This window comes from Eubalaena glacialis, chromosome 2, assembly GCF_028564815.1.
Source record: "Eubalaena glacialis isolate mEubGla1 chromosome 2, mEubGla1.1.hap2.+ XY, whole genome shotgun sequence".
Taxonomy (NCBI): Eukaryota; Metazoa; Chordata; class Mammalia; order Artiodactyla; family Balaenidae; genus Eubalaena; species Eubalaena glacialis.
Genome location: NC_083717.1, coordinates 118,480,183 through 118,592,997, shown reverse-complemented (window position 1 = coordinate 118,592,997; position 112,815 = coordinate 118,480,183). Strand labels below are relative to the sequence as shown.

Genomic DNA, 112,815 nt, shown 5'->3' with positions numbered 1-112,815 from the left:
CAGTTTGGGTTTTTTTGTTTGTTTGTTTTGGCCATGCCATGCGGCTTGTGGGATCTCAGTTCCCCGAGCAGGGACTGAACCTGGGCCACAGCAGTGAAAGCCCAGAATCCTAACCACTAGGCCATCGGGGAACTCTCACCACAATTTGTTTTTGAAATCTAGAACATATCTATTCAAAGTTTGGTTTGTGGACCAGTGCTATTCCACAAATTCTTGATGGTTCATTTTCCTGGTACTTCATTTTTATTATATTTTACGAAAGTATTGTTCCATGACAGGTCAGAAATTTGTTTTAACAAGACTGCTTCCCTTTCCCCATCTGTAAAAGAGGCAGAATAATATTGCCTATTTTTTAGGGATGTTGTGAGGATTAAGTGAGTTAAAACATGTGAAACACTTAGAACAGTAGTTGACACTTACATGGTAGATGTTCAGGAAGTGCTTGACTGTTCTTTTCCTTATCCACTAGTGCAAGTATCACCTTGTTATTCTTTCTCAAACATGTCTTGGTTATTGGTATATATTTAATCAGTCAGATGAAATCTGGACTCAATTTTTCAGTTAAAAAAAATATATATATATATGGGGAACTGATAGAATTTTTAAAAAAGAAAAAAAAAAACCCCATTTGTTGGCTCTAAATCTACCTGGAAATAAAACATATCACTTCCACTCATATTTTATATACATGAGCAAAGCAAGTCACATGGCTCTGCCTACCGTCAAAGGGGAGGGAAGTGTCATCCTACCATGTATCTGGAAGAACTAGGAACCGGATACACAGTTATACCCTCAAAGAACCTGTGTTGATGCTTTTCCAGTAGAATGGCTCTTAGTCCTTTTTTAAAAAAGATCAGTTAAGATTTACACGGAATATTCCCACATACCCTTCTTCACCCAGCTTCCTCTAGTGTTAACATCTTACATAACCAAAAAATTAACATGGGTACAATATTATTAACTACATATGTGATTCGATTTCCTCAGTTTTTCCACTAATATCTTCATTTTGTTCCAGGGTCCAATCCAGAATACCACATTGCATTTAGTCATCATGGCTCCTTAGTCTAATCCTTCAACTGTGACACTTTCTCAGACTTTCCATAGTCTTGACATTCTTGGAGATTTCTGGTCAGGTGTTTTGTAGAATATCCCTCAGGTTGGCTTTTTCTGCTGTCTTCTCATGAACAGACTGAAATTATGAATTTAAAGGAAGAATACAAGAGATGATGTGCCCTTCTTGTTACATCATATCAAAAGCAGTGATATCAGCATGACTTACTACTAGTGGTGTTAACCTTGATCACTTGTAAGGTTGAGGTGATGTTTGCCAGGTTTTTCTTACTGTACCTTCTCCATATTGTTTGTTAGAAGCAAGTCATTAAGTCTAGCTCACACTCAAGGGGAAGGGGATTAAACCTCTAAGAGGGAGATATATCAAAGAATTTGTGGTAATCACCACAAAATCAATAAATTTTGAGGTAAGTTTTTTTAGACTATGCAAATATTCTGTTTTCACTGACTTTTTAATATTCATCCATCAATCTTGCCTGAGCAATTATTACTGTGATTTTCTAATGATGATTTTCTATTTCCCTCAGCCCTTCTATATTAATTGAAATTCTTCTAAAAGGAATGTTTATCCACACTTCCCCACTTATTTATATATTGAGTCATTCACATATCAGTATGGACTCATGAATATCTATTTTACTGTTTGGGAGCCTGTTGCATTTTATTACTTAAACGTCATAGTATGTATATTTCAATGCAACTTTTTTGGGCCACTATTTATAAAGGAAAAATATATATCACAAAAATTCAGTATAGCATTTTTAATTGAGATATAATTCATTTTCACCTTTTTTTTTTTTTTCTGGCTACACTGCACAGCATGCGGGATCTTAGTTCCCTGACCAGGGATCAAACTCGTTCCCCCTTCCCCGGAGCCTTAAGCACTGGACTAGTGGTGTTAGGGGAGTCCTGTTTTTCACCCTGTAATTCAGTGGTTTTTAGTATATTCCAACACTGCAACTATCACCATTAATTCCAGAACATTTTTATTACCTCCAAAAGAAACATTGTACCGAATCACTCCCCTCTCACCCCTTCCTCCAGCCACTGGCAATTGCTAATCTACTTTTCATCTCTATGGATTTGCCTATTCAAGACATTTTATATAAATGGAATCATACAATATGTGGCCTTTTGTGTGGCTTCTTTCACTTAGCATGTTTTCAAGGTTCATTTGGTAGCATGTATCAATACTTTATTCCATTTTATAATAATAAACAATACAATAATAATAATACAATATAACAATAAATAATACAATAATATTCCATTGTATAGATACACCATATTGTGTTCATCCATTCATCAATTGATAGAAATTCTGGTTGTTTCCACTTTTTGGCTATTATTATGTTGCTATCATCAGTAACGTACAAGTTTTTGTGTAAACATTTCTTTTCAATTCTCTTTACATACCTAAGATCAGGATTAGTAGATCACATGGTAACTGTATGTTTTAACTATTTGAGGAACTGCCAAACTATTCTCCAAAGAAGCTGAGCCATTTTACATTCTCACCAGTAACATGTGAGGTTTCTAATTCGTCCTCATTTTCACCAGTACTTGTTATTCTTGGTCTTTCTAATTGCAGCCCTGCTAGTGTTTGTCAAGTGGTATCTTGTGATTTTGATTTGTTTCCTTAATATTTAATGATGTTGAGCATCTTTTCACGTGCTTGTTATTGGGCATTTGTATTTCTTTGGAGAAATTTCTATTCAGATTCTTTGGTTGGTTTTTAACTGGGTTATTTATCTTTTTTTTTATAAATTTATTTTTTATTTATTTATTTTTTTGGCTGCGTTGGGTCTTTGTTGCTGCGTGTGGGCTTTCTCTAGTTGTGGCGAGCGGGGGCTACTCTTCGTTGTGGTGCGCGGGCTTCTCATTGCGGTGGCTTCTCTTGTTGTGGAGCACGGGCTCTAGGCATGCAGGCTTCAGTAGTTGTGGCACATGGGCTCAGTAGTTGTGGCTCGTGGGCTCTAGAGCGCAGGCTCAGTACTTGTGGCGCACAGGCTTAGTTGCTCCGCGGCATGTGGGATCTTCCCGGACCGGGGCTCGAACCCGTGTCCTCTGCATTGGCAGGCGGATTCTTAACCACTGTGCCATCAGGGAAGCCCCTATTTATCTTTTTATTGTTGAATTGTAAGAGTTCTTTACATATTCTGGATACTAGATCCTCATCATGTTATGATTTGCAAATATTTTCTCCCATTCTATAGGTTGTCTTTTCACTTTGATAGTGTCCTTTTTTTTCTTCCCCTAGTATATCTATTTATTTATTTATTTATAATTAATTATTTTTTTGGCTGCATTGGGTCTTTATTGCGGCATGCGGAATATTTTGTTGCATCATGTGGCCTCTTTGTTTCAGCGTGCGGGCTTCTCTCTAGTTGTGGTGTGCAGGTTTTCTCTCTCTAGTTGTGGCACACTGGTTCCAGAGTGCGTGGGCTCTGTAGTTTGCGGCATGTGGGCTCTCTAGTTGAGGAGCATGGGCTCAGTAGTTGTGGCACGCGAGCTTAGTTGCCCGGCACCGTGTGGGATCTTAGTTCCCCGACCAAGGTTCGAACCCGTGTCCCCTGCATTGGAAGGTGGATTCTTTACCATTGGACCACCAGGGAAGTCCCGATAGTGTCCTTTGATTAACAAAAGTTTCAAATTTTGATGAACACTATTATTTTCTTTGGTTGATTGTGCTGTTGGTGTCATATCTCAGAAACTATTGCCTAATCCAAGGTCACAAGATTCCCATCTGTGTCTTCTAAGAGTTTTATAGTTTTAGCTCTTACATTTAAGTCTTTGACACACTTTGAGTTAATTTTTGCATATAGTGTGAGGTAGTATTCCAAATTGATTACTTTGCATGTGGATATCCAAGTTGTCTTGGCACCATTTATTGAAAAAACTATTCTTTCCCCCTTTTAGTAGCCCTGGCATCCTCGTTGAAAATCAGTTGACCATAGATGCATGTATTTATTTCACAACTCTCCAATTTTATTGATCTATATATCATCTTTATGCCAGTACCACACTTTCTTGATTACTACAGCTTTGTAGTAAGTTTTGAAATCAGAAAGTGAGTCCTCCAACCTTTTCTTTTTCAAGATTGTTTTGGCTATTCAAGAACACTTTGCAATCTCACATGAATTTTAGGTTTGTCTTGTTCACTTGTGCAAAAAGGCTGTTGGAATTTTGACCAGAATTGCGCTGAATCTGTAGATCACTTTGGGGAGTATTGCCATCTTAGATATATTAAATTTTCCAATCCATGAACATGGAGTGTATTTCCACCTATTTGGGTCTTCTTACATTTCTTTCAATAATGTATTGTCATTTTCAGTGTACAAGTTTTGTGATTTAAATCTACTCCTAATTATTTTTTTGATGCTATTATAAAGGGATTTTAATTTCCTTTTCAGATTATTCATTGCTAGTGTATAGAAATACAATTGATTTTTGTGTATTGATCTTGTATCCCGCAACCTTGTTGAACTTATTATCTCTAATTTCTTTTTGCATGTGTTGTTTAGGGCTTTATATATATATTAGATCATGTAATCTAATATATATATATACACATTAGATCATGTAATCTAATCTATATATATATTAGATCATGTAATCTAATATATGTATATTAGATCATGTAATCTGCCAACATAGTTTTTCCTCTTCCTTTTCAATATGGATGCCTTTTCCCCTCTATTCCTTATCTAATTACTGTGCCCAGAATCCAGTACAATGCTGAATAGAAGTGGTGAGAGCAGATATCCTGGTCTTGTTCCTGATCTTTGGGGAAAAACTTTCAGTCTTTTTGCGGTTTTTCATAGACATCCTTTATTAGGTTGAAGAAGATCCTTTCCATTCTTAGTTTGTTGAATGTTTATCGTGAAAGGGTGTTGAATTTTGCCAAGTGCTTTTTCTGCAGCTAATGAGATGGTCATGTGACTTGCCCTACATTTGGCAAAAGTCACAACCATCAATTTTGGTTGATTTTCGTATGTTGAACCAAACTTGCATTTCTGCAGTAAATCTCATTTGGTCATGCTGTATAATCCTTTTTTATGGTTTGCTGGTTTACGCTTGATAGTATTTTATTTTTGTATCTACATTCTGTTTTTTTTTTTTTTTTTTGGCTGAGCTGGGTCTTCATTGCAGCATGTGGGCTCTTCATTGTGGGCTTCTTTCTCTAGTTGCAGCATGCGGGCTTCTCTAGTTGTGGCGCACGAGCTCCAGGGTGCACGGGCTCAGTAGTTGCGGCATGCAGGCTCTCTAGTCGTGGCACGCAGGTTTAGTTGCCTGGCGGCATGTGGAATCTTAGTTCCTCACGCAGGGATCGAACCCATGTCCCCTGCATTGGAAGGTGGATTCTTGACTACTCGATCACCAGGGAAGTCCCTGTATCTACATTCTTTTTTTTTTTTTTTTAATAAATGTATTTATTTATTTTTGGCTGTGTTGGGCCTTCATTGCTGCATGCGGGCTTTCTCTAGTTGTGGTGAGCAGGGGCTACTCTTCGTTGTAGTGCGCAGGCTTCTCATTGCGGTGGCTTCTCGTTGCGGAGCACGGGCTCTAGGCACGTGGGCTTCAGTAGTTGTGGCACACGGGCTCAGTAGTTGTGGCTTACGGGCTTAGTTGCTCTGCGGCATGTGGGATCTTCCTGGACCAGGGCTTGAACCTGTGACCCCTGCATTGGCAGGCAGATTATTAACCACTGCACCTGTATCTACATTCTTACAGGATACTGGTCTATAATTTTCTTGTGATAACTTTATCTGGGTTTAGTTTTATACGGCCTTATAGAATGAGTTGGGAAGTATTCCCTTCTCTTACATTTTTTTGAAGTGTATAGTCTAGTTTTAACAGCAGCATAGTATTTCAATGAGAGAATATATTTAACTAGTTCCTTATTTATGGGTTTTTTTGCATATAACAATTCTGCAGTGACATCATCTATGTAAACATGTACACCTGTAATTTTTAGGTCAAAGGGTGTATACATTTAAAATTTTTGATAGATATTGGTAATCTGGTCTCTAAAAAGTTACAAGCTATTGTTTTCATTTAAATAACCTTCATTGTTACTAAGGAAGTATGTTGTATGTGTGTGTTTATCTGTGTTGCATGTGTTTACAAATAGTCAAGAAGACTCTGGATCTGTTTTAGACTTTGGTACTTCTTAGATGGAGTGGGGTACATCAAAATCATTCTCCTTCTCTCTCTTCCTCCCTGAGATATATTTAGGCTTAGTGACAGTCCTCCAAGTGCTTCCCAAAATTTTGGACATCTGCTGAGACCTAGGATGCTAAGTGGTGGGAGACCTGGTCTGCAGGTGGTAAACAGGGGAAAAAGGCAAGTGAGAAGATTTGTATGGGAAACAATTCAGTCTTTGCTGCATCTACCCTTCCTATAATACTACCCAAAAAACTCCAGTTTGCAGAAAAACTGTATTAAATGGGGAAAAACATTAACCTCCATGAGTCTCCCTCAATGCACAGAGGCTATTCTGCTGTGAAAGAACAGAACAGGATCCTGAGTAACTTGCAGCTAGCTGTGGCATACGCAGAGAAGCTATATTTTCTGTCCTGGAAATAAAGATACACTAACATCAGAAGAAATATGTGCTTGCAGAAGTAAAGCCCAAAGAAGCCAGTGGAAGATTTGTACTGTCTTTATTACAGAAAATATGAGAAAATCGAAAGTACAACGTTGCCTGTTTTCTTGCTTGAAGATCATATTTTCTCTGGTTTGTTTAATATCAACATTCACCACAGCTGCAGGAAATTAAATCGAACCTTTAGAAGGTATCGCATATGGACCTGATTGGGGTTATAGACAATAAATTCGTTGTAGTTGAGGGTATAACCCTCTGGATTCAGAATTCCTGTGTCACTTGCTGGTCCTAAGGGCACTGTACTCCCATTCCTGCCAAATGGAAGAATGTGTGTCAACATCTGCCTCTGGTTCAGAAGTTTGTATAGAGAAAGTAGAGAGTCTTATCTGGCCAAAAGGAGTTTTCTGACCCTCCAGGCTCTGAGTACTTACAAGGTGATGGCGCACGTAGGACTGGGGGCCATCTTGCCTAGCCCCTTGGTGCTGTGTTTGCCCTGAAGTAATCCTTCTGCCTCTGGATTGGCCCCTAGTAGCTCATTACACTGACCTAGAGCTACCTGCAAAGAAAAGGATCTTTAAATGACCACATCCTACTGAAATGAATGGCTCTAAAGCCAAACAGAAAACTCCATCAGTACTTTCTTCTCCTACTCCAGCAGAAGAATCGAATGCAGTGGAAATTGCACTTGGCTTCCCTCTCAGGTTCTCCCAGGTGAACCTCTTGGTTCTGTGGCTGAACTTTTCTCTTTGGAAAAATAGGAACTAATAATAAACTAGGAATCACGGATGTGTTCCTGCCTTACCTCTGACAGGAGCAGCAGTCCAGTATCCTTTAGGCGAGTGGCAAAGCAGTAATTGGCACTCTTGGAAGACATGTCAGCAAAGTAGATTCCTTTTCCAAACTGAAACATATAAATAAAAAACAAGGTCAACTGCCTAATCCATTGTGTTAGAAGGGAGGCTCATACCACTGACCCTGTGTTCTATTATCTTAAACACAATATAGACCCTTCTCCATTTCCCCTCACAATTCTGTTCCAAGAGATGGCAGAAGCATCAGTGAATCTCTGCTTTCTGGGGAGAAAGGAGGGATATCCTTAGGAATTTAAGAAAGGAAGGTCATAGTCAATGCCAGGTCACCACCTAATCCTAATCTAGGAAAAAAAAAAAGGGGAAAAGGACTGAGAAAATTGTATCCTTTCCCCTTGTACCTACCTCCAGGGTTCAATTTCTACTCACCATGTAACCTGTGATGGGAGCCTCAGGTGGGGCGATTCGAAGCCCATGGCTCAGGATTCCCACCCAGTTACTCAGCCTGGAACCATGCCATAGCAGCATCCTAAGGAAAAGCCAATATTATTGTACTCTCTCTTGCTCTCCTGCAAACATAGGCCATAAGCATAAAAAAACACCAACAGCTGTCTCCGCTATCCTTCTCTATAAGTTCCATAACTGCACTTCAGGCAAGGGAATGTCTTCCCAAACCCAAAGCTAAATGGAGACCTGTTATGAAGGTCCTCTCTGAAGGCTTCTTTCTCACCCTCCTTCTCTACTTCAAAAACATCCAGCAAGGTCATGGTATAGTCACTGTGTGTGGGAGCATGCGTAGACTGTAGGTACTGGGAAATCACCTGTGAAGAAGAATGAAAGAAATGGCTGATGCGGACTCTATAAGAGACCACGGTGAGCTGAAGAACCTCAGGGCTTCTGGTATAAATTGGCCCAAATGGTCTCACAAGGGCAGCTAGAAAGAGCCCTACCTTCCCAATTCCTAGTAAATAGAAGTTCTGCCCTAAAGTTTTCTCTTAACCAGAAGTAGTCAGAGAACAGGGGGATGGGGAAGGGTGGATCATTTATTTTGTTATGAAAATAAATGATCATTTTTCTTACTTTGAACTCATAACTCTCATGGTCTAAAGGGCGCAAAGCACAATGTAGTTTTCTATAGTGTTGGTCCAGTGGGTGTTCTGGGCTTTGCAGTTCTGTCTTCACCAGTTTAATGGCAATTTCAATGTCTCCCAAAGCCTGACAAGATGAGACAGAAAATCAGTGTGGGAGAAACCTGGGACAAGAGATGTAATACTTCCCAATCCACACATATCTCACCTCTAGTAGCTGTACTTTGTCTGACAGTTCTTTCTCTGTCCGGATTAATGGAGGGGTACGGAGTCTAGGACAGAGATATAACCAATAATTAGTTCTCTGATGTGTGGCCAAAAGGCACATGACTAAAAATAACAGACTAAAGATAGGTCCTTTAGAAAATAGGTATAAGAAACTGGGGTTTTCCATTTGATAGAGGTCTGTAAGAGATTTTAAATTCCAAATATATAGAGATATTATGCATATACTCTGAGTAGGATAAAATGAACAAACTATATAGATTTTGACATTTGGGACTAGAGTTAAAACTCCTTTTTATGGGAACTTTTTAAAAATAAGATGTATTGACATCAATAAGGAATAGTTTGGATGAAGTCCTATCTAGAAGCAGAAATATACCTACTGACCACTCGGGGTTATTTCTAGGTCACAGGCTTCTATAAAGCAATAGAGGAATAAAAATAAGCACCAGAATGCAGAATCAACAAAGATAAAATGTATTTTATATACCTAACATCATTTGAGTTCACAGAAATGGTGTGTGTTATTGCCACCTTAAAGAACAGGAAACAGGGTGATATGCCTGAAGGTGTTTTACGTGTTGGTTGGATAGCTAGACCCACTCTCTCTTGAGTTGGTAACTTCCACTTTGTCAGAGAATATGGTTGTAATCAGGCCAGGAGATCACATCCCATACTCATAAGCTGATTAAATAGGCTATCTATAAATCATTTTGGCTCTACAGCTATTCAAGATGATCATTTCCTTAGAAATGAAAAATTAAAAAGATTATAGTTGCTGCTGAGTGATGTAGGGGATATGGTTGGGCAGAAGACCAAAGTGAAGTAACAGCACAGGCCTTACCCAAAGTCATGTGGGATTCTGGTGTAGAATTCATTGCATGCTTCCACGAGAGCTCGTCCATGCTGGCCAGCCCGAATACAATCCTCGATCTTCTTAAGAGACTGGTAACCTGCCTTGATTTGTGCCACTGTCAGCTTCCCTGCAGACCCAGCCAGAGATCAGACTCCACAACTAGGGTCCCAGCCTGTAAACTGTATTTGTGTCCCAGCCCAACAAAGACTCTCACCTTTCAACTTTCAAAATTGTTCTTCCTCCCCTCACACAACCTCTCACCCCAAATCTCTCTTTCTTTATTCAGTAATATCAGCAAGCTTTAAATCATGATGGTGATAAAATGTCCTGGTAAAGGAACTAAAATATGAAGTGAGAATGTAGGATAGAATCTGAAGTCCTACCAAGTGGGGCTTTCTTGGTATCATATTTCATTTCTACCATCATCTCTTCCATGGCCTGGACATTACAGATCAACTTTATCAGCTCCTGTACACGAAGATCTAGCTGTGACTCTGGTTTCAAGGGGGATTTGAGAGATTCACCTTTATTTGTTTCCTCTTCACTCTACAGCAAAAAAAAAAAAGTCATAAAATCTGAAAGGATCTATTTTACGCTCCCTGCAAGGACTGGCTCTACAATATTCCTGGCAGGTCAACATCAGCCTCTGCTTGAACACAGGCCCACTCCGTTATTACCCTAGTTAGAGTACTCAGTGTGACGTCCACCTTCTAGTCCTACTTCTGCTTCCCATAGTTAAACACTCAGAGTAAGTCTAAAAGGCCCTCCAAATATGATGTCATTAAGTATGTAAAGAAGCTATTGTATCTCAAATCTTCTCACCTTAAAAAGACTGGTTTTCCATTTTTCAGATATGTGACAGTTTTCAGGACAGGTCCTTTTAGCATCCTGGTTATAACTCAGCATTCAAAATTAAATTTTTTTTTCTTTTTTAAACTGTGGTATATAACTAGAAGTGAAGGCAACTTTAAATGTAGTCTTATCAGTTTGACTATGTATTACTCCTCTCTTGATTCATAATATTAAACTTCTGGAAACAGGACCTAAGATTTTATAAGAACCTTAGTAAATAACAGAGACTAGGACCTCATCTAAGTCACTCTGCTAGACCTCACCCTGGTTAAGAGGAAACAGTTCTTCCCTAAACGTATAGTCAGAGTGTACCTGAGTATTGGTGGTATAGTCCATTTGTAGCATATCATATTTTCCAGGCACCTTCTCAAACTTCTCACGATCCTCCCAATTATTTTTTGTTTTGTCAAGGAATCTGTAAAGTTCAAGGTGGTGAGAAAATCTTACAAACAAGGGTCTACTACTAGGGATGGGCTTACGATTATTTCCTAAGAACATCTCCAAACTTTTAATTTCCTGCGACATCAATTTTCCATAAATCTGGATTCTGAATTAGGACCCTGAATGGACAGAAAAGCTCTAGAGACAAAGGGAACAAAAAAATGGGAAAAAAGGACCTTTGAGCTTCCCAAAGGCCCCAAACATCACAAAAGTCATTGAGACTTAAGACAAAAGATCCCTATCCAATCCTTTTCTCTGAAAGAAACATTTCCAGAGACTCCAGAAAGTTTTTTATATCATAGTAAAATAATTTTTCAAACTGTAGCTGAATAGTCTCATCTCATTTTTCCCAAATTTCCTAAATTGTTGGTCATGTGCTGAATATATTAGCTTCTTCTGTTTTTAGTCAATTTTACGGTTCCAGGTGATTTAATCACTAACTAAGGATGCAATTTGGTGTTCCAATCATACAATGTCACAGTGGAAAGACATTATCATTTAGGCCAAATCACACTTATTATAAAATTCTTAAAGAAGAGATATCCAAGAAGAAGAAGGATATTTTTTGTACTCATTTCTTAGCACTCACTTCTTTTGAAAGATTTCCTTGGCCTTGTTGAGGTCCCCAGAACAAGCCACCAAGCTGTGCTGCCCCATTTTCCCAACTGCAAAGTAAATGCCACATGTAAGATGGTTCTCTGCCCCCCAACCCAAGAACAATTCTCTGATAGCAACGAGCCAGCTCTCTAAGGTCTCTCCGCTTAGCATCTGACAAATGGGCAGGAAGGGAAGAAGGAAAAGGTGAAAGGGCTTAGGGAACTGATCCTGTTGCCTCTGAACAGCACTAGCAGCCCAATTGCAGGAGAGTTCTCAGCCTCCACAGGCTGCTAGTAGTTCTTCCGATGGGAACTTGCAAATGAGGATGCTGGCCACTCCCCAATTTCAAGCAGCACAGTTTGATTCCTAAGCCTCTGACAGGTTATAGAAACGCCACTTCACCAATTTAAACCCAGAGGATCCTTTGGCTACTCACTTAGTTGCTTCTGGCTTTCTGAATAATAATTCATAAAATCCACAATAAAAGTCATTACCTCGGCCCCATCTCATCCAAACACTGAAGTTCCTCTGGGCATCATCTTCTAACAGCTGGATCAGATAATACTTGTTGTTGTTGAACTGGAGATTGGTCTACGATGATAGAAATACGAACATAAAAGGACAGAAGTTTGCAAAGGGAAGCCACATAAACCAATGACTCTTCCTTGGTCACAGGTACCAGTAATTGCCATGAGGAAACAACAGCAAGGGACAAGAAAATCAGGTTCATGTAAGAGTAAGGATATAAGAAAGGAGGAAAAGGATTTCTATATTAAACTTTGAGTTCCTAGGAATTAAAGGCTGGAAGCTTCCTAAAACCTCTAACCAACCTCAAATATCATCACTTCCCTCCATAGATGTTTCCGAGGCCATATGTATTTTCCAGCTCCCAATCCATTCCCAATAATTATTTTCCAAATGAAAACAATTTTGATGCCCCAAAGATCTGTAACTATTATGCTTGTTTGTTTAGACAACTTATTCTTCAACAGTTCCACTTACAGCTCTGGTTTGTCAGCTGCAGCAATCTGACAATGAGCTGAGAGCAGGACGTTAGGAGGGGAGGGAGGATAGGCAGAAACCACTGCCACATGTGTCCCGTACCTAACGTGACCTGAGCTGGAGACATTCAGAGAAAATGTGACTAGTATCTAGAAAGCGGTGTCCTGTGGGTAACTTACTCTGAGTGAAGAGAGTGAGCAGTCCACGATAAGGAACAGCAGCTTGTGCTGTAAGGCCAAGCCCTGGTCATCACGGCAGTCTTCTTTGTTAAGTGTGTTTCCTGTTCCTACCTCCTGTCTGCTCACATTATAAAGTCGCAGATGGTAGAACAAAAAGGGGCCTTAGGATCTTTTCTATCTGCTCATGATATTTTAACTGAAAAAAGTGGTAATAAAAGAATACTAGGTAGCTGTTAAAAGTATATACGATAGATCAATCAATTCAAATATGAAGACATATTCAGGAAATACATTAACCAGGCATGTGTAGTATCTATCCAAAACAACAAAAATAAACAAAGAGAAAAAAGATTAAAAAGAAAAAAATTGGATATCAGCATCATGGTGGAGAAAAGATGCTCCCTTCATCTCTCCCCTTCAATCTACAACCAGTAAAAAAATCCACAACTCAGCAAAGGTGCCTCTGTCTTACACTCCAGGATGCCAGAGAATTCCACACATCTGAACATCTAAAGGTGGGTGGACTGGGACACATAGAGGAGGTGGAACCAGGGCAGCAGTGGAGGCGGTGCCTGCGATTCCGCGCCCCCAGAGAACCTGGCAGCAGCAGGTGAGGCGGTGCACAGGACTCTGGCGTCCCGGCCGCAGTGGTGCCGGCAGCCACAGGTAACTGGGCAGCAGTGACAGGGGAGCCATGGAGGGCCCATGACTCTGGCCCCTGCACCTTCACCCTCAGTGCCAGCTCCCGGCTGAACACAACAATACCAGACAACGCAGAGGCACTGGCGACCCGGCTCCCTGCGCCTTTTCCTGTGACTTAGGAGATCCCAGATGAACGGAGGCTCCTGCCATCCTGGTGCCCCAGGTGGTGACGCCAGTGACAGCAGCAGCAGCAAAGCACCAGTGACCTTGGAGGCACAACAGTGATACGGAGGGCACCGGGTGACCCCTGACAGAGGTGGTGGAGGGTGGAAAGTGCTCTCAAATATGACTAGAGACAGGTCCGATAAGAGAAACCAAAAACTTGTGTTACAGCGCCACCTACTGGAAAACAAAAGAAAGGCCTCTAATTTCTAATTTCTAACCTGTTGGATCCTCAGAATCAAGATTTTAAAAAAAGCTTTACCTAAAGAAGAGCGCTGTTTGCTACTTCAGACGTACTGGCAGAGAAGCAACTCATCAAACACCGTGAAGAACCACAGTTACAGTGTATCATGAAAACAAAATGACAGTTTTCCAGAAACCAAACTTACAGTCACGGAATATTGTGATCTAACTGATACAGAATACAAAATAGCTGTCATGAATAAGCTCAATGAGCTAAAAGAAAACTCAGAAAGGCAGTTCAATGAGCTCAGGAATAAAATTAATGAACAGAAGGAACACTTTTCTGAAGAGATTAAAACTATAAAAGAACCAAGCAGAAAGAAATAATAGCTGAGAACTTCCCAAACCTGGGGAAGAAAATTGACAGACCACTCCATGAAGCTAAAAGAGCATCTAATTCCCTCAACACAAAAAGATTTTCTCCAGGACACATTGTATTAAGACTGTCAAAAGTCAATGATAAAAGAAGAGTTTTAAAGGCAGCCAGTGAAAAAAGTATGATCACCTATAAAGGAATGCCCATTAGGCTATCAGCAGATTTTTCAGAAGAAACTCTAGAGGAGTGGAATGACATTCTCAAAATACTGAAAGATAAAAACTGTTAGCCAAGAATACTCTACCTAGCAAAGTTATCATTCAGATATGAAGGAGAAAAAAGGCTTTCCCAAACAAACAAAAGTTGAGAGAGTTCATCACCACTACACCTACTTTACAAGAAATGTTGAAAGGAGCTCTTCTACTTGAAAGAAAAAGGCAAAGGTACACAAAACTTTGAGTAAGGTGATAAACAGAATCAGAAAATTGCAACTCTATCAGAATAGGTTTAAACAGCATAAATGTTAAAGGGAAAAAAAGCAGAAAAAACAACTATAGCTACTTCAATTTGGTAACAAACTTACAACATAAAAAGGGATAATTTGAGACAACAAATACATAAAAGGGGAAGAGGAAGAGGATGGAAGCCATATAGTCAAATGAAGATGCTATCAGCAGAAAAAGGACTATTTTATCTAAGAGACGTTTATACAAACCTCATGATAACCACAGAACATAAATCTAGAGCAGAGGCACTAAACATTAAAAAAAAGGAAACTGAGAAAAACATCATAGAAAACCACCAAACCAAACTGGCAAACAGAAACACAAGGAAAAAGAAACAATGGAGATATAGAACAACCAGAAAACAAAAGATGAAATGGCAATACTAAGTCTTCATCTATCAATAATCATCCTAAATGTAAATGTATTGAATTCACCAATCAGAAGACACAGAGTGGGGCTTCCCTGGTGGCGCAGTGGTTAAGAATCCACCTGCAGGGGACACAGGTTCGAGCCCTGGTCCGGGAAGATCCCACATGCTGCGGAGCAACTAAGCCCGTGAGCCACAACTACTGAGCCCACATGCCACAACTACTGAAGCCCATGCGCCTAGAGCCCATGCTCCACAAGAGAAGCCACCACAATGAGAAGCCCGCGCACCGCAACGAAGAGTAGCCCCCACTCGCCGCAACTAGAGAAAGCCCGCACGCAGCAACGAAGACCCAATGCAGCCAAAAAATAAAATAAATAAATTTAAAAACACACAAAAAAACCCCACAAAAGACACAGTGGCTGGATGGATTAAAAAATAAGATCCACCTATATGCTGCCTCCAGGAGACTCAGCTCAGCTCTAGAGACAAACAGGCTCAAAGTGAAGGGATGGAAGATGATACTCCAAGCAAATGGCAGCCAAAAGAAAGCGGGTATAATTAATACTCATATCAGGCAAAATACACATCAAGAAAAAAGTTAACAAGAGACAAAGATGGACATTACATAATGATAAAGGGGACAAATCATTAAGAAGACAAGTTTTTCAATATATGTACACCTAATTCAGGAGCACCAAAATATATATAGCAACTATTAACAGACCTAAAGGAAGAAATTGACAGCAACATAATAATAGTTGGGGACTTTTAACACCCAAATTACATCAATGGATATATCATCCAGATAGAAAGTTAACAAGGGAACAGCAGCCTTAAATGAAACATTAGATCAGATAGATTTGATAGATTTGTACAGAACATTGCATCTAAGTGCAGCAGAACACACATTCTTCTCAAGTGCACAAGGAACTTTCTCAAAAATAGATCATATTGATATGTTGAGGTACAAAACAGGTCTCAATAAATATAAGAAGACTGAAATCGTATCAAAAATCTTTTCTGATCACGTTGCATGAAACTACTACAACAATGTAGAAATCAACTACAAGAAGAAAGCTGGAAAAATCACAAATATGTGGAGACTGAACAACATGCTACTAAACAACATGCTACTGAACAACTATTGGGTCAACAAAGAAATCAAAGGAGAAATTAAAAATACTAAAGATGAAATGAAAATAAGACATACCAAAATCTATGGGATGCAGCAAAAGTGGTATTAAAAGGGAAATTTAAAGCAATACAGGCCTACCTCAAGAAACAAGAAAAATCCTGAATAAACAATCTAACCTCACACCTAAGGGAACCAGAAAAAGAGCAAATGAAGCCCAAAGTCAGCAGAAGGAAGGAAATAATAAAGATCAGAGTAGGAATAAATGAAATAGAGACTAAAAAAGACAATAGTAAAGATCAATGAAACTAACAGCTGGTTCTTTGAAAAGATAAACAAAATTGACAAACTTTTAGCTAGACTCAGAAAAAAAAGAGATAAGGCTCTGATAAATAAAATCAGAAACGGAAGAGGGGAAATAACAATGAGTACCACAGAAATACAAAGGATTATAAAAGAATATTATGACTAGCTATATGCCAACAACTGGACAACCTAGAAGAAATGGACAAATCTTAGAATCGTACAACCTTCCAAGACTAAATCATAAAGAAATAGAAAATGTGAATAGACCAAACTCTAGTAAAGAGATTGAAATAGTAATTAAAAAACCTCCCCCAAAACAAAACATTACCCTGATACCAAAACCAGACAAGGACAACGCAAAAAAGAAAATTAGAGGCCCATGTCTCTGATGAGCATAGAGAACTGTATGGTGACAGATGGGAACTAAATTTTCGGTGGTGAGCCCCCTGTAGTGCACACAGAAGTAGAAATCTAATGTTGTACATGTGAAACTTATATAATGTTATAAACCAATGTTACCTCAATAAAAAGTAAATTTAAAAAAAGAAATAAATAAATTTAACTACATAAAAATGTAAAACTTCAGTAAGGGCAAAAAGTATACCATAAGGAAAATCAAAAGGCAAATGACAAATTTGGAAAATATATAAGCAGTTTATATTATAGACAAAGGACTATCCTCCACATTATATAAAGTTCCTCAAAGCCCATAAGAAAAAAGACCAACAACCTATCAGAAAATGTGCACAATGATATGAACAGAGGGTTCATAGGTTCAATAAAAGACATAAAATCTGCTAAAAGATCTGCTTTTCATAGAGGACTCCACTATCAGGTAGAGTGCACTAGAGCTGAGTACTTGGGAGTATGAACCTCTAGGGGCTAATATAAGGGACTTCAGAATTAAAGATTTGGGCACTGGGACACTGTCAACAATAATTATCAAGAAGAAATTCTCATAAATAAAATAGTTTCTTCCCTTACCTGATTTAGCATGACATCATAGACATCATTTCCTTCACAGTATACATGGGCCTAGAGAGAAAAGAAAAAAATTGACATTTGTACAGTCACAGCCCTGATGAGGTCCTAAGCGAGGCTCTAAATTTTCTTATGCCTCGAGGTAGTATTCTCCCACTCTACCAACATGCATCTTCCAGGGAAAGAAATGCAAAAGTACGTTCTTCTACACATAAACTGTCATTCCTATGATGAAAACATGTTGCCTTTTTGTAATTACAGAAATACAAAGCAGTCTAACTCAGTTAAAGGAAACCTGTTCCAGAGGAAGCCTTTCTTCTGTATTCTTCAAATCATTTTCCCCTTCATCAGTAACTCATGCCATACATACCAGGGCAGTTTCTCATTAGAACATTGATAATGATACAATTTTCTAACTGAGAAAGAGAATGAGGTGTGGAAAGCTGATGACGACTCCATAAGTTAACCATGCTAAAAAACACCCTGATGATTACCCCCAAACCCCACCCCTGCCATTACTCAGCCTTGGAGAGAGTTAATCACTAGTAATATTTTGGAGAGCATTCCTAAAATGGATACTAGCAATGTTCCAGACAGGAATCCCAATAACAAACGAACAACTGCTCCCTGAGAAATCAATGGGAGTCTCTCACCTTCCCCACCTTGGCTGTGCACTCTGGGTCCACTGGAGCTTTGCCCTTTAACAGCAAGGTCTTCACAGACTCTGAGGAAAGACAGATATGTACCACATCTACTTGTATGGGAATCAAAAATATCTGTCATGGTTAGACAGAAACCTGTCATAATTAACTTTGCCCTTCCCAAGCACTCCTGATCTGTCCAGGTCTCAATTCATCTCAAATACAGGAAACTGAAGATTTTGAGAAAGTAGGTTAGTCCTGTGGTATGCCCAAAAGATAGAAAGTTAATTATACCTTCAAGAAAGGAAGAAATAAGAGTTGAAAAAACAAGATACCCACCCCGACCCTCACCCCTCCCAGAGACCCCCTTGCTGGCCCAGGTGCTCCCTGGCCTATGTATGTCGGGGAGCTGACCTTGCTTGTCTTCCGTCCTGTCATTATCAGCCTTTCCTCCAGCCACAGGCTCCTTTTTCATCTTCTGGCATTTTCGAATTTTCTTCACAGGTGGAGGGTCTTCTGTAGCTGTTTTGCCATTATTAACTCTTTCAGCTTCATTCAGTGATACAGAATGGGCAAGAAGCATGGGCAAAGAAGCAAAAGAAAGAATGAGTACACACTGAATATGATGCTACTTTGAAAAAACATCTTTTTAAAGAAATAGATTGAGATGGTTTTGTAAATTTACAAAGAAATAATAACTGCCACACCACTGTTCTTGAAAACAGTGTGAGTTCCTGAATTGCTATTCTAGCCACATAAAACTAAACAAAGCAAAATGGAGCCTTGAGGTCCTTGTGAGCTCATGGCCTGAGGCATGAGTCTCATAGCCTGCTTATCTCTTCTGTTTACTTGTGCCCCAATACCACCCAAATATCTATCCTCAAACTACCTAAGGTGCTATGAGATAATGGTTACTAGAGTGCTCTGGAGTCTGTGCCTAACTTAGAGCCCAGCCCTGTCTCTTCCAGCTGTGGAATCGTGTAGACGTGATTTCATCTCTTTGTACCTCAGTTGCCCCAACTGATAAATCCAGAGGAAGCCAACACAGTACCGAATTTGTGGGGTAGACCTATGCACGTAAGAACACAATACACAGAGTATGGTATCTCATCATAAGTCAGTTCTAAGAGTTGCATTTCATTATCTCTGAAACTGGGATGCATTTTACCATGGATGACTTATAAGTAGTGAATCATGTTTTAATTGGAAGCGTTTCTCCTTGCTTAGTGGTACATAAAACAATGATGCACCTTACAATTAATTTTTTTTAACTGGATGACATTAGGTATTTAAGATAGTGCCGTCACTAAGTTAGTTGTTACAGGTCAACAAGCTGTCATACACAGTTCTGTAATCCCAAAAGCTCTGAGAACAGAAAATTTCAAAGTTCGGTACCAAGACAAGGGCTGGTTCAGGCGGTGATGGAAGTAGGAAGGGCTATAGCAGAGGGCACCGTTCCTTTTCCGACTTCCCGCCCTCCAGCCTTCTGCCCCCCACAATGCACTCCTAACCTCGCGCCCGGCTGCCGCCTGTCCCCCGCCGCCGCCGAGCTGCCATGGAGCCAGAACGCTGACGTCATCAACCCTCTCCCAAGTATCGCCGGCGCAGTCAAAAGGCGGGAGCACGCAGCGCGCGTGCGTCCTAGCGAGGAGTTGCCAGGGGAGGTACGCTCCGCAGTATTTGCATGTCGCAATGTGTTGCGGGAAGTCACCATAACCGACAAATGTCTTTAGGTTTGGGAGCCTTATAAATGCAGCCTGAGCTACACTTTCGGCATAGGGCGGAGGGAAGCTCATCGATGGGGCCACGAGCTGAGTGCGTTTAGTCACTCCGTCGCATGTCCCTTGGGAAGGTCTGAGACTGGGGCCAAAAGCGGCCCTAACAGGGCTCTCCCTGAGCTTCGGGGAGGTGAGTTCCCAGAGAACGGGGCTCCGTGCGAGGGCAGACTGGGCAGGAGATGCCATCGACCCCGCCCTTGCGGAGGGGCCTGGCGGATGCCTCCTTAGCCGGAGCTTGGAACAGACTCACGGCCAGCAAAGTGAGTTCAATGGCTGAGGTGAGGTACCCCGTATGGGGGCCTCATAACCCAATTCAGACTACTCTCCCCACCGTCCTCTTTTAGGCTGTGGAAGGTCTGAGTAAGCAGACGTTTCGGGATGTAAGGGGCGTGGAAGCTACAGAGAATGCTAATGAACTCGGAAGACCTGGTCAAGTGAACCTTAGAAAAGTTGGGTACCACCACCCCGCTGGGAGCATAGCCCTGAAGCCCTGTCTCAGACCCTCTGAATTAAAAACCAAGAGTCTGCATTTTTAACAAGAACAACCAGTGCATTGGTGATTTTCATGTGGATTATAGATATTTATTCATTACTTCAGCACATTTATTGGACACCTTGGTGGGTTCTGGGGATATGGTAGTTTAGCCAAAATAGACATGGTTCATGTCTTCATGGACCTTAGAGTCTAGTTGGGGACAGATATTAATCAAGCAATTACGCAAGCAAAAGTACAGCAGCAACAAGCGCTATAAGAAATATACAGTACTAAGGGAAGTTCTAATGGGAGAACAAACTGGGGAACTCATCACTAAGGAAATGACAGGAGTTGAGCTGTATCAGAAGAATCAGTAAGTAAAGAGGAGAGACACGGAGTGGCTAGAGCAATGAAAGCGGGAAGTGTGGTGTGAGACGAGCTGGAGAGGCAGCCAGGGCCCACAGCAAGCCAGGCTTTCCAGGTCAAGGCTAGAATTGTGATTTGTTCTAATACGGATGTGTGTGTGTGTGTGTGTGTGTGTGTGTGTGTGTGTGTGTGTGAACTACAGGTGGATTAAGGACTGACATTCAAAAATAAACTTGAAAACTCTTAGGTAGAAAATACACGTAAAAGACATAGAGAGCAGACTTGTGGTTGCCAAGGGGAAGAGAGGTGGGGGAGGGAAGGATTGGGAGTTTGCCATTAGCAGATGCAAACTAATACATATAGGACGGATAAACAACAAGGTCCTATGGTATAGCACAGGGAACATTATATTCAATATCCTGTGATAAACCATAATGGAAAAGAACATGAAAAAATATGTATATATAACTGAGTCACTTTGCTGTACAGCAGAAATTAACACAACATTGTAAATCAGCTATACCTCAGTAAAATTTAAAGAAAATACACATAAAAATCTTTTAGACCTTGAGGGAAGGGACAGGCTTCTAAAGACACAAACATCATTGAGTATGAGAGAAAATATTGATAAATTTGATTATATTAAAATTGAGAAATTTTGGTCACCAAAACATGTAAAGTTTAGAAAGAAGAAAATAAATTTTTCTCATTATTTGCATGTGGTTTGATTATGGATAAAAAATCCAGAAGAAACTGGGGGATACATTTTTTAACTCAATAAGGAAGCTTAGCAAGGCTGCTAGAAAGTAACATGTAAGAGTAAATTTTATCTTTATGAAAGAGCTTCAAACAAGGAGAAAGAGAATTTTTAGGAAAGATACCACTTATAATAACATAAAAGCATATCAAGTACTTAGGAATAAATCTAACAAAATGTAAGTGTTCAACAAATGTTTGTTGGATTGGATGGGACTGGTTAATTTGTTTCCGAGATATGTCAAAGCCTGTTGCATCTGACTTAATTATGGCACAAACAAGCTAGACTGGTCTAAAAGGCGTTAATTTGGAAATAGGAAGACAATAAAAATCAAAGTTTATTAAAAATAGTTAATACTGAGTAGAGCTTTCTTTGTGTACTAGACATTGAGCTAAGTGCTCTCTACATGCATAACCTCATTTAATCTTTATAATGATAATAGCTAGAATTTATTTAGTGCTTACTATGCTATGAGCTTTACATATATTATTTAATTCTCACAACAACCCTACAGGGTAGGTGTTATTACCATCTCCATTTTACAGTTGAGGAAATTGAACTTTAGAAAAATGTAAGTAATTTATTCAAGGTCACACAGTGTATTGGTTTGCTAGGGCTGCCATAACTAAGAAGTACAGACTGGGTTGCTCAAGCAGCAAAAATTTATTTTCTCAAAATTCTGAAGGCTGTAAGTCCAAGATAAAGGTGTCGTCAGTGTGGGTTTCTTTCTTTCTTAAAATTAATTAATTAATTAATTATTGGCTGCGTTGGGTCTTCGTTGCTGCGCGCGGGCTTTTCTCTAGTTGTGGCGAGTGGGGGGTACCCTCCGTTGCGGTGCGCGGGCGGTGCTTTCTCTTGTTGCGGAGCATGGGCTCTAGGCGCGTGGGCTTCAGTAGTTGTGGCTCGCGGGCTCTAGAGTGCAGAGCTCAGTAGTGGTGCACGGGCTTTGTTGCTCCCCGGCATTTAGGATCTTCACCCGTGTCCTCTGCATTGGCAGGCGGATTCTCAACCACTGCGCCAGCAGGGAAGCCCCAGTGTGGCTTTCTTATAAATCCTTTCTCCTGGATTGCAGGTGGATGTCTTCTTCCAGTATCTTTCCTGCTAAGCCTGTTAACTTGACTATTACCCTGATGGTAAGTTCTAACTTGAGTAGATCTAGACTGTTTATAATGAAACCTGTCACCTTGCATAAATTAACCATGTTAAGGTTACAAAGGATACGAAATTATCCCAAAGGAATGAAAATTCTTTGCAGTAGGTCCAACTAAACAAGAATGTGTGTAAATAGCTCGAATTAGCCCATGTTTGCTTCTGCGAAGTATATTAAAAGGAAACTTGATTTAAAAAGTTTAATCTAAAAACAGTGCAAGTAGCATCATTGGTCCTTAGAGAGACAAGTAGGTGAAGGGGGGGGGGTTGCATCATTTCACCACCTTTTAAGGTAAAGGAGGAGGGAATCATCATTAGCCAATCAGACTCTGAGGCCACTTCTCAAAGCTACTTCCTGTCTCTCCACCTTCTCTCTTTCCTTTTGGTGGTGGGCAGGTGAGTGTGCACTTAATTTTGCTTCCTAATTGTTTTGAATTTCTCTTCAATTTGAGCCATTGTATCCTGGTGGCAGGCCTTTATTTCAAGCCAGCCTTGGAGTGTGGGTGAGCTACAAGGCGATTAATTTTGGCTGTGTGGAGATTGGAGGAAGGAAGTGAAGTGATCTGCCTGGCTTGTTTCCACGTGGGCCTCTGCTGGACTGGATCTGCCTTCCTTCTCCGAGACAGGGTGACCTAGGAACAGTAGATTCTGCTTCATGTACATAGTGTTTCTGCAAAATGCCTGGATTCATTTTGCTTGGAGGAAAATGTACTGTTGTTATCTCAATGCTGTTTTGACTTCTGTCTCCCTTAGTGAGAGGGTAGATCTTGGGAGGCGGAGTTCAGACTAGTCAGTTTTAATTCTCCTGTATCTGCAGGGCCCAGGTTCTTACTGGGTTTGTGGGAGCTGCAGTGGATGTTGTCTTTGCCCTGGTCTTTGCTCAGGGCATTTCGGCTTTCTTAGTGGGACTAGACTGTAAACTCTGAAGTCAGATGATTTTAATGAGCTCTAAAAGGAGCTCCCAATTTTAATGTCGGCACTGTGCCCGAAAAAGCTTAGGATATACTGAAAAAGATGAGGGGCCTTAGCGTAGTGCAAGCCTAAATCAAATTCCAGCACCACAATTTACTCCTCCAGTGATCTTGGGTGAGTCATTGGACTATTCTTAGGCTTAGCTTTTTTTTTTAAAAAATAATTAATTAATTAATTTTTGACTGTGTTGGGTCTTCGTTGCTGTGCACGGTCTTTCTGTAGTTGTGGCGAGCAAGGGCTACTCTTCGTTGCGGTGCGCAGGCTTCTCATTGCGGTGGCTTCTCTTGTTGCGGCACGGGCTCTAGGCGTGCGGGCTTCAGTAGTTGTGGCATGCAGGCTCAGTAGTTGTGGCGCGCGGGCTTACTTGCTCCGCGGCATGCGGGATCTTCCCAGACCAGAGCTCGAACCCATATCACTTGCATTGGCAGACGGGTTCTTAACCACTGCGCCACCAGGGAAGTCCCAGGCTTAGCTTTTGAAGATCAAAGTATACAAAGTCCAAACACTAGTCCATGTGACATACCTTCTAGAAGTAGGCAATAAATTTATTGTGGATATTATTTTTCTCATAAGTTTGCCTAGTGACTTTGAGTGACATACATTAGTCTGAATATAATGTATGTGTTATCCTTACAGGTAGAAGGTGTGAGAAAGACATAAACTAGTGCATGGAATGTGGTAATAGCCAGGCGTAGATCCCCCATAATCCTTATAATTCTCAAGCTTTATTGTTAAATTTATGTTATTTGAATAGGTAATACATTCACATTGTTCAAAATTCAAAAGGGATCATAGTGTACATAATGAAGTCTCCTAAGCCTGATTCCCCTCCTCAGTAAGTGTTAATAATTTCTTGTGTATCCTTCCTGAGATATTTTATGCATATATAAGCAAATATATGTACTTACCCCTCTTCTATACATGCTCTACCATGTATCTTACTTTTCCCACTTAGGATTTCCAAGTGAGAAAATATAGAAGATCCACATTCTTTAACATGGTTACATAGAAATCTATGTATGTACATACCATAGTTTATTTAACCTTTGTTGGTGTACATTGAGGTGGTTTACAATCTTGTTATTCCCTTCAAAATGAAAAACCTTGTACATAAGTCATTTGTCAACATATGACATTTCAGTTGGGTTTTGATATATTCTTGTTTATAAGGACTCTAAATATGCAGTACTTCCTCTTATTTTGTGCACATAGTGATGACTAGAAACCAACACCCTAAAGTGTTTTCTATCAAAACCAAAACCATGCTGATGGCCTTTATGTGAATATATCCTTGCCCACTTCAGTTTAAGTAAGGGATGGTTTATTTTGTTGTGAACACATATTTAATGTTGAGAAGGAATGACAGTGTGAATCAGAGAAGCCACATGGTCTTCGTATTCGCAAGGGCAGAAGGAGCATGCTTGCCATGTTTACTTGGCAAAATACGAGCTGGATATCTTTCTGAAATTATGGTGTTGAGTGAGTAAACTCATATTTTAGCATTAAGTTAGGAAAAACGGAAATGTTTTGGGGGCTGTAAACATGCAAAATAAAAGAGGAAGCCTTTGTGAATTCCTCCAAGGCTATTTTAAAGTCTTAAAAGGCCCAGATCATGTCTTGTGAAACATCTAGTTTTCCAGTTAGGAGGTTTTGCTGATTGCGAGAATAATTAGTTTTCAACGGAAGTATGCTTTTGTTGTTATGGAGTAATTTTATTTAGAATACATTGGAGTCTTCATTGCTAAGTAAAGAATGAGGGGAAGGGGAAAGCAAACTTTTTTTTCCTTAAAAGACACGAATCTTGGATTTGGAAGGGCATTTATGAGTACATGAGTGACTTTCCTGGCTTCAAGATTATTGTGAAAGTGTGAAATTTTAGGCAGAATATTTGCATTCTTATTAGCTGGTTGATCTTGGACACTTAATAGAAACAGCATACTAAATATTTAACTACATGCCAGCTACCGTGCAAAGTATTTTGTATTTATTTTATGTCATTTAATCTTCACAACAGTTCTAAGAGGTAGGTGGTATTTGTCCTTATTTTATGGAAAGGGAATCTGAGACTTAGAGAAGTTGTATAACTTGCCCCAGGTCACAGCAAATATATGGGGGAGCTAGGACTCAAATCCACTTCTGTCCAACTTCAAAATCCATTATCTTAACCACTAAGCTAAGTTGCCTGCCATTTATTTAAACCTTGCTTGTATACCTATAAAATGGAGATGACGTAGTACTTGCAAAATGAGGTACTATGTGGACATATATGGACAGTGCTTTATAAATTCTAAGATAGGCAAAGTATTATGAAATAGATAAAATATGAAGTGAACAGAGTAGGTTTTATTGCCTTTTCATATTGATTTAAAATCATTCCTTATTGCTGTTTTGACCCAAAGCCCTCAGGTACTATATTTTTATTTCATTTTTATTTTGCTCCACCAGCAAAATGGGACTGGGATTGGGTGAAATGGTGGTCTCTTGGGGTGAGCTGTATGATCAGTCGGTGTTTCTGATCTCACCACTTTCATTTCATATGTGCTCTGAGTGGATTCCTCCTGCACTGAGAGGTTAAAACAATCGGTATTCTTGGCTAAAATGACTGACAGTGAATGGGAAATAAAATGTGGGTGTCTGTTCTGATAGTACAGCCTTACAGAGCTGTCTCTAGAAGAGGACGGTGGCAAGCAACCAATTTAGCCTTTACTTCCTATACAAAGTTTTGTGTTGTTTTCCTTCTGCTTCAGGTTGAAGATGGAATCCACTGAGGAAGGAAGGCCTAGGTCTTCAGCACCGTGTGTGCCAGCCCAGAAGCAGCAGTGTGAAAGCCTCTGCAACATCTGCTACAGACCCCTAAAAATCAGGTGGGGTTGGATTTGGACATCCTCAGTAGGAATGGTTAAGTGCTGATGGGATCATAAACGTAAGTACTTGAACTTTGACCAAGATATGATGCCTTAAAGTGTTCTCTGTCTCACATGTGTATGTGCCTTTTCTATCTAAAAAAGATAGGTTCGTCGAGTTACCGTTGTATCCCATAGTGTGAGATACACAGTAGGCACTGAGTAAATTGGAATGGAACTGAGTAAAATTGAGTGATAACATAACTTTAAAATAGAAGCATCAGCTGATTCAGTATTAGCAATTTGTGGTTTGTATCAGGCCTCATGAAACATCTGTTCACATGTAAAATGTACCTTTTGCCCATGAGCACCAGTCCTTTGGAGAACTTATTGCCACAGGAAACAAAATGAGCAGGTCATTGATTGTTAATGGAGTACTTACAGAATGTTTACTTTAGCTCCCAAAACAACTCAGTAAATATACAACGGCCTTCAGGTGGTAGAATAACACTTGCTGAAGCGTGACTAGAATCCTGCAGGGAGCATCACACGTTGGGAAAGGCATCATATATCATCAGGATTTATGTGCTAGGCTTTGTGCTATGTGCCAAGGACACAAAGACCAGGCCCTTTGCAATCTGGGTTTTGTTTGTGAGATGAGACAAATAGAGAAGTTACACTTTTAAATCTATAATTATTTTTGTGTAAGAAGTACTTGGACATGGACTTTTGAGGCTAGACAATGTTGAAACTCTCACAATAAGAAATGGTGAAATCTCGCAATAAGTCTTGCTTCCTATGTTCCCTTAGTTAATTTCTCATGCTGCTGATCTCCAATACATTTTGAATAATTAAAGCACCATTCAAGTATAGGACAAGAAGGAGTAAAATAACACTTTGATTATATCTCTGAGTTACTTAAAACACCTCATTTTCTTTCTGACCTATTGAGCCAGTATGCCATTCTTAATACGTTCTAAAGCAAACCATCTTTCGTAGCTCTGCTTCTTATTTCACGTAGGAAGTGGCATTGTGAAGTGAAAATATGGAGTTGTGACAGAATTGGGTTTAAATCCTAGCTCTTAATAGCTAGATGGACTTTTGAAATTTATCTAACTTCTCTGAGCCTCAAATTTCCTTGTAAATATGAGAAAAACTTTTGTTGTAAAGTTTGAAATGGTTTCAGTAGTTCTTGACAGATTGTAGGAATATTTAAGAACGATAGCTACTACTTCCTTTCTGTCAGCTTATTTTAGTCTTACCCACCCTTTAAGGCACTGCTGTCCAACACAACTTTCTGTGATGATGGAAATATTCTATATGTGTACTATCCAGTTTGGTAGCGATCAGCCACATGAGGCTATTGAGCAATCAAAATGTGACTGAAGAATTTAATTTTTAGTTTAATTTAAATTTAGGCTGTATGTGGTGTTAACCTATTGGAGAGTGCAATTTTTCTTTTATTGAGATATAATTGATGTATTACATTATATTAGTTTCAGGTGTTCAACATAATAATTCAGTATTTGTATATACTATAAAATGATTACCACAATAATTCTAATTAAGATCCATCACCACACCTAGTTACAAATTTTTTCTTCTTGTGTTGAGAACTTTTGAGATTACTCTCTTAGCAACTCTCATATATATAATAAATATTATTCTAAGTGCAATTTTGAGGCTCATTCAAGACCTACCTTTTTTGTTCATGAAGCCTTCCTTGACCAATGATTCTTCTTAACATTACTTGGTTCTCTCTCCCACTTATTTTGTACTTACCATAGACATTAATTTTCATGAGTGTTGTCTTTCTAGCTAGATTGTATTTGAGATTGTGGAGTTTTAAATTTCCCCATTGCTGCATGAAAAGGAACATGATAAAAATATAACTGTAACGTGTAGTTAATAATTTTAAATGATCATTAAATGTAATAAAATTTTCTAGTTAGTAATTAGGTGAAGAGTAGGGAATAGTATGAAGGTTGCTTACGGTGATGAGCTTTGTGTCTAGTCTGTTTCACTCATCATTTTAGGTGATGAGCTTTGTGTCCAGTCTGTTTCACCTAAAGGTTCAGATTACACTCAAGCTCTGGAAGAACAAATTAAAGCCTCTTTCTTACAGTGCCATCTTGTGGCCGATTTGTGCTCCAAAGAATGCTAATTCAAATTTGCTATGTCAAGGGAAGGTTTTCTTTAGTTTATTGTGATAAAACTTTAACAGAAGTAGAGGTTAAATATAATTGACACTGGCTCAAATGAAATTGAAACATGCTTTGAAAAAAAAGCTGACTATTTTAGGTTGACTTCTCATTTATTTGACTCTTAGGAGTTCTTAGCTCCTTCCCTTTTTTTTTTTGAAAGGATTTTGTGAATTTAATGACTGTGGTTATCCTGTGGTGATTACGAGTGTTTTCTGCAATCACATACCCTGTGAACTTGGAGAGACTGGCAGTAACCCATGCCATTTATCCCATGACTGCCAAGCTCTGTTTGCAGCCAGCACACAGCTCCTTCTTTTTGCATACCTATTCTTTTGTTAGACTGTTGACTTTTATAACCTTTCAGAGGTTGGTTAGATTTATCGTACAGTTTTACCCAAACTTTTAAATTTATACAAATAGCGGAGCTTGTACAGAAGTCCTGCCCTAGTCTGATACTGAGTTTGGGCATTTGATGACATCCTCCAAGTAGATGGGTCAATTTATACTGCTGAATGGAGATTCAAATAAAGAATGAACAGTTTTCTTTGAGGTTAATTTTCCTTGAGGCTATATGGGTGTGACTTGGTGTGGAGTAGGCTGGTGTGCATTCAAGTCTTATAGTCAGAGCATTTGCATATTTTTTTTTAAAGATTTATTTATTTAATTTATTTATTTTTGGCTGCGTTGGGTCTTTGTTGCTGTGCACGGGCTTTCTCTAGTTACGGCGAGTGGGGGCTACTCTTTGTTGAGGTGCGCAGGCTTCTCATTGCAGTGGCTTCTCTTGTTGCGGAGCACAGGCTCTAGGCACACAGGCTTCAGTAGTTGCGGCACGTGGGCTCAGTAGTTGTGGCTCGCAGGCTCTAGGGCGCAGGCTCAGTAGTTGTGGTGCACAGGCTTAGTTGCTCCGTGGCATGTGGGATCTTCCTGGACCAGGGCTCAAACCTGTGTCCCCTGCATTGGCAGGCAGATTCTTAACCACTATGCCACTTTCTTAACCAGGGAAGCCCCTGCATATTTTAAAATTTATTAATTTTTTATTTTCCAGAGATGATGCCAGATAGTTGATAAATCCTATAGCTCAACTTGATTCCTAGATACAAGCTGGATTCATTTGATACCACAGGTAAGTATAAAAGAAAACCTTCAGTTTTACCTCATTTGAATTTCTAATCACCTAGCAATTTGGGGGGCTCAATTTTCTTTCTTTTTTTAAAAATATTTATTTATTTATTTTTTGGGCTGCATCGGGTCTTAGTTGTGGCATGTGGTATCTTTCACTGTGGTGTGCGACTTATCTCTAGTTGTGGTGCACGGGTTCCAGAGTACGTGGGCTCTGTAGTTGCTGCACACGGGCTTAGTTGCCCCGCGGCATGTGGGATCTTAGTTCCCCCACCCGGGATTGAACCTGCATCCCCTGCATTGGAAGGCAGATTCTTAACCACTGGACCACCAGGGAAGTCCCTGGGGGCTCAATTTTCTTAGTGGCTGAAATTTAGTGGTAGTTGAAGGGGCCTTAGTTCTAACCTTAACAGAGTTTCACTGGTTTAGGGATGAGGAGCTGGTGGTGGTTTGTCCTTTACCAGTCAGTCATTCGCAGTTTGCCATGGTGAAACGCATGTTAAGTTCATGTTTCAGCTGATCGCCCTGATTAAACACATGCTCTGAGCAGACTAAAGCTAGGGTAAACACCTGGAATTGAATTCTGCGTCTTGAAATTTTTACTGGAATCTAGCCTGTGATGTTAGGTAATTCTTAAATCTTTGAATTATGAATTTGCTACTACAACATTTTGTTGTGCTTTGATCTTTTGTGATATCTCTTTGAGATAGACAGAACTTGGGTCTAGAATCCTTAATCTAATAATTCAAACAGTACAGAAAAAACACTGATAACTGGTATAATTCTATTAACTACTTAACTTGACAGTATTAAACTAATCACTATTTTGTTAGTCTATATATAAGATTAAGAGAACCCCAGAGTTGGTTAAATCAATTTTAAAATCAAGATAATAAAATGCAATACTATACAATCACTAAAAGTTATGATACTGGTTTGTCTTTCTTGAAATGGAAGAGTATTCATGATACATTAATTTAAAAACAAGTTACAGAGCAATATGTATAATCCTTTTTCTGCTTAAACATTTTTATATGCTTATGTTTACTTGAGAAGTCATTTGAAAGGATATACTCAAATACTAGGGATTATTGTCTTTAGAATTGGGTTGTATGGGTGATCTTGTTAACCAGTCTTTTCTGACTTTATGATATTCATGTATAATTTAAAGTTATTTAAAGCAACCCAGATGGGACAGGCTCATATTCTTGTACCTGCAAGTTTCAGCACAGAATGGGGTTACATATGAGGGTGAAATATAGGAAATACAAATAATTCAAAGTAACATCAGCACTTGAAATAATTTTTTAGCTTTTGGCTGTGTCTGTTGCAGAAATGAAACTTTGGGAGACTGGATTGGAGTCTCCCTTCTTTCCCAGCCTGGAACTCTTGGGAGCTGTAAGTCCTGGATATACAATAGATAATAATAGCATTTTTGTTTTATGGTAAGGCTTATGTTGAAATTGAGAAATTTGACATACATATGAATCTGTGAGAACTCAGCTTAGTGACTTCATGGCTAGCTGCTAAGGTGCTACAAATTTCATTTTTTAAAAAGTCAACTAAACATGTTGAGAGGTAGCTTAGCATAGTAGTTATACATGGCTTCTGGAGTCAGACTGTGTTCAAACCCATTCTGTATCACTTAAGCAGCTGTGTAACCTTGGCAAGTTTCTTAACATCTCAGAGTCTTAGGGTCTTTATATCTTAGAAGCTGATAATTGTAGTACCTGACTCAAAGGAATAATACTTAACTTGGAAGATTAAATTAGATAATAAATGTGTGGGGCTTAGAACATTGTTAACATATGGTAAATGCTCAATAGATGTTAGCTATTTTATCATCAGAGTCCAAGTTTATATTTGTCTTAGACTGTACTACCTGGCAATTTCTGACATCTGCCTAAGAGGTTATCAGAAATTCTTTGTTTTTATTGCTTATGTGCATCTTTCTGCCAGTTGGTCTATCCCTCATCATCTTTACCCCTAGCACACAAAGCCTAATTTAGTTCCAGAATTAGGCAAAGTATGGTAATAAGGTCTATAGTGTATATCCCTATATAACTGTTCCAATAACATTTTCTTAATTAATCTTGGTTTTGGCACTAATTTATTTATCACCTAATTCCTCTTTTTGTCTATCTAGCTGGTCCAGTTGATACTTAATGGTTCTAGTTCTTGAATGACTTTTTAAAAAGTTAGATGTAGTGATTGTAGTGATGTTTCTTAAAACACTTATTAAAATGTTTATCAAAATGATTAGAGATAATATTTGATGGCTGTTCCTCTCACTGCTTGGAGCCTTAAGTAGTGGGATTTTAGTCTGTCATATATCTAAGCTGACTTGTCTTCACTCAGGGCACCATGAGGATGGGTTGGCTGTCCGTTAGTGCCATCTGATTTTTGCGGAGTCAAACAATTGCAAAGCAGGTGGTGATTCTAGGTTAAGAAAATATACCTGTGATTTTAAAAAAACCCACTAATTTTAAAACATGAGGATCTAATGTATAGAGAACCTTTTGATTGCAATTGCTTTTGAATAGCACTGATCTAGGGCTATGAAAGAAAGAGCTCTAGTCAGTTGATTCTGGGAGTTATTGTAACATTATACTCTGAAGTCATTCATGTATAAATTTTAAATGGTTTACTCAGTTTTCTATTGAGTAGTTATTCACACATTTCAGGGAAGTATCAAAAATATCTTTTTCTTTGCAGCATGAAGGTAGATGATTCTTCAAATTAAAGACGGACACTGACTTTTCTCACCAGAAATGGTTTATAGAATCAACTTTCAAAAATGCAAGAGGCAGCCAAAAAAAAATGAGTAGAATATTTTCTTCTATTAGTTTTTGATTGTTTGCTAGATTGTAAACTCCATGAAAGCAGGATAACTTGCTTATCTGTAATGCCTGGCCCAGAATAGATACTCAAAAAATATTTGAAGTTGGGCTTCCCTGGTGGCGCAGTGGTTGGGAATCTGCCTGCCAATGCAGGGGACACGGGTTCGAGCCCTGGTCTGGGAAGATCCCACATGCCGCGGAGTAACTAAGCCCGTGAGCCACAATTACTGAGCCTGCGCGTCTGGAGCCTGTGCTCCTCAACAAGAGAGGCCGCGATAGTGAGAGGCCCGCGCACCGCGATGAAGAGTGGCCCCCGCTTGCCACAACTAGAGAAAGCCCTTGCACAGAAACGAAGACCCAACACAGCCATAAATAAATAAATAAATAAAGCATGACACAAATTAAGCAATGTGAATACCATCAAGCTTTCATCATCATAAAAAAAAAATATATTTGAAGTTAATTAAAATTTCCATAGAATTTTGTTTTTTTTAATCCCTGGAAAATAACAACCATTTTAATGGCATTTCAGCAAGACATTTACATGGAATAACTGGGACTTAAATTTTGACTCTGATGTATAAACTATCTGGATACCAGTGAGTCTACTTAATATCTGGTTATGATGCTTGATCCTTTAAGAGGCAATGAAGAATGGCTGCCAAAACAAACTGTGTATGTGAGGAATAGATATATAAAAGCTTACTAATATTTAGTAGGAAATCTTTTATTATGTACATTTCATTGGAAATTTTTCATTGATTTAAATTGCACATACCACTCAGGTATGATTAAAAAGTCTTTTTTTTTTTTTTTTGCTTTATATTTAATGTTGAAATATTCTCAATTGTTTTGGCTAAATTATACTTTACAGATTTTTTTGCCCTATATTCTTTATTTACATCCATGAGGGTATATTTAACATGCAAGGGATACAAAATGTACATCCAAATATTGGAAGTTTGGTATACTTCACTGTGTTTTGGAATGAAATTTAATACTTGTGCTTATGCCAGAATCACACAAATGGTATGCAACTATAATAACTTCTGTTAGAATATGAAACCTATTCTTTAGATTCTTCTATTAAAACAAATATAAGTATCAAATTAGTTTTAGAGTAGATGATGCTGACAGTCAGATTCAAAGATAATAAGGGGGGAAGATTATTATCTCTGAAGCTCTTAGAGAAACATGGTGCATAAATACTCATAATATAGCCAATATGTACTTAAAATATCTGAATAAGATCAAAATCAAACTTCATGGTAAAAATACCATTTTGAAAGGTAAAGTAACCTGCAGTTAAATGGTATAAGTGATATGTAAGCACAAATTGTGCTTTCAGAGTTTATCCAGACTTCTTAGGAAGAATGGATTAAAGATCTATAAATGAAAAGCAAAACTTTAAACCTGTAGAAAAGCAAAGACTATGACACTGGAGTACACATAAAGCACAAAAAGGAAAGATCGATAAATTTGTATATACTAAAATTCAAACTTATGTTTGCACATCATGTAACTGACAAAGTCTCCATTTAAATCAAGAAAATGATCAAAGGATATGAATGGACAATACAGAGATGAGGATCCCTGAGTAGTAATTCACATGAAAAGATGCTTTATCTAACTAGTAATAAAAGATTTCCACATTAAAACAACACTGAGATACCATTTCACTGCCATCAGACGGGCAAAAATGAAAACAAAACAAAACAAAACAACCTCGACACTTAAACGTGTTGCCAAGGCTGGAGTAGTGGGCTCTCATCTTTGCTGGTGGCAGTGAAATTTATGTTATTACTTTAGAGAATGGTTTGGCAACATCTAGTTTATTGGAAGATGCTTATACCTGGTCTTTGAGTATTATATTCTATAAGAATTCTTGACATGTGTATTCAAGGAGGCATGTACAGAAAGTTCATTGCAGTCGTATTTTTAATTGTAAAAGCCAGGAACTAATATCCATTAGAAGAATGAATGAATAAATTGTGGTTTGTAGCATTTGGCTGTTAAAATGAATTAATACGAGGTATGTGTATTAACTTTACATCTCAAAAACAATGAATTAAAAATATGGCCAACTGATATTTGTTGTGTGAGAAGATTTAGTAGTTTTAACATGCAAGACATTCACAGAAAGATAGACAAGATGAAAAGGCAGAGGGCTATGTACCAGATAAAGGAACAAGATAAAACCCCAGGAAAACAACTAAATGAAGTGGAGATAGGCAACCTTCCAGAAAAAGAATTCAGAATAATGTTAGTGAAGATGATCCAGGACCTCGGAAAAAGAATGGAGGCAAAGATCGAGAAGATACAAGAAATGTTTAACAAGGATCTAGAAGAATTAAAGAACAAACAAACAGAGATGAACAACACAATAACTGAAATGAAAAATACACTAGAAGGAATCAATAGCAGAATAACTGAGGCAGAAGAACGGATAAGTGACCTGGAAGACAGAATGGTGGAATTCACTGCTGTGGAACAGAATAAAGAAAAAAGCATGAAAAGAAATGAAGACAGCCTAAGAGACCTCTGGGACAACATTAAATGCAAAAACATTTGCATTATAGGAGTCCCAGAAGGAGAAGAGAGAGAGAAACGACCAGAGAAAATATTTGAAGAGATTATAGTTGAAAACTTCCCTAAGATGGGAAAGGAAATAGCCACCCAAATCCAGGAAGCGCAGAGAGTCCCATACAGGATAAACCCAAGGAGAAACACACCGAGACACATAGTAATCAAATTGGCAAAAATTAAAGACAAAGAAAAATTATTGAAAGCAGCAAGGGAAAAATGACAAATAACATACAAGGGAACTCCCATAAGGTTAACAGCTGATTTCTCAGCAGAAACTCTACAAGCCAGAAGGGAGTGGCATGATATACTTAAAGTGATGAAAGGGAAGAACCTACAACCAAGATTACTCTACCCAGCAAGGATCTCATTCAGATTTTTTTTTTTTTTTTTTTTTTTTTGGCTGTGTTGGGTCTTCGTTTCTGTGTGAGGGCTTTCTCCAGTTGTGGCAAGTGGGGGCCACTCTTCATCACGGTGCGCGGGCCTCTCACTATCGCAGCCTCTCTTGTTGCGGAGCACAGGCTCCAGACGCGCAGGCTCAGTAGTTGTGGCTCACGTGCCCAGTTGCTCCGCGGCATGTGGGTTCTTCCCAGACCAGGGCTCGAACCCGTGTCCCCTGCATTAGCAGGCGGACTCTCAACCACTGCACCACCAGGGAAGCCCCTCTCATTCAGATTTGATGGAGAAATCAAAAGCTTTACAGACAAGCAAAAGCTAAGAGAATTCAGCACCACCAAACCAGCTCTTCAACAAATGCTAAAGGAATTTCTCTAAGTGGGAAACAGAAGAGAAGAAAAGGACCTACAAAAACAAACCCAAAACAATTAAGAAAATGGTCATAGGAACACACGTATCAATAATTACCTTAAAAATGAATGGATTAAATGCTCCAACCAAAAGACACAGGCTTGCTGAATGGATACAAAAACAAGACCCATATATATGCTGTCTACAAGACCCACTTCAGACCTAGGGACACATACAGACTGAAAGTGACAGGATGGAAAAAGATATTCCATGCAAATGGAAATCATAAGAAAGCTGGAGTAGCAATACTCATATCAGATAAAATAGACTTTAAAATAAAGAATGTTACAATAGACAAGGAAGAACACTACATAATGATCAAGGGATCAATCCAAGAAGAAGATATAACAATTATAAATATATATGCACCCAACATAGGAGCACCACAATACATAAGGCAACTGCTAACAGCTATAAAAGAGGAAATCGACAGTAACACAGTAATAGCGGGGAACTTTAACACCTCACTTACACCAATGGACAGATCATCCAGACAGAAAATTAATAAGGAAACACAACTTTAAGTGACACAATAGACCAGATAGGTTTAATAGAAATTTATAGAACATTCCATCCAAACACAGCAGATTACCCTTTCTTCTCAAGTGCGCATGGAACATTCTCCACGATAGATCACATCTTGGGTCACAAATCAAGCCTCAGTAAATTTAAGAAAATTGGAATCATATCAAGCATCTTTTCTGGCCACAATGCTATGAGATTAGAAATCAATTACAAGGAAAAAAACGTAAAAAACACGAACACATGGAGGCTAAGCAATACGTTACTAAATAACCAAGAGATCACTGAAGAAATCAAAGAGGAAATCAAAATATACCTAGAGACAAATGACAACAAAAACATGACAATCCAAAACCCATGGGTGTGGCAAAAGAAGTTCTAAGAGGGAAGTTTATAGCTATACAAGCCTACCTCAAGAAACAAGAAAAATCTCAAGTAAACAATCTAACCTTACACCTAAAGGAACTAGAGAAAGAAGAACAAACAAAACTCAAAGTTAGCAGAAGGAAAGAAATCATAAAGATCACAGCAGAAATAAATGAAACAGAAACAAAGAAAACAATAGCAAGGATCAATAAAACTAAAAGCTTGTTCTTTCAGAAGCTAAACAAAATTGATAAACCATTAGCCAGACTCATCAAGAAAAAGAGGGAGAGGACTCAAATCAATAAAATTAGAAATGAAAAAGGTGCAGTTACAACGGACACTGCAGAAATACAAAGCATCCTAAGAGACTACTACAAGCAACGCTATGCCAATAAAATGGACAACCTGGAAGAAATGGACAAATTCTTAGAAAGGTATAACCTTCCAAGACTGAACCAGGAAGAAACAGAAAATATGAACAGACCAATCACAAGTAATTAAATTGAAACTGTGATTAAAAATCTTCCAAAAAACAAAAGTCCAGGACCAGATGGCTTCACAGGTGAATTCTATCAAACATTTAGAGAAGAGCTAACACCCATCCTTCTCAAACTCTTCCAAAAAATTTCAGAGGAAGGAACACTCCCAAACGCATTCTATGAGGCCACCATCACCCTGATACAAAAACCAGACAAAGATACTACAAAAAAAGAAAATTACAGACCAATATCACTGATGAATATAGATGCAAAAATCCTCAACAAAATACTAGCAAACAGAATCCAACAACACATTGAAAGGATCATACACCATGATCAAGTGGGATTTATCCCAGGGATGCAAGGATTCTTCAATATATGCAAATCAATCAATGTGATACACCATATTAACAAATTGAAGAATAAAAACCATATGATCATCTCAATAGATGCAGAAAAAGCTTTTGACAAAATTCAACACCCACTTATGATAAAAACTCTCCAGAAAGTGGGCATAGAGGGAACTTACCTCAACATAATAAAGGCCATATACGACAAACCCACAGCAAACATCATTCTCAATGGTGAAAACCTGAAAGCATTTCCTCTAAGATCAGGAACGAGACAAGGATGTCCACTCTCACCACTATTATTCAACATAGTTTTGGAAGTCCTAGCCATGGCAATCAGAGAAGAAAAAGAAATAAAAGGAATACAAATTGGAAAAGAAGAAGTAAAACTGTCACTGTTTGCAGATGACATGATACTATACATACAGAATCCTAAAGATGCCACCAGAAAACTACTAGAGCTAATCAATGAATTTGGTAATGTTGCAGGGTACAACATTAATGCACAGAAATCTCTTGCATCCCTATACACTAATGATGAAAAATCTGAAAGAGAAATAAAGGAAACACTCCCATTTACCATTGCAACAAAAAGAATAAAATATCTAGGAATAAACCTGCCTAGGGAGACAAAAGACCTGTATGCAGAAAACTATAAGACACTGATGAAAGAAATTAAGGATGATACCAACAGATGGAGAGATATACCATGTTCTTGGATTGGAAGAATCAATATTGTGAAAATGACTATACTACTCAAAGCAATCTACAGATTCAATGCAATCCCTATCAAATTACCAATGGCATTTTTTACGGAACTAGAACAAAAAATCTTAAAATTTGTATGGAGACACAAAAGACCCCGAATAGCCAAAGCAGTCTTGAGGGAAAAAAACAGAGCTGGAGGAATCAGACTCCCTGACTTCAGACTATACTGCAAAGCTACAGTAATCAAGACAATATGGTACTGGCACAAAAACAGAAATATAGATCAATGGAACAAGACAGAAAGCCCAGAGATAAACCCACGCACCTATGGTCAACTAATATGAAAAGGAGGCATGGATATACAATGGAGAAAAGACAGTCTCTTCAATAAGTGGTGCTGGGAAAACTGGACAGCTACATGTAAAAGAATGAAATTAGAATACTCCCTAACACCATACACAAAAATAAACTCAAAATGGATTAGAGACCTAAATGTAAGACCAGATACTATAAAACTCTTAGAGGAAAGCATAGGAAGAACACTCTGACATAAATCACAGCAAGATCTTTTTTGATCCACCTCCTAGAGTAATGGAAATAAAAACAAAAATAAACAAATGGGACGTAATGAAACTTAAAAGCTTTTGCACAGCAAAGGGAACCATAAACAAGATGAAAAGACAACCCTCAGAATGGGAGAAAATATTTGCAAACGAATCAACAAACAAAGGATTAATCTCCAAAATATATAAACAGCTCATGCAGCTCAATATTAAAAAAAAAAACAACCCAATGCAAAAATGGGCAGAAGAACTAAATAGACATTTCTCAAAGAAGACATACATATGGCCAAGAAGCACATGAAAAGCTGCTCAACATCACTAATTATTAGAGAAATGCAAATCAAAACTACAATGAGGTATCACCTCACACCAGTTAGAATGGGCATCATCAGAAAATCTACAAACAACAAATGCTGGAGAGGGTGTGGAGGAAAGGGAACCCTCCTGCACTGTTGGTAGGAATGTAAATTGATACAGCCACTGTGGAGAACAGTATGGAGGTTCCTTAAAATGGTTTATGGAAATGGTTTATAGAATCAACTTTCAAAAATGCAAGAGGCAGCAAAAAAAAATGAGTAAAATATTTTCTTCTATTATTCTTTGATTGTTTGCTAGATTGTAAACTCCATGAAAGCAGGATAACTTGCTTATCTGTAACGCCTGGCCCAGAATAGATACTCAAAAAATATTTGAAGTAGGGCTTCCCTGGTGGCGCAGTGGTTGAGAATCTGCCTGCCAATGCAGGGGACACGGGTTCGAGCCCTGGTCTGGGAAGATCCCACATGCCGCGGAGCAAATAAGCCCGTGAGCCACAGCTACTGAGCCTGCACGTCTGGAGCCTGTGCTCCGCAACAAGAGGCCACGATAGTGAGAGGCCCACGCACCGCGATGAAGAGTGGCCCCCGCTTGCCACAACTAGAGAAAGCCCTTGTACAGAAACGAAGACCCAACACACCCAAAGATAAATAAATAAATAAATTTTTAAAAAAACAAAACAAAAAAAACTAAAAATAGAATTACCATATGACCCAGCAATCCCACTACTGGGCATATACCCAGAGAAAACCATAATTCAAAAAGACACATGCACCCCAATGTTCATTGCAGCACTATTTACAATAGCCAGTTCATGGAAGCAACCTAAATGCCCATCGACAGACAAATGGATAAAGAAGATGTGGTACATATATACAATGGAATATTACTCAGCTGTAAAAAGGAACGAAATTGGGTCATTTGTAGAGACGTGGATGGATCTAGAGACTGTCATACAGAGTGAAGTAAGTCAGAAAGAGAAAAAGAAATATCGTATATTAACGCATATATGTGGAACCTAGAAAAATGGTACAGATGAACCGGTTTGCAGGGCAGAAATAGAGACAGAGATGCAGAGAAGAAACGTATGGACACCAAGGGGGTAAAGTGGGGGGTGGGAGTGGTGGTGTGATGAATTGGGCCATTTGGATTGACATGTATACACTGATGTGTATAAAATGGATGACTAATAAGAACCTGCTGTATAAAAAAATAAAATAAAATTCAAAAATTCAAAAAAATAATAAAGAGGTGAAGAGGGAATTGCCCATCATAAAGAGGGTGGGTCAGTCCCGAAATACAGGAAAAGGAGTGTCACAAGCAAATGGCACCTGTGCCCAGTCTGGCACTCTTCAAGTGGGGGCACTTTGTCTGTTCGATTTTAAGTATCTTCAATCCACTGGCTGTGTTATTCCTATGATTAGTGTGATGGCATCAGGGTATCATCAGTGCCTTTTGTCACTGAACAGTTTAATAATTCCCTACATGCCTCCCACAACCTTTCACAATTCTGTGCTTCTTATTAAAATGTGATAGGGAGACAATAGACTGGTCAGCTTGAAATAAATACTCAGTCTACACAGCAGTTACGGTGTTCACTGGAGATTCTGAGATGTAAGTTTACCCATGTGAGAAAGAGCCACTCTCCATTGGGCTCTGAATACACAAGCTGACAAAAAGAAAAAAAGAATATGCATAACAAAGTTTGATGTACATACATATATTAAAAGTATAAAAGCATGCATGAGAATGATAAACACCAAAATCTGGCTTGTTTACCTCTGAAGAGGTAAGAGGAAAGTGGATTGAGGTGTACACAGGGGAAGCTTCAATTGTATCTGTAATTTGTTACCTCATTAAAAATATCAAATGTGAGAAAGCTTTGGGTTTATTAAAGCTGAGTGATGGTCATTCTCCATACATTTTTGATAAGCTTGATATTTAATAATAAAAACCAATATTTTAAAGAGCTCTTTTTGGTGGATGGGTCTCTGTATCCCAGCCTTGATTGATTTCAGTGGTCTCATCCCCAGGAGCACCTTAGAAATGAGCCATTGAAGGTTTTGTCTATGTCATGAGAGAACAGGACACGTGTTTTGCCGAAAGCCTGCTTTCAGTTTTAAGGTTTGTTGGATTCGTTGGCAAAATAACCACTTGTTTCACATAAGTAGACAGCTTTAATCAATTCTTTAATGAAAGGTGATTAAACTTAATTTTAATATACAGTCATTAGAAGGAAAGGAATAAGAATATTAGAGAAACATAACAGGATATACATCACCGAATTGGGCCGACACCTACTTCCAGATCCAAACAGCAGCTGGAAAGTCCCGAGTGACAGCAATCTGGAGCTCCAATTGGGAAGGGTCCCGGATGGTGCATCCACCCCACGGGTGAGACTTCAGATTGGAGTTCTGGGGGCTTCGTTTATAATTCCAGGCCGCAAACTGATATCATCAGTTTGTGTGCAAAAATGCAGCTCTGGATTCACTTTAACAATGCTGTTGGTTTCACCATGTGAGTCACAAGATTTTCCAGAACGTGGGGGACTGGCCAGGTCCCCAGGGCTCAAGAAATTCCAAGACCCACTCCCTTTGTTATTGTAAGCGCCGCTTGACTTGCTAGCAGCAATTGTTAGGTGTGCAAGCAGGCGTGCAGTCCAGGCAGGGTCACAGGTCGTGCAGAGGCCTGCTTCTGCCTCACTGAACAAGACTACTTTACTAGTTTTCCCAACAACATGCCACCAAGAAACAGGTCAATTCCTGGTGTTCCAGTCTACTGGGATATTAAGACTTTGTAGCCACCCCCCTTTTCTCCTATCTGGCAAAACAGGTTCTCTCCCCCCGTCCCAAAATTTGTGTGTGGGGTGTGTGTGTGTGTGTATGTGTGTTTTAATTCATACAGGCTTTTAGCTAAATGGGTTGGAAATTGGAAACTGATTTAGAGAGAAAATGGTGTGGGTAACACTAAGGTCTGGGGAATCAGTATCATTGGGGAATCGATATTGATGAAGAAGCAGGAAGGGATCATACTGCAGCACAAACGTAACTTGGCTAGAATCATAAAGTTAGGTACTGGTAGAATTTGAATGCTTTGTGTTTATAACTTGAAATGAGATTATACCCTTTTATTGTACTTTAAGTAATATTTCTACATTTGGCATAGTTAAAACCAGAAAATGCACAAAAGGCTCAGATAACCAGAATATGTTAAGGATTACATGGTTTACACATGAACCCCTAATTTTCTTCAAACCTATTTTGTACCACTAGAATTGAGTTTCTATTCTAAACTGTCAGAAGATGTTTTAGGAAAAGTATACAAAGGCCAAGATGACCCTGATTACTATGAACTAGTTCCAAATAGACAAAAAACGAGCAGAAAGTTGTTTAATCAGGATAGGTTTCTGTTTGAAGGAGAAAGGTTTAGTATACAGATTCACAACCCATAAAGGGGTTTGCAGGGCTTAGTGTCCATTGTGTTACTGATTTATTGGGTTGTTTCTGTTACTAATTCATACTGGTTTCACATAATCTGGAAAGGTGGCGACAAAAGACAGCATTAAGGCATGTATCCTGAGGACCCCTCAAGCTCTCGGCTTAATTTCTAATAGGAATTCTAATAGACTCATAGATTGAGCAGAAAGTCATACAGTAAGCACAGAACAGAAAAAGTGACAAGTAACAGCATTAGGATAAAGCCAGTACAGATATTTAAACAATTACAAGCAGGTCCAGGAAAGCACACAGGCAGATGACCTCAAAAAAGCTGTGACACCCGATCCTATCGCTTCGTTCCTAGAGCTGTAATGAATGTTCATAATGCAGACTCAGAATCAAGAAAAGTTCTTTAATATTATATAGAGGATGTGGAAAAGCTGGAAAGATGTCTATTTCAAGATGGATTTAAAAAATGGCATAATCTACCTCAACACAGAGGTGTTAGGTGTCAAATTATAGGTATCACACAATTTTGGGGGCTTTTTCCCTTAAATACTTATAAAGTGTTTGTTGCCCAGTCGGTACTCCCCAAATTTTCCCAGGACAAACACCTGCGGGTACTCAGAGGCTGTTAGCTTCTCAACTGTACCCACTCTGCTCTGACCTCAAATGTTAGGCCCATGACACCTAGGATGTCACTCTTGTGCCAGTCGAGGGCTGAAAAGAGCACACGATGACAGTATCTGCGGGGCTCCCAAGTGGGAAACCTAGGCCAGGCCCAGTCAGATTCGCTCTCTGAGATGCACGTACCTGGGGGTGCACCGCCCACAGTGCAGGTGCCACAGCCTGGCGGGTCCCAGAATCCTGAGCGGCGGGGACCCGGGCGCTCAGCCCCCTGCAGGCTCCCGGGCGACTCCGCGCATGCGCCTTCAGACGTAGTGGCGACGCCCGCGGCGAGTCCTCGCTCGTCGTGGAGTTGAGGAGGCAACGGCGTTTTCCCGCGTTTTTTCTGGGCGCCTCCGGTTAGATATTTTATTGGTATTAGTGTTGTTAGTATTTTCTCTTTCGAGCGCGGAAAGCGGGCTGCGAATTTGAAGTTTCCGTGAGTCTAACCCTCAAAACTTGGTCCTCGCTGACTTGGACAGCTCACTAAATTGGCTCTTTCTCCCACCTTGTGGAAAATTTGGAATTAGCTGCGCTTCTCGCTCTGCCTGAGAAGGGGCTCAGGTTCCAAACTGTTTCCACCTCTTCTGCTTCCCCTCGGCATATTGCCCTGCCGGAGGGAAAATAGGCCTCATAACTCCGGCCGCCAGTTGCCTGTACCTGTGGAGACACCCTCAGCTGGGGCATTTGGGGTAAAGGTGTCAGAGCATCCTTGTTCACCCCTATGACCAAGGCAACATTCTTGACGGAATTTATCAGTTCATAAATGTGACCATTTTCCCTTGGTGTATAATTGATGTGTTACTATTATTTTATACAATATATGACTAATTTCGGTATATTCAGAATACTGCTGCCTAGTTTGGATTAGTAAAACTCCAGTAACAGTGAACACTATATTGAAAAATAACTTGTGTATTTATATGGTTTTTCAAATGTTTGAAATAGAAGCGCAGCATTGAATAGTATTTATATTAATAGGTGAGTTGTTTAATTGGTGTTAAAACCTGCTTTTATATAGATTTTCAGGCTTCATAATGTCAACTGCTTGGATGAATTAGGTTAGTTTCCATTTAATACTATCAGATTACTACTCTTTTTTAGTCAAGGCAGCACAGGTAAAGAATCTGAGGAATCAGCATATATGAAAACCTAAAAACGTAACTTAAAATACTTTGCATTAAAGAATGCCTGAAATCAGTGCCTGGACTTTTATATCTGCCAAGTGTGAGAAGTGATACTAAAATATTCTAGAGAACTATGAATCGGTAATAAATCTGGATTTTTGTTTAGGTATTGAGGAATGGCAAAAAGCACTAATTTAATTTTTATTTGTTTGTACTTTGTAAATGTTTGTAAGCCTTTTTTTTCCATGAACATATTATTTTTGACTTGTAAGTAAGATGTGGAACCACCTGTGTCTTTAACTTTTTCCTTAAAAAGTTTTTTCATGGCCTTGGTAGTGGTTTGCACAAAGAAGGAACTCAGTATTGTTGGGTGACTGAAATCAATATTATATATTTATTATAATAAATACAAAAGCCTAATAAAAGGTACATTATTTTGTCTTAATAGAATAAAAACATGTTTTATTTACTTATCTAGTTATTTAATTTTACTGCAATTTGACTTTTTCATTTACCCCTTTCTTGGATTCTTTTCAGCATCTGGAAACCTTATTATCTATTATGTCTTTGTGTGAAGACATGCTGCTTTGTAACTATCGCAAGTGTCGCATCAAACTCTCTGGTTATGCGTGGGTCACTGCCTGCTCTCATATATTCTGTGATCAGCATGGCAGTGGTGAGTTTAGTCGTTCACCAGCTATCTGCCCTGCCTGCAACAGTACTCTTTCTGGAAAGCTAGATATTGTCCGCACAGAACTCAGTCCATCAGAGGAATATAAAGCCATGGTATTGGCGGGACTTCGACCAGAGATTGTGTTGGACATTAGCTCCCGAGCACTGGCCTTCTGGACGTATCAGGTTAGTGCTTAGGCTAGTTTCTCTGGAGGGTATGATTTGCGGCACATGTGAAAGCTTCTAATGTTTTTCCTTCGCTGTGTTTGTATTTATTTTTTAATGAATGTATGGAAAACTTTCTTTTCAATAAATTTTCTTTTTTTCAAAAGTAATATGTTTATTGTTGAAAATCCAAAAGGAAGAAAATAAAAAACCATCCATAATTCCATCGCTCAGAGATAACCAGTGTTGATATATTTTTGTTTGTGTATTGCTAGACTTTTTCTTTTTTTTTTGTTCTCTCTCTCTCTCTCTCTTTTTAAAATATTTATTTATTTACTTATTTGGCTACTCTGGGTCTTAGTTGCAACACTCGGGATCTTCATTCCCACATTCAGGATCTTCATTGCAGCATGCGGGATCTTTATTTATTTTTTAAAAATTTATTTATTTAATTTATTTATTTTTGGCTGCTTTGGGTCTTTGCTGCGCGCGGCTTTCTCTAGTTGTGGCGAGCAGGGGCAACTCTTTGTTGTGATGCGCGGGCTTCTCATTGCAGTGGCTTCTCTTGTTGCGGAGCACAGGCTCTAGGCGTGCGGGCTTCAGTAGTTTTGGCATGTGGGCTCAGTAGTTGTGGCTCATGGGCTCTAGAGCGCAGGCTCAGTAGTTGTGGCACACGGGCTTAGTTGCTCCGTGGCATGTGGGATCTTCCTGGACCAGGGCTCGAACCTGTGTCCCCTGCATTGGCAGGCGGATTCTTAACCACTGTGCCACCAGGGGAGCCCCATGTGGGGTCTTTAGTTGTGGCATGCTGGCTCTTTAAGTTGTGGCATCTAATTCCCTGGGCCCGGGCCCCCTGCATTGGGAGTGTGGAGTCTTAACCGCTGGACCACCAGGGAAGTCCCTACTAGACTTTTTCTGCGTATAAATATATATATATATATATATATTTTGTATATAGACAAAATAATATATATATTTTGTCTGTACAGAAATAAGGTAATACCACAGACACTGTTTCTGTGGCCAGGTAAATTGATAATATATTATGCCTGTTATGAGTATTTTATTAAATATTTAAAAATTAGCCATTCTATAATCATAATTTTAATTTCCATCATAATTTATTTCCATTATTTATTATTTATTTATTATTCCATTATTTCATAATATCATAATTTATTTCCATTATTAAAAAATGCTGTGATGAGCAGTTATCATTAAATTCATATCCTTAATTTTTTGCTAAGTTTAAATTCCTGAAAGTGGATTTAAACATTTCAAAGTTTTAAAAATTGTAGTATTTTTAAGTTGCCCTCCAGTTAGATCATGTCAATTTGTGTTCCCTTAAGAAATGTAGGAGGGTGCTTGTTCTCCATACTTTCTACTCACCAATTAGATATGGGTAAAATAGAATCTTATTGCTCTCTGAATATTCATTTCTTGGATGACTTTTAGATGAACACATTTTCTTGTATTTTTAATGTAGTTTTCTTTTATTAATTGCCTGTTTCAGTTTGTTTTTTTAGTTGCTGTAGTCTTTTCCCTACTGATTTGAAAGAATTCTTTCTATACATATACTTAACTCAGATGTTGCTAGAAATTTTTTTTCCACTTATCTTTTATTAGTCTTCATTGATTTTTTTGACATACAGAAGTTTAAAATTTTTGTGTATTTGATGTAATCATAATTTTAATGATTGGATTGTATCATAATTTGTTTGTAAGTTATTTTTAAAAATGCTGTGATGAGCATTCTTATCTTCAAATTCACATACTTATTTCTTTCCCTTTTTGATTTCTGCCTTTGGCTCCTTCTTAGAAAGGTTTTCCTGTGGAGAACTTTTATCATGTCCTTGAGTATATTGTTATATCTTGTATATGCATTTATAATAATGCTTCTTAAAGGTTCTATTTGTCATCTGTCAAGTAAATATTATCATTATATTTTTCTAGGTAAGGTGTTCCTCTTACATGATCCTGTATCTTCTTATGCTTACCTTTGTTGTATTACTTATCCTGTATTGTAATTATTTATATATTTGTTCATCTTCTCTAGTTAGGAGAGCTCTTTAGGTCAAGTTTTGATTCCTGTATTTCTCTGGGTCCTCAGTGACGATCATTACTGGTCTTAAGTCTCAGTAAATACTTATTGACTGAATGAATAGACACTCTGTCTTAAAGTAGATTCCAGTTTGGGGGGTAGTATTGATTGAACATGAACATGTGGTATTGTTCTCATCTTTTCAGATGTGGTGGAAACCAGTGAATGAATTAGTAGCCAGAAATGATTTTTCTCTACTTCATTTATTCACTTTTTTTCCTATTAGTCATTCTATATATATATATATATATATATATATATATATATATGTATGTATATGTATATGTGTATATATATATATATTCAACATATAGTTTTTTTTTAATAAGATAAACTCTTTTTTTTTTTTTAATGTGATGATCCATTTATTTATTTATTTATTTATTTATTTGTGGCTGTGTTGGGTCTTCGTTTCTGTGCGAGGGCTTTCTCTAGTTACGGCAAGTGGGGGCCACTCTTCATCGCGGTGCGCCAGCCTCTCACTATCGCGACCTCTCTTGTTGCGGAGCACAAGCTCCAGACGCGCAGGCTCAGTAATTGTGGCTCATGGGCCTAGTTGCTCCGTGGCATGTGGGATCTTCCCAGACCAGGGCTCGAACCCGTGTCCCCTGCATTGGCAGGTAGACTCTCAACCACTGCGCCACCAGGGAAGCCCTAACATATAGTTTTTTGAATGCCAGGAAACACTTACATCTCATGCACCATCTTAGGTGCTGGGTATACAGTAATGAACAATATATAAGGAGTTTCAAGGAGGCTACAGTTTAGTGGTGATAAAGATAAAGAAAAAACCCAGACATTTACAATACATTTTTCATGCCGATAATGATAAAGGAAGTAGAAAGTGCTATGGGACCACATAATAGGGACAGGTAACCCAGACTTGGAAGAGTTACATCAAACTATATAGAATGGGCAAATTAAAAAATGGTTAAAAAAAAGAGTGGTCATATTTCGCTTTCTGTCAATATTTAAAGGACAGTGAATCCAAAGATAAGCCAAAATTGGTTTCTGTGTGTAGTAGTTGTCTATTGATGTATAACAAGTTTAGTGGCTTAAACAGCAAATTTAGTGGCCTAAAAACAACACACGTTTATTATCTCAGTTTCTGTGGATCAAGAGTCTACGCATGGATTCTGCTCAGGGTCTCACAAGGCTGCAGTCAAGGTGTTGACAAGGGCTGCAGTTTCATTTGAATCTTGACTGGAGAAGGATCAGCTCCGAAGCTCATGTCGTTGTTGGCAGCATTCACTTTCTAATGAACTATCTGACTGAGGGCCTCGTTTTTATTCTCTTTAATGGACTTTATTTTTAAAGCAGTTTTAGGGTCATAGCAAATTTGAGAGGAAGGTGCAGAGTTTTCCTATATGTCTTGTCCCCCCACATGCATAGCCTCCCCGTTATCAACATCCCCCACCAGAGTGGTACATTTGTTACAAATGATGAACTTACATTGACACATCACTATCACCCACGAAAGTCCATTGTTTATATTAGGATTCTCTCTTTGGGTTGTACATTCCATGAGTTTGGACAAATATATAATGATGTGTATGCACTATGACAATGTCATACAGAGTAGTTTCACTGCCCTAAAAATCCTCTGTGCACCACCTGTTCATCTCTCCTTACCACCAACTCCTGGCAACCACTGATATTTTTACTGTCTCCATAGTTTTGCCTTTTCCAGACTGTCATATAATTGGAATAATACAGTTTGTAGCCTTTTCATATTGGCTTCTTTCACTTACTAATATGAATTTGTTTCCTCCATGTTTTTTCATGGCCTGACAGTGTTCATTTCTTTTTAGTGTTGAATTGTATTCCATTGTTAGATTTATCCATTCACCTGCTAAAGGACATCTTGATTGCGTCCATCTTTTGGTAATTATGAATAAAGCTGCTATACATATCTGTATGCAGGACATACATTTTCAGCTCCTCTGGGTAAATACTAAAGAGCACAATTGCTGGATTGTATGGCAAGAGTATGTTTACTTTTGTAAGAAACTGCCAAACTATCTTCTTAAGTGGCGATAACATTTTGCATTCCTACCAGCAATGAAAGAGTTCCTTTTGCTCTACATCTTGACAGCATTTGGTGTTGTTAGTGTTCTGAATTTGTGTCATTCTAATAGGTATGTAGTCGTATCTCATTGTTTTAATTTACATTTCCCTGATTACATATGATGTGGAGCATCTTTTCATACGCTTTTTTGTCATCTGTATATCTTCTTTGGTGAAATGTCTATTAAGGTCTTTGGCCCATTTTTTAAAATTGGGTTGTTTTCTTATTGTTGAGTTTTAAGAGTTCTTAATCAGATGTGTCTTTTGCAAATACTTTGTACATATCTTATCACATGTGTCTTTTGCAAATATCTTCTCTTAGTCTGTGGCTTGTCTTTTTATTCTCTTGACATTGTCTTTTGCAGAACAGAAAATTTTAATTTTAATGAAGTCTAGCTTGTCAGTTATTTCTTTCATAGATTGTGCCTCTGGTATTCTATCTAAAAAGTCACCACTAAACCCAAGGTCATTTAGATTTTCTCCTATGTTAACTTATAGGAATTTTATAGTTTTGGTGTTTTACATTTAGATATGTAATCAGTTTCGAGTTAATTTTTGTGAAGGTTGTAAAGTCTATGCTTAAAGTCACTGTGACCTCAGTATTTTGCTGGCTATTGCCCAGAGGCTGCTCTTAGTTACTTGCCTGTTGGCCTTTGCAATTTGGCCTCTTGCTTCCACAAATCCAGCAAGAGAGACAGTGTGCTAGTAAGACAAACCCTATATTCTTATGTAATGTACTGATGAAGCCATATCCTGTCATTTTTCCTGTATTCTAATCACAGGTCCTGTCCACACTCAAGGGGAGGATATAAGTACTAGGAGGCAGGGATGATTGGGGGCTATCTTATAATCTGTTATCCACACTATGGATTACTTGAAATATAGTATTATATATTAGAAACCTTTGGGCTACATGTCACTTGTTAAGGTTAAACAAATACTTTTTGGTAGTCTGGTAGTGGTTTGAGGATATTCCTCCAAATTTTTTTTCTATGCATTTAGTGACATGGCGTATTATCTTCTATAATAACCATCCTATTGTACATCCTAATTGCTTCTTAACCTGGTTCTAAACTTTAAAGTAATAACATCTCAGTATGTGTGTCTTTCTTTTCTTTCTGTGTTTGTATCAGTATAAAGTTAAAATATACAACTTTGCATTTATTACCTTAAATCTTTCTTTTCTCTCTTGGGACAGGTACACCAGGAGCGTCTCTATCAAGAATACAATTTCAGCAAGGCTGAGGGCCATCTGAAACAGTTGGAGAAGATATATACTCAGCAAATACAGAGCAAGGATATAGAATTGACCTCTATGAAAGGGGAGGTCACCTCCATGAAGAAAGTGCTAGAAGAATACAAGAAAAAGTTCAGTGACATCTCTGAGAAACTTATGGAGAGAAATCGCCAGTATCAAAAGCTCCAAGGCCTCTATGATAGCCTTAGGCTACGAAATATCACTATTGCTAACCAAGATGGTACCCTTGAACCATCTATGATTGCACAGTCTGGTGTTTTTGGCTTCCCATTAGGTAAGAAATGACATGTAATATCCAATATCTGTTCTTTAAATCAGTGATTTTTCACACTGTGCCCTGCATAATTCCAAGCAGTTAGTGGAGACTCCAGAGACTTAGAGTGGTAGTAGGCTCTAAGTTCTTCATCTGCGTCTCAACCTGCCCATCATTACTTTTATCTATTTTATTTGCTTACATTTAAGTTACATCTTCAATTTATTTGAACAGAGAGTAAATAATTCCAAAATTAAAGTTGCAAATTGCCACTTCAAATGAAAAGCTATTTAGTTGCAATAATAATAATAATATTAGCTGCCATTTAATGATTCCTTACTAAGTGCTAGAGACTATTATAACTTTACATGTATTTGTGTTATTTTCAAAACTTTATGAGGTAGGTGTTATTATCATCATCCCTATTTTACAGATGAGAAAACTGAGGAACAGAAAGTTTAATTGGTCAAGGTCACAGAGCTATCTTCAGAGCCCACACTCTTAAGTATTTGCTATCCTCTGAGAAGGCCATGTTTTAGTTTCTTTCACGTGACAATACTGATTGTACAGTTCTTAAGTTATTGTCGGTTGTTTGGTTTGTTTGTTCTTCTGTTTATTCATTCATACATTCATCAAATATTTATCAAACATGATTCATGTGCCAGGCTGCTAGGCATAATCTTAGGCAATGAGGATATAAGGATTATCCAGGTAGGATTCCTGCCCCATGGAAATGTACAGTCTAGCTTTTCTGCTTATTAGATGCCTTGTCAGATGCAATGAATCTCATATCTTCCTGAGTTCTCCCCTTTATACTACTCTTGATATAACAGAATCCAATAGTTTTTACTATGCTATTAATAAATTTTGGCACACAAAAAAGTAAAAATTCTTGAGCTGGATTTTTATAAAACCTCATTTTTTGAATTTTATTGTGGGGGAGGAGACGATGTCCTAGAAAAGGCATGAAGTAATGAGATGAAAAGTATCAGATATGAGAATCGAAACAAAAATAAGTTTCTTCTTAACTTTCAGTTAATCATATAATTTAGTCAATCAAAATATTATTTTTTGTGGGCATTATAGGTGTTCTTATTTTTTCCTTGTCACTATCCACATTTATTTCGATTTCTTTCATTTTCACCAGTTCTTACCTGTTCCTCTTTTTGTGCACACTTACCTTTTTAATACTTTTACCTCTTGCTACCATCGTTGGCTTGAAGCAGATATAGTCAGCATTCTCCTTTAGTTATGTAACTAAAGCCAAGGATGCGTTCAGTGGAAGTTGTTAAATGCTTCTTTTAATAGATCTATTGTACAATTTTTCTAAGGCTATTCTAATTGATCTCGGGTCATAAATATGTGCCAGGTTTTCATGGTTGTCATATATTTTCCAGAGTGTTTATGGAAATCATAAAAAAAGATTTGTTCTTAAACAAAAGTTTACACACACACACGAATACATATGATATTCCTTTGATGTAGATTAATAGATAATGAATGAAATTGTGGTACTATAAATTCTAGCTCTACTAAAGTATTTCATTGTGTTAAATTACTTTTGGTGATGAGATAATGGCTATCATTGGAAACTGCACACAGAAGAAGGTATGGTATATATACTGTGGTCAGGGGAGGGGACCATCATAGTCCTTTTCTTTATCCAAGGTTTATGTTTTATCCATCTCATAGGAGTTGAGTTCTGTTACAATATTTATTGAATGACTTTGTCTTTTTGTTCCAAAAGATCTGTAAGGAAATAGATGCTTAAGTTCTTCCCTTATTTTTCTCCTAGGGAGCAACTCCAAGTTTCCTTTGGACAGTACACCAGTTCGAAATCGGGGTGGTGGAGATGGAGATTTTCAGTTCAGACCATTTTTTGTGGGTTCTCCCACAGCACCTGAACCCACCAACAGCTTTTTTAGTTTTGCCTCCCCAAGTAATGAATTAGAGCAGCAGCAAGTCTCTAGCAGGGCCTTTAAAGTAAAAAGAATTTAGTTCACCTTACAGAATGTTTCTCTGTTTACTTTCAGTGATTTCATTTAGTAAATAATCTTTGTTTTAGATAAGAGTCACCAACCTCTCTGTGTTTGTATTGAGTCTTCGAAGTTGTCTTCACATTTTCAACTTATAAGAGATTCAGTGGCAGTGGTGGGTGGCTTTAGAATCAGGTTTCCTTTTCTGTTTCTATTCTTTAAGGCATAAGGATTTTATTAAACTCAATTTTAGGGTGAACTGTTGAGTTTTCACTGGTAGTGAAAAGCTTACAATATTATTGGGTGTTTTGTAGATCACCATTTGTTTCTGTCTGGGCTATTTCTGACTAGGCCATGTTTTTAAACATACTATATAAGCACCTATGTTATATGGCTACATGTCACTTTGGGTTCTGGTATTTATACATACATGTATATGTATGTTCCTTTACATTGTTTTTTTGCTGCATTTGACAGTATGTTTATGTGAAGATTTTGGTTTCAGGAAATAGTGAGTGAGCCTGTAGCTTGTTACTTGGGTGTGTACATTTATTTGTATATATTTAATGTATTTGCCCTTGTATTAACTTGTTTGGAGGTGTGCTCATGTCAGTGAATGAAGGTACAATTTGATGCATGTATGTTTAGTTCCTATTTCTATTTAAAAATAACTCACATTGATAAAGTTATTTTGTAAAGTTGACTTTTTGGCATTTATTTTAGAGTAAAATTACTTTCTTTACTCTTTTGCTAGCTGTTGCCCTGGGTCTACTTATTTAGGAATGCACTTCTACTGCAGAAAACTTACCAATGTGGTGTTGATCTCAAGAGATTATACTAATTAAAATACTTTTAACGATTTATTCCTTGTTTTTCTTTATTAAATAGTGATCATTTCTGACTACTATCACAGGAAACTTATTTAAAATGTAGAGCCAAGAAAGAAATTTGAAGGACACTTTCAGTAAGTTTACATCCTATTAGAGGCAAGACTTGAAAGTATACTGGCTGGGGAGGCAGAACATCAAGGTTCTAGTTTTTTTTTTTCCATCTGTTAGTTGTGCAAGTTTGAGTTTAAATTTCCTGGGCCTTTGTTTCTACATCTGTAAAGTGAGGGATTGAATTAAATTATCCTTACAGCCTTTTCTACGTCTTAGATTTTATGATTTATTGTTACTGGTTTGGGAGGAACTACAATGGATTTCCCCTAAATTCCATATTCCATTGTTTTTTAGGTAATAAAAGTCATATTGAAACCATTTGAGGATATTTTATATTTAGTTATTGCAGAAAGGCAAGTGAATGCCCTTGCTTTACATAATTTAATAGCAAGCAAGTAATGTTTTCTTCTTTAGGGGTATAGAATATAAAATCTCTTCAAAAATATTTTTTACTGAACCCCAAAGTTAAAATGGTGTCTGAGAAAGAGGATGAAAAAAATCTTGACTTAAAAGCTTAAAAACATCCCTCCCTATTTCATTGCTAATTATACAGATTTTATAGATTGCAAAGTTTTTCTTCGCTATGAAGTTTTAAATTTTGTTAAAAAGTGATTTGAAGAAATAATTTTTGTACATTCATGATTTCTGTCCTGAACCTCTGCTTCTTCCTTTGTTAGGTTCACAGAATCAGTTTGAAGTGTAAGTAAGCTATGATTAAAACTAAAAAGTAAAGAAAAACTCTGGTGGACTATTACATGGTACTTAAAAAAAAAAGTTATTTAAGAGTTTAATACATTCATATGGTACGAATTCAAAAGGTACAAAAAAAATTCATAGAGTGAAAGTTCTACCTTTCACCCCTATTCCCCAACCACTCACTTCCCCTTTCTGGAAGCAATTACTGTTCCCAGTGTCTTGTGTCTCTTTCAGAGATAGTCTATGTGGAAGCAAATACTTTTTTATGTAAAAATTATGTTTGGGGACTTCCCTGGTAGCACAGAGGTTAAGAATCCACCTGTGTCCACCTGGGGACACAGGTTCGAGCCCTGGGCCGAGAAGATCCCACGTGCTGCGTAGCAACTAAGCCCGTGCGCCACAACTACCGAGCCTGCGCTCTAGAGCCTGTGAGCCACAACTACTGAAGCCCGTGTGCCTAGAGCCCGTGCTCCACAACAAGAGAAGCCACTGCAATGAGAAGCCCGCGCACCGCAACGAAGAGCATCCCCCACTCACTGCAGCTAGAGAAACCCGCGTGCAGCAATGAAGACCCAACGCAGCCAAAAATAAATAAATATATTAAAAAAATTTTTTTAAATAAAAATTATGTTTGTTTTTGAATAGGTAATACATGTACATGATAAAACATTCAAAAGTGTACACAGTGAAAAGAATGTTCTTTGCCTAGGCAACTGTCAGTCCCCCTATTTCCCTCTCCAGAGACATTGTTTTTTTAAATACCCTTGGGGATATAGTCTGTCAATATATAAGCATTATTAGTGTACTAATACATATACTATTAGTGTATTAGTGATGGCTTTCTTAATACCATCCCAAGTGCAGTAGATTCATTAGGATAGTGTGTTCAAAATCATAAAATTCCTCATGTATAGAAAATCACTGTAAGGCCTGGAAAACATTCAGACAAGTTACCTTACCACTGTACTACATTTCCTGCAAAATTTTAAACTTAACAACACAGGCATCCACTGTTTTAGCTTGTTTTCTTTTTGGGGGTATTATAATCTTGGTATAAATAAATAGGAAGATACGAAACAATAGTATGTATGCACTTAATCCGAGAACATTTTGTTTACAGGATTTGGAAAAGAAACAAGTTTATGAATTCGAAAGTGATTGCAGACCATTTCCTTTGAGCTATAGGCATTGGGTTAATTAGGTTTGGAGCGACGCCCTTCTTTGAAAACCAGCTCAAAACCAGCTCCTTTGAAAACTCAGGCGCGGTAAGCCTCCAGAGCTCTAGATGTCGCTGTGGCTCCGTGGTGGGGACGGGTATGCGTCTCTGTGGTTATAAGGTTGGGGGCGGAGAAGCCAAGGGTGTCTGGGAAATGATGGCTGAGGAAGAGGAAGAAGTCAAGGAAATTTTGTCGAAATTGCAGGTGAGACCATAGATTAAAATCTATATTACTCGGGAAGAACAAGAGAGCCCAGTTTATGCAGTGCCTTCGAATTTCTTGACATATACCCGCCGCTGGTGTCTGTGTGGTTACTATAACAACTCCCGAAGGTGCAGCCGCCGCTGGCTAGGGGAGGTCCCGGGCAGGGGACGGGCGCAGCCAGTTTGTTGGGACCGCCTGCTGCTGACCTGACTGCACTCAATTTCAGTCCTGTTGGGAAGACGATTTATTGCTAACTTTATTCCTGTACATTCTTGGGAATTTTTTTTCCCCTCGATCCCCTCACAACAAATAGCATACACTTGTGTTTGGCAGATCTGCAGGAGCTGTTACCTATCGCATGTTGTTTTGATCCCCACAAAGACCATTTCTTCAGTACTTTTCTGCTTTCAAATTGGCAGCGATCACAGTAGTGGCTTGCACCGCGTGTATTCTGGTTACTCCCCTTAGAACTTCACAGTTTTGATTTTTTTGCACACTGTGCAATTCCATTTTGGGGCCTGGGGCAGAAGGCTCCAGACTCCACCCAGTCCACAGTTGACTGTGGTGAGTGGGACAGTCTTTTGTACTTGGTAGGTAGGAGCTATCTAATTGCTTCGTTCTTTACCTTTCTTTTGATGACCGAAGATTTTTCTTAAACCTCAGAAACTGAGTTTTTTGTGTTCTAAGACAGCCTGAAATTTAAACATTAGGCTTATGACAAGCTTGTAACTTTCTTAAAGGCTTCTACTGCAAAAGTTTAAACATTGGTGAGATTTCTTTGTTTCTTGAGCAGATTAAAATAATAACGCTTTTTAGAGTGTGAGCTTTATTTCACATCTAGTTGACTTGGATTAATTTAATTTTATTCCCTAGTGTGACTGACTGAAATCAGAGATTCTCAATCCTGGCTCCATATTACAAACATTGTTTGTGTATGTATGTTTGTATATGTGTAGAAAAAAACCTGAAAGGTAAACTAAGCAGTGGTTATCTCTGAGGTTATTGGGAGGATTATGAGGAATTTTTAACCTTTTCTATTTTACATGTACCTATTTGAATTTTAACAACTAATATATATTGATTTTTGCCATGAGAAAAACGTTATTAAAAATGTTCACTCTAGGAAAACAAACCAACAACAAAATCAAACAATTTCTTGCATGTTTGCTATAACAACTAAAAACAAACAATAAGACCTTTTCTATAATTCTTAATATGTAGCTGTGCTGATTGCAGGACAAAAGGAAATGGGTTGTAGTATTTGCTGAGAGCTGTCTTTTCCTGCTTTGATTTGTGGTAGATGCCCTAAGCAGCTAGGTAGAGGATACCTGGGGTATCTTGGGGGTGAGTGGGGAAGGTGCAGGGCTGGAATAGGAGAATGCAGTAGAGAGAGGAAAAGGATGGTGATGTTGCTATTCATGGGAATGGTGGTAAACTTTATTTCATTGTTATAGACATTTTAGGTTAGAAGGAATATGTAAAACGATTTTTCTCAAAGTGTGTTTTACAGATCATTTTTATTAAAGTCATACAGGGTGCTTGTTAAAATGCAGAATTTTGGGTTCTGCTAAAACTACTAACATCAGAATGTCTGTAGGCTGGGTCCTGGAAATAATACACACAACACAACTTGAAAAGCACTGCTGCAGAAAGCGAGAGTCTAACTTCTTCATTCTGGGTAGGATTTTAAATTAAGTATAGTACATAAGTATTTGTTAGAGAAAGGGAGATTCATTAATTTATTTAATGAGAGCCTACCATGTCCCACACCCTCTGGTAGTGCTCAGGTATAGCTCTAAACAAAACCGATTAAGATACTCCCATCATGGAGCTTACATTCCAGTGGTGGAGATAGACAGTGGACGATTAATGAATAGGCCACATAATTTCAAATAAGTACCATGAAGGAAAGTAGAAGTGTGATTTAACAGTGGGGCGGAGGAGGAAGGGGATACTTTAGTTTGGGTAGTCAGGGAGAGCCTCTCTGAAAAATTGATATTTGAACTGAGATCTAAATAATGATGAGAAATGAGCCATGCAAAGGTCAGGAGAAAGAATGTCCAGGCAGAGGGAACAGCATGTGTAAAGGTGGGATTGGGCTTAGTGGATTTGAGGAACTAGATGAAAGCCAGTGGCTTGAGTATTGTAGGAGAGTGATAAGAAGTCTGTGGCAAGATGAATGGTGGGAGGTCAGATCTTATAGTCTTCTAGGCCGTAATAAGGAGTTGGATTTTATTCTGTCTGCAATGGGAAACTGTCTGAGGGTTTGTGACATGAGGTATATTTCTGTAAGGCCACTCCAGCTATAGTGAGGAGAATGGGAAAGAGTAGAAGCAGGATGGCCAGTTAAGAAGCTATTGAAATAGTCCAGGCAAGTAATGATGCTGATTTAGCTGAGGATAGTCATAGAGAGATGGAGACAGGTGGATGGATTTGGGATGTGATGTGGAGGTAGTTGATAAGACTTGGTAGGATTGGATTATACCTTTCTGCTGCTGTTCTGTTTTAGGAAAGACTAGATAATGGAAAAGCTTTGACTGGTGTCCCAGGAAGACTCAGAGATAGAGATATTTAAGAGAGGAAAGAGAACATTTACTTGGAAAGAATGCAAGAGAGCCAGAAGGTGACTTGACAAAAATAAAACAAACAAAAGCACAAGTGTTTAAAGAATCAAAACTCTGTAAAAAATACCAAGGTTATCAAGCTTAAATTGGTCTGTTTGTTGCGGAAAACGACTCTTACTTGTTTGTCATATCCACAGAGGTCATGTATTTTCAGATACCGACATAGGAATAATCAGGGGTAAGGGATTGTTTTTGTTAGGAAGTCCAGTTTTAAAAAGGTAAATTTCGAAGTTTTACACTTTGGGGACCAGTACCAGATAGGATGATCTTATTAACTTTGTTTTATCTCAAGTTGCAAAGCGTTTCCTCCCTCCTGACTATGGTATGTGAAGTGCTTAGTCATCTTGGAAGCTCTGCTGGATCTGGGAGGAGAGAACTATCATCACGGTGCTGACTGGCTTGGGACAGTGTGAGAGTGGGCTGGGCTACTTTCCTTCACGATCTGTGGTATTTTGATAGACCTGTCCACCTGCCTCTTGTGTCATTCCTAGGTAAGATAGAGAATCAGCATTTCCAGGCGAAAAGCTGGTATGGCTAGCCAATCTCAAATTTACTTGTCTGGTATTCTCTGCACTTAATGGTACCATTCTTATACTTCCTAGGAACTGGTGGATCAGCTCTATTCATTTCGCGAGTGCTATTTCGAGACACACAGTGTTGAGGATGCTGGGAGGAAGCAACAGGATGTGCGGGAGGAGATGGAGAAGACCCTGCAGCAGATGGAGGAAGTAGTGGGTATGCATCCCAAAAGAACATGCCAACCCCCGGGCCCTCACTGAAATGTGGTGGAGTTTTGCTCTCTCTGTAGATTCTTTGGTATCCTATTTGTGGCTGCCACAAGATGGTACAACAGAATATTTCTTCTAAGGGTGCCTGTGCTAGGATGGCAGCCTTTCAGCTCTCTAAACTCCATTTCCCAATGCCATGAAATAAAAAAGAGCATGCTTGTTGCTTGATGACTATTGCAGTAATCTTCTTAACTGACCTTTCTGCCTCTAATTTCTTTTACTTCCAAATCAACTTAAATAATGACCATGGCCATTATGTTTCTAAATCCTTACTTCATGCATTTACTCTCATTCCTTGTCTGCCTCTCTGCTCAAGTATCTTCAAAGATTCCTACTTTTGACTGATTGAAGTCCAGACCTCTTCACTTGGTATTCAAGTCTCCATTGTCTGACGTTTTTTTTCCTACCCTTATCTCTGACTACCTACTTACAAAGGAACGATTTGTTTCATTCAGGTTGAACCATCCATTCTCCCACTAACATGCCACATGTATTTCTGCCTCTTTGTTTACATCATTTTTCTCCCTGGAGTGTCTTGTCTTTTCTCCTTTTCACTTTGTAAAGTCCATTCATTGGGTGTATGCCATATGCTCCTTTTCATTGTCTTTTTGATTTTCCATGGATATGCATTGTCCTCTCCACTAGATTGTAAGCCCCTCAAAGGTAGGGATAATGCTTTCTTTGGTACCCTGTTTTCTAACAGTACGCTGCATGTGGTAGGTTTTCAATAAATGATTTGTTCATGAAGATTTTTCTCAATTATTTCATTCCTAGAACTGGCATGGGGTTATTCCTTGAGAGAGAGTACCCTAGTCTTACCTGTAAGACTGCCTGGGTTTCCACTTTCCTTTCCACTTTTCTTTTCCCTTCCTCCTAGGTTCTGTCCAGGGCAAGGCACAGGTTCTGATGCTAACTGGGAAGGCACTGAATGTGACTCCTGACTATAGCCCTAAGGCTGAGGAGCTTCTGTCAAAGGCTGTGAAGCTGGAGCCCAAGCTGGTGGAAGCCTGGAACCAGCTGGGTGAGGTGTACTGGAAAAAAGGGGATGTTGCAGCTGCCCACACCTGCTTCTCAGGAGCTCTCACCCATGTGAGCCACCCACTATGCCCTTGGAAAACGCAGATGGGAAGGATGGGATTTCTTTGGTTCTGTGAGTTTCCCTAGATCATGAATACCAGAGTAGAATTGTACTGGAACTAAGAGGACAGAATCAGAAGGGGGGCAAAACAGGGACAGGGGACTGAGAAAGGAAGAAGATGATGGGATCAGGTTCAGGGGTAGATGAGAAGTGAAGAAAAGTTAGCAACCAAGTTGATCCTGTAAATGGGGGTCTAAGACACAGATGGCAGTAAGAATTAAGATGAAAAATTAGAATAAGATTGAGATAGAGTAGATCTGGAAAGGGGAACTAGAATCACAAAGGTTGAATATACGCCTTCTCCATTTGCAGTGCAAGAACAAAGTCTCCCTTCAAAACCTGTCAATGGTGCTTCGCCAACTGCGGACTGACTCTGGAGATGAACATTCTCGCCATGTCATGGACAGTGTCCGACAGGCTAAGTTGGCTGTGCAAATGGACATCCTTGATGGCCGCTCTTGGTGTGAGTGCTCTCAAAAGATCTCCAGCAAGTTTCTAGAGCAGTGGTTCTCAACTGTGGCTGCACACCAGAATCATCTGGAGCCCATCTATTGAGTTTGACTCCAATAAGTGTGAAGCCAGGGCATCTTTGCTTTGAAGAAGCCCAAAAGATATTTTGATGAACCACTATTCTAGGAACTCTTGGACCTTTTCATCGAAGAGAGCAGGCTTATGTTTCCATATAAGCAAGGCAGGGCTTTTGTGCAGTCTGTTGTAGTTCCTCCTTTGGGTCCATGTTTGCCTCTTTATCCCAGTGGAATTTTGGGTATACTTGTAAGTTTAGTGTCATCAGTGGTTTGTTTCAGACGTGGGGCCTTTCATTATAGACTTTTGAGGGTAACCAAAATAGTTATACTTTGAACTTGAGCTCTGAGATGATCCATCACTGTGTTTCTTAGTTTTTTTCTCCTCCCCCCCCACCCCCTTAGGTGGGACAGGATGGCTAGAGTGGGTTGGAGTTGGGTATTTCTCTTCCTTAGGTCAGTTACCCTCTGATAACTGGTAGCTTACCCTAGCAGGTTGGACTCTGGTTAATTAGTTTCTCCTGAGGGCAGGCCTTATTAAGAATGGAGTGCTCGGGAGTTCCCTGGTAGCCTAGTGGTTAAGATCACAGGCTTTCATTGCCATGGCCTGGGTTCAATCCCTGGTCGGGGAACTGAGATCCCACAAGCCATGTGATGTGGCCAAAAACCCCACAAAAACAAGAAGAAGAAGAAGAAAGTGCTCTGGCATACTTCAGAAAAGTTCCTTTGCCCCCTCCCTCTGCTGGAAGTATGAGGGTGTTCTCCTCCGATATTTGCTGTGGGAATCTGGTTGAATTCCTGGAGGTAAATCTCACAATATTGTGGGGACTCCCTTGTGACTGGGACCCCTGGGCTTGTCCACACTGAGCCTTCAGAATTCGTCAATTTCAGTTCAGGTTTTCCTACCCCAGCAGTGTTCCTGTGGTAGCTCATAAGTTTCTGCTCTGCTAAGCCATAACTCCCTGTATTCATCTGTCTCTCCAATTTTGGGGGCAGCGGTTTGCCCTGTGTTATCCCCTTTCTTATGCATCCAGGAAGAGTTGTGGATTTTTTAGTCTGTTCAGCTTTTTCCTTGTTAAGATTGAGTGGCGGCTTCAAGCTCCTTACATGCGGAACCCTGTGTTTCTCTTTCAGATATTCTGGGGAACGCGTACCTTTCTCTTTACTTCAGTACTGGCCAGAACCCTAAGATCTCCCAGCAAGCCCTCAGTGCCTATGCCCAAGCAGTAAGTATTTATGGTCACCCAGGCAAGATATATAGAGGCAGCAACAGAAACAAGAGTGTTGTTCAGTCTTCCTTGGGGCTTTTTAGCAAGATGCACGGGCAGTGTTTGCTGGCGTCCAGTGTGCGTAGTTTCGCAAAGCTGGGTGTGCAAAGGTGATGTATCTCTTCCTGTAACTTGAGTATTAGCAAGCACTTGCAGTGTGTGCCTCAGTGCTAGGGAGCTCCTTGAGCTGTTTGGATTTCGTACAGGCGTGTATAACCAAACCACAGAGCCCATGCCAACATGTTCATCTTTTTAACATGTTCTGTGTGAAAATAATGCTTATTAATATTCGTGTACATTTTTAAAGAAAAATGAAAACCCTGATACTTAAGTATAAATTAAGCAGTAGCCCCAGGTTAACCATTAGATAGTATGGCTCTGGATCTCCCACAGACTAAAATGGAAAACAGCATGTAGCCCATTCTACATTATAGCCTAGGGATTAATTCACTGGAGCTCATGCTTTGCCTTAGGCTTTCAGGCTATGTTTATATCGATAGCCACTTGCAGGGGGATTTCCTTCAGGCCTTGAGTGCCTGCTCACTGTTACAAGGTTTACATTGACCTTCTGAGCACTTTTTATATAGGCTTCATATTCACTTTCTTTTGTTTTCTCTTGACATGGAGACTTGCTTTTTAACTTACCATTATTTATTTTGCTCTGAGTGGCAGAATAAGGAATATAGCTACCTTATATTCATGTTTGCAGTTTAGGAACTGTTCTTTTTTCACCATCCCACAGAAACTTTATTTTTCACAAAGCTGAAGTGCAAAACATAGATAACCATTTTTAATAAGCACAGTCAAATTTTTAAGCACAAGATGTCTACAAGAATTATAGCTTTAAAAAATACAACCAATTTTTATATTTCAAAAATATCTCAACTCAAATTAATTTCTTAAAAAGTACATTTCTCATACTATTTGTTTGGCATTACCCTGGTTGAACTCTGGTGCAGCCATACTCGGGAGCTGTGGGCACACACGTGTGCACTGTGCTCTTGCCCTCACTGCTGTGCTGACGAGTGCAGCTCAACTGGTGGGACTCACACTCATGACAGAGGAGCGTGCAGTAATAAAATGGCTTTTTAAGAAATGACAGATATGACTTCCTCACACACTGTGCTTCTCACTGTAGTCTTAATGGTGGCATTTAACTCAACCCAACCTGTATAGCCAGTGGGGTTGTTCTTTTTTTCAATCAGGGAAATTTCCAGGCTGAGGAATTATATTTTACTCTAATTTCTTAATCTGGTAAATGTTTACATTTTAAAGCATGATGTACTCCTTAAAATTTTATGTTTGGCTTCTGCTGAACAGTTGCTTTTAACTCTTAATTTCTTCATCAGTCCTGCATTTTTAAACATAGTTGAACCAACCATTTGAACAATTTAATTCATGTTGTTTGTGCTTTTGCAGTGTGCCAGGCAATGAATAGAATTAAAAAAATAAAGTGATCATAGCCATGAACATAGCCAGCACTTTCTTCATAACATATTTGTCTGCACTGTCATGTGGTTTCTGGCCATGTATTTAAATTGGAGAATCAGAATTTGGCTTTCACTGTGTGTTGTAAGGGAGCTTGGATGTAGATGTTTGTATCTGGAGCCAGGCTCATGGGCAGAAGAAATGGATTAAATTGACATCATTTCTTTCCTAGGCTTTCCTCATTTATACCTCATTTATTGATTAAAATAAATTTTTTATCAGTTTTTTTTTTTTTTTTTTTCGTATTGTAGTTTTTACTGGAAAAAATTCACATGTAAGTGGATCTGTGCAGTTCAAACCTGTGTTGTTCAAGGGTTTTTTTTTTCATCTTTATTGGAGTATATCTGCTTTACAATGTTGTGTTAGTTTCTGCTATACAACAGAATGAATCAGCTATATGTATACATATATCCCCATGTCCCCTCCCTCTTGAGCCTCCCTCCCACCCCTCTAGGTCATCACAAAACACTGAGCTCATCTCCCTATGCTATGCAGCAGCTTCCCACTAGCCATCCATTTTACGTTTGGTAGTGTATATATGCCAATGCTACTCTCTGACTTCATCCCAGCTTCCCTTCCCCCGCCCCGTGTCCTCAAGTCCATTCTCTACATCTCCATCTTTATTCCTGCCCTGCCACTAGGTTCATCCGTACCGTTTTTTTAGATTCCATATATATGCGTTAGCGTAGGGTATTTGTTTTTCTCTTTCTGACTTACTTCACTCTGTATGACAGACTTATTTATTTATTTATTTGGTTGCGCCAGGTCTTAGCTGCAGCTCGTGGGCTCCTTAGTTGCGGCATGTGAACTCTTAGTTGCAGCATGCATGTGGGATTTAGTTCCCTGACCAGGGATTGAACCTGGGCCCCCTGCACTGGGAGCGCGGAGTCTTAACCACTGAGCCACTGGGGAAGTCCCTTTATCAGATGTTAATTGCATATTTCTTCTATTTTTATACTATTGCATGGATAAATTATAATCATATTTTAAAGTTTCATGCACATACGAAACCCTTTCATCCTTGAGGTTTCAGGGATTGAGTAATATGTGCCACACAAGCAGTTACTGTATAACAGTGTGGGTATAGGAAACTTTTTTTTTTTAATTTATTTTATTTTTGGCTGCATTGGGTCTTTGTTGCCATGCGTGGGTTTCTCTCTAGTTGCGGCAAGCGGGGGCTACTCTTCGTTGTGGTGCGCAGGCTTCTCATTGCGGTGGCTTCTCTTGTTGCGGAGCACGGGCTCTCGGTGTGCGGACTCCAGTAGTTGTGGCATGCGGGCTCAATAGTTGTGGCTTGCGGGCTCTAGAGTGCAGGCTCAGTAGTTGTGGCGCATGGGCTTAGTTGCTCCGTGGCATGTGGGATCTTCCCAGACCAGAGCTCGAACCCATGTTCCTTGCATTGGCAGGCGGATTCTTAACCACTGTGCCACCAGGGAAGCCCTGGGAAACATTTTGACAAGCAAGAAACTTAAATTTTTCCAGGGTAAGGAGGTTTAGGATGTGTTGTGCATGGCCATCCTTAAGACTGAGACGAGAGCCACTGATGATCTTTTTATCCCACTATAGGAGAAGGTTGACAGGACAGCTTCCAGCAACCCTGATCTTCATCTGAACAGGGCAACGGTAAAAAAAAAAAAAAAAAAAAAAATCATTTGTGTGGGGGAGTGGTCATCTGAAGGTCAAATACATAAGATATCTAGGTCTTGGCCTGTGAGGATAACTGAGTATTCACAGGGACAAGGTTGGGTACAAACTGCGAGAGGAAAGCCAAATTATTTCTGGGAAAAACTAGCTTAATTTGACTAAAGTATCTGGACGGAAAGGAAAAGGGGCTGAGTTGGTGGGAGGGTAAATAGAGGATGGGGGACACAGTTTAGAAGACTTTCCTGAAGTGTTCATTGTAAACATAAAAATAGAATCACCCAATATATACAACTTAACTGTTGTAGAGTTTGGAAGTTAGCTTCTTTGAAATGATTCCATCTTTGGGGTTGTGATCACCTTGGCCAGGATGTAAGGTGCTACTGGCTCCTCAGGCTGTTCATTTGTAGAAGAGGAAGACAGCTGGGAGGGAAAACAGTTTATTTCTCTAGATTCCTAGGCCACTGGGCTATTACTAATCTCTCCCCCGCCCCTCCTCCCACCCCACGGATAGTTTGTGTTGAACACACTTATAATTGGGAGGTTTTTGGTTACTTCTTGTGCAGTTACATAAATATGAAGAGAATTATGGGGAGGCCCTGGAAGGCTTTTCTCGGGCTGCAGCACTGGACCCTGCCTGGCCAGAGCCCCAGCAGCGAGAGCAGCAGCTCCTGGATTTCCTGAATAGATTAACCAGCCTCCTTGAGAGCAAGGTAGAGATGTCTAAATGCTGAATCCTGCTTTTTTATTCTGCTGTAGGTCAATAAAATAAGAATAAAGTAGGCCTCGGTAGTAGTGACCCTATAGAAGTGGGTAGGTGGGAGGGGAGGTCTAGACTCAAGGAGAGTGACTAGTTCCCAGCTTCTTTTTTTTTTTTTTTTGACGTATTGGAGTATAATTGCTTTACAATGGTGTGTTAGTTTCTGCTTTATAACAAAGTGAATCAGCTATACATATACATATATCCCCATATCTCTTCCCTCTTGCGTCTCCCTCCCTCTCCCTCCCACCCTCCCTATCAATTCCCAGCTTCTTATCTATTTCCTTTTCCTTTGCAGGGAAAGGTGAAGACCAGAAAGTTACAGAGCATGCTGGGAAGCTTGCGCCCAGCCCATCTAGGCCCTTGTGGTGATGGGCGCTATCAGTCAGCCTCTGGGCAGAAGGTGACCCTGGAGCGCAAGCCCCTGAGTGCTCTGCAGCCTGGTGTAAATAGTGGAGCTGTGGTCCTGGGAAAGGTGGTGTTCAGCCTTACTACGGAGGAGAAAGTCCCCTTGTGAGTTTCTCTTGCCTTTTCTCTTTTTCATCCTTTTAAACTAGTTGCTCTTATTTCCTGGCCTTTCTCTAAAAGTTGAGGACATTGTTAGTGGTCAGAGATTAGTGAGTTCTGCTTCACTTCTGTGACTGTCTTCCCTTCTGTGAGCAAGTATTGTTTAGGTGATATCTAACAATCTCTCTATAGATTCTGTCACCATCCATTTTTTCCCTGAGCTTGGTGTTCTGTGGACTCCTATATTCGAAGCTGAAATTTGACAGCTACTTTTTTTTATGAGATAGATGGAAACCTTAAAATTCTCCTACTTCTTTGTGTTTTCATGATCATAGAGGCACAAAGAGGAAGAATTCTAAGTCCTGTTTGGGCTTAGGTATGCCTAAGCAGTTCTGGAAGGTGAGCTTTGAGTTTGAATTTATGGCCTGATGGAGAGATTCTCTCAGATGCTATTCAACAAATATTCATTGAGCATCTGCTATATGTGTTGTAGGGAGTTAAAAAAAAATGTAACACACCCAAATGAAGGGTGCTTATAGTTTAGCAGAGGAAATGAGTTAAAAATATTCATTTAGAAAATTTTTAACTCTTGAAAAATGAGGGTTTGGTCAGTGTCATCATTCCTTGGTCCTTCACTCACTTCCCAGTCCCTGGTTGACTAGTTTCCTTTTTCTGTTTTCTACTGAATTTTTTTTGTTTCTTGGATCACCAGTGTTTGATCTAGTAGCTTCTACTGGAAGCATTCTGATTTCTCTCTCACTGTTCCCTTTCATATCCCTTCTGCTCCATTCAAACTAAAATATAACTCCCATTGTATGCCTGATATTCCTCCATGGCATTTTCATGGTATACGTATTTGAAGAATTGAAGAGCAAGAAGATAGTTGAGAAAAGTTTAGTCACTAGAGCAGACCCTAGAGCTAAGAGGAATGAGAAAGAAATATAGACAAAGGTAGGGTTTTAGGGACCCTTGAGAACAAATATTTTGCTACTCTTTTTATGTGCAATTGCTAAATGTTAAGTTCTAGGAGGCCTCCGTTTTTGTTCCTTTCCTCTTTTCTCTCTATATCAGGATGGCAAATAGATGCCAACTTTGATCACTTGGCAGTGGCTGCATGATTTACTGTGAAGAAGGATTCTGAGGCTTTGACTGGTTTCACCAGGAGAATGCTCTGCTTGATTTGCAGTGTTTGCTGTGAATTTGGGTGTGCCAAGTGATGGCATGAGCATCGATTCTTCACCATCTCACTTATAGGTCGTCTCATTTGGTGATGTCATACAAACCCAAGGCTTTGGCTGCCTCTTCTATACTCACAGGTCTAGCTCCAGCCCAGGGCTCATTTCCAACTTTTGGATTCCTATATCTAGCTGCCTCTGGGCTATAATAAGAAACCTCTGACTCGGTATGTTCAGAATTACTCACCTCATCTTTCTCTGTCAACCTGCTTGTCCTCCCTGAATTCCTTTTCAATCAATGGTACCACCTCTACTCAGTCACTTAATTAAGACTTCTGGAAGTTGTTCTAGACTTCTCCATTCTCTTGCTTTGAGGCAATCGCCAAGTCCAATAGATATACCTTTTAGTCCCTACTTTCTTGTCTTTACTAATTTAATTCAGCCTCTTAACACTTCTCCAGACAAGTCTCCCTATTCCCTGTTTTTCCTCCAGTGTTCCACAGTACAGAGAAATATTTCCCAGATGCAGATCTGACCATTGCTGTTTCTGATTTAAAATCTCTTACTGGTACTGTGTAGTTTTGTTCCAGCCTTGGGATTATTTTGTAGGTTTCAGAACAGCTATTTTAATGCCTCTGTGTTTTTACACACAGTTACTATGCCTGGATAATCTTTTTGCTGCTTCTTGATATAGATTACATTTTCCCCCCAACATTTTATTATAAAAATTTTCAAACATACAGCAAAATTGAAAGAATTTTACAGTGAACATTGGTGTACCTATAGTCTACTATTAATATTTTATTATACTTAGTTTACCACAGATCTACTTATTCCCCTATTCATCTGTTGGTCTCTCTTATTCTTGGTCCATTTCAAAGTAAATTGCAGACATTAGTATACTTTCCTCTAAATACTTCAGCATGCAGTCATTAACTAGAGTTCAATATTTGTTTGTAATTTTATTCTTTTTATGTAAAATTTACATACAATGAAATGTACAGATCTTAGTGTATATTTCCTAAGTTTTCACAAATGCATACACCCATATAACCTAAACACCTATAGAGAACATGACCACCACCTCAGAAGTTCTCTTATGTTCCTTCCCAGTCAAGCCATATCCCCTTCCCTTAGAGATTTTTTATTTCCACTGAGGATTAGTTTTCCTGTTTTCACCCAGGTAGTTTTTCATTCTTTAAGATTCAGTTTGAGGGTCTCCTCTTCACAGAAACCTTCCTGGCTTTCCATTGATTTAGACATTTCTCCTCTGGGCTCCCACAGCCCAACCTTTGGCTTCACTGAATTCATCACAAGCAAAAAGCTATTCTGGCACCTATTGCAGTTGTACTGTTAGTGATGGTCTAATTGTCTGACACCCACTAGACTAATAAGCTCACTCACAGTGCCTGACACATGATAGGTATTCAGTGAAAGTTTGTGGAATTAAATTAAATTGACAGTAATGGTTAGAGAGTTTGATGAAGGTTGTGATAGTTAAATTGGTAGAGCAGGAATACTGTTCCGCTGCAACATTTTGAGCTAGTTCATTATTAATATTTGTTGAATGTGTCCCAAGTTCTTAGAAAAGTGACAGATTGATGAGTCTTGTGCATGTTCTCTAAAGATACATATCTAAGACAAATGAGCCCTCAGATGTACATAGTGAATGATAGTACCTGTCATAGGAGTTCTAAATAAGTAACTAAGAAACATTTTTTTTTTTTGCTGATATTTTAAAACCCCTGTTTTTGCTTTTCTTTCCTGCCCACTTCCTTTTTTTTTTTCTCTTCTCTCTCTTAACCCATCTTAACCTGGCAGTACATTTGGCCTGGTAGATTCAGATGGACCTTGCTGTGCAGTGATGGTATATAATATGGTGCAGAGCTGGGGAGTGCTCATTGGGGACTCTGTAGCCATCCCTGAGCCTAACCTTCGGCTTCACCGAATTCAGCACAAGGGAAAGGTGAGTGATGGCTAGGATTCTTTCTCACCTCATAGGTTCTCAAAGTGGGACAAGTTTACCTCTTTTAAAAAATATATATAAAGTAATGCATATATATGTGTGTGTGTGTGTTGTATGATATCCTATATTTACACACATATATGTAATTTATTTTTTACTAATAGTTTTACTAAAAAGTAATTGTTTTTTGTTTTTTGTTTTGTTTTTCTTTACTAAAAAACTACTAGTAAACAAAAAGAATTTTAAAAATGGACTGAACAGAGAAAGACAAATACATATATCACTTACATGTGAAATCTTAAAAAGCCAAACTGTGAAAACAGAGAGTAGAATGGTGATTATCCTGGGATGGTGGAATTGGGGAGATGTTGTTTAAAGGTATCAACTTGCAGCCAGTAGATAAATAAGTCCTGGAGATCTAATGCACAGCATAGTGATTATAGACAACAATATGGTATTATAAACTTCAGAGTCGCCAAGAGACTAGATCTTAATTGTTCCCACCACAAAAATGAAATGATAATTATGTGATGTGATAGAGGTGTTAGCTAATGTAATGGTGGTAATGTAATGGTGGTCAAATTAACATGTTAATTAATACCTTAAACTTACATAATGTTATATGCCAATTATTTCAATAAAAATAAATTTTAAAAAATGGATTGAAGTACTGTCAGTCAGATGTTATTACTGTTAACAGTTTGGTATGTAAACCTCCAGTCTTTTCATAAATTTATGTACACATTCGTATGTATATTTTTAATTATGAGTGGAATATTATATGCAAATGTTTGTGAACATTTCCTGTGGTTTTCCATATTCTGCAACATTGTTTTGAATTAACACATAGAGGTGGTGATAAAGATGATGATGATAGTTAAAATTTGCTGAACACTTAACTGACTGCTAAACACTGTGCAAAGAGTTTTATGGCCTGCATTGGATCATTTAATCCTTACAAAACTCTACAAGAGCAGATATTTAACCGCTTTTTCCCCATTTAGATCAAGGGTCAGCAAACTCTGGCCGATTGACCAAATCTGGCTCACTGCCTGTTTTTGTATGGCTTGTGAGCCAAGAATGGTTTTTATATTTTTAAATGAAAACAATTGAAAGAATAATAATAATTTGTGATACATGAAAATTACAGGAAATTAAAATTTCAGTGTTTGTAATTAAATTTTTTTGAAACAAAGTATACCCATTTGTTTACTGTTGTCTGTGGCTGCTTTTATACTAGTGTCAGAGACGAATAGTTCTGTGACAGAGACCATATGACCCACAAAGCCTAAAATATTTATTATTTGACTCTTTACAGAAAAAATTTGCTGACCCCAGATCTAGATTATTAATAATTGTTCCTTATTATAAAAGTACTTTAGTAAATATTTTAATATCTGTGCATATCCATGATTATTAAATAAATTTAATTAATTCATTAAAGAAATTAAGTGAATTTCTAAGGTAGAATCCTGGCTCCAAAGGGTATGCAGAATTCTAAGACTTTTTTTTTTTTTTTTTTGACTGCATTGGGTCTTCGTTGCTGCGCGCGGGCTTTCTCTAGTTGTGGCAAGCGGGGGCTACTCTTCGTTGCAGTGCACGGGCTTCTCATTGAGGTGGCTTCTCGTTGCAGAGCACGGGCTCTAGGCATGCGGGCTTCAGTAGTTGCGGTGTGTGGACTCAGTAGTTGCAGCGCACAGGCTCTAGGCACGCAGGCTTCAGTAGTAGTTGTGGTGCATGGGCTCAGTAGTTGCAGTGCGTGGGCTCTAGGGCTCGCGGGCATCAGTAGTTGTGGCTCACAGGCTTAGTTGCTCCGTGGCATATGGGATATTCCCAGGCCAGGGATCGAACCCTTGTCCCCTGCATTGGCAGGTGGATTCTTAACCACTGCGCCACCAGGGAAGTCCCTCTAAGACTTTTGATACATATTGCCAAACTATTTTTTGGAAGGTTGTACCAGTTAATATCAACAGTGGATGTCAGTAATTGTTTTTCTATGGTTTTCTTTGCAACTCTGTGTGGAAACCTTTGAAAAATTATTTGCTGATTTTACATGAAAAGTATAGCATCAATATTGTTTGGCTTTGGTTTCTTGATTATTGGTGAGGTTGAAAATTTTATCATATGTTTATTGACTATAATTCTTTTATAACTTGCTTTTTTTTTTTTGTCACTTGCCCATGTTCCTGTTAGGATGTTTTAAAAATTGATCTATGAAAACTCTTTAATTCACTTCTTTACTTTGACTTAAAAGAACCTCCTTTACACTCCAAGTGGAACAGTATTTTTTGGATAAAGATCTTTTAACAACACATTTTGCAACTTAAAGTACATTTGAACTGATAAACTGAGCTGATGTTTTCTGTTATTAGGAGAATGTTTAAACTTACATTTTGTTAATTCCTCCTGATATTAAAGGAGAAGTAAGTCTAATTTATATTAGGCAGATTAATTTATAACTTTACAAACACTTGATCTAAGAGTTTCTCAGACTTTCCATTGGCTCTGGCTTGGCTGCTGTGTGTATTTAGTTATAATTTTTGATAAACACTGTGGGAAGGGAAGATTCTGTAGAGCTGGTTGGACCCTTTTGTTGGGCAGTGCCAGGATCCTGTTCTTTTTGAATCAGAATTGTCCCATTCTTGTAATGACAGTTACTGGCACTCTACCTGTCCCAGATTTTCCTTCTGAAGATTGAAAACTTTGGGAAAATTACATCCCCTATGTTAGTTCATCTTTGTTTAATGTGAGATGGAGGTAAGGGGTATATCTACTGCGGGAGGTGGAAAGGAGGGGGTGAGAAAGCCACAGGTGGTGTATCCCTGTGCTGGAGTTTCATCTTAGGATCTGTAATGAGCCTCTGTATATTTGTCTTTTCCAGGACTATTCCTTTTCCAGTGTTCGTGTGGAGACGCCCCTCCTGCTGGTGGTGAATGGGAAGCCTCAGGGCTCCAGCAGCCAGGCCGCTGCCACAGTGGCATCGAGGCCACAGTGTGAATGACCTTCCTTGGACGGCATGCTAAAGAGGGAATGGAGGCGAGGAGAAAAGCTCAAGGGCACTCGGCAACTGCACCAGCTAGATCCAGTGACGCAACTGGAATTGGGGGGATGTTTTAGATGACAACTTTCCTTTCCTCTGCCCTGTAAGACACTTTGTGTCTTCTTTCTCTCCTGTTATGTTCCAGCTCTCTCTGGGGCCACACATGTCCCTGGTATATCTCCTGCCTCTTCCATTGCTCTTCTATGTTTTAGGCAAAGAGCATGGAGTTGGTAGAAGTGTTGGGACCTTGTCATGGGACAGAGTCCCCAAGGTTCCTGTTCTTGCCTCCTTCCTGAGCCTCATGTGTATATATCATTTCAGTATTTATTGCTAAGGGAGGGGGCTTAATTTTTTTAATGACTTAGTTTTTGAGCAATTTTTATTTTTAAAATTTAGGTGCTTCCCCTTCTTTGGGGCTGGAACAGAATTAAATTTGTTTGGAAAAAAAATACTGTGTAGTTTGGCCTGCTTCATTCTCTCTAGGCTTGAATTCTTGGTTTTAGGATCACTTCAATCCATTAGAGTAATACCCCCTTCCCCGCTTTTTTCTTTAAACAAAATAGTTTATTTCTCTCTAAGTTAAAAGAAATCTGGCAATAGGCAGCCCAGGGCAGGAATGGCAGTTCCACAAAGTTGTTGGGAACCAGCTTCCTTCCACTTCCCCATTCTGTCATCCTTAGGAGTGGCCCTTATCATGGTCCAACATGACAGCAGTACTATTCTCATAGTGTTACTTCGGTGAAAGACCAGAGAGAGCTAGATATTCAATTCCTTTAGGTTCTAGTGATATATTTTATAACAGTTTCTTTTAATATCCTCATGGAAAAATAGGGAAATGTGAGGGAGGATTATTAACCAACTGAATGGTTATAACCAGAGAGTGCATTAATGGATACAGATTAATTTGGAAGACTTCTAGTGATGTGACTCAGGTCTTTGTCCTTGGTCCAGTCCTGTTCAACTCTTGATCAGAGACTTGAATATCACTGATGACTCATTCAATTTATGAAGAATGTAAAACATGGAGAAGTCCTCAGAAAATGGATGGTAGAATAAACATCAATCTATCTAAAGAAGTTTTAAGGGCTGAATCTAAAATAAGATTTTAAAGTCCATTCTTTTGGTCCAAAAAGGACAATTTTCTGAGGTGTATCTTCTACATCATGTATGAAAAATTACTCGGAATTTTAGTAGGTAAGATAAAGTCAATATGAGTAACCAGTATGATATAATTGCAAAACACTGTTTTTAGATTATACCAATGAATCTGCTAGCCAGACAGTGTTTTAAATACAGCGTCAGGCCACATGTAGAGCCTTGCATTCAGTTCTGGTTGTTGATTTTGAGGCCTATAGTCATGGAAGAGTGATCAGGAACTTGAGAGAGTGTAAAATATCGTGAGAAATGTTTGAAAGCAATTGGGAAGGAGGAGGGTGGTGAGGTGTATACATTAAAGTCAGTAGAGAGGAGATCCAATAACTGTACCCCTTTTACTCAAGTCCTGAGACAAGTTGACATGTTCGTGTTGGGCCAGACAATAGATAGATGGCCAGTAGGTGACAGAAGCAGAACTCAAAAGATTTTTTTGATGAAATACATGTACAAACAAGGATGCAAAATATGTGTGTACAGTTTAAAGAGTAATTAGAATACTTGTGAAAATGTCCACCTGGCTTGAAAACTGGAAATATCAATCACTAGTATCTTAGAAGCTCTTGTGTGCCTCTCCATGTTCTTATCTCATTTGTTTTTACAGATATATAATATCTCATTGTATGATTATGGCACAATTTATCCATCCTGCTGTTAAATGATATTGGGTTTCATTTTTTTTTGCTATTAAGGCAATACATTATTAGTATTCTGTACATGTCCTGATGTGTAGGTGCAAGAGTTTCTTTTATAGCAATGGTTCTTAAAGAGTGTTCCTAGACCAAGAGCATCAGCATTACCTGGAACTTCGTAGAAATACAAATTCTCAGGCCTCAGTCCTCGAATTAGAAATTCTGGGGAAGAGTCAGCAATCTGTATTTAACAAATCATACAGATGATTCTTATGTGTGAGAACCACTGTTTCAGAATATTGGCACAAGGATAGAATTGCTGGGTCATGGAGTTACATGTGTTCAACTTTTTTTTGAGAAATATCAAACATTTTCAAAGTGGTTGTACCAGTTTGTCTCTGCTATCAGTGGATGAGTCTTCCTACTAATGAGTCTTCTGCATCCTCATTTATGTTTGGTGTCATCTTATGTTTCAGGGTTCACAAATACAGGAAGTTTGAATGATATTTCCCGGTGGCCTTAATGTGCATTTCTCTCACTGTTAATGGGTTTGAGCCAATATATATCTTTTCATATATTTACGAGCCACTAATATTTTCTCATGGTAAAAATGCTTATTTGTGTCTTTGCCCACCTCTGTATTGAATTTCAAATTGATTTGTAGGACTTATTTATCTCCTCTATTAATCTTTTGTCATTTTACGTGCTGCAAACATCTAAGAGTTTTTAGCGTGTCTTTTTTTTTTTTAACTCTCTGTATTAGATCCTTTGTTGAACAGAGTTCTTAATTTCAGCATTATTGAATTTATCAATATTTTCTTTTATGGTTAGTGCTATTTGTGTTTTAAGAAGACCTTCCCTATCCTGAAGTCATCAAGACATATCCCCTCTATTGATTTATGAATTTTTATCATTTTGTCCTTTTCTTTCATTATGACCTTTCCTTGTGTTATGATGTAGGTATATAATTTTTTTCTTAATGAGTAATTAATTGCCCCAGCACCTTTTGTTAAAGATCCATCCTTTGCCCACTGATCTTAAAGCCCAATCTGTCTTTTTTTAAATTTATTTATTTATTTATTTTTGGCTGTGTTGGGTCTTCGTTTCTGTGCGAGGGCTTTCTCTAGTTGTGGCAAGCGGGGGCCTCTCTTCATCGCGGTGCGCAGGCCTCTCACTATCGCGGCCTCTCTTGTTGCGGAGCACAGGCTCCAGACACACAGGCTCAGTAGTTGTGGCTCACGGGCCCAGTTCCTCCGCGGCATGTGGGATCTTCCCAGACCAGGGCTCGAACCCGTGTCCCCTGCATTGGCAGGCAGATTCTCAACCACTGCGCCACCAGGTAAGCCCCAAAGCCCAATCTGTCTTAAACCAACTTTTTGTATATAGTATATAGGTCTGTTTCTGAGCTTTCTCTTCTGATCTATTCTGATCTATTTGTCTATTTCTATTCCAGTACCATATTGTCTTATCGTTTTATAAAAAGTCAGTATCCAATCAGAATAACAATGGGCCATGTTGTTCTTAACCAGTGGCCCATTTACATTTTAGAATCCAAATTTTCATGAAAAACTCCTCTGGGTTTTGCTTGGGATTGCACTGAATTTATAGATCAATTTAGGAAGAACAGACATGTTTATAGCATTGAATCTTCTTATTCATGATTTTCTTCATTTACTTAAGTCTTCAATGTATTTCAATATAATTGTATACTTTTTCTGGAAAAGTCCTATATATCTTTTATTAGATTTATTCCTAGATACTTCGTAGTTCTTTATGCTATTGTAAATAGTATAATTTTAAGAATTACATTTTGCTAACTGTGCTTGGGAATAGATATACAATTGACTATATATTTTGTAGCTGTGACCTTTTTAGAACTCTCTCATTCTAATAATTTGTTGATTCCTTTTGGTTTTCTGTGTATAAATAACAACTTTTTTGTGTCTTCCTTTCCAGTCCTTTTACCTTTTATTTTCTTTGTTTTCTGCAGTAGTTAGGATCTCTAGTATGCTGAATACAAGTGATGATTGCAAGCATCCTTGTCTTGTTCTTATGCTTAAAGGAAATATTTTCAAAATTTCAATATTAAATAAGATATTTGTTATATAGTTTTTACATATGCCTTATCTTAGATTTCAAGCCTATTTGGGTTTTTATGATGAAAAGGTATTACATTTTATCTAATGCTTTTTCTACATTTATTGAGATGGCAGATTCTTTTTTTCTTTTAATCTGTTAGTGTGGTGGATTAGAGTACTCAGCTTTTGACTAATAAATCAAACTTGCATTCTTGGTACAAAACTTACTTGGTCAGGATATGTATTTTTTTTATATCGCTGGATTCACTTGTGTAATATTTAAGATTTTATATCTGTGGGTCACAAGTGATATTAGTTTATGAGTCTACACTATTTCTTAATCTATTCTAGTCTGGTTTTGGTATTAAAGTTATGCTAGGCTCATACAATGAGTAAAGAGCATTTCTCCTGTATGTTCATTTGAAAAGATGATATAAAATCAGTGTGTCTTTTTCTTGGTAGAACTTGCCCATAAAGTCATCAATCAGCACCTGGCATTTTCTTTATGGAAAGATTAACTTTGATTTAAATTCTTTAAGGTTTATTGGATAGAATTATTCAAGTTTCTCTTGATTCAGTTTTGATATTTTGTATTTTTTAGTAATTTATCCATTTCATTTAAGTTTTCAAATTTACTCTCCTAAATATTTGTAGTATGTTCCTTATTTGTTTATTCTCTATGGTATCAGTCATTTTGTCCCCTTTTTCTCTACCGGTATTATTCATTTGTACCTTATCACTTCTCCTTCAGCCTTTTGTCTCTTACAAGTCTTCAAAGAAATTGACTTTGTTTACCCTCATCTTTTGTATATTTTTTCTGTTTCATTAGTTTTTATTTTTATCTTCATAATATCCTTTTTTTCTCCTGTTATAAGAGTGCCTATTCATGAGCTGGGATATAATTTTTGTATCTGATAGGCAACATGACATTTCATTGTTTTAAATTTTCATTCCTTTATTTGTGATGTTGAACATCTTTTAATAAAATACTTGCTAGCTACTTATAAATTTGATGTCAAATGTAAAAGAGAGCATCCAAGACTGAGGAAAATGTATTAAAGAAAAAAAATTTAGGGAGCTATGTTTAGGAAATGATATAGCACTTTGTACCATCTATATTATATGACACATTTTATTGTATTATGATTACTTGATTATATGGTTTGAACCTTAAAGGACAGCCACTAACTCATACTTATCTTTGAGTTCTAGACGTTATTATATACATCTCTGAGTGTTGGACATTGCCTGACTCGATAACAAATGGCTGGCTGGCTGGACAGATGGTGGGTTAGGAAAACAAGATATATTAGATTAATATAGAGAGTGTTGACACCTTGTATGCAGAATAATAATGATTTTGAAATTTTATTCTATTGGCTTGAAGAGCCTTTAGAACAGGGCTCCTGCTTTGGTAATTGCTTCTCTTGTAGGTTCACTTGGTCTCTAGCCTTCAGAGAGATAGTGGAAATTGTGCTATTCTTTATCACAATACTTGTGGGGGTGGGCCATGGCGGTCAGAATTAGGAAACGGGGATGGAATATATCGGTCATGGTTCAATCAGGGGAGCAGAACCTTTATGAGTTATGGGATAAGGGATTTATTATATAAATTAGACCTCATGCAAAGTCTTATATGATAATATATTTATTATATAAAAAAGACCTTATGTAGTTCCAGCTTAGCAGGTTGGCACAGTACAAACCAACATGTAGAACTGCTAGGAGGATACTCCAAGAGTAGAGCAGAAGTTGAAGGTTATAACTTGGTTCTACATGGGAGGAAAAGAGGCCTAATTACAGTGATTAGGGGAAGAACTGAAGGGATAAAAACCTAGGGTGTTGAGTCTGAGAGGGTAACCGTGAACATAGTGAACCCAGGTAATAGCCAAAGCACAAACTGTTTCTGATCAGTGGATATGATGTGCGTAGCCCTGGTGGAGAAGTCAGAATCTTATTGAATCCTGCTTCCTATATGGACACTTCTTCCTCATCCTCTCTTTAAATGGTGGTGGCCTTAGGAGTCCTACCCATGGCCTACTGCTTTTCTTCCTCAAAACATTTTCATTGAACCATTTCATTCATAGCCATGTGTTCATTTACCAAATTACTAATTTTCCTAAATTTATATTTCCAGATCTTTTTCCCTAGCGCTACTGATAAGTTTACACCTGCTTACTAGGCTATATGTGCCACAGACGTTTTAAATCCAACGTATCTAAAATAGAACTCATTATCTCTAGCAGCCACCTCTGTTGTCTCTATATTAGCAGCTGACACCACCATGTATTCAGTTATCTAGGCCAGAAGCTTGGGAAGTCATCTCTGATTCCTTCTTCATGTCTAATATCCCCCAGTCTGTCACATGGCTGTTATGTTGATCATGTCTCCTAAATATCTCTTCATTTATTTTCTGTCCATTCATATTGTCTTAGTTCAGTAATTCTGTATTTCTTGCCTGACTATGGCAATTGTGGTCTTTGTTCTCCCTATAGTTGAAATCTTACTTTCTCTAATTTTTTTCACTTTTTAGTAATAATGATCATAATAGTAGTGTTGTCCAAGTTTATGTTTGTAAGTAGTAGAGCCATGATTTGAAATTTTTACTGTTATTGTGCTTCAAAGGCTATGGGTGAGTTTCTTAGCTCTCTGAGATTCAGTGTCTCCATCTGTAAAATGGAGGTAATATTACTACCTATCTTGTAGGATTGTTATGAGGATTAAATGAACTAATACATGTCCTACAGGTGGTACATGACAAGTAGAGATAAGCAGGACTCAATTATGCTGGAATTCCAGCTGTATTAGAGCTGGAATTTGAACCCAGTCCTCCTGACTCTAGAGCTTGTACTCTACCCGTTATGCTAAGGTGCTCTTCTGCTGTTTCAGAAGTGGGAAGTGCTGCCAGCAGTTTCACCTTTCTCAAAACAAATTTGATCATATAATTTCCTTGTTTAAAAACCCTCAGCAATTCTTTAATTCCAGTAAGACACTCCTTCACATGGGCCACAGCCATCACGTTTTGGTCTGCTTATCTGTATTACCTCATTTCTGCCCTCTTCTTATAATCCTAATGCATGGCAACCCCAGCATATTTTTAATATCTGGAAATTTCCATGCTCTTTCATACCTCAGCACTTTTGCACACGTGATTCCTTCTGCTTGAAATGTGTTGTCTTCACTCCTGGAGAGCTCCTGATTGTCCTTGAGATTCAGCTCAAACATTACCTCTTTTGTAAAACCATCCTGAGCATATTCGATTTTGGCGTGCCTGTCTCTATACTCTCAGAGCACTTACCGTGTTTTAATTATTTGCCAGTTTCCTATAGGCTGTGAACTTTTCGAAGGTACTCATCTTAGTGGTCTTAAATCCTAGCTCAGTACCTGACACAAGTGCTCAATAATTCACATGGAACCATTGAATACATTTTAAAAGAGTATGCATTCTGTTCCCATGGTAGTCTCCTACTTTAGTCCGTGGTAATAACTGCCTCTTGGTGTCAGGATTCTGTTAGCATTTTCCTTCTCTACTTACTGATCTACCTACATCTGTGATTTGTAGAGTCAGGGTATCAGTGTTGAGTGTGACCTGAGAGGCAGTGTCTTCCAGTACTCCATTAACTTAATTTATATATTTTATCTTTAGATGTGCATAGCCGCATTTCCCATTGCGTCATATAGCCTCTCACCTTTCTTCTTGTGGGAGACTCTCTCTGTATCAGGCCAAGAAATCTCCCTTGATCTCCAGGAAAGGAAGTTTTTCCCTTTTTGTCAGTGACTTGCCAGGCCGTAGAGTATTAGGGAACCACGTTCTCAATACTGGCAGATTTTGTGGCCTTCATTCTTTCTAATATTGATCCTTCATGCTGAAGTGCTAGCTTATTTTTCTGTTTTCTCAAAATATTTGAACAAAAATGCTATTTTTTTCCCAAATGAAATGTATTGTTTAGGATCACTCTTCCTATAAGCCAGAATCACATTTTCAATTTTCCTGTCACTTGGTTGGTTTTCAGCACACCCTCAGCTCCTGGCAGATTTGCATTGAGCAGGCAATCATGGGGAAATTCTCACAGAAAGTTGTGTGTGTATACGTACATGTGGATGGTGGTGATGGAATGGGGAATAAGTGGCAAGATACAGGAGAAAGAAAACTGTTCTGTCCTGTTTACCCAACATGGGAGGCAGCATTATACAGTGGGAAAGAGAATTGGATTGTGGTTTTCTGCTCCCTAATTGTAACTTTCTTTTTCATTGAATTTCAGGAAATTATATATACAATAGTGTAAAATTGTAAAATTACAAAAAAGCTAACAGAAAAAAGAAAGCCTTATTTCCATTCCTGACCCCTAGTTCCTTTGCTGTAGTAACCGCTCCATTTTCTTACATTTTGTTCAAGACATATTCTGTGTATATATAAACTTAGTGGCATATCACTTAAAATATACAAATAATACTGCTTTTATGCTCTTAGATCTCTTGAACTTCAGCATTAACTTTTAAAAATTCCTAGATGAAAATACTAATCCATACCTGACCGAACCCACAGGGATTTTGTTTGTGACAATCACTGAAGTAGTATTTGTGAACATGCTTGAAAATCATCAGGTATTTTACAAGTACAGGGTGGAGGGGAGGGATAGTGATGGAAGTAACATTGTTCTCCACAAAGGACAGTGAGTCACGTGTGATCTGATTTGACAAGAGCAGTTCTGAATTGGCAGCAGGTCTGTTGTGTCAGCAGCATCCTGCCTAACTCTTTTGGGCATGTTTCCCTGCCTACAGGTCCTGTCCCTCTTATGGCACGGTCTTGGGGTTTTCTGCATGGCTAATCAAGAGATTCCACTTGCGCTTTAATTGTCAGGTATGTATTCACTTGAGATAAGCAGTGGAAGCTTGCCAGATTGTGGGACACCTCTGCCCCCCTCCTTCACCCCTCCCCTTTGCTCTCTCTTCATGTTCAGGGAGTTGGTGCTGGAACTTGGCTGATGCAACAGTTTGAATCACCGTCCCTTTGTGCTGTGGGATCCATTCACTTTTAATTTGTAGTTGCTGGAATCATTTCTCCCTCCCTCATCCTAACTTCCTTTTTTAATTGGCTCTCAGGGGCCTCCAAACTCCTGCTTTAATCAACCAAAGCAGAGCTGCTGCAGAGAGTCTTAAACTGGTGCCTGGGGACCCTAGGTTTTTCTGTTATGACTCTCCTTCTTCAACTTTTTTTCCTAATCTGTTAAAACAACTTATCTTTGGATTAGGCCTGGGGGTATAGGGATCCTTAGGGCATTGGTTTCACCGAGGCAGCTTGAACAGCGCCAACTTCTAGATTTTGCCAACTATTGCGTGTGGCCTGGAGCTTTTTGTTCCTGCTAGCAGAGAGGGAGATTTCTGGCTGAGGTGTCCAAAATGGGCCTGGTGAATGATGGGAGTAGATGAAAAACTTATCATTTGAGGTGTGTGCCTTGACATTTTGGTGCACAGACTCCTCTATAGCAAAAAGCCTTGTGGAAAATTTGCTGTGTCTGCTTCTGTTTGTCACTGCCCAAAGGGGAAAAAAAACACTAGTTGTACAGTTTTTGCCAATAATCATTATTGGGTTACATTTTTTTAAAGTATTTTTATTTCTTTATTTTATTTATTTATTTAAAATTTTTTTGTTTATTTATTTATTTATTTTTTGGGCTGCTTTGGGTCTTGGTTGCTGGGTGCGGGCTTTCTCGAGTTGCGGCGAGCAGGGGCTACTCTTCGTTGTGGTACGCGGGCTTCTCATTGCGGTGGCTTCTCTTGTTGTGGAGCACGGGCTCTAGGCGTGTGGCCTTCAGTAGTTGTGGCACGCAGGCTCAGTAGTTGTGGCTTGCGGGCTCTAGAGTGCAGGCTCAGTAGTTGTGGCGCACGGGCTTAGTTGCTCCGTGGCATGTGGGATCTTCCCGGAACAGGGCTCGAACCTGTGTCCTCTGCACTGGCAGGCGGGTTCTTAACCACTGTGCCACCAGAGAAACCCTAAAAGTATTTTTTAAATAGACTTTATTTTTTAGGGCAGTTTTAGGTTCACAGCAAGATTGAGTGGAAAGTACGGAGAGTTCCCATATACATTTTGCCCTCACACACAGACACACACACACTTGCTCCCCCACCATCAACATCCTGCATCAGAAGGGTGCATTTGTTACAGTCAATGAACTCACATTGACACATCATTATCACCCAAAGTCCACAGATTACATTAAGGTTCACTCTTGATGTTGTACATTCTATGGGTTTTGACAAATGTATGATGACTTGTACCCACCATTATAGTATCATACAGAGTAGTTTCACTGCCCTAAAAATCCTGTGTGCTCCACCTATTCATTCTTTCCTTCTCTCCTAGCCCTTGACAACCACTGATCTTTTTACTGTTTCCATAGTTTTGCCTTTTCCAGAAAGTCATATACTTGGAATCATAAGAGTATGTAGCCTTTTCAAGTTGGCTTCTTGGGTTATATTTTTAAATGACATTTAAAAATTATTTTTAGCATGGTTTTAAAGCTATGATAGAGAATAAATATATCTCTGGCAAACACAAGCACATTTGTGTGAACTCTTTTTGAACAAATGGATAATGCTAAAGGAAATTGTCCTTGTACAAGCTCACCTTTGGAGAAGCAATGCAATAGTAGACTTGACTTTGAGTGCCTTATTACCAACACTCTTTGACCACGCCACAATTATGGTCCAGGTTGGAAAACACTTGTTTGAGGGTTGAATTGTGACTTTTATACTGAATGATAGGGTAGCTGTTATCCTACAGATAAACTTGCTTACAAGGCTATGTCTTGAGACAAGACCAAGAAAGACACAGAAATCTGTCTATACTTTCAACAGTGTTCATTGAGAACTGCATTCTAGATAAAGCAACCATATGTATATATTTGTTATCACTATGTAATATATAAGTGATTTGTAAATTATTATATATATCTCCCAAGAGATTGTGAACTCTTCTGTGTCTTTCTAGAATGTGTCCCTAACTCTATCATGGTGTCTACTTATAGTACACACTCAATAAATATTGAATGAGTAAACATTCTGATGTTGATTACAATTCTCTGAACGCATTTTGTTGTTGTTGTTTATATTTAGAAGATCAGGTTCTCACATGTTTTTTCATGTATTTTACATGTTTATATGGATAGAGAAGGTAAACAAAATGACTACATAGTCCTGCTTATTTTTGGTCAGGGCAGGGTGGCTGTAGAAGATGTTAACCAGAATTCCATCAGATGAATGTAGAAGTAGATCCAGAATGCTGGGATTTGCGGGTATGGCCCCACTAGATGTGAGAGTATGTGGTTTACCAGTGTGGTCAGGGAAAACTATGCATCCCAGGGAATTATGAATCTTAGTCAGGGTGTAAGCCTACCAGTCTTTTCGCCCTCTCCAGCTTTGCTTCTCTTTGTGCTTCTTCCCTGGCGCAGGCCATTTCCTCTGCCCTGCCAGGTGGTTGAACAGTTGGGAGGGAGGACTATACCTTTTCTTTTATTTACTTGCTTATTGCTGTAGCCCAATTCATAATTTGACAAGCAAAGAAGAGGTCTCTTTTACTTCTTCACTGGTTTCTGCTAGACTCAGTTCCTGATTAAGTTCATAAATGTTGACTGAACACCTATTCTAGTATTGGATATAGCAATATGAGAGTTTTAAGATGAATAGGGTCATACAGCTAATGAATGGTAAATCTGGGCTTAATCTGGGTCTGCTGACACTAAGTTTACTGCTTTTGACACTATACCAGGCTGTTTTGTGGGGTTCTTTTGTCAAAGTAAGAAAGTGAAAGGAATTATGTGTTCTTATTTAAACCCAGGAAGAGATAATGCAGGAAGGACTAAAATTCTAATAGTTAAGGTTAGTGTGTAGAGTGCCTATTCTTCTTAGGTGTTTAGATTTAATTTTTAAATGTAGTTTTTCATATACTTAATGTTTATACTTGCCTGTTTTAAAGAAAAATGTATAATTGAGGATAAAACTGTGTTAATCCATTAATCCAAGTAAAGCACTTCTGTTGGATGTCTAGTTGCTCAGATACAAGGACATAACCAGTGTGATAGTTTATTTTAACATTAGTTATCCTCCAAGTCTCTAGGAAGAAATAAGCAGCCAAAGTCAAACCTTAAAATGAGAGCATACGTTATTATAAGAAATATGAGAAAAATATTATTAAACCGAGGAAGACATTGAGTTAGTGGTTATAGTAAGTACTGTTATCAAGGATAGAGATGATTGCCTGGGAACAGTGTGTTTAAAGAGCTGAGGAGAGAAAAGAATCAGCATAATATTGACAGGTTGTATTGATGTAGAACCAACCTTCTAGAGTTCATAAAGTTTCAAAGCTATAAATATATTCATCTTCTTGAACAATTCTGGGAGGAGGAACTAAATTAGAGTAACTAAATTTCCACAAGGTATTATGGAGAATTATTGGCTGAACAGATTTGCTGTCCCTTAAGGCAATGCTTGGAAAATGATACATAAGAAAATGATGTTTGTCTGACAGTAGAATAAACATGAAGGAATTTGGAGGCATCTCTATAGATTTTGGTGAAAAATTCATTATTTTTTTCATGTTCTACGAAAAAATATGTAATATGATTAAAATTATAACAAATTAAAATATAGCAAATACTGAATTTCCATAACATTTCTAAATAATATACTTTCCAAGTTTTAAATGAAAACTTTGAGTTTGTTTCTGTGTATGTAACTTTAAAATATGGAACTTTACAATATTAGTTTTTATTTTTATTTTTTGAAAGGAAGATGGGGAAGGTCATTTGACTTCATATTTATTTTTTCTCGTTTAATGACCTAATATACTCTCACTTGTATTCAGTGTTGTATAGTCTTTTTAAAATTTTTTTTGAATTTTATTTTATTTATTTTTCTATACAGCAGATTCTTATTAGTCAGCCATTTTATTCATATCAGTGTATACAGGTCAATCCCAATCTCCCAATTCATCACACCACCACCCCACCACCCCACCGCTTTCCCCCCTTGTTGTCCATACGTTTGTTCTCTACATCTGTGTCTCTATTTCTGCCCTGCAAACCAGTTCATCTGTACCATTTTTCTAGGTTCCACATATATGCGTTAATATACGATATTTGTTTTTCTCTTTCTGACTTACTTTACTCTGTATGGCAGTCTCTAGATCCATCCACATCTCAACAAATGACCCAATTTCGTTCCTTTTTATGGCTGAGTAATATTCCATTATATATATGTACCACATCTTCTTTGTCCATTCGTCTGTTGAAGGGCATTTAGGTTGCTTCCATGACCTGGCTGTTGTAAATAGCGCAGCAATGAACATTGGGGTACATGTGTCTTTTTTTTTTTTTTTTAATTAATTAATTAATTAATTAATTTTTGGCTGTGTTGGGTCTTCGTTTCTGTGCGAGGGCTTTCTCTAGTTGCGGCCGAGTGGGGGCCACTCTTCATCGCAGTGCGCGGGCCTCTCACTGTCGCGGCCTCTCTTGTTGCGGAGCACAGGCTCCAGACGCGCAGGCTCAGTAGTCGTGGCTCACGGGCCCAGTTGCTCCATGGCATGTGGGATCTTCCCAGACCAGGGCTCGAACCCATGTCCCCTGCATTGGCAGGCAGATTCTCAACCACTGCGCCACCAGGGAAGCCCTACATGTGTCTTTTTGAATTATGGTTTTCTCTGGGTATATGCCCAATAGTGGGATTTTTGGATCGTATGGTAATTCTATGTTTAGTTTTTTAAGGAACCTCCATACTGTTCTCCATAGTGGCTGTATCAGTTTACATTCCCACCAACAGTGCAAGAGGGTTCCCTTTTCTCCACACCCTCTCCAGCATTTGTTGTTTGTAGATTTTCTGATGATGCCCATTCTAACTGGTGTGAGGTGATACCTCATTGTAGTTTTGATTTGCATTTCTCTAATAATTAGTGACATTGAGCAGCTTTTCATGTGCTTCTCGGCCATCTGTATGTCCTCTTTGGAGAAATGTCTATTTAGGTCTTCTGCCCATTTTTGGATTGGGTTGTTTGTTTTTTTAATATTGAGCTGCATGCGCTGTTTATATATTTTGGAGATTAATCCTTAGTCCGTTGATTTGTTTGCAAATATTTTCTCCCATTCTGAGGATTGTCTTTTCGTCTTGTTTGTAGTTTCCTTTGCTTTGCAAAAGCTTTTAAGTTTCATTAGGTCCCATTTGTTTATTTTTGTTTTTATCTCCATTACTCTAGGAGGTGGATCAAAAAAGATCTTGCTGTGATTTATGTAAAAGAGTGTTCTTCCTATGTTTTCCTCTAAGAGTTTTATAGTGTCCGGTCTTACATTTAGGTCTCAAATCCATTTTGAGTTTATTTTTGTGTATGGTGTTAGGCAGTGTTCTAATTTCATTCTTTTACATGTAGCTGTCCAGTTTTCCCAGCACCACTTATTGAAGAGACTGCCTTTTCTCCATTGTATATCCTTGCGTCCTTTGTCATAGATTAGTTGACCATATGTGTGTGGGTTTATCTCTGGGCTTTCTATCTTGTTCCATTGATCTGTGTTTCTGTTTTTGTGCCAGTACCATATTGTCTTGATTACTGTAGCTTTGTAGTATAGTCTGAAGTCAGGGAGTCTGATTCCACCAGCTCCGTTTTTTTTCCTGCAAGACTGCTTTGGCTCTTCGGGGTCTTTTGTGTCTCCATACAAATTTTAAGATTTTTTGTTCTAGTTCCGTAAAAAATGCCATTGGTAATTTGATAGGGATTGCATTGAATCTGTAGATTGCTTTGGGTAGTATAGTCATTTTCACAGTATTGATTCTTCCAATCCAAGAACATGGTATATCTCTCCATCTATTTGTGTCATCTTTAATTTCTTTCAACAGTGTCTTATAGTTTTCTGCATACAGGTCTTTTGTCTCCCTAGGTGTGTTTATTCCTAGGTATTTTATTCTTTTTGTTGCAATGGTAAATGGGAGTGTTTCTTTAATTTCTCTTTCAGATTTTTCATCATTAGTGTATAGGAATGCAAGAGATTTCTGTGCATTAATTTTGTATCCTGCAACTTTACCAAATTCGTTGATTAGCTCTAGTAGTTTTCTGGTGGCATCTTTAGGATTCTGTATGTATAGTATCATGTCATCTGCAAACAGTGACAGTTTTACTTCTTCTTTTCCAATTTGTATTCCTTTTATTTCTTTTTCTTCTCTGATTGCCGTGGCTGGGACTTCCAAAACTATGTTGAATAATAGTGGTGAGAGTGGACATCCTTGTCTTGTTCCTGATCTTAGAGGAAATGCTTTCAGTTTTTCACCATTGAGAATGATGTTTGCTGTGGGTTTGTCGTATATAGCCTTTATTATGTTGAGGTAGGTATGCTCTATGCCCACATTCTGGAGAGTTTTTGTCATAAATGGGTGTTGAATTTTGTCAGAAGCTTTTTCTGCATCTATTGAGATGATCATATGGTTTTTATTCTTCAGTTGCTTAATATGGTGTATCACATTGATTGATTTGCATATATTGAAGAATCCTTGCATCCCTGGGATAAATTCCACTTAATCATGGTGTATGATCCTTTTAATGTGTTGTTGGACTCTGTTTTCTAGTATTTTGTTGAGGATTTTTGCATCTATATTCATCAGTGATATTGGTCTGTAATTTTCTTTTTTTGTAGTATCTTTGTCTGGTTTTTGTATCAGGGTGATGGTGGCCTCATAGAATGAGTTTGGGAGTGTTCCTTCCTCTGCAATTTTTTGGAAGAGTTTGAGAAGGGTGGGTGTTATCTCTTCTCTAAATGTTTGATAGAATTCACCTGTGAAGCCATCTGGTCCTGGACATTTGTTTGTTGGAAGCTTTTAATCACAGTTTCAATTTCATTACTTGTGATTGGTCTGTTCATATTTTCTATTTCTTTCTGGTTTAGCCTTGGAAGGTTATACCTTTCTAAGAATTTGTCCATTTCTTCCAGGTTGTCCATTTTATTGGCATATAGTTGTTTGCAGTAATCTCTTATAATCCTTTGTATTTCTGCAGTGTCAGTTGTGATTTCTCCTTTTTCATTTCTAAGTTTATTGATTTGAGTCCTCTCCCTCTTTTTCTTGATGAGTTTGGCTAATGGTTTATCAATTTTGTTTATCTTCTCAAAGAACCAACTTTTAGTTTTACTGATCTTTGCTATTGTTTTCTTTGTTTCTATTTCATTTATTTCTGCTCTGATCTTTATGATTTCTCTCCGTCTGCTAACTTTGGGTTTTGTTTGTTCTTCTTTCTCTAGTTCCTTTAGGTGTAACGTTAGATTTTTTTTTTGAGATTTTTCTTGTTTCTTGAAGTAGGCTTGTATAGCTATAAACTTCCTTCTTAGAACTGCTTTTGCTGCATCCCATAGGTTTTGGATCGTCGTGTTTTCATTGTCATTTGTCTCTAGGTATTTTTTGATTTCCTCTTTGATTTCTTCAGTGATCTCTTGGTTATTTAGTAACGTATTGTTTAGCCTCCATCTGTTTTTGCTTTTTACATTTTTTTCCCTGTAATTGATTTCTAATCTCATAGTGTTGTGGTCAGAAAAGATGCTTGATATGAGTTCAATTTTCTTAAATTTACTGAGGCTTGCTTTGTGACCCAAGATGTGATCTATCATGGAGTGTTCCATGCACACTTGAGAAGAAAGTGTAATCTGCTGTTTTTGGATGGAATTTCCTATAAATATCAATTAAATCTATCTGGTCTCTTGTGTCATTTAAAGCTTGTTTTTCCTTATTAATTTTCTGTTTAGAAGATCTGTCCATTGGTGTAAGTGAGGTGTCAAAGTCCCCCACTGATATTGTGTTACTGTCGATTTCCTCTTTTACAGCTGTTAGCAGTTGCCTTATGTATTGAGGTACTCCTATGTTGGGTGCATATATATTTATAATTGTTATATCTTCTTCTTGGATTGATCTCTTGATCATTATGTAGTGTCCTTCCTTGTCTCTTGCAACATTCTTTATTTTAAAGTCTATTTTATCTGCTATGAGTATAGCTACTCCAGCTTTCTTTTGATTTCCATTTGCATGGAATATCTTTTTCCATCCCCCTCACTTTCAGTCTGTATGTGTCCCTAGGTCTGAAGTGGGTCTCTTGTAGACAGCATATATATGGGTCTTGTTTTTGTATCCATTCAGCTAGCCTGTGTCATTTGGTTGGAGCTTTTACTCCATTCACGTTTAAGGTAATTATCGATACGTATGTTCCTATGACCATTTTCTTAATTGTCGTGGGTTTGCTTTTGTAGGTCCTTTTCTTTTCTTGTGTTTCCCACTTAGAGAAGTTCCTTTAGCATTTGTTGTAGAGCTGGTTTGGTGTTGCTGCATTCTCTTAGCTTTTGCTTGTCTGTAAAGCTTTTGACTTCTCCATCGAATCTGAATGAGATCCTTGCCGGGTAGAGTGATCTTGGTTGTAGGTTCTTCCCTTTCATCACTTTAAGTATATCATGCCACTCCCTTCTGGTTTGTAGAGTTTCTGCTGAGAAATCAGCTGTTAACCTTATGGGAGTTCCCTTGTATGTTATTTGTCGTTTTTCCTTTGCTGCTTTCAATAATTTTTCTTTGTCTTTAATTTTTGCCAATTTGATTACTTTGTGTCTCGGCATGTTTCTCCTTGGGTTTATCCTGTGTGGGACTCTCTGCACTTCCTGGACTTGGGTGGCTATTTCCTTTCCCATGTGAGGGAAATTTTCGACTATAATCTCTTCAAATATTTTCTCTGGTCCTTTCTCTCTCTCTTCTCCTTCTGGGACCCCTATAATGTGAATGTTCTTGCATTTAATGTTGTCCCAGAAGTCTCTTAGGCTGTCTTCATTTCTTTTCATTCTTTTTTCTTTGTTCTGTTCTGCAACAGTGAATTCCACCATTCTGTCTTCCAGGTCACTTATCCATTCTTCTGCCTCAGTTATTCTGCTATTGATTCCTTCTAGTGTATTTTTCATTTCAGTTATTGTGTTGTTCATCTCTGTTTGCTTGTTCTTTAATTCTTCTAGATCTTTGTTAAACATTTCTTGCATCATCTCAATCTTTGCCTCCATTCTTTTTCCGAGGTCCTGGATCATCTTCACTATCATTATTCTGAATTCTTTTTCTGGAAGGTTGCCTATCTCCACTTCATTTAGTTGTTTTCCTGGGGTTTTATCTTGTTCTTTCATCTGGTACATAGCCCTCTGCCTTTTCATTTTGTCTGTCTTTCTGTGAATGTGGTTTTTGTTCCACAGGCTGCAGGATTGTAGTTTTTCTTGCTTCTACTGTCTGCCCTCTGGTGGATGAGGCTACCTAAGAGGCTTGTGCACGTTTTCTGATGGGAGGGACTGCTGGTGGGTAGAGCTGGCTGTTGCTTTGTTGGGCAGAGCTCAGTAAAACTTTAATCCACTTGTCTGCTGATGGGTGGGGCTGGGTTCCCTCCCTGTTGGTTGTTTCGCCTGAGGCCACCCAACACTGGAGCCTACCCTGGCTCTTTGGTGGGGCTAATGGCAGACTCTTGGAGGGCTTACGCCAAGGAGTATGTCCCATAACTTCTGCTGCCAGTGTCCTTGTCCTCACGGTGACACACAGCCACCCCCCCGCCTCTGCAGGAGACCCTCCAACACTAGCAGGTAGGTCTGGTTCAGTCTCCCCTGTGGTCACTGCTCCTTCCCCTGGGTCCCAATGCACACACTACTTTGTGTGTGCCCTCCAAGAGTGGAGTCTCTGTTTCCCCCAGTCCTGCCGAAGTCCTCCAATCAAATCCCGCTAGCCTTCAAAGTCTGATTCTCTAGGAATTCCTCCTCCCGTTGCCGGACCCCCAGATTGGGAAGCCTGACGTGGGGCTCAGAACCTTCACTCCAGTGGGTGGACTTCTGTGGTATAAGTGTTCTCCAGTTTGTGAGTCACCCACCCAGCAGTTATGGGATTTGATTTTATTGTGATTGTGCCCCTCCTACCATCTCATTGTGGCTTCTCTTTGTCTTTGGATGTGGGGTATCTTTTTTGGTGAGTTCCAGTGTCTTCCTGTCGATGATTGTTCAGCAGTTAGTTGTGATTCTGGTGTTCTTGCAAGAGGGAGTGAGAGCACGTCCTTCTACTCCCTCAGTATTAGTTTTTAAGCTTGAATAGTTCATGCAATTCCAGGTCAAGTCTTTGAATGATGATCTCTTCAAATTCTAGATATTCATTATTGATGAGAAATTTTCTTTGCATAAATGCATGACAGCAGATGCCAGAAAATATTTATTGCTTTTTCTCCTTCCTGGCTATTATCTGGAATTTGGATAATTCAGTTCCTTTGGATTATACTTAAGGATGTGATCATCCTTTAACTCTCACAGCTCTTCTTTTTCTGTTATTGACAAATGTAATGTTAAATGGTCTTGTGAGGTACTTTTTAACATTACATTAACATCTAATCAAACTTTCTCATATCAAGTATTTCTTTAAAATGGTTACATGTGTTCCTCAAGCATACACTGATGTTGCTCAACTAGTCTGTACAGTAGTAGTAGACAGTATAGTCTACTATCAGTACATTTTCATGTGTCAGTATATTTTCATGTGGGCCTTGGCATTTTTGAGGTTATTCAGGTGGTGTAAATATTAGGTAAGTCATTTAAAAAAATAATCTTTTTATTTTGGAATACTTGTAGATTTACAGAAGTTTCAAAGATAATTACAGAGAATTCCAGTGTATCCCTCACCCAATTTCTCCCATGGTTAATATCTTACATAGTACATTTGTTAAAACTAAGAAACCATTATTGGTGTGTTACTAGTAACAGAACTCTGTTATTTGGACTTCACTAGTTTTCCATTAATGTCCTTTCTTTGTTACAGGATCCAGTCCAGGGTACCACATTACATTTAGTTGTCATCCCTCTCCAGTCCCCTCTGAGTCTGTGGCAGTTTCTAAGTCTTTCCTTGTTTTTCATGACCTTGACAGTCTTGAGGAATAGTGGGCATGGTTTCTTGTAGAATGGCCCTCAATCTAGATTTAATGTTTTTCCTCATGATTAGACTGTGATTATGGGTTTTAGGGAAAGGTACCACAAAGGTAACATGCCCTTCTTGTCATATCATATCAGGGGACAAGGTATCCACATGATACCACTGGTGATGTTAACCTTCATCACTTGGTTGATGTTGTGTTTGCCAGGTTTCTCCATTATAAAGTTACTTTTTCCCCCCTTTCCCTAATATTCTTTGGAAGCAAGTCACTAAGTCTAGGCCACCTTCAGAAAAAGGGGATTAAGCTCTACCTCCTGGAGGAGGGAGTATCTACCTATATTATTTGGAATTCTTCTGTAAGGAAAGTTGTCTCTTTCCCGTAATTTATTTATTTTTTCAATCATTTATTTATTTCAGTATGGACTCATGTATATTTATAGCATACTTATAATTGCATAGTTATAATCCAGTACTACATTATTTATGTTGTTGCTCAAACTGTTCCAGTTTTAGCCTTGTGAGGTCTTCAGTTTAGCTCTTGTATCACTTTGACATGTCTTCATCTTTTTGCTTTTTAAGTATTATTTTATTTCTGGTACTGCAAGATGCTTCAGGCTCATCTTGCATTTTGTCTGTCCCAGTTCTAGAATTAGTCATTTCTCCAAGGAGTTCTGGTACCTTTTATTGAAGGATGGCCAAACCAAGATCCAGGTGCTGGAGGTGTTTATTGCTACTGGGATGTTATTGCTGCCAGGCTCTTTCAGCAGACAGAGCTGCATAATGTATATGCATGTATAGTATGCCATATATACACACATATTTATAATGCTATATTTATTCACCTGCATGTATATTAAGATAAGTATGAATTCATACTGATGTCTCTGATACTAACTAGTAATACGGAGTTTATTCTTGCCTTGTTTTCTTGCTCATCTGTAACTTTCCTCTGTGACAGTATGATAGGCTGAATATGTTACTTTACTTCTCATATATGATTAAGCTAAAGATATTTTGATGGGGAAGGTTATCCTGTATTAGCTGTAATTACATGGGCCAGTGTTATCATAAGGGTCCTTGTAAGAGGACGGCAAGAGGGTCAAAGACATGTAAAGTAATATGATGACTAAAGGAGAGATAGAGAGAGAGAGAGAGATGGAGATTGGAAGATACTATGCTACTAGACTTGAAGATGGAGGAAGGGGCCATTCTTCAAAGAATGAAGGTGGCCTCTAAACTGGCAAAGTCAAGGAAATGTATTCTCCCCTAGAGCCTCCAGAAGGAAGCAGTCCTGCTAACACCTTGACTTTAGCCTAGTGAAGTCTTTTGGACTTCTGACCTCCAGAACTATAAAATAATACATTTATGTTGTTTTTTTTTTAAAGTCTTTAAAAAAATTTTTTTTTTTTTAATTTTTTGGCTGGACTGGGTCTTCGTTGCTGCCCGCGGGCTTTTCTCTAGTTGCGGCGAGCAGGGCTACTCTTTGTTGCAGTGCATGGGCTTCTCATTGCAGTTGCGGAGCACGGGCTCTAGGCACATGGGCTTCAGTAGCTGTGGCTCGCGGGTTCTAGAGCACAGGCTCAGTAGTTGTGGTGCGTGCGCTTCGTTGACGCTGCGGCATGTGGGATCTTCCCAGGCCAGGGATCGAACCTGTGTCCCCTGCATTGGCAGGCGGATTCTTAACCACTGTGCCACCAGGGAAGTCCCCATGTATGTTGTTTTAAGCCACTAAGTTTGTGGTAATTTGTTACAGAAGCAATACGAAACTAATACAGACAGTGAGAAACCCTCCCACTGCCCCATTCACTTACTTATTTCTTCAACCCAAGTTTAGACATGAAGAAGTTTCAGAATTGTTAACCACAGCCATGTAAAAAAAAAATTTACCAACTAGTGTACAGTGTTTGTATACAATTGCTTTTACCTTTAGCCTTATAATTTCCAGTCAGAAAATATCATTTTGCAAAGTTACTTAGGTAAGCTTCTCTTTTCTCTACCCCGTTTAGCGCAGTCATGTTCACATATTTGTAACACAGTTAGATTCCTTTGTCACAGTTTGCATTCCATCTTGGGATTCCCCTACATTCTGGTTGATTCTTTTTTAGTTTGCGTACATTAAAGTTCGCTTATTTTTTTCTGTGAATTTTGACAAACGTATAGAGGCATGTACCACCTAGCCCAGTACAATACAAAACTGTCCCTATACCCTAAAAATTCCCCTGTCCATTACCTTTGTAGTCAACCACTTCCCTCCCCCTCATCGCCTGGCCATCACTAAGATACATTTTTTCCCTATAGTGTTGCCTTTTCCAGAATATCGTATGAATGGAATCATACAGTACGTAGTCCTTTGGATCGTTCTTATCTCACTTTTTAAACTGCATTTAAGATCATCCATGTTGCTGCATGATTCAATAGCTCATCCTGTTTTGTCACTGAATAATGTTCCATTGTACGGATGTACCACAGTTTATCCATTCCCTTGTTGAAGGACATCTTAGTTGCTTCCAGCTTTTACTGTCTATGAATAAAACTGCTATAAGCATTTATATACAGATCTTTGTATTGACATGAGTTTTCAGATCACTTGGATAAATACTAAGTTGTACGATTGCTGGGTATATGGTAAGTGTACAATTAGCTTTATGAGAAACTGCCAAACTGTCTTCTGAAGTGGCTGGCTGAAAGTTTCTGTTATTCCACATTCTTTTCAGCACCTGTTATTGTCAGTGTTTTGGATTTTAGTCATTCTAATAGGTGTGTAATGGTAACTCATGTTTTTAGTTTGCATTTCTTTAATGATATATGATGTTGAGCATCTTTTCATGGGTTTATTTACCATTCATATATTTTCTTCAGTGAAGTGTCTATTCAGATCTTTTGCCCATTTTTAACTGTGATGTTTGTTTTCTTAATATTGAATTTCTAAAAAGTTAATAACTGATATATTTTCGAAGTGAGACTCATTCATATTTTTCCATTGTTATGTCATCTCTTAAATTCATGACATTTGCCCCCTAAGTCCCAGCTAGCTCAACAGCCTGGAACTCTTATCTCTGCGGTTTCTGACCAGTGAGACTTTGGCTCCCTGCTTGGGCTCCACCCTCCTGTACCATAGCCCATAAAATGTCCCCAGAGAGGAAGCCTGAATAAATATGGGGCTTATCTTGTATGCTTCCCCCTTCTAAAGAATTTTATCCCTGCTTTGGTTGCTGTACAATGCCTGCAAGCAATTGTTTTTTATATTGTGCCCAAATTTTATAGTTATTTATGGTGGGAAGATTAATCTGATAGTAGCTATTTCATCATAGCCGGGACCAGAATTCTTCAGCTTTAAGTTCCAGAAACTCACTTTCATCAAATCATGTAAGTAGTTAGTCTTTAGGGGAGCTAAAATAACTAATCAAATTTGCAAGTATGGAATACACTCCTTAATTTGGGTAACTGCTAAAGAATCTTTTCCTATCATTGCGGCTGCATCATCAGAATATACGTACTCAAAATTTAAACCCCAAACACATTTGTTGACAATGTAATCCTTCATAGTTATATCCCATTTAGAGCTAATTGTTTTGAATTTCAGGAATGAAGCTGAAAAAAAGAATTCCTCCTCTTATCATCATCATGTTCAAGTTGCACATATACAAAAATAATTGCCATTTTAGCAGTAGCTGTGTATACATCAAGTTGCATGGAAAATAATTTTGCTAACTTTGTTCATTCTGTGGTCTAGTTCTTTAATACGTTGAGCTGTGGAGTCATTGAAAAGTGGTAGCTGAGCTACCTTCTTTGCCATGGATTCATTCAAGATTTGCTAGCAAGCATCTTTGACACAGTCTTTCCCTAATGACTCAACAATTGTATATGTTCTTTCTTTTAGCAACTCAAAATGCTTTTTTATAAGAAGGACATTTATAAATGTTCAATGGAATATTGAACATTTACTTTTTTCTGCTTTTTAATTCAATAATATTTCTTTAAAAAAACTTTTGTTTTGAACTTATTTCTTTATGTTTTGTATATAAAAATGCTGACATTTGATAGTTTCATTAGCTAATATATCTCTGCAAATAAAACATTGTGGTTTTAGCACCTCATGGTCAATTATAGCTATACATATAATTTAAAATATATGAGGGTTCATACTTCTGAGTAAACTAGTATGAACTCAGGTCATTTCTTGGGAACCATTTCCATTGTTATCATTTGGTTTACTACTATGGCTGCCATCAGAAAGGATATGTCTTTTCTTGGAAAGGAACTCTGTAAAGCTTGTTTTGCCATAGACAAATTAGGGTTAAAAATAAATAATATAAATTATATTTCCTAAATTTAACTTATAATATTAAACTATACATTAAAATTTAAAGTATTGTGAAAGCAAGATGCAAAAATAAATATGTGTATGTTTTCTCAATTTTTACACACTTTGGGTTATAGTTTATAAGCAAACCTTAAAATATCACCTGTTTTAATGTGGTTCTATTGTGCATGACTAGTATGTGCCGATAGTACTATCACACCCAAACAGCCTATATCCTGTTCAAGGAGATGAGTCTGCTGATCATGGGCTTGGATATTACAAAAATGTTGAATTGCTGTAAAAGTTTCTAAAGCTTCCTCTCAGTTTCTGTTCATTTCTTGTTGTTCACCATACTGTGAGAAGCACTGTCCTAGATCAGGTCACCATTATATCTTCTCTAGATTATTGCAGTACCCTTATAACCAGTGTGCTCTCTTCAATTTTGATTTTCCTGCCACCTCCCATGTACCCTTCGGCCCTGGCTGGGTCATAGCTAGTTGGTGGTAGAATGGGATTGGAATGCCCATGGTCTGATTGCCTGTTCACTGCCTGTCCCAACATACTACACTTCCTGAGTTGGTGAAAGATTAAATCTTTTTAACATACCAAGGTCCAAAAGTGGGCAAACACACTTTAGAAAGGTTTTAATACTCATTATCAAAAAGATTTTTCTGGTTAGTCTTCAGTTAACTAGAAGATTCAGTTAACCATTATCCTCTTTACATATAATGTTTGGGTGGGTTGAAGTTTTTTGTTTTATACTTAGGCATGCAATGGAAGCACCAGAAGGCAGCAGAACACAAGTGGCTAGGTAAGACCGTGGAAAAAGGAAAATTTGTAGGGCTAAGATTTTAGAGAGTTTAGAAAGCGAAAGTGGAGAAATGACAAAGAGAGGAATAAGTCAGTGAGACTTCTCATTGTGATAGGTTTTATCTTTTCCCACAATTTTCCATCCTCAGAAATTGTACATTCAGTATCTAATAACTATCTCCAAGACTCAACACAAAAATAACGGTGAAAAATACTAATGTTCCACAAATTCATCCTTCAAAAGCCTCAGCAGTAATTTGTTGTCAGTTACTCCTTTTCTTGGGAACATTTGAGAGGAGGTGTGGAGACGGAGGTGTTGAGATTTGTTGAAATAGAGGAGGTGGCAGATTTGGATGTCATGGATGCCTGAAGTCATGAAGGATGTTATCTAGGGTTCTGCTCTCCTCTTCCTTTTAACCAGCCTTTCTCTCTGCTCCTCAGAGTCTACATATCTAAATTCCTCTTTCTGGTATTCAACACCCTTCATAACATGGCCCCACTGTGTTTGTTTTCCAGCGCTTCCCAACACGAACCCTCAGCTCTAGTCAGGTAGTCACTTAACTACTCCACCCTCTGTCATCTCCACACCTTTAGGCTGCTCTTTAAACCCAGAGAGCCTCACCTCATCTTCTGCTGTGCAGCTTTAGAAAAATAACACAGTCTTTTTTTTTTTTTTAACATCTTTATTGGAGTATAATTGCTTTACAATGGTGTGTTAGTTTCTGCTTTATAACAAAGTGAATCAGTTATACATATACATATGTTCCCATATCCCCTCCCTCTTGCATCTCCCTCCCTCCCACCCTCCCTATCCCACCCCTCTAGGTGGTCACAAAGCACCGAGCTGATCTCCCTGTGCTATGTGGCTGCTTCCCACTAGCTATCTATTTTACATTTGGTAGTGTATATATGTCCATGCCACTCTCTCACTTTGTCACAGCTTACCCTTCCCCCTCCCCGTATCCTCAAGTCCATTCTCTAGTAGGTCTGTGTCTTTATTCCCATCTTACCACTAGGTTCTTCATGACTTTTTTTTTTTTCCCTTAGATTCCATATATATGTGTTAGCGTACTGTATTTGTTTTTCTCTTTCTGACTTACTTCACTCTGTATGACAGACTCTAACTCCATCCACATCACTACAAATAACTCCATTTCGTTTCTTTTTATGGCTGAGTAATATTCCATTGTATATATGTGCCACATCTTCTTTATCCATTCATCCGATGATGGACACTTAGGTTGCTTCCATGTCCTGGCTATTGTAAACAGAGCTGCAATAAATATTTTGGTACATGACTCTTTCTGAATTATGGTTTTCTCAGGGTATATGCCCAGTAGTGGGATTGCTGGGTCGTATGGTAGTTCTATTTTTAGTTTTTTACGGAACCTCCATACTGTTCTCCATAGTGGCTGTGTCAATTTACATTCCCACCAACAGTGCAAGAGGGTTCCTTTTTCTCCACAGGCCAGACACTATCAAACTCTTAGAGGAAAACATAGGCAGAACACTCTATGATATAAATCACAGCAAGATCCTTTTTGACCCAGCTCCTAGAGAAATGGAAATAAAAACAAAAATAAACAAATGGGACCTAATGAAACTTAAAAGCTTTTGCAAAGCAAAGGAAACCATAAACAAGACCAAAAGAGAACCCTCAGAATGGGAGAAAATATTTGCAAATGAAGCAACTGACAAAGGATTAATCTCCAAAATTTACAAGCAGCTCATGCAGCTCAATAACAAAAAAACAAACAACCCAATCCAAAAATGGGCAGGAGACCTAAATAGACATTTCTCCAAAGAAGATATACAGATTGCCAACAAACACATGAAAGAATGCTCAACATCATTAATCATTAGAGAAATGCAAATCAAAACACAGATTCTTAGGGTCTTATTTTGTAAAATGGGTATAACTTATATCTTGTAACAACGTCACAGGGATTAAATGAGACAATTTTTGTAGGGACCACAGACAGTAAAAGACACCTAGGAGGTTCTCAGCACATGTTTGTTCCCTTCTCTTTCCTATCTTCAAGCCACCGATCAACCACAACTTCCTTCCTGAATGAATTTCTGTCTACAGCATACACTGATACCTCATTTTCCTAAGCTCTTGTGACACTTAATGTTAAATTCAAGGAAGGGAAATTAATACAATACTAATCTTACCTCTCACATTGGCGAACAAATGAGAAACCGTGATAAGGTCCAGTGCTGGGGAAGCTGTGGGAAAATGAGGCCTCCCATACAAATGTTTTAGCAAGATATAATTTACATAGCATAAAATTCACCCTTTTAAAGTGTAGGTTTAGTATATTGACAAGGTTGTGCATCCATCACCACTATCTGATTCTAGAACATCTTCATCACCCTGCAAAGAAAGTGAATACCCATTAGCAGTCATTCCCCATTTTTCCCCCTGCCTAGTCTTTAACAACTACTAATCTACTTTCTGTCTCTATAGATTTGCCTATTCTGGACATTTTATATAAATGAACTCCTATAATAAATATGTGGCCTTCTGTGTCTGGCTTGTTTTACTCAGTATAATGTTTGCAAAGTTCATTCGTGTTGTAACAAGTATCATACTTAACTCATTTTACGGGTGAATAATATTCCATTGTATGTATATACCACATTTTGTTGTCCATTCATCAGTTGATGGAGATTTAGGTTGTTTTACTTCTTGGCTATTATGAATAATGCTGCCATGAACATTCATATACATGTTTTGTGTGAATATGTTTTTAATTCTCTTGGGTTTATACCTAGGAATGAACTTGCTGGGTCATATGGTCACTCTATGTTTAACTATTTGAGAAACTGCCAAATTGTTTTCTAAAGCAGCTGCACGATTTTACAGTTCTGCCGGCAATGTGTGAGTGTTCAAATTTTTCCAAATCCTGGTCAGCACTTGGTGTTGTCTTTTTTTTTTTTTAAATGGGAATTATTTATTTATTTATTTATTTTATGGCTGTGTTGGGTCTTCGTTTCTGTGCGAGGGCTTTCTCTAGTTGCGGCAAGTGGGGGCCACTCTTCATCGCGGTGCGCGGGCCTCTCACTATCGCGGCCTCTCTTGTTGCGGAGCACAGGCTCCAGACGCGCAGGCTCAGTAATTGTGGCTCACGGGCCCAGTTGCTCCACGGCATGTGGGATCTTCCCAGACCAGGGCTCGAACCCGTGTCCCCTGCATTGGCAGGCAGATTCCCAACCACTGCGCCACCAGGGAAGCCCTTGTCTGTCTTTTTGATTCTAGCCATGCTACTGGGTTTGAAGAGGTATCTCATTGTGGTTTTAATTTATCTTTCCCTAAAGACTAATGATGTTGAGTGTGTTTCATTTGCTCACTTACCATTTGTGTATCTTCTTCTGAGAAATGTCTATTCAAATATTTTGCACATTTAAAAATTGAGTTTTATGTGTTTTTATTGTTGAGTTGTAGGTGTTCTTATATATTCTGGCTACTAGACTCTTATCAGATACATAATCTGCAAATATTTTTTCCCATTCTGTGACCTTTGGCTCTCTTGATAGTATCCTTTGCAACACAAAATTTTAAAATTTTGATGAAGTCCAATTTATTTTTAATTTTATTGCTTATATTTTTGGTGTTATATCTAAAACATACATAATCCAAGGACACAAAGATTTAAATCTATGTTTTCTTCTAAGAGGTTTGTAGTTTTACATCTTACATTTAGGTCTTTGATCCATTTTGAGTTAATTTTTTGTAGGTGGAGTGAGGTAAGTGACCAACTTCATTCTTTTCCATGTGGATATCAAGTTGTCCCAGCACTATTTGTCGAAAAGTGATACACTCTTTGGGAGTACCTAGTTTAGCAGTATTTTTTGTAATTAAAAATATACCAATCTTATTTCCCAGAAATCCTTCCTCTAATTTATGGAATACTGATGTGACTGTATAGAGAGTTATATTCAAGGACATTTATTGCAGCATTGTTTTAATTGAAAAATATTGGATACAGTAAAGCATCTTAATTGAAAAATGGGTAAATAAATTGTGATATGTTCATATAATGGAACACAATGTTCCTGTTAAATAGAATGATGTAAAATTATACGTATCGACTTTGAAAGATACCATGATATTTTACTGAGTTAGAACATATTTATTCTTTTAGCTGATGTTTCTTGAGCTCTACTGTTTGCTAGTCACAATGCTATGTGCTTTATGAGTGTTGACTCATAACAACCCTATGAGATAGCTGTTATTATTATCCCATTTTACAGATGAAGTAGCTGAAGTTTGTAGTATTCAAGCAACATGTTGAAGGTCACAAGCAAGCAGATAAGCTAGGATATGGTAAGTCTGACTCCAGAGTTTGTACTTTACCTAAGGCATTAGTTCCATATACATATATATATATACGTATTATTTGGCAATGAAGGTTTACATGAGCATAGTGAAAATCCAGCAGAACAACCAGCAAATTATCCATGGTCAGATTTAAAAGATATGAAGGAGAGCAGAAAAAACATGTGCTGAGAACCTTCTGTGTTTTTTTACTGTGTTATTGTCCTTACATAAATTGTCTCATTTAATCCTTATGACATTGTTAAAAATATGTTATATACCCATTTTTCAAAATAAGACCCTAAGAATCTAAGTGTTAAGTACCTTTCTCAAGTTGCACAGCAGAAGATGAGGTGAGGCTCTCCGGGTTTAAAGAGCAGCCTAAGCAAAGGTGTGGAGATGACAAAGGGTGGAGAAGTTAAGTGACTGCCAGACTAGAGCTGAGGGTTCGTGTTGGGAAGCGATGGAAAACAAACACAGTGGGGCCATGTTGTGAAGCGTGTTGAATACCAGACAGAGGAATTTAGATATGTAGCCTCTGAGGAGCAGAGTGAAGGATTGGTGGAGATGAGAATGAAGATGGTAAATCCTTCATCTTTATACACTTCTTCATTGCTTGACTTTGTTACAACAACTACATATTATTTTATAAGTAAAAAATTGAGATAAAGGTATTTGATAAACATTTTGGGCTCTTATTCTATGCTAGATACTGTACTAATGTTGATTTCCAATAACAGAGACCCTCACGAACACACCTGTAGTTGAACAAAGATGGGTTTATTGGCTTTTTGCAAAGAGAGAGAACATATGCCATGAGGAACATGGGGCATCTCAGTAGAAAGACGTTAGAAGGGATTTATTATATGATTTGGGTTTGTGTTAGTTGACTTTGGGGAGAATTGAAGGGAGTAGAGATTTTCTCTGGATGCTGTCAGAAAGCAGAAGGAAGTTCGGTGATTGTGTATCTTAAGTGTTATCTAGAAGGCACTTGGGCTAAAGCTTTACTTGGTAAGGAGACAGCAGTCATTCACATTAACCTAAAGAGAGGGATGTTTGGTCATTTTTTTGTGTGGTTGGGACAGTGTTTTGATTTTGTCTGTGCTCAAACATGATTCTAGAGTGGTCTTGTTTTGTCTTGATCCATCATGCTCCATGCTCATATAGCGACCTTGTCTAATGTTGGCGTTCTGTGAACTTGTTTATGTTCAACAGGATTACACCAAGACCTGACTGATAGTGCCAGGCCAGCTCCCAGATTCCAGGGGCTGCTTTCCTCTCTGACACTGTGTGTTGGGAATCCAGAAATGAAAAAGGCAGTTGCTGTCCTCAAGGAGCTCCCTCAAGGGGAAGTGCATGTAAATAAATAAATTACACTACAGTGTGGTACTTATAATAACAGAAATGTTAAAAGCAACTTCAACAAGTTATTATTTAGCATGTATTCAAGTTTTATTTCAAAATTACCACAAAGGAACTATATCTCTAAGAAAATTTGTTGAAAGAGTTTCTTCTGGTTGAGAGAGTTTTTTTTCTCTATTTCTTTTAATAGAGAGAAAGTGTATTTAGATGAGATTGTTAGACCAGGTATAAGAAAGAAGTGTCTCTTAAAGATTATAGAAAGGTCTCATGGTTTTTAAAAGTCACTGCACCTTGATACAAACTGCTATATATAAAATAGATAAACAATAAAGTCCTATGTATAACACAGGGAACTATTTTCAATATCCTGTAATAAACCATATGGAAAAGAATATGAAAAAGAATATGTATATATATGTATTACTGAATCACTTTGCTGTACACCAGAAACTAACACAACATTGTAAATCAACTATACTTCAATTTAAAAAAAAAGGATACTCTTTGTAAAAGGAAAAAAAAGTCACTGCACGTTTAAAATATATTAAACATGTGCAGTCTTTGTATATCAATTATACTTAAATAAAAATGTTAAAAAAGTCACTGTACCTTTAACCATTTGGTAAAAGTCATTAGGCTTGTCCTAAAACTTATGATAAATCTTTTAGGAGGGACTTCCTTGGTGGTGCAGTGGTTAAGAATCCACCTGCCAATGCAGGGGACACGGGTTCAAGCCCTGGTCTGGGAAGATCCCACATGCCACGTTCCAACTAAGCCTGTGCACCACAACTACTGAGCCTGCGCTCTAGCGCCTGCGAGCCACAACTGCTGAGCCTGCGTGCCACAACTACTGAAGCCCGGGTGCCTAGAGTCCGTGCTCCACAACAAGGAGAAGCCACCACAATGAGAAGCCCACACACTACGATGAAAAGTAGTCCCCGTAGTCCCCGCTCACTGCAACTAGAGAAAGCCCGTGTGCAGCAATGAAGGCCCAATGCAGCCAAAAAATAAATAAATAAATAAACAAATTTATTAAAAAAAAATCTTTCAGGAAATTCTAGTTTCCCTCATATAGCAATCCCATCTTATCATTTCAATAAGGACAGCCTTTAAAAAAATTTTAGTGCATGTCCAAATCCAATGAATTAGGGTTTGAGTAGTCATCATAGGTATTTAAGATGAGCACACTTCCAGGAAAAAAACCATGGCCTCTAACTAGTCAGAATGAGGACAAAAGACCATTGAAAGAACTTACACATCTCCACCTTATTCTTCATTAGAACTTGGAAGTATGACACATCTTTGGCTTGTGAATTTTGACTAATTCTCATTCCAAACAGGACATTTCTCAGGGCAAGTTTCATGTCCTTATTACAAAGACTGTAGATCAGGGGATTAAGGAAAGGAATCATTATTGAATATACCAGTGTGAGAATTTTCTGCATCAAAGTTGAGATGCCATATGTAGGACTCACATACATCACCATGACTGTCCCATAGAAAAGAGACACCACAGCTAAATGAGAACCACAGATGGAAAAGTCCTTTCTCCGGCCAGCTGCAGAAGGGGCCTGAAAAACAGCTCTGAACAACAGGGTATAGATCGAAGAATCTACGTAATAGTGAAAAAGAGGACAAAGGAACTCTGAGTATAGAAAATAAATTCAGTAATGGGGGCTGGAGCACAGGACAGAGACATCAGTGGGTCCATGTCACACAGGAAGTGATCAATGATATTGGGTCCACAGAAGGGGAGTTGGGAGATGAAAAAAATGGGGATTGGGTAGCCAAGGAATCCAATGAGCCAGCAGAGGGACACCAGCGTTCCACAGAGCTTCCTAGTCATGATGGTGGGGTACTGCAGTGGGTGGCAGATGGCAAATGATACACAATTACTGCCAGGAAGAGACATTCAGCTGTGCCCAGGGAAAAGAAGAAATGGAACTGGAGGAAGCAGCCAGAAAATGAGATGGCCTTGGTTTTGGAGAGAATGTTGACTAGCATGTTAGGAACAGTGGAGGAAACATACCAGATCTCCAGGAAGGCAAAGTTTCCCAACAGAAAGTACATAGGGGAGTGTAGTCGTGGGTCCCATCTCACTGCACAGATAATGGCTCCATTCCCCAGCAAAGCCAAGGCATAAACCACCAAAAACAGTGAGAAGAGAAAAATCTGTATCTCCCAGCGACCAGGAAATCCCAGGAGAACAAATTCAGTCACAATGCATGTTGCCGACCTGTTCATGGGTCTTAAATCTATGAAGAAGAAAGACATGAGTGTAACCCAAGTTGCTTTGCTTCCTACATATCTTTAGGATTTTATTGAAAGGGAACTTAAACCTTACAGGAAAATATTGAATAGATGAGCTATTTTGAAACCAGGTGGGATTAAATCTCACCTTATTTTGAATTGACTGTGGATCTAAATCTCAGTATTATTTTGCTATAAACCAATGCAGCAAGATCCACATCAGTTTGTACAACCAGTGGTATAAATTTATTTCTTTTTAATTTTGATCCTTAAGAAGACCCTTTCTGATTTTGGTCTGTTTTTCTAAAGTTGATTATGGGTCTTCATGCACAAACTCATCCACTTTCTCTTATTCAGCATAACTTGTTAATCAACAACAACAGATATTTTGAGGACAGCTGGTCTGAGGTTGAGCTAAGCCTTTGGCAACAGAACAGAATTAGTTGACTTACACGTGGAGATAAAAATTACTCCAGAATGCTAGCTTTTCAGAATGGCCTAATCAACTGAGTTAATTGTGACAGACATCACTACACTCAAGACTCAAGGCTGTTTCTAAGTTTTCCTTTAAAATTTTCTTTTAAAATATCACTCTAACCAGTTGAGTGATGCCTTAAAAAAATACAAAAGGTCCAGTATATCATAAATATTTGCTTTAAAGAATGTGAGAGTATTATTTTAAAAATATCCCTATTTATGTTTATTTTTATATTTTTTACTCATACTATACAAAAATGAACTACCTTACTTTTTATATTCAGATCCTACCTAGATAAAGAAAATGGTGTTTCAATACAGAGGTTTAGTTCATTTAGTAAGTATTTTTGGATGATAAAAACAAATAAAGGGATCTGAGATCAATGGGGTTTTATCTGCAATTTTATCTGGTAAAATCAATTTTGTTCTCTGAAAAGGAAGAGAGGACATTTTCAAATATTTGGACAGGCATGTACTTTTCAGTAGCATTTAAAAATTGAATAAAAAATGTATAAATCTTTGTGTATAAAACAGTAATCTTGTAATTGATTAATATTAAAAAAGCACTGATTGAGTCTTAAAAATAATAGTTTCAATATTGAGTTTTCTTGTTAAATTCAGATCTCTTGCCTTGTATATTGGAAGTCACCAGTCATAACTTTGTTAGGGATAGGAGATAAGAAATTTGAAAGGCAAAGGAGAATAGAGAGTTTGAAAGAACGATTATGTATGATACTTAGGAAAAAAGATTTGGACTAGTCCCCTGTTGGTGGTTTTTAAGGAAGCATAAAAAAGGAAGATTGAGCATCCAAGTCCAAAGCTGTCCAGTTTTCCAATCAATATTGAATTCAAAAGATATCTGTTTACCACCTTCACTGAATAAGGTGCTCAATAAATTATTCCCAGACTGTTATTTACAAAGCATAAATAAATCATTTTCTCTGCTACAGGTCAGGAATTAAGTCCAAGCTCACAGATTTAAACTAAAAACTAGAAACATGAGATCTATTCTTCCTGTCCTTCTTTCTGAAAAAATGAGCTATGTCTGATTAGTGTGAATAACAGTTCAGGACACTCTCCATTATATACTGACAACTTCACATCTCATTTAATCTTTTCTGTCAACATACCCTATAAGATTTATTAGCAGCAACATTATTTTCCCTGCAGTCCTTGGTGAATATGTAGATAAGTAGTGAGATGATCAAAGGGTGGGAAGCTTAATAGAAAAGCCAGAGTAATCAATTTTTATTTTAACCACTGATGGAATAAACTGACTCCATTAAGTTCTTCATAACTTCACCCTTCAAAGCCTCCAAAATTACTTGCTGGGAATAGTTAGGGTATTAGAATGGCCTATCCACCATTTTATGCCATAAACACACTGTTCCTCACACTTTTGGGATTTATAAATCATTATATGATAACAAGCCTAAGGGACCAGTTTTTTCATACTCTCCTTTCCAATACAAGAAACCAACCAACCAGCCAACCAGTCAGCTCATCAGTCCACCCACCTCAAGAATAATAGCTTGATTAAATAGCTTCCTTCCAAATGTTCTTCACTTGGTATGCTGTCTTCTCAGACAGTCTGAGAGAAGAGTATACCACCTGATTACTCCTGGAATGTGAGTTTGCTTTTAGAAAGATGGTCCCTAATAATCATAAAATCATAGAATTGGAAAGAAATGATGCAGATGATCTATTTTAACTGTTCATTTTACACATAGGCTTTACAGAGGGTGTGTGACTTTTTATCCAATGAACATAAATGTTCTATGTTCATATATGGAATGTTTACACTATACTACTACAGAGGAACAATGACTAATCAGATTTGTAAAGTAAGATGCACTCTGTGGTATATAATAGCAGTGGTTGTAATATGGACAATTGGTCCTTTTCTCTTACATACAGTGATGGATTTCCTGGTTCAGCTTGGAGACAGGGATGGGCACAGTGGAGTTGAATATAAATGCATCTCTTCTTCATTGGCTTGGATGAGGAGAACTCCAGGTGAGGGCATTTTATGTGGTCCACTAGACTTCCTTCATTTCTGGAGGCTCCAGAGACTTGTTTTCTAGAAGTTTGCTGAGACAGTTAACATATGAAGCTTCTTTTAATCCATGTTTCCTCTCAGGGATTACTCTAAAACTCCATGTCTCTCCCCAAGTGGTCTTGGTGGCTTCCTCATTTCCTCTGGAGTGCCACCTCTTTTCAATCTTTGGGGCTTATCTAGGTTTTAGTAGATTAGCTCCTAGGGGGTGGCTAGAGTTAAGGAAACAGAATCCAGGGGGAAATACTGAGTAAATTTCAGGAGGCTTTTCACTGCAGAGATTGCATTCCATTAAGGAACAACCCTCTGTGGGGATCAGTACAATAAATGGAAGTTTTGCCCATGACTCTAATTCTGAAACTGAGACATGTTTGTGAACAAATATTTCTTCTCTATCTTAAATGAAGTGCTACAACACAGAGAAACAGAAAACTGTTTTCTGTTGTTCACTTTAAAATTAAATCCACTAAAATTTCCTGGAGTCCTTCACTGTAATGACCAGGTGGCTTGTACTAAGTAGGAACTGCCTTGCATGACCTGGTCATGATGTGGAATGACCTTCCTTGCTATGGAAGGCAATCCAAGATGATGGAAGGCAACCCAAGATGGCAGAAGCCATTTAATTGACTTATCTAGTCAAATTGTCAGTTTCCATTCTGATTTCACTTTCTAAGAATGGGGAATTGGAAACCAGTGCAAATGTGAGAAGAGAGTTTTAATCATTGGTCTTTTGTTTCTTCTAAAAGAACTGGGGTTTCTTCCTAGGGTCCTCTTAAACCACTTCTGTAAAATAAGACTTCTAGGGAAAGGTGAGTGATGATCAATGAGAAAATCTTCACTGATGGGTACTGGAGCAGCTTGTAAGTGAACTTGATATTCAGTGACACTCTTGATTTCCCACTGAGTATTCTTGGCTTCCTTGTCAAATATTAGTTGGCTATATATATGAGGGTTGATTTCTGGGCTCTCGATTTTGTTCCATTGGTCTATGTGTCTATTTTTATGCCAGTACCATACTGTTTTGACTCCTATAGCTTTGTAGTATAGCTTGAAATCAAGAAGTATGATGCCTCCAGCTTTCTTCTTCTTTCTCAGGATTGTTTTTGCTATTTGGGTTTAAGTAGGTTTAAGTAGGACTCTTGGTATTTTCTTTTAAATGCAGCTTTCTTTTTGTTGGCAGTCTTAGAGTCTTCTGCTGTCTCATCATTGGGTCTTTCCCCCTTTTCAAAGAAGCTCTCCAGTGATGTTTGATTTTTATTCATTTTGGCTAGGGTTAGCTTGTGGGCTTACCAAAACTGACTGAGACAAGTGCACAGTGCGGGAAAGAGGCTTGGACAGAAGTGGTAAATAAAATAATGGGCAGGCCATACGCAGACTAAAATAAGTGTCCTATTCTGACCTAAAGCCTGCCACCAGATGCAGCTGTACAATTGAAGTACATCAACTCACTTGCCAGTATAAATCCTGCTGCCAGATGCAGCTTAAGTGTCATTTGCCACTGAGTCTGCAAGCAATAGATTTATTATGGTTTCTGTGCAGTCAAACCTCTCTGCTCATGATAATCTGTATTTGCAGCTGCTCCCCAGTGCTAGCATCACTGCCTCAACTCCACCTCAGATCATCAGGCATTAGATTCTCATAAGGAGCGTGCAACCTAGATCCCTTGCATGCACAGTTCACAGTAGGGTTCACGCTCCTATGAGAATCTAATGCTGCCGCTGATCTGACAGGAGGCGGAGCTCAGGTGGTAATGCGAGTGATGGGGAGCCGCTGTAAATGCAGATGAAGCTTCACTCGCTCACCCGCCACTCACCTCCTGCTGTGTGGCCTGGTTCCTAACAGGCCATGAACTGGTACTGGTCTGTGGCCCGGGGGTTGGGGACCCCTGCTATAAGACATTGATGAAAGAAATTGAAGAAGACACAAATAAATAGAAAGATAGCCTGTGTTCATGGATTGGACGAATTAATATTGTTAAAATGTCCATACTGCCCAAAGTCATCTGTAGATTCAATGCAATCCCTATCAAAATTCCAATGGCATTGTTCACAGAAATGAAAACAAGCCTAAATTTTCTATGAAACCACAAAAGACCCAAATAGCCAAAGCTATAGAGTAGTGTTCATGAAAAAGAAGGAAATAGGCATGAAAAAGAAGGAAATAGTGACATTTGCAACAACACTGGTGAATGCGGACGACATTATGCTAAGTGAAGTAAGTCAAACACAGAAAGACAAATACCACATGATTTCACTTATACATGAACTCTAAAAAGTTGAACTCATCAAACCAGTTCTCTGAATGGTGAACGCCAGGGGCTGGGAGGTGGGAGAGGTGGGGAGGTGTTGGTCAACAGGTATAAACTTTCAGTTGAAAAATGAATAAGTTCTGGGGATCTAAGATACAACCTGGTGAACTATAATTAATAATATTGTACTGTACTTGAAATTTGCTAGGAGAGTAGATCTTAAGTGTTCTCACCACACAAAAAAGGTAACTATGTGAGATATTCGATGTGTTAATTAACTTGAGGTGGTAATCGTTTCATAATGTATACATATATTAAATCACCATGTTATATATATCTTAAAAAACCTCATTGTACGACTTAAATATATACAATTTTACTTTATCAACCATACCTCAATAAGCTGGAAAAAAATGAAGAAGTATATACTTTCTCATACAAACTGAGAGAATTTATTGCCAGTAGACCTGCACTATGCATGTTTAACTTTTTCAGGCAGAAGGAATATTATATCAGACAGACACATGGTTTCACCAAAGAAATGAAAAGCACTGGAAGTGAAATAAAAGAAATATATATAGTAGTAATATTTTGTATGTTTATAGCATAAAAGTAAAATCCATGACAAAAAAAAGTAGCCCAAAGAATGAGAGTGAGCTATTGGGAATACATTGGTCTAAATCCCTTATACAACATATGAAGTAGTATAATATTATTTGCAGTTAGACTGTGATTAAATAAATATGTATATTGTAGATCCTAGAACCATTTAAAAAAAATTAGAAAAGAGATACAAATAATAAGGCAATAAGGTAGTCAAAATGAATTAATAAAAAGAAGCCAAAAGAAGACAGAAAAAGAGGCAAAAAAAGAACTGGAAAGATAGAATAAATATAGAATGCAGCTAGCAAAATGGTAGATTTTAATCTAACCATATCATAAATTAGATTAAATATAAATGGTCTAAAGAAACCAATTGTACACAGGGGAAAAATATGCATTGGGGAAAAAAGCAAGACAATAATATGCTGTCTACAAGAAATCCACTTTAAATTAAAAAAATAGATAGATTAAAAGTAAAGTACTAGAAAAAGATATATGCCATATTAATGAAAAAAAAGTTGGAGGAGCTATATTAACATCAGACAAAGCAGACTTCAGAATGAGGAATATTACCAAGAATAAAGTAGGATATGGAATGATTCAAAAGGGGTCATTTCTTCAGGAAGATATAACTATTCCAAATGTATGACATACCAAACAACAGAGCTTCAAAATACAGAAGCAAAAATTGGTCAAAGTGAAGTTAATTCAAGGAGTGAATTTTACTATATATAGAGTGAAAATAAATATCAATACAGTAAAAAACAGAATGTATTAAATATGATTCCTTTTATGTAAAGTTTTAAAACAGGTAAATCTAAACTTTCTTAGTAGATAAATAAAAATTATAAAGCAAAGAAGTTTACAATAGATATTAGTGGGAGAAATAGATATGATAAAAAAAGACTTACAGTGTCCTAGTTCTTGTCTTCTGCAGTGGCTATTGGATATTTGCTTTATAATTATTCATTAACTCATTATACTTTACATATGTGTTTTGTGCATTTTCTGCCACATATTACCTTTTAAAGAAAGTTGTAAAAAATAAATTTTTAGATAAAATCATGGGAGACCTAATTGAATAAATTCTTTTTGAAGTATCATGCTATGTAAAATTTTGCTTCTTTGATTTATATTGTCTTATTATATAATTAGAACAAAATAATTTATTTTGCTTCCTTTTTTGCCTTGGAATCTAGGATCCTCAAAGATGTTTTATTCTGAAATTAAAAGTTTTATTTATTGATCTGACCTGTTCATCGTTTATGTTATTTCTCACAGTATCTTGTTCCTTATGTGTCATCATTGGGCTGGTATAGTACATATTTTATTATACTTCTAGTTCTTTATTGGGGGAGATCATTTATATCTACTATATTTTCTGATAGAAGTCTATAGCCTTTTTTTAAGACCATTTTTTTTTTTAGAGCAGTTTTAGGTTTACAACAAAACTGCGAGGAAGGCACAGAGATTTCCAATATATCCCTTACCCACACATATACCTAGCTTCCCCCTTTATTGACATCACTCCTCAGAGTGGTACATTTTTCACCAAGGATGAAGCTGCATTGACACATCATAATCACCCAAAGTCCA

General features: G+C 38.3%; 4 protein-coding genes and 2 non-coding genes across 9 annotated transcripts; 4 read left to right on the top strand and 2 right to left on the bottom strand.

Annotated features, from left to right (window-relative positions):
* Window positions 1–6,723: 6,723 nt before the first annotated feature.
* Window positions 6,724–19,690, bottom strand: PARP2 (poly(ADP-ribose) polymerase 2). 2 transcript variants are annotated; one of them, XM_061182315.1, is made up of 16 exons: window positions 19,602–19,690; window positions 18,505–18,639; window positions 18,103–18,173; window positions 17,453–17,503; window positions 12,045–12,141; window positions 11,543–11,618; window positions 10,825–10,927; window positions 10,044–10,206; window positions 9,649–9,787; window positions 8,788–8,851; window positions 8,572–8,706; window positions 8,185–8,312; window positions 7,921–8,020; window positions 7,485–7,583; window positions 7,114–7,238; window positions 6,724–6,993 (listed from the first exon to the last, which is right to left on the bottom strand). In XM_061182315.1, exons 1-16 carry the CDS (start codon window positions 19,645–19,647, stop codon window positions 6,834–6,836), a joined length of 1,692 nt encoding a protein of 563 aa, XP_061038298.1. In that variant the 5' UTR covers window positions 19,648–19,690; the 3' UTR covers window positions 6,724–6,833. The 2 variants fall into 2 exon arrangements, with proteins under 2 accessions (XP_061038298.1, XP_061038299.1); XM_061182316.1 differs by lacking the exon at window positions 19,602–19,690 and adding an exon at window positions 19,486–19,565.
* A 6,647-nt stretch (window positions 19,691–26,337) lies between these two features.
* CCNB1IP1 (cyclin B1 interacting protein 1) lies at window positions 26,338–53,040 on the top strand. The gene is made up of 6 exons (XM_061182314.1): window positions 26,338–26,510; window positions 29,680–29,757; window positions 31,087–31,151; window positions 45,054–45,374; window positions 50,720–51,053; window positions 52,828–53,040. Exons 3-6 carry the CDS (start codon window positions 31,089–31,091, stop codon window positions 53,028–53,030), a joined length of 921 nt encoding a protein of 306 aa, XP_061038297.1. The 5' UTR covers window positions 26,338–26,510; window positions 29,680–29,757; window positions 31,087–31,088; the 3' UTR covers window positions 53,031–53,040.
* On the top strand, window positions 30,230–30,306 carry LOC133086089 (small nucleolar RNA SNORD126). The gene has a single exon (XR_009699869.1). It is a non-coding gene; the product is annotated as a small nucleolar RNA SNORD126 (small nucleolar RNA).
* LOC133086076 (small nucleolar RNA SNORA79) lies at window positions 32,027–32,174 on the top strand. Its single transcript, XR_009699857.1, has one exon. It is a non-coding gene; the product is annotated as a small nucleolar RNA SNORA79 (small nucleolar RNA).
* A 2,962-nt stretch (window positions 53,041–56,002) lies between the features above and the next one.
* Window positions 56,003–73,426, top strand: TTC5 (tetratricopeptide repeat domain 5). 3 transcript variants are annotated; one of them, XM_061182310.1, is made up of 10 exons: window positions 56,003–56,066; window positions 59,293–59,425; window positions 60,356–60,567; window positions 60,929–61,079; window positions 62,275–62,366; window positions 65,463–65,519; window positions 66,104–66,250; window positions 66,596–66,810; window positions 69,801–69,945; window positions 72,827–73,425. In XM_061182310.1, the coding sequence occupies exons 1-10, from the start codon at window positions 56,016–56,018 to the stop codon at window positions 72,944–72,946; spliced, it is 1,323 nt and encodes a 440-aa protein (XP_061038293.1). In that variant the 5' UTR covers window positions 56,003–56,015; the 3' UTR covers window positions 72,947–73,425. The 3 variants fall into 3 exon arrangements, with proteins under 3 accessions (XP_061038293.1, XP_061038294.1, XP_061038295.1); XM_061182311.1 differs by lacking the exon at window positions 65,463–65,519 and having other exon boundaries at window positions 72,827–73,426; XM_061182312.1 differs by lacking the exons at window positions 65,463–65,519; window positions 66,104–66,250.
* Window positions 73,427–104,796: 31,370 nt separating this feature from the next.
* LOC133084671 (olfactory receptor 11H4-like) lies at window positions 104,797–105,859 on the bottom strand. The gene is given in 3 exon segments (XM_061181462.1): window positions 104,797–105,188; window positions 105,191–105,469; window positions 105,472–105,859. Coding segments are annotated over 3 exon segments (1,059 nt in total).
* Window positions 105,860–112,815: the final 6,956 nt, after the last annotated feature.

Coding starts and splice junctions, on each gene's coding strand:
- PARP2 (XM_061182315.1), bottom strand. CDS start 19,647: ATGGCAGCTCGGCGGCGGCGGGGGACAGGCGGCAGCCGGGCGCGAG. Junction 9,788..10,043: donor TACCAAGAAAGCCCCACTTG/GTAGGACTTCAG, acceptor CTGGGTCTGCAG/GGAAGCTGACAGTGGCACAA. Junction 8,707..8,787: donor ACAAAGTACAGCTACTAGAG/GTGAGATATGTG, acceptor TCATCTTGTCAG/GCTTTGGGAGACATTGAAAT.
- CCNB1IP1 (XM_061182314.1), top strand. CDS start 31,089: ATGAAACTTTGGGAGACTGGATTGGAGTCTCCCTTCTTTCCCAGCCTG. Junction 45,375..50,719: donor TGGCCTTCTGGACGTATCAG/GTTAGTGCTTAG, acceptor CTCTTGGGACAG/GTACACCAGGAGCGTCTCTA. Junction 51,054..52,827: donor TGTTTTTGGCTTCCCATTAG/GTAAGAAATGAC, acceptor TTTTTCTCCTAG/GGAGCAACTCCAAGTTTCCT.
- TTC5 (XM_061182310.1), top strand. CDS start 56,016: ATGATGGCTGAGGAAGAGGAAGAAGTCAAGGAAATTTTGTCGAAATTG. Junction 61,080..62,274: donor CCTTGATGGCCGCTCTTGGT/GTGAGTGCTCTC, acceptor TTTCTCTTTCAG/ATATTCTGGGGAACGCGTAC. Junction 66,811..69,800: donor ACGGAGGAGAAAGTCCCCTT/GTGAGTTTCTCT, acceptor TTAACCTGGCAG/TACATTTGGCCTGGTAGATT.